The 144,179-nt window shown below is 40.6% G+C and overlaps 3 protein-coding genes across 3 annotated transcripts in view; 2 read left to right on the top strand and 1 right to left on the bottom strand.

Moving 5' to 3' along the window:
* The window catches only part of wnt5a (wingless-type MMTV integration site family, member 5a), a 10,744-nt gene extending 8,285 nt beyond the window's left edge, over positions 1 to 2,459 (top strand). The window contains exon 5 of the mRNA XM_080496434.1: positions 545 to 2,459. Coding sequence (XP_080352560.1) covers positions 545 to 1,003 — 459 coding nt within the window. The 3' untranslated portion in view covers positions 1,004 to 2,459. The remainder of the gene's footprint in view (positions 1 to 544) is intronic.
* A 22,454-nt stretch (positions 2,460 to 24,913) lies between these two features.
* Positions 24,914 to 138,924, bottom strand: cacna2d3a (calcium channel, voltage-dependent, alpha 2/delta subunit 3a; the record flags this gene model as incomplete). The annotated part of the gene is made up of 37 exons (XM_080496749.1): positions 138,794 to 138,924; positions 138,407 to 138,488; positions 117,651 to 117,767; positions 105,088 to 105,147; positions 91,159 to 91,321; positions 85,042 to 85,173; positions 84,044 to 84,255; positions 82,917 to 82,991; positions 78,225 to 78,314; positions 77,396 to 77,509; positions 70,950 to 71,028; positions 67,203 to 67,336; positions 65,478 to 65,495; positions 61,837 to 61,908; positions 61,364 to 61,444; positions 60,746 to 60,820; positions 58,031 to 58,114; positions 57,866 to 57,937; positions 57,231 to 57,292; positions 57,040 to 57,107; positions 55,801 to 55,846; positions 55,225 to 55,322; positions 55,009 to 55,102; positions 54,721 to 54,816; positions 54,452 to 54,573; positions 53,556 to 53,633; positions 38,518 to 38,579; positions 37,661 to 37,705; positions 37,490 to 37,552; positions 35,571 to 35,641; positions 33,406 to 33,481; positions 33,261 to 33,313; positions 32,480 to 32,535; positions 30,180 to 30,294; positions 26,329 to 26,439; positions 25,126 to 25,210; positions 24,914 to 25,006 (listed from the first exon to the last, which is right to left on the bottom strand). Exons 1-37 carry the CDS (start codon positions 138,916 to 138,918, stop codon positions 24,914 to 24,916), a joined length of 3,279 nt encoding a protein of 1,092 aa, XP_080352875.1. The 5' UTR covers positions 138,919 to 138,924.
* On the top strand, positions 44,062 to 52,174 carry lrtm1 (leucine rich repeats and transmembrane domains 1). Its single transcript, XM_080496750.1, has 4 exons — positions 44,062 to 44,645; positions 46,228 to 46,612; positions 46,724 to 46,929; positions 48,395 to 52,174. Exons 1-4 carry the CDS (start codon positions 44,636 to 44,638, stop codon positions 48,925 to 48,927), a joined length of 1,134 nt encoding a protein of 377 aa, XP_080352876.1. The 5' UTR covers positions 44,062 to 44,635; the 3' UTR covers positions 48,928 to 52,174.
* Positions 138,925 to 144,179: the final 5,255 nt, after the last annotated feature.

The raw sequence follows: 144,179 nt of genomic DNA, 5'->3' as shown, positions 1-144,179 counted from the left end.
GCATTGCACGCACGCACGCACACACGCACACACACACACACACACACACACACACACAATGATGAATTGAATACTATTTAAGCAGCAGACAGTGCAGACTACGAAGTGAGGCGGTCCAGGTTGGTCCGGTCTGCACTGATCATCTGTGTAACAGCTCCATCTGCTCTCCCCTCCTGAGGCTTTGATCTACAGGGAGATGGAGTCACTGGTGACAGCTCTGGGGTTTCTTTTCCTTTCCAAACATCTTGAAACCACCTCAGAGAAACGTAATGCCAGATATCTGTTGCCAGGCTGGGCTCTTTCAAGTACGACAAATGACTAGACAATGCTTTCTTCCATGCACCAGTGGAGCCCCGGACAGCATCACTCTGTTCTTTTATACTGCAAAGTGATGCTTTCATGAGATCATTAAGCACATTATTTATAAAAACGAGACAAATTCACAAGCTGCAGCGTCTCACCTGAACATCTCATTTATTCAGAGAAAAATAATTTTAGTAAATCCACACCTTAAATTTCTCTCCCCTCTCCAATCCTCCTGCAGACGGTGTCTGACCTTGCCCATGTGTCCTGCAAGTGCCACGGAGTATCGGGCTCCTGCAGCCTGAAGACATGCTGGCTGCAGCTGGCCGACTTCCGAAAGGTGGGCGACGCGCTGAAAGAAAAGTACGACAGCGCCGCGGCCATGAAACTCAACACGCGTGGAAAGCTGGTGCAGATGCACAGCAGGTACAACGCTCCCACGAGCCACGACCTGGTGTACATCGAGAGCAGTCCAGACTACTGCATGAAGAACCAAAGCACGGGCTCCCTGGGCACGGTGGGGCGCCTCTGCAACAAGACCTCGGAGGGAATGGATGGGTGTGAGCTGATGTGCTGCGGCAGAGGCTACGACCAGTACAAGGCCCAGATAGTGGAGCGCTGCAACTGCAAGTTCCACTGGTGCTGCTACGTCAAGTGCAAGCGCTGCACCAAAATCGTAGACCAATTTGTCTGCAAATGAAGAGGAGTGTTCGCTTGCAGATGATGGGCATACATCTGTGTGTATTCGTGGGCAGAGGAACAAAGGAGTTGAACACAGAGAATGAAAGAAAGAAACTATATAAATTATATTTATAGAGTTAAACAATTATGCCATTGCAAAAAGACTGACTTTTTTTTCCAGAAAAAAAAAACCATATGTTTTCAGAAACTGAGAGTATTGTTAAATATTTATTTTGAGATTGCTATGTTTTATTTGGGCCCAGTCATCGCCAGCCAATTTTAAAATGTTCAAGTGCCTAAAACTGGCTGGAAATCTTCCCTCACCCCACCCTCCTCACCTTTTTTTTTGTTTGTTTTTTCTTTTTTAAATTCAAGTAGACCATTTTTCTTGTCAAATGGGTCACACTGATTGCAACATTGGACTGTGTCTCCCATTTCCTCATGAGTATGGTTTGATATTTGTGGCATAGCTGACTAAGAAGCTCCAATGTGTTGAGAAAGTGTGTGTGCTGCAGTGTATGGATGTTATTTTCATGGGCCCAGTCCCAAACCAGTCTTCACATCCTCACCGAAGTATACTTGTCACTTCTTGCCACATGTTCAATAAGTAACACTGTTGGTTTGTGCGAGTCCTTGTAATACAATGGGTACAGGAAGAGGGCTGTTTGGGGGGGATTGCACCGTTTTTGTTGAGTTTTTTTTAATAGCCTTTGAGTTCCCCAGGTGCTGCAACAAGCCCTCCACCATTATGCACTTTGATACAGAGGCGTAAACGTGTCTGTTCAGCTGTTATCAATATATCAATATTATAGCCTACATTTTTTTTTTCCATATTAAATCAGATTATCCATTTAACAATATTCTACAATACTTAACATGGTTTGAATATATATGGGCAATGTTGTGGTTACAGTGGTGAAATATTCCGCGCTCTGTGTATATAGTATGTCTATCCAACCAATCAGTAAAGTGTATTTATTTTCTTTAACCAGATCCTATTTTTTAAGCTTAAAACAGGAAAAACACATTATCTCTGTGATACATCGATATCATCCCCACAGCTTAGAAACGTTCTTACTAATGCGGCTCTTCACTGTTTTTTTGTAAAAGGGAAATGCACCTTATTATTTTGAAACGTGTTCTTTTTTCTCACTCATCTTTGCTTTATCTCTCTCTCTCTTTCTCTCTCTTTCTCTCTCTCTCTCTCTCTCCTTCCTCACACACATGGTGTATCACAGATGTTGAGATTGTAATGTCGCCACAGATTTCCAGTACCACTCAATTTAACTACTCACTATCCCTGTGATGATTCTGAATAGACAAACTATTTCTACCAATCCAACTATGTATATTTATAAGCTTCTCTATGAATTTGAGGTTTGTTAAACGTGATGTGTAATAGCTGATATTTTGTTACTTTTTACAAATTGGCTCAATGCTCTACTTTGTTTCAATAAATATCAAATGTAAAACCAGCAGAGACCATCTCCTCACGGTATTTATTCAAATTCTCTGTGTCTCCGGGTTAGATCTTCTGAGAAATATTTCCCAAAGAAGCTTTTCTTTGTTTTTAAATATGTGTTCAATACAGATCTGACCACTTCTGTCCCAAACTAAAATGCAACTTTTAAATCCATTTGCACTTCAAGCGTTTTCCACCAAATTCCTTCATCGAGCGCAGATGTCGTGACAAACAATCGAAGCCACATCGGATGACAGCTGTTTCAGGCCTGTGGTGCACAGAGATGAGAAGATTTTGCTCGAGAGCTTTGGAAGATGGCCTGCAGATTAGGTGTCTCTCTGGGGGATGGTTGAGGTTGTATTATAAGTGCTACTCAACGATCCGGTGACAGTGGATCACTTAATGGTATGATTAATCATATTGTGTCAGGGGCATAAGAAGAAGGGGATTTTTGGTGTGGGGGAAATTGGGATGTCTGGATGTCGACTGGGCCTTGTCAGAGACTGCTGGTGCTCGAGAGGAGACGCAGAAAAGATTGGGTAATGAGAAATGGGGGATTACATGAGAGCTCGGGAGAGGAACAGAGAGAAAATGCTTCATGGAAAGAAGAGCTGAAGGGCTGCCATTGCAGTATAAATGCTCCCGACTTCGAGAAATATTTACAGTTGTAAAACGATACTGACTAAAGGAGCACATCCCATGTGTGGCGCTGGAAATAACACATTATGAAGTAACATGTTGCTGTACAGCGACGGTTTTAGGCTTTTGATCCCTGTGCTGGTTGTTGGCGTTCGATTACTGGAAGAGAAGCGCCTCATTATTCCTCAACTAACTCGGGCTGTAACATCTTTTATCTACAGTTGATGTTAAATAAACATTAACTTTGTAAGAGCTTCTGCCCAAAAGATGGTTTATTTTACATCTTTTGATGCTGTATTTCAGTCCCCCCTCCCCCAAGAGCTGGTTATATGCCACGTTTTGCTTGGCTTCCAAAAGACCATCTGAAGCTGGAGGTACCAAACTTTAGTTTTTTTTTAAAGACCATCCATCCTAAAAGGTATCAGAGCACTGGAGCTGATCCCAGCTGATTTGAATACATTATTTTGGACTGTACCTGGAAAAAAAAAAACATGCTCAACACTACCGAGCCATGAAGCATCCCCAATGACCAACTCAAACAGACCAGATCAAATCGTCTGTGTGTTCCTACATTTGACTTCCGAATGTGAATCTAGTGACCCACAGAGCTCATCTTCTATGAGTAATATTGCATAACTCCACCCACATCCTGATCGGTTTAGAAACACAAGTCAAACTAATCCACGAGTCAACAGTTTGCAATTTAAAGTTAGAAGAGAAGGAACTCAGGATTTGCACAGAGTATCAAGTTTTCAATCAATTTAACGTGCAAAACCATCAAACGTTGGATTCCTATGGTCGGGTCACATCAGATGTGGGAACTGACTTTACAGCAGAAGGACTCTCCGAGCTGGAGTGTGAGTATCAATCCAGGTGTGGAGGAGGCCCGAACAGCAGGCAGGAGAAACATGACACCCACAGGTGCACACAGGTACTAACTTCACTGACACACACAGGAGAAGGCGCAGATTCCTCCCCGTGTTCAAACAAAATGTTTAGACATCTGATTTTGGCAGGCCTCTCTCTGCTTGCCTCCTTTTCTGCTGGTTTGACAGTTAATGTGGGCGCCTGCCTAAATATTTACACATCTGTTCAGCAGAGAACAACAGTCTTTCCTGGAGCTGCGGTTATGGTGTGATAAGGTGCGATTTGGGTTTTGCACACACAATTAAACTTCCTTTGAACGAGCACTTCGCAGTTTCATATCACACACTCCGTTGAAGCAAACCTTGGCAACGTGTCCCGTTGCTCTCATGTTCCCTCTTTTATCTCCAACAAAATAAACACAGTCAAGAGGTTAAAGAACAGTTTTGAACGCAGGCAGGAGAATATCATAAACAATATTTGTTATGTAAGAATGTTGAAATATGCATTAAGCATCCACCGTGCGTTAAACATGTGGTTGCAGCTGTGCGTGTGTGTTTTTTGGTGTTCATGCGAAAGTGATAATTGTGATGATGGAAGGGAACCGGCTGGATAAAACCTGAGGTTCTCCCAGCTTATCGAGTGGTTTTGCTCTATTCTTCTCCCACCGTATTAAAATTCCTCAGGGGTTCTTCAGCACGATTACGTGACAAGTTGTGCTTTCTTAACAAAGCTGCCGGTTGATCTAAAGCAACCTCGCTCTGCTGAAGCCAAATCTGCCGACCACAAATTTGTAGATTCATAAATAGCCAATTTTGTATGCCATTCCTGCAGTGGAAAGTGGAAACTGTACTTCGAGAACTGCACCATGCCAGGATGTACAAATGGATGAAAAACATTTCATGTCACATTTTACCATCAGTGAAGCAAAAACATCAGCTTTGAACTGTGAAGTGCTTTTGTCTCCATTAATATTGCTCCATCAAATCAAACCTTGATCACTGACAACACCTTCACATGAAGTCCCATTCACTCCAAATGTGCTCAAAGCCTAAAAAAAAACCAAACAAAAAAAAACATGCTGTGGCTGCAATCATCTGGCAGAACTCATCTGTCCGGGGCAAAGTGGAGCATTTCCCGGTGCTTGCCGTGAAACAACAACCAGGGGAAAATAAGGGCTCTCTGCTGAGCTGTGTTTGGAGCTATTTGAGATTGTGGTTGTGTGTTTTAGAGAAAGAGGGCAGGGTACCGCACTGTGACGTTGCTAACAGTCTGGACTGGATCAGAGAGACGAGTCAGTTCTTCAGAGTTACCCCAAGAAACCACGCGTCCCACAGGTTGTCTCAATGGGGCAGAACTCCGGCTGGAAATAGAAAGGTTATACATAGAGGTCACCATTTCTCAATGTGCATGACTGGGGTTTGTGTGTGTGTGTGTGCGTGTGTGTGTGCGCGTGTGTGTGTGTGCGTGCGTGCGTGCGTGCGTGTGTGTGCATGAAAGTTTAAAAAGAAAGAAACAGGAAGAAAATTAGAGTGAGGGAAGAATTCCTGCCAGGAGAAACGGTCATCAGTTTAATTTGCTTTTGAGGTGATAGCAGCTTTATCTCGTGCCTGCGCGAAGTTATTTGTACGATTTTTCTCTTCCAGCTGCTCCCTTCAGGGGTCGCCACAGCTGACCATCTGCCTCCATCTTCCCACAATTCCCTGCCTTCTTTACGGTTTCACTTCTCCTCCAGCCTGGCAGCCGCTTCCTCAACATCTTTAGGTCCTAACAAGACTATTACAGCTCTTGATGATAAACACAGCTGCAAAACAGAACGATAGGAAACACAGGAGATAATTGTAATTAAAAAGGTAAACATTCAGAAAAGTTGCTTGTTGAGTCCAAGTCATCCACTGCACTATACTCAGCTGACTTTATTACTCACAGATGTGGAAACATATTCACCTTCGTATGACAGTAATGGATTACAATATATTATTCCATCTTGAATGTCATACCGTATGACTCTTTTACCACAGGAAGTTTTTCTTTGTAGGAGCGCTTCAATCGATTTTACAGAAGTTTCATAAGAAAGTTAAACATTTACTGTGGACTGTTTCACTCGGACATTTGAGCTGCTGTTCCCATACCGAATATGTCTTCATTGGGTTTCTCTGTGCGGCTGCATCACTCACACACAGCTCCACTCTGGAGTCAGTGTAGGTTACATACATCCTCACTGTCATCACACTTCTTCTGCATCGTGGCTGCAGTACATGTTGTATTTTACACACTTAGACATGTTTACAGGAAAGAACACAACAGACGTGCTTGTGATGACGGCGATGCCATGCTTTGTGCGTGCGTGCGTGCGTGTGTGCGTGCGTGTGTGTGTGTGTGTGTGCAGTCTTGCCCCACAAGGAGTTAAGTCCCAGGTCACAGCCAGTAGCTGAGTGATTCTGTCAGCCTGCTAAGCTTTGGTGGATTACACTAAAGTGGGCCCCTGAGGTTACTTTGACATCAGTGTAACTCTGCCCAGTTATGGTTACACTGTAACACGTCAATTATTGAGCTTCCTTTTCTGTCTTCATTCTGACTGCGTGGTGCTAACTTCACGTCCACATCCACTCCGACTCTGTACACCAACTAATAGGAGATGAATGAAAGGTCTCAAAAAAACTAATTTGTGTTTTACAGCTCAGCAAACAAGAAGCTCCAGATATAAACATGTGAAGTCTTTAGATAGTGTAACGACACTGAAATACTGATGTCTATGACAAATAAAAATTTTTAAAATTTTTAAAATAAATAAATAAATAGTAAATGGACTTTACTCACATGACATGTTGGTTTGGATCAACAACCGCTGAACTATAAGATAACCAGTTTTACCAACAGCTTCCCCAAATGTGACTTCATGTGTGGTCAAAGCAGCAGATCGGATACTAGTTGGATTTGCTTTTCTGGGCTGCGTTCTTGAGAAAGAACTTTGATCACACCTGTTCTAGTTCTTATATTGCATGCATAGAGTTCCTTGTTTACAGAGTCGGGAGTTGAAACTGCTTCGTGTGCAGCTCTCAAGCTAATAGGTTTTATGCAGGATGAAAACCATAAAAATTCGGAGATAGGTCGACTATTGTTTAATTTTTTTTTTCTTCTCCAGTTTACAAGCTTTACCTTCCTGTATAATATTTCAATGATTTACTGGAGTGTTTTATTTTAGTCCTTACCAGGAAAGTAACTCCATACTTTTTAAAAGAAGTGACTTCTAACTGTAACTATCTGTACTTATAGAGCTGCATTTAAAAAATAGTACCAGACACACAGCGAGTGGTGTGTTTCAGTATTTTTGGGGTGAAGCCATTGTGGTTGAAAAAGCTAATATTAAGAACGCATAGCAGTGCTTCAGGTTTTATAGAAATTAAGTGAACAGATCAGTCATCCACAAGCGTTTTCAAAAATATGTCGGAATGTCCTGAATGATCACAACACGAGTAAATACTTTGTTTTGCCATTGAGATGGAATTGATTATGTATGGCTAGTTGATGTACATGTCATTGGTTATCAGTGTTACAAAGTGCTGGATTTATCAATGACAGATGTTTCTTCGATACAAAAATCGAATACTCTGTGGTTATAATATAAAAAAAATGCCAATAATTAAATCCAAAAATTTAATCAAGGATGAGGTTGAGCCCCTGTCCCAAAAATGATCGAATCAATCTGAGAAGGAGACAAACTCACCATTGTTCTGAGTTGAAGACACACATAGGGAGTATTCAGGCCCAGTCATTCTATTGTGAAACAGAGAGAATTGTGTCTCTGCCAGGTCATTTATTAAGGAATGGTGCTAAAAAAAAAAAAAAAAAAGAAGAAATCCCTCACACCGGTCACACAGGATGGACTTGAACAGCGAACCAGAGAAGAATCGACACACACACTCATAAGTTTTACCATCACAGAAAAAAATGTAGTAGACCGCAGAAAGACATATTTTCCAGCAGCTTTGGCCATCTCCTTCCTGATGACTGACACCTGGGCTAGTTAGCACTCTCATTAAAAAGCACTTAATGAAATAAGGTGTTTAAACAGGGACTTCACACTGAGGTCTTTGTGGTTAATGAATCAACACAGCACAGATGGAAAAATGGAATAGCTGGACATGCAGGTAAAGTCTTGCTAGATCCAATAAACCTCACACCTTTTTAAAGGTGAATATCCTTATATAAGGCCCTATGTCTGCTCGTGGAGCGTTTACATTTCCTATTGGCTTTGACTTTTCTTAGAGGTGGGGCTTGGAAAGACCACCTAATTCCCACATATTGTATGTCGTGTTTATTTGTCTAATTTGGAAAGGACCAAAGGTTTTCCAGCTTTGCTGCTACTTTTTAGCAGTAATTACCAAACTAATAAACACCTGTATGAAATTTCTGGCATTTTTTTGTGCATGATAGTTTGTTTAGTAGAGTATCTTCTGAGGAACTGTGTTGGTGAGAATTGAGTTGAAGATGGTGGATCCGGTCGCTGTGTAGCCTCGTTGACCTCGGAGAAAGATGGATGCTCAGCCTCATCATCACTAATTGATTGTGTCTATTAGGCTGACAGAGGGCCCACTGAGAAACATTTCTCCTGACATGAAGCAAAGAAAAAGAGAGAGAAAAAGAGAGAGAGCAAGAGAAACAAAAGTAAAAGATATGGAAAAGTGAGATAGAGAAGGACAGAAAACAAAACAAAGTGAAAAAGCAGCAAGAGATATGAGGTGATGCTGCAGTCCAGTATTTTGGTAAAATCATTTCCTCTAACTTTATCAAGGTCAGATGCCGGCTAGCCAAACTTTAGGTCAGATTAGATCAAAATACCACAATTTCCCCCCCTTTTTAATTCATATCGCATTGACTGTCAATCAGCACATGTACATTTATCAGCACTTGTTGGTTTTAGCCAAGTGAAGTATTTTGCAATGAGCATTGCATAAGGTATTGTTCAGTCTGTGGAGGGAAGGATGAGGAAGAGGAGGAGGGGAGCAATGCACTCTGGTGTTGGCACACAAGTTTGAGACGCGACATAACTCAACAGTCGATTGCCGTTGCTCATTTTCCTCCAGCGTGATCAATCTTTCAAGCTTCCAGTGCCATAATGCTATATTTCAGTCCTCACCGTGCTGAAAAGCTGACAAATTAAGTCTCGGCATGTCGAGTAAAAAAGTGTATTTATCGCTTTGTTAATTAGGTTGAGTTGTATAAAGCCTCCAAATCAAACAATTAGGCCCACTTAATCATATTAGAATAGAAAATATCTCAAGCGTTAATTTAATTTCTAAGGAGCGTATGCAATGGAAACTTGAGGGAAAAAATGTAAAGTCTGGCAGAATGGCCTGTTGGTGTGTGTACGTATGTGTCTGAATGCTTGTGGTAGCTCGCTGACCCGCTCAGTGTGCTGCGTAACTCCTGCACTGAGGGGCCACCCTTCGTCAGCCATTTGGTTATCCAGCTCACATCAAAGCTGATGGAAGGCTGGCCCGTGGCCCAGCGCCATGACAGACTGGCGGGAAGCCCAGAACTTGAGCCCCTGGCTTTAGGCCTGCAGGCCTGGGGCTGGAGGTTGACAGGGCCCGGCTATGAGGGCCTGATGAATGGCTTCTGGCACCAGACGGCCAGTGTGTGTGTGTGTGTGTGTGTGTGTGTGTGTGTGTGTGTGTGTGTGTGTGTGTGTGTGTGTGTGTGTGTGTGTGTGTGTGTGTGTGTGTGTGTGTGTGTGTGTGTATGTGTGTGTATGTGTGTATGCCCGTGCACACACAGACACGCGTACAAAACTCCAGCTTTTAGGGAAAGGTTACGTTTGGCCACAATGTCAGGCGGAATGAGAGGACCAGCTTTAGGTCTTCACCCAGAAGTTTGGTTCTCTGTGGTCTCACGGATGTACAGACAAAGGCAGAAAAGATCCCTCCACAGCGTACATTGTTATATATGAAGTTCTCCTGAGCCTTCATCAGAGACGGAAAACATTATTCATTACTGACAGAGAATAATAATGTGCCTCTGGATACTCGGAGCTCATATACTCTGACTAGAATTCATATAGGCTGACTTTGGTTCAAAGCTTGGTTATCTCATTTATGTAAACCTCCATATTCACTTGGAATTGGTTTTCTTTTTCCCCTTCAGCCACAAAGCCAAAATGAAAGTTAATTTCACAGCAAACAAGATGAAATGGCAACAGGAGATGACGTCAAAAACCACATTTGAGTTTGCGAATGTGACTGCATATCATACAGTAATATTTTTCAGGACATACATGGACTTTCTGTAGCACTAGATCCCGTCGTTTTATTGATTTGGCAGGTGTGTATTTCCAAGTCTTTCAGCAATGTCACAATAAGAGCCACTAAATTTAAGGGTTGCCATAGTAAATCGTCATCTTCACATTTCTTTGCTTTTTCTCTCACGGTGATTATGGGAGAAGAAAAACAGTGTGTTGAATTAGATTTGAAGGTGCAATAAGGAAACAGCAATAAAGACTAAATATATGGTAATGTATCCACACGGCCCTTACCTTTTACTCTAAGTACCGTAAAGTTTCTTTCTCTCCCCTGTCAGTCTTTTTTACTCTCCTAAAACACTTTTTGGACTTTCCTGTTGAAAGAGTCAAGAGCCAGAAACTGAAGTAAGAAGAGTTCTTAGTCGCAAACAATACAGTTTTATTGTGTCATTTGGGTGAAGGGTAGTTAAACAATATATCCACCTGTCCATCTTCTGAACAGATTTATCTAATCTGATCTGAGCAGGGTTGACTCTGGACAGGCCAACAGTCCATGACAGGTCGCACACACACGGACAGACAGGTAAACATTACGAAGTTAAACATCTGTGACACTTTTTCTAGGTGGGGATCACATACAATGATACAAAACACATAATCTGGCACAATCAGGTGTTGACTAGTGGAACCTAAATAAACCAAGTGATGCAGACATTATATCAAGAATTTGATTTGATTTTTTTTCAGACACACTAATAAGGAAGTTGCCTGTAAGGTGCCACATAGAGGTTCGCCCACGAAAACTATTTCCACTGCTGAGCCCTGATGAAGCTGTTCCACTCACTTCGAGGTTAACATCGGTAGACTAGTAAAACCAGTCACCCATCCAAGCAACAGTCCAGTGCAAGCCTGCAGACATGCTACAGACCTGTACAAATAACTCACTGTCTACAGAAGAGAGGATTTTTTTTCCTCTCAAAAGTCTGAAAAGGAGCAGAGGGGAAGTTTATTTGGGAGTGTAAAGCATTTTTGGGCCTTGTCCATTTCTGTAACGTGTGGATAGTATTTCATTGGCCTTAATCTATACGAGGGTACAAAAAAAAAAGTTACCCTTGTCGAGAGGGTTAGGTAGCTGTGGAAAAGATGACACAAGTTATACATACAGTTTTTGTATGGATTTTTTGCATTGGTGCACTAGTGTGCACAGCTTGCCTTTATTTATATTTTTGTGTAAGTGTATGTGTGTGTGCGCACGGGCGTGCGTGCACGTGTTTGGCCTATACTCGTGTGTTTGTGTGAAAGCGAACATTCATAAATGTGTATATTGGAGCAGGATGTTGAAGCTTTCTGTACACTGGCCTCTATAAGGTGCAGGTGTTTTCAGTCAGACCGTGGTTCCTAAGTCCTCACCCGAAGGGTTTTGAGAGACTGGCATTCCTGTTAGACCTGTCCCTCCGCACTGCAGCTCTGTGGAGACTGTGTACTAACGTAAGCTGCTGCAGCTCACTGGCTCACTGCCTTCTTTTACTGCTCTTTTACGGCCTCTTTCTCGGGTGTTTTTTGTTTTTTTTGTTTTTTTTTCACAGATGCAGCAAAAACAGAAAAGGTCAAAGTTCTTCCATGAAAATCGCTGCAAGTTGCTGCAGCGTCATCAAATGCAGCATCATCGAATGCATTCTGCAGGTTCTGATGTAAAAGTCAGACCCTTGTAGCAGGTAATATTTCAGTCACTGCTATTTTAACATTAAATTGAGAAAAAGAGCAAAGGGCAGAGAAATAGGTGAGGGAGGGAACGGCAACAGGGAGGGTTGTCTTTTTCCTTGTTGTAATATATGGCTGTTTCGGTGAAAGGAAGGGAGGAAGAGGAAACAAATCACTTCTCTGTACACAGGCACACACACGCACACGCACACACACACACACACACACACACACACACACACACACACACACACACACACACACACACACACACACACACACACACACACACACACACACACACACACACACACACACACACACACACACACACACACAAATTAAACATCCATCTTCAACATCTTTTGAGAGTGTCCCAAACTAAAGCACCTATGAAACGAAGAACACCATGAGAAAGATCATCAGGAATATTCCATTTTAATGAAGCATCCCTGCCTGGACGTCACTGGATGCTTCCTCTCCTTCAATTGCAGAGAGCATAAGTGGCAATCTAGCACCATTGTATGATAAACGAGTGTGAGACAGAAGTGGAAGCTGTCGGTGGCGTCCCAGGGTAACATGATCTCCCCCCGTGGGAGATCACTGCAGCCACATACAACCTGATCGTTTAAAACCCACAAACAGCAGCACAGATTAAAGCGATCAGCGCGGGCTTAAGCAGACTAGCGCAGCAGTTATGGTATAAGTCAAATGGCATGCAGGAAGAATGATAGATTCAATATGACAGGGGGAATAAAATTAAGCCACCATGTGATAGTGCTCAGATAGGCTTTATGACCATGTAATTTCAAGAGTGTAGACACATAAACTGCATCCAAGAATTAGTGACTGACGGAAGTTGTAAATATTGATCATTTGATTGATTTTTTTAAAGAGGAAAAACAGACTGTAGTTGTATTGTCCACAACAAGATTTAGGCCAAAGCATAAAAGTGTCAGTGAAGGAACTTGTTTTAATACTCTGGGAAACGGAGTCATCAAAGGGTTTGAAGTCATATATCTGCTATGATGAGGATTATCTTTGCAAGGGTGTAGATCACACTTAGAGTTACTGTACTTGTGCTCTGTTTGCCTTGCTTGCGCAGACATCTCCTCCTGTGCCTAACAAATCAAGTTATGTAAATGCCACGATACGGTGTGAGCGCATGAACACAGAGCACATTCAGAGCTCACATTTGTTTTATTGATAGAGACCTGAGGTGAAAATTCCATATTTCTTTTATTACATGTCGAAATTGCTAAGAATGTGAGCTAAAACATCCCATATGCAGGCGGCTTTCATTTCTTTTTATATAAAGTGCTTTTGATTTATGAGCCCACAATGTCTTTTTTCCTGCATGAAATAAATTATAGAGGTGAATTCCCTCCCCAAAAGAGTAAAGAGTGAGAGAGAGGGAGCGAGACAGAGAACCACAGAGAGGAGAGGGAGAAAAACACCAGGGAAGTCCTCAAACCAGAGTCCCAATATCAGCCAAGTGTGTATCAGCCGTTCAGGTTTTTATAAGAAGGTATGTGGCTTTAAAAATGAGACTGCTCAGCTGTTTAACTGCTTCACTGTTTATCTTTCTTGTACTAGCTGGGAGTTTAATGGGAAGAGTGGTTATTCAATAAACCTTTTCAGGAATAAATTTGGATACATTGTTTTCATAGAACTTGGTTTACGTGATGGCAACATTACGTTCCAGTTTAAGATTATTTCTGTCTGTGACCGAGCTGAAGGTGTTCTGGGATTACTAACGTTAGAAGTTTAAATGTCCATGTGGTGCAGTGGTCGGCACTGTCACCTGCTGGTCTGTGTACAGCCTTGCTGTGGAGTTTGCATGTTTTCCCTGTGTGTGTGTGTGTGTGTGTGTGTGTGTGTGTGTGTGTGTGTGTGTGTGTGTGTGTGTGTGTGTGGGGGGTCTCCTGCGTTGCTCGGTTGAAGTGGTATGGATGGATGTTTATATTATATTATTTGAAAAATCATGGCCTCATAGTTTCGATTTCTAGAGATTTCGGTTCGTTTTCACATACTTCTCCTGATGTTTGACTTCTTTAACAAATTGTACTCACTTTTCTTTTTTCCTGGAGAAACCTGGAGAAACTTTGGACACAAACTGTAAGATGGAGAGAAATAAAACATCATCAAAATCTCCTTTGTCTGAAATGTGTTTGGAGAATATGAAGAAGAATGAGAAAAAGGAGATTCATTCATTTAGCTTAAACATCTTTTTTACAGTTTACAAAAAGGAAAGGGTTTTAATAACACTGTTTGCATTTTCCTCCAAAAGATGTATTCTTACGATGTACGCCAAAAACACCTCAAGTGATTGAAGATGTTAAATAGTGATTGATGAAATAAACTCTACTTACATATATAAAGCTTTAAGCTTTCTTTTATATATTAGTGTAGTCACATGCGGGACAGAGTGAGACATCAAAAAAATCTGCAGGCCAAATGATGCAACTTCCTGGTTTTATTCTAAATTAAAAGTCTCCACTTCACTTTGAAACCACAAAATGTTGTATTCAGTCCATTCTTTCACACAAACCCTTGACCCCTTGTTTAATCTGAATCAGACCAGGCTCCACATGTCTGATACATGAGCAAATCAGCGTTTCTTAGTATTTTATTTTGACCCCTCCTCAAAACAAAAACAGAATTCTGTGGATAACCGCACCAATAATAAAAAAAAAAAAGTTTGTTTCATTCTGTTATTTTCTGTGGGCTGTGAACGCAGGACTCAGACATAAAATTCAAGAACAGCCTTAAAAACTTGAATAGTCAATTTAAATGTTATTGGCATCATAAGTGAGTTGGCAGACTCAAATAATGATTTATATTTCTGCGCACGCAAGATTTTATCCAACAATAACTGACTATGTCATGTTCTGACTCTGTTCCACCTGCCTCACACACACGCACGCACAGACACACACATTGAGCCCCAACCAGCTCAAACCCTAACTTTAACCTTGACTTTGAGTTTAAAACACGTTTTCAACTACAAATTGAAGTAGTATCTTTCCTTTCGGGGACTTTAGGCTTTATGTTCCACCCTGGGGAATAAAATAAAGTACATTTTTAAAGGTTCACAGCCACGAAGCAGCAAGATTCCAAATTTGCATCTCTTCCTTCTTTCCGAAACATCATGATTCAGGCTTTTAGTTTAGTTTGGAAGGTGGCAGTTTGTGTCTGTCACCTGTGGTTAGCGTGGAGACATGAAAAACAGTCAGCTGGGCTCAGTTTATGACTGGGCACACGCGCACGCACGCACGCACGCACGCACGCACGCACGCACGCACGCACGCAAGCAAGCAAACACGCAAGCACGCACACCTGTTGTCAGGGGCTGGAATGGAAAAACACACTAAAGAAGCAAGAAGCCTCGACTCGCTCTCACCCAAAAAAACATGAATTACATTTCAACTTTGGAAGACACTTCTGGGAAATACTCAAACCTCTAAAACTGTAGTCTCATTCATGTTTTTACTGCACAGACATTGCAATGCTTTGGCACACAGTACTAATTAGCATTATACAAACACAACATTGCGAGGTGATGGGGTCGGGGCTTGTTTGACATTCATGGAGAGTATTATGAGTAAATGACCACCAGCTCCTCTGATTAAAGTCATGTCAGTCTTAATCAAGTGATTAAGTATTGTGCACAATTAATAAATAATGCAGATAATAACAGTTTCTACTTTTATGTAATTATGCTTAATAGGTTATATTTACTTACTTGCTGGTTGCTGTATGAACTTTGTTTTGTGGTTATTAGGGATCGAGCCCAAAAGGCCAGGCCACCTACAAACACTAAAACGGCCACCGTGGTCCTTTTGTTTTTATTTATTATGTTTAAAATAAAATAAAACTAATGAACCAAAGATAATCAGTGAATAATAGGAGGAGGATCAGGAGGTCGAAAGACTATTTACAAAGATAAAACAAAAACTGGGAGGTCAGACTAGAATTTAAGTGTGTGATTTAGACAAAAGTGGTGGAATATTACTTATTTTTATTTATTATTTGATCATGATTCTTTTTTTAATTGTTTTAATTTGTTTGTTTTTTCCTGGGTCATTTTAAGAAAGCCCCAGCTTTCATATAAATCTAAATTGTTTTCAGACAGACTGACCAACTCAACTTAAATTACATTTTAAAAGAAATCCAAGTGAAAAATGAAGTACAAACGAAAACATATTTTAGACGATGCTGTTTCCTTAAGAGAGGCCTCATGGTGTAGCAGTGGTTAGCGCTCTCGGCTCACAGTGAGAAGGTGTGGGGTGAAATACCGGCCTCGGTCTTTCTGCGTGGAGTTTACATGCTTCCTTAAGATCAAGCTGGACAATTTTATATCCCACAGTGAGACTGGAGACACTGATTTGTTGATCACTTTTCTATGAAGCTTTTCTCTCCATAGCCGCTCATGAAGTTGTGATCACCCTTAAAAGTAATTATTGTCTGGTATCGTATTGTTTTTGCTTCCACTGTGATGAAGAGTCTTTGAACTGAATGAGAAATTGTTCTTTAACAGGCATTTAGTGCCTGCAAACCAGGCACATTGTTTACACCAGGGAGATTGTTAAAAAGTACATAAACACACGCTGGCCAAAATTACTCCTCTGACTCAACTTGTTAGCCTCACTCCATAAATACAACGTTTATTAGGATCAGGGCCATTTCCTCTCCATCAACACAATAGCAGACTATTTCCCTGGTGAGGGTGCGTTGGTCTGGTTTAAACGGTTTACAATTATTTTCTCAGATAAACAGCTCCGGGCCTCAGAGCTGATTGGAGGATGCTGTACTGAGCAGAAGCTCATTTTTGTGCCCTTTTCTGTCATTGTGACAGGAACATGACCGCTTCCTTGATTAGCTCAGACTGAGAGATTTGTCTGATTATCATGGCATACTTGAAGCACAATGGAACCATATCAACACACCTATAGATTCAAGTGAGTTTTCATTATTCTAAAATGAGGGGAAATGAAACAAGGGGAATACGTTTTATCACCAATTAAACTGTCATAGTATTGGTTAAAAAAAAACAAACCTCCGAATTACTATTGACAATTTTCACAATTTACACATTAGTGGTGCCATCTTATTCAACTTCATGGAATCATCCATTCAATGCTTTTCAATACTCTCGTGAGCCCTGATCAAAATTTAAAGGTAAAATATCTCGCTTTTGTTTGGCTCTTGAGGGAATAACAAGGAATAAGATCAAAAACAATCAACCCCCGTCTCCACAGCTGCACTGTATAACACTATCTCAGTGGTTCTCAATTATTTTCTGTCACGCCCCCCCTAGAGGACAGAATTTTTTTCAGGGCCCCCCCCGAATTGTACTACCATTGAGAACTTGATAATATTTATTTATTTATCTGTATAAACCACTGTATCAGTTGCTGGCACCAGCATTCTGCATACAATCGCCTGATTATCAAAATAAATCTGCTATGGTGTGAGGTTTTTTGCACCTTGCGATGTGGTGGGCAACTTTGTAAGAGGCTAACAGTGCTTTTTTGTTTACTGATGCCACGCTGACAAAATGACCGGCATGTTGGCGATACTCATGGAGTTTACGATGAAAAAACTCCAGTGGCTTACTGACATAACGGGTGTATGGTCTCCAGGTGTATGGTGCATGGTCTCCAGGTGCCGTCTTCATTTATTTGGTTTCATGCTCCGCTGCCAGAGTTTTTAGGCATAAAACACAAATGGGTGTTTCCTCGTTTCCGACCGTGTTCACGGTAAACCCAAGGGCTATGTAGGCATCGTCATATCTCCTGCTCTTACTAGGTTTATGCCGGTTACTGTCACCTGTTTTCTTTTCCTCTGATGCCTCATCCTTTTTTCTTTTAACTCCTGTCAGAAACTTCTCCACCTCTCCTCCTCCTCCTCCGCCAGCTCTGTAGTACACCGGTGTTCATGTGTAGTACTTCTTCTTCTCTACTGGGTTGAACAGGCAGCCTGTTGATTAGTTTGAGCACTGCTGCCACCTAGTGGCTGGAGGCACTTTTTTTATTGTTCAAGCATGAATAAAGACACTAATACTGAAAGCCGCGCCCGCCTCGCGCCCCCCCTGACACCCCACCACGCCCCCCCAGGGGGGCGCGCCCCACCATTTGAGAAGCACTGCACTATCTGGTGTAGACTTTGTTGAATCCGTACTTTTCTCAGTAAGGGAATGACCAGAAACACACAACTCAATGGCTCTGAGGACAATGTGACGGAGTAGTGAAGTGGCTCAGAGGATCAGCTGACCTGATCCTGAACTGAGCACTAACTCAGGATGAGTTGGATCTCCGTCTGGAGAAATGAAGCTGATGTGTGTGCAGCACATGTGAGAAACCCCCGATGGCTGGAAAAGTGTTCCAGGTGAAGTTGTGAGACTAAGAGCCAAAAGGATTGAAAGCACCGGATGACTGAAGATGCTCTCATATTCCAAAGACTGTTTGCCTTGTTTACGCTTTTTTTTGTCCAACTAAATTAACCAATATTGGTTACAGAATTGTTTTGACAGCCTTAGTTTTTTTTTTCTCTGCAATGTATGAAACACAAACCTAATTAGGCAAAAGAGAGTAAGCATTACAATTGTATAGCTCGTCAGTCTAAGAGGATTGATTCCAGTTCACTTTCCAATTCTTTTCTCTGCATTTTGCTCTTAGGTGTTGCAACAGCTGATGATCGTCTTTCCTCATTCTTCCTCCCCAGTGGCCTTCCTCTTCGCCGCTTGTCTGGGAACTCCATACAAATCCACAATTCAAAAAACAAAAAAATCAGTCTCTTTGAGGGTATCTGTTCAAATAAATGATTAGTTAAGTACAAAAATTTGGTTCAGTTACAAGGGAATGAAAAAAAGATTAACTGAGAGGAATGGAGGAAATGACACAGAGAGGAGGAGATGAGGTCCACCGAGAAAAAAAGAAACCCAAAGTCCAGTTAGAAATAAACGAAATAACACACAGCAAAATGGAACGGGGAGATGAAGTTCATAACTTTAAGTGAAAGACCTCCAGAAGCAAAATCACACCAAAAGATGCTTTTTTGTGATTTGGATTATGAAAATGGGCCTTTACTTCATCAGCCTTTACTTCATCAGCGAGGTTTTGCAATGTTTTTTTTTTTTTTTTAAGAATAACAGCAATTCTTTCCCAATTTCCCTTTCCCTACCTTATTGCCAATCTTTGAGCTTTACATCTTCCAAAATGGATTTGAACACAGTATGTTTTCTGTGCCTGATCTGACTTCCGCTTCATATAAGTCTCCCTTGACCTTGTTCAGTTCTCCTTTTACACTCTTCTCTCAGTTCAGGACAAATCAGGCTGTAGTTCTTTCTGTTCCACTCCAAGTAATGACACACTGCAGGATTTTTAACATTACACAGCTCATTAATGGCACTTTTTTATATACACACTAATAAGCGACATAAATCACAAATACACTCACATCCACCCACTGACACTCAAACACGCAGTCCACACGCTGTGTCTCTGGGCTGTGACCAGATCACATCCAGAGTATATTACAGCTCTGATTGTTTATAATCACAGCATCAAACCGTGGAACGGTAACGGTTACATAAATGAGCGCCTTAATCAAATGGCTCCCTGGGACGCCCTTAAGACTTCAGATCTCTAAAAACAAACAGACGTCATCACGTCCCAGGTCGCCTCCACCGCAGAGCGAACGTCAGTGCCCGGTGTTAGCTCGCTGTGATGTCATACTCTCAAGATAGGCAGAGAAGGAGCAGGCGGATTCACCAGCAAACATGCATGCAGCACATATGCATGAATGAAGCTGCGCTCACATGAATATTGAGTTATGAGACGAAGCAGGAGGATGCACAAGAGCAAGACTTTGGTTTTGGGTAAAGATGGATCTGAGCAAGGTGAGAAAGAGGTGACAAACGGGTTGAGTGAGGACATGTAAATGTCACATTTTCCATTAGGGCCCGTGGCTGTAACTTTCTCCTTCATTTTACTGCTCTGCTACGCAATAAGGGTGTTGAAATCCCAGGACCAAGCAGTACCCAGAACATGTGGTTCATCATGTACACTGCAACACTCAAATCGTGATATCTACAGGAACTGATCACATCAACCTGAAGCTTACCCTTCATATGCGACCATAACCCTAACTCTCACCCTAACCTTCATTAGCTCCAGTCTAAACCCAAGCCAGATCTAACCTTCAAACGTGGCTTACACTTCAAATGCAACCATAACACTACCCGTTAATCCCTTACTCTGACCTTTATTATCTCTGCTCCAAACCCAAGCCTGAACACAGTTCGAACCCTGAAACATATCTGACTCATTTTTTCTCACATTAATGTCTTTGTGTCAACAGAAAATGTACCAACAATATGAGTAATATCTTACTCCTACACACACACACACACACACACACACACACACACACACACACACACCAATATGCCAAAAAGCGTAGCCCTGTCCACAGTGAGTTCACAGAGGGTTTGCATGAGCACCTCTCCAGCTGGGGTATAAGGATACAAATCAAACATGACATATAGACTCACACACACACACACACGCACACGCACGCGCGCGCACACACACACACACACACACACACACACACACACACACACACACACACACACACACACACACACACACACACACACACAAACCTCTATAAAAGTTTGATGTAACCACACTATGCCCAAAGACGCCATGTATGAAATAAAAATCACTGCGTCAATTATCACATCGACATTCAGTCCTCATCAGCGCAGCAGGATTTATAGCAATGCAGTGGGAGCCAACAGCGCCAATAGTTCCTAACTCATTGATTGGTCCTCCATCCAAGACAAACATGCTGATGCTGATGAACTGTGATCTGAGGAAACTCCAAAGTGCTCTCAATGCTTATAGCTGTTCTCAATCTACATCCAGTACGGAGACTGGGGGACAAACAGAGGATTGTTGCCAATGGTGTTGCTCACTTTGAGCAGTGATATCGTGGGACCACCTACTCCGCCACAATCAGTACATGCCTTTTTCCCTCCGTTGCCTCCCTGACCTCCAATCTAGTTTTCCTTCTTCCCTTACTTACCTTCCCTCTCTACTCCTTCTTCACTCCTGACTGTCCATTCTGTTAAATTGGCCAACACTCTAAAAACAGCCCGGGTGCATTTTAGTGGCAGCGGCAAGGCAGGGGGCTCCTGGGTCTCCATTTAGCCACTTCCTGTTTAAGGGAGCCAATATATATGCCCCTCCAGGCCATTGCTCAGCTTGCCATGTATAAGTGAATGAAGATTTTGGTAGGCTGGAAGGGCTGGTGGAGCTCAGGTTACAGCAACAAAGACACCGCTGAATATGCTAATATTGAAAAATCTCCCTCGGCTTGTTTGCACAAACATAAGATGGAATGCTAAATATATGCCTCTGATTTGTTCTGGTTTTCTTATTCAGCATGTGGTTGATGAGCATAAGCTGCCTGTCTGAGGGAGAATTGATGAAGTTGAAGCCAGTGAATTATGTGCACCTTTCACCACCAAATATATGCTTTATGCTAATCCTAATCAGAGCACAAAAACAATGAGATATAGTTTCTCCCTTTCCTCACAAAACCCCCCATCATGCATTGCTTTACCACACACGCACACACACACGCACACACGCACACACACACACGCACGCACACACACGCACGCACGCACACATGCATGCACAGAATATTAGTACAGCTGGCTGTCAGGTCTTCAAGCTCACCAAGAGGTCCCCAAGTACTGAGGACTTTTCTTCCTTTCACAGCATGGGGTTGACAACGAATTCTGTGTGTGTGTGTGTGTGTGTGTGTGTGTGTGTGTGTGTGTGTGTGTGTGTGTGTGTGTGTGTGTGTGTGTGTGTGTGTGTGTGTGTGTGTGTGTGTGTTGAGAGTATGTTTTCAACTGGCACCTCTCAGCCTTGGCAGCGGTGTGTCTCCTGGCACCCGCAGGAACAAATTTGTCTTTGGGGTTTGGTTCGGCTTTTCGTCTCCGATGTGCGAGTGTGCGGGTACGTGCGTGTGTGGGTGGGTGGGTGAGGTAGTCGAGAGGTCTGGTCATTATCACCACTGCAGCCAGCGAGAATGTGTCCAGAACTGCCGAGGGAAGGAAAAGGGAAGGAGGGTGAAGGAGGAGGTAAATGAGGGCAGGGTGGAGGACAAGATGCTGGGAGGGTGAAAACTGTTGATGACAGTGAAGCTGTAATTGCTCAATCTGTGCAGAAAGCCGTGAAAATACATGTGTTTTTCTATGATTACATATTCATTACAGTAACTCTATTCTCTGTGTAAACACAAGAATACATGAAGACAGTCAGTTGTACGGCTGAGATGTTGGTTGTCGCCTTGTGGAATGTCGAATTGTGTGGCAATTGTGTGTGTTTTCCCAGCTTGTCTTAGCTTTGCCGTGTTGTGGTCACCGGGCCTGTGTGTGGTCCTGGTGTGGTTCAGCTGCTCAGAATCATTTTCATTTAAACATATCTGTAGTCCTCAAAGCAAACCGCCAATGGTATCCACTCCATCGGAACTAACACCAGAAACTTTGCCCTCTGCGTGACCGCCTGTGTGAGTGTGCCTGTTGTGTTCATCGTGTGTGTTGATGCATTCTTGGGACTGCGGATCCATGCACAAATGTTTGAATGTGTGAACAGTCTGCCTGCGTGAATTCACTGTCATCTGTCTTCCTGCGCAGTGCTAAAAGAGATTTCTCATGTAGTCAAGATAATGGCGAACAAACAGAGTTGGAATAGCGTGAGTGCTGATGGATAGGTGTGTTTTGAACTGCAGGGCCCCTTCAGGGCATTGTGTCCAAGTGATCAGTGAGTCCTCTCTCAGGGGCTCCTTCCCACCTCAAACAACAGCACGGATTGGATCACCGGGAAGGAATGTGGACGCCTTTTCAGAAAATACCTCCATTGATGCTTCTCTGTTTTGGAGAGTGTCTCTTTTGACGAACAGGGGATACAAGTGTGAAGTAGGCTTTCCAAGTAAACATCATTGTGTGATCTAAAACACATGTAGGTTTAGACCAGGAAATGAAAGCTATATGCTATCCTTTCATTTGTAGTGGAACATTTAGAAAAAGACTGCGTGCATGCATTAAAAAGGGTCGTGTATCTCCCATCAGTACGCAGGCAAACGTGCTCAGAGAAAACAGAGATGAGCATTTATCACACACGGGAACAAGAAAGGTGGCAACAAAGCTGCCATTATGGCAACTCCCCAGAAAGAAGATTGCTTTCCCAAGGCGGCCTTTCGCACACATACTGGATGCTTTTTCTCATAACTCATCTGGCAAACAGGAAGGAATCACAGACCGGATTGGATGCGTGTTGACCCAAAACAGCTCCAATCCCATTACGCAGTGATAAATGACCCATGAGCAAGTCAGGGAGTCTTTGGACCATAGAAAAGAGGAAAGGAACTGGGAATGATTAGAGTCACACAGTTTTGCCTGAGAGACGAGATGAGTGAAACGGTAGAGAAGAGATCAGGCCACGAGGACAGTGGAGGACAAAGTGGGGGGTTTGCAGAACTGGCGGGCTGAGAGGTGGGGAAAGAGGGGGAGATGAAGCATGTCCTGCTGTTGACCACAGGGACCCTGGTGCTGACATGGAGACCACAGGAGCTTCCTCTTGCTGGGACTGACAGGGTCTCCTAAAACGTCTCGTTTACTTTGCACGTACACAACAATGTGACTTATGCATTTGTGCATTTTCTCACAGTTAAACTCGCCCCAAGAATCTAATTCCTGCATTTAAGTGCACATGTGAGAACATTCTGAAGGTTTTTAGCATCTTTTACTAAGCAAATGCAGATGTATGTTGTGGTTGGTCTTCGATTCCAGTGTCTTGGTCTTTATTGTCTCTTTGTATGGGGGGGATGAGCCTCTGGGGCAGAGGCGCACATGACAGGATAGGGAAACACCAGATGTACACACACACACAAACACACATACTTGCCACATCTTTTTCTCATGTGGAGGCCAAAAAGCAGTCAAACGTTTCTCCGCAGTCGACTGCTAAGAGCAGATACTGTATTAATCAGTCAAATCCACCACCAACAACAGAGCAGTCTATAGGGAAGAGAGCTGGCGGTTTGTTTCAAGCCTATTGTTCTATTCAAGGTCTTTGGCTTCACCGCCAGCTTTTCAACAACGTGGCTTTAAACAAAGGTGTAAATTTTAAGCATCTTTTTATTTCAAAAGTACACAAACAGGACCAATATCGTTCAATAAGGCAAAGCTCAAATATTAACAACCACTCACATCAGAGGACTCAAAATCTCATAGTCACAGTTTATGGGTAACCACTTGCAAATCATAAATAAAACTTTTTTTTTCTTCATACATATACTTTAACTTTTTTTTTTTGTCTCACTGTGAAAAAAAGATCATTAGACAAACATTTCATTACAACCTGCACCACATATAATCTTCATCTTCAGTTTGAATTTTTCATCTTCAGAATAATTTTTGTCCATTAAAAGTCAAGAGTCGGGGGAGGGTGTCCCTGACTTTCTCCACAAAGGTGTTACGTGGCTCTAATGCCCAGTTCCAAGCCCAGGTACAGACCCCAGCCCTTAGCTGCTACCTGAAAGGACTGAACATTGTGGTTTGGGATCGTGGGTATTACTGGACCCCTTGTGCAGTTTTTAGGCTACTACAGAAAGTGCATGGTTAGCATTGTTTACTATGTGCTTCTAAACTTTGAATTTTTGAAAAACTTTGCTGTGTAGCTCATGTGATATTGCTAAAGCACCTTAATAATCACTACATTGCAGCTTCAACAACTCTCCGTAATCGATCCTTTCAAATATGTACCCTGTATGCTGGTACTTCAGGGCGAGGGGCTTTGTAGGTGGTGACTTGAAAATGGGCACGATTTTATATGGGGCAGGAGTGTTTTTTTCTGTGGCATCACTGAGACTCTTTTGCATGCCGAGCCATGCCAATCCACATCAAGTTCTGGATGGAGAGGCGTGGCCAACCCTGGTCACCTGGGGAAGACTGCCACGAGTGCGCAGAGCAGTGTCGCGACAAGCGACGGGCTGAGACTCGCCACCCCGCCACACTCCATTGAGTTTTCCTGGAGGCAGGGGGACGAGGGGCAAAACAGGGAGACACAAAGAACATTTATCTTAAAAACAGATATGATAGGAGAGAGCTGTAGTAGTGAGTGGTGTGCATGTGTGTTGGCGTGCATACCTCAGGGTGGAACGGGTGGCAGGTGTCTGGACGCCTCCTGTCCTTTTGCATCTTGAGTCTCTCACATTTGAGAGATTCATTATGTGCAGCTGGAGTTAAGGTAATAACAGACAGGACTGGAGCACATTTTTGTTTATATCTTGTTTATAATGGAATGGATTTCATATTTCTCCTCAAAAGGACAAACCAAACAAAATGAGCACAGCAAGATGTGCAGAAAAAAACCCTCATATTGTTGGATGAGTTTATTTTTGTTGCACAGCAACAGAATAACAGGCCTTATGGTACAATGAGCTCTCCACTGCAAAATAAACACCGGTGGACATGTATATACAGTCTGACTCTGCTGCATGAAATTTCAAAGAAATGCACATTGTGAGGACAATCCAGCCAGTCGTGTGGTGACATTCCTTCGTCTAAAGCCACTTGAGGCCAGCTGTCTGCTGCTGGTCAGTTTCCCATCACGGTATTGATTGTGACACAGTTCAAGCTCACAAACACTCAGTGGGAATACTGAGCCAGACAAATTGCAAATTAGCAAAGCGCTGCCTCACTATCGGATCAGAGTTTAGTAAAACCATCTCAGATCTTTTTTCCACAAGCGGTCCAACACAGAAAATGTATTGTTGTGTCATCACAATTATGGTAATGTCATAAAAAGAGTTAAAACTAGGGATGCAGACACCACTTGTTCAAAAGACAAGTACAATTACGAGTAGTACTCTTTAGCAAATTTTCATTATCTAGTACCCATACAAGTACTTATTAAACGCGACAGTCAAATTCATACTCCATATGCAAACAATACGTGAAGGCTGTGTATTGTAGCCGATCATCTCTGCAGAGCTTTTTCACCGATGCTACGCACAACTCCAACAGCCTTGAAGGCTCCAGTATACTACTGCATATACAGTACACATATTGCAGAGCATAGCGTCTATCTACACACACTCCTATGCATCTTGTGAAGAAAGTGACAGAGGTTGCTGTTAATAAGGGTATCAGTGACACTTTAATCATGTCGTATCGCTGGTGTGCATTGCTAGTAAAAACTGTTGCATCTCTACTAACAGTACTACATTAAAAGCAGTTTATGTCTAACATAAGGATACATATTGTCATAGTCAAATGAATTATTGGAATTATTGCTATTTCCACACAGCCCCCCCGAACAGCAGCTCTTCTGACCAGTGAAGGATATACATGATTTTGATGGGGTCCATGGTGATTGGCTCATACATGCTGCAGTCACACTTGTTGTCCACCACCACCATGAAGAGGTTACTGCTGGGGATCTGCTGGATCACAAAGGACCTGCCAAGGTTGAGAAGGAAGATGGGGGTGGAGGCGGGGGCGGTGGGGTGTTGGGGCATGAGAAAGTCAAGACTGAGCTTGGAAAGTAGTCAAAAGTGCATGATATCAATTTCAAAGAGTGTCACAGAATTTATGTTCACATCCTCCTCTGATAAATAAAAGGATGTACTGAAGAGATTCCACTGGATGCAATTCAAGAGGATGAAGTATCTCACTGCCAGCTGTCAATAAACACACAGATATAAACAGACTCACACTCAGATAAACTACACACACATACTTCTCTAATTCACTCCATTCATTCTTTTCCCGCACTGTCTTCCCTCCTTTCTCTTCACGCTTTGTTATATCCTATCAATGTGAGCGCCAATGAAGTGTTGTGGAACATAAAACACTCCAAAGGGAGACAAATTTGAACCACACTTTTGAGCTCAAAGCTTCCCATAGCCGTGTTTTACTGGTCTGAGAGATCAGGCCTTGTGTCGGCCCCCTGGCCAGTGATTTATGACCATGAAATACACTTTATGAAGAAAAGAGGTCGTAAAGATGATCTCTTCTTTCTATCACCTCCTGTCTCTTGATCTCTTGCTCCTCTGTCTTCTTCTCTTCCACTGCAGCTGGGAGATTTATCGAATCGACTGTGGAGCGTTTATTAGACACGTATGAAAACATGCACGTGTGACTGTGTGAAGACACACAGATGTACAAATGCCGTTTGTCAGCATGCGATTTCTCATAGGTGAGGCCACGAGTGAAAAATCCAGACTACCTTCCACAGAAATATCTCAATCTTTACTAATTCAATACTATGACCAATTGAATCTGTCTGCAAACAGTCGAGTGATTCCAGCAGGGTAGCACCAATCCACCGCACGCTAATACACTTTTCCCACTGTGACCAACCAAACCCGACCAAACTAATTCTGCATGCAGGCCAAGCCAGTTTCAATCAGGGTGAATAAGGATCGTCTGATGTTTAATAATCTGCAGTCACCCCTGCTCAGTGTCGGGCCAGACCCGCTCTGCCCACTGATAGAAAGCAGAGCAAGTGTTCTTGGAGAAAAGACTTAAACGTATCTTGACAGCGCAGCTGCTGGCCTTGAACATGCCCAGTGCTGGGAAAGGCAGCAGCACCACCACACCACTTAAGCATTGCACACATATGCACGTAACCATACAAAAACACATGGAAAAGTAGGAAGTGATACACAAATGTTTTCTCACAAACACACACTCAACCTGTTGGAACACACAAGGACATCCAGCGGGTTTTTTTCATAATAAATACAGAGAATGAAGAACAGACACTGTGAGCAACACTGTGTTCCACAGAAACACATTTAAAAAGGAAGAAAAGCTTTGCTGTATTGTTCACGCTGTATGCATCTCATGGAAAATCAGTCTGTGCACATGCTTGCTAAATATAATTTTTTTATGTGTCCCAAAAGAGAACATTTATATTTGTCTAAGGATTTAATAGCGACATAACATCACCAAAAGCTTAACTGCATTTAGTGCTTGGTTTACAAAAATATCCGTCATCACAGTTGAGAAATTCTACTGGTAATTACTGTCTGCAATTTAACAATTACTAATTCATTGAAACCGTTCCGATAACATCTCAATAAACAGACTGAGGACTTGTCGGAGCAATGCTGTCATTTCAGCTCCCATGTTTCATATTACTTTTGGCAGAGGTGCACGGTGCTGCAGTGGTTAGCTCTCTCACGTCACAGCCAAAAAATCCCCGGTCCAAGTCTGGGCTGCAGAGGCTTCCTCTGTGGAATTTGCATGTTCTATCTTTGTGTACTCTGGGTTCCTCCCACAGTGCAATAACATGCACCTGAAGTTAACTTTAATTCTTTTAATGTGTTCATACATGTACATTATATATTACTTTTAGCAGTTTGATTCTAGTTTTTATTTTAAAAACTTAATAAATTTTTCATGACAATGACATGAGTTATTGCTTTTTTGGGACAATTTTTATAATACTTTTTTTTTTTTTAACAATAAATACTTTAAGCTATTTAAAAAAAAGCTTTCTACAAGCTTTTGTTGTTGCCTTTCAAGATGAATTACAACCAAAGTTGTGAAAGGCCATTTGATTGGGTAAATTCGAATTTAATGATACCTACTAATAATGGGAAACTATTGCATATTCACATGCAAAGCACGTGAAACATTTCCAAAGTGTTAAAATGCTGCACAAAATATATTAGCATTGACTTGAGTAAATCATCGTTTTTTTTTCTTTCTTTTTTTTTTTAATGCTGTGTCTTTCCTGCAAATGCAGTAGTCAAATATGACTGTGCAACATGACTGAAAACAACATGCATATTATTTGGATACAAATGTACCAATATAAAGAACTGAAGCTTTTTCTCACTTTAGCGTTCAGCTTGTTTAATGAAAATATATATTGGACTAGTTAAATATATGATCAGCAGAACTGTTGCTAATAGTTCTTTGTCTAGTTGGAGACAGTTTTTTTTCTCAATCTCAATTTCCAGTTTGAAGAACTGTAATAAAAATAATAAAAGAGGTTAAATCATCTTCTATAGGGCATGCTGTTTGGATAAATAAAACCAAACATGATGTTGAGACACACACACACACACACACACACACACACACACACACACACACACACACACACACACACACACACACACACACACACACACACACACACACACACTAAAGAGAGGTTTAACAGGCGAGCACTTAGGGTATATTTCCTCCAGCATAAAGCACACACACGTGTCCCAATGAAAATATTAGAGAAAGACCTCAGTCTGCCTGTAATGTGAAACAGATGTTTATCACCAATATCCTCTATTACAAATATGAGCAATAAAATTCCATATTAGCGAAATAAAAACTCCATTTTACTACGTCAGATTCATTGTGTTTTAAAAAAGATTTATTTCAAGGCGACATATTGGTCTGAGCTTTCAGCCCGGCCTGCTACTCCTGAGCCTGGTGTCATCATCGGAGATGAGGCCATTCCTGTCTGGAGCTGGCTTCTGTTGCGTGTGCGTGTGCGTGTGCGTGTGCGTGTGTGTGTGTGTGTGTGTGTGTGTGTGTGTGTGTGTGTGTGTGTGTGTGTGTGTGTGTGTGTGTGTCTGAGACCATGTTTTAGCCCTGGCTAAAACCTGGCAGAGCAGTGGTTACCCTGCTGACCTTGGGAGGCTGCACCAAAGCAAGTCAACCCCCCCACCCCCCCCCCCCCCCCCACACACACACACACACACACACACACACACACTGTGTGAGATCCCTGGCAGTTCCACAGCTGGGAGCAATGAAGGGCCCATTGGAGGGATCCAGAGAACACCCCACAATTGCCTGACAGAAAAGCCCAAATTGTTAATGGGGACCACACTCATTTTCCCATTTTTAAAGGAAGCCTTTTTTTCCCAACCTCTCTCCCTCATCCCTACATGCAGAACACTTCAAACTGCCACAGGGAGATAGTGAGTGTCTGTGTGTGTGTGTCTGTGAGGAATTGCCTGGATAAAAGTGATTTTTCAGCATGCAACATATCATTTGAATGTGTTTCTTATTTATCAGAGTTTATAGAGATAAAAATATTTGTCATAATAAGAGCCAGTGATAATTATTCTATTCATCGTTTGCCTGTGATCAGCTGAAAACCAACTAGCCTTATGCAAAGAGAATAGTGTTCATGCAACCTGCAGCTGATTTATGTTGATGTGTGGCTGTGTGTCCCATACTTGAAGCAGCCGTCACAGTCGATGTTGCCGGTGTTTTCTTTGATGGTTCTCTCAGAGACGAAGGCCGGATACTCGGTATCACATGGTACCTGCATGTTTCGACCCATCCTTTGTGCTGAAAGGAAGAAGTGATGGGGGGGAAAAAAGTGAAGAGATAAAGAGGAAAAAAACAGCTCAGAAAGAAAGAAGAGGAGTGAGAATGAAGACGGATGAAAGTAAAAGAACCAATAAAAGACACAGCACACTCAGTCACAACTGGTAGAAAAGTCTAGGATGAAATTATAGAGTTTAAAATAGTTGTGTAAATAAAGCACAAGCAAACAGTTAAATGCACCACATCCATGCAAATAGACAAGTCTGAAAGAAAACAGCATTTCTGAAGGAGAGCTGCTTCTTGTCCTGCTGGAAATATTACCAATGTAACTGAAGGCCTAACTAATCCCACAGCATAGCTTGAACTCTCCTGCCACCCAGAGGTTTGAAACAGCTCTGCAGGGGGGGGGGGGGGGGGGGGGGGGGGGGGTTCGTCGATTCATCTATTCTCGTAGACATATTGTTTTTAGACATGGCTAAAATAAGTTTATATACTAAATACTAATACAAATATTTAAATGTTGCATAAGTTATTTATCTTTTATGTTTCACGTGACACAAATTAGTAACGATGGTGGATTACATGTGATCTGGAGTGGTTTAATTACTGGGAGTCTGTGCGTGTGTGTGGGTGTATACGTGTGTGTGTGTGTGAGGATGCGAGAAATGCAGTCTACATGTATAAACGTCTGGGATTAGTTCGGCCTCAGAGGCTGTGTAGATTGAGTTACGGGCTGCTAAGTTGGGGGTGTTTTAACTTCTGTGTCACCGGCCTGTGTCTCTATTGTAAAAAGATATAGAAAGGCCTGCTAAGACCTGAGGCTAGCCAGCTGTGAAATTGTCTCGACTGCTTGGCGAGCAGCGTCGCACAGCTTCACTTCATTCAGGATTAAAGTGTGCAAGGAAAGCATTTTATAGACTTTCATTCGGTGGCTTTTTTCTTCCTTCCATCCCTCACGTTCAGTTATAAAATATTTTCATGTTAGTTTTGGCCGGAATTAATACGACAATGCGTTGCTGCTTAGTGGGGCTTTCATTTCAGAGAGGCACAACGTTTTCAACACTCTATAAAGCATTGGGACTCACAGTGTTGTTGGCCTCGCAGAAACGAAATTAGAATGTGTGTGTATTCATGAAAGCAATGTGAGACAGAAAAGAAATGAAGGAATACGACGAGACAAGAGGAGAGGAGATATGGAGAGGAGAGAAACGAGAGAGAGAGACACTTTTTTTCTTTTTTTGTAAAGCGGCTATTGCCTCCCACTGCTACCAATATGGCACACATCCTAACAGATGATCAAACCATCCAGTACAAACCACCGCAGTGACACACACTCTGTGTAAACTATGCTACACCAAGGTCATCTGAGGTCATTCTGCTTTTTTTTTTTAACCATTGGGCTTTGGATTTTTCCAGTGGTCACACTCGGTCAGACGGAGAGGAAACTGAGGCGAGATGGCTCTGATGAAGACGGGAGGCTGCTGCTGAGGACGCTCGCCGCTTATTTACTCATGAACTCTATTGTCAGTTTTAAAAAATAGTGTAAAATCAAAAGACGTAATAAAAAGCAGACATTGCTTTTTCTGTTGATGTGTTGAATTGAAAATACTAAAACTACGTAGAAAAATGGGTAACTCTTTTCATACCACCTTTGTCCAAAGTTTTTGTTCTTCTTTTTTTTAAAGTCTTATTACACTTGCATCAACTTATTATTTTTGCCAACAATTTTCTATGTCATATAATAAATACAGATACATTTCAATTTATTTTGATATTGTTTTATAACAGTTCCTTTAGATTTAATACTCAGGATTGAGCCTTAAATTCAATACGTCATAAATTCACCTGGACGTTTTTCATAGATATGAAAACAATACTAGTTGTTAAAAAACAATTAGGGCTGGAAATGAAAATCTGTAACTGAAAATGTAATGAGAAGAATAGCAGAATTTAAACTTAAAACTAAAAATGATCATTCCGTTTTTCTATGGATGACACAAATTACATTATTAGAGGAGAAACTATTTTACTCATTCCAACTTTACAATGACTGTAGGTCATTTAATAAAATTTTTAACAGAGCAGGTTAAGTATTATTTATTGGTAATGAACAAAAAAGTAGCGGTTTACTCTTAAACCCTTATTTCAAGTGTTCCGAAGAGTATTTGTTTAGATGGTGAACATGATAGGGAGAGCACTTTCTTACCTTTGGCAGTGAGGTCGGAGTACCACCAGCTGTAAAAGTTGAACTCAACCAGGAATCTAAAAATTGAGACATTGAACATTAAAGAAACACATACTTCTGGAATAGTATTACAAACTACTGTTGTTTTAAGTCTATACAAAGGTACAGTTGATTTAAATTATTTGATTTGGTAAAAAAAAAAAAAAAAAAAAAAAGACTAATTTCCCCTAAAAAGTAACCATAGTACAGAAATAAATCTCATTAACTATTGGGTAAAATGTAAATTCAACCAGAAAACTGTAATTCCTGCATTATTATTGTGTCTTAAAACTTTAAATATACTGATGAATTATTATTGAAGATGTAATGTCCACACACACATCATTTTTGAGGCACAATTAATGGAAAATTTAGCACATAAGAAGAGATTTCAAATGCAAAAAAAAAAAAAAAGTCTTCACTGTGACATATTGCGAAATTAACTTTGACAACTGAATCCTGTCATGGAGCTGTGTGGCAGCAGTGGACCACCCAGACGACACGACCGCAACATGGCATCGCAAGAAGACCCGCACAACAGGAAACATCAGGTACCCATTACAAGTCTCCATCACCCAGGATCACGTCCACATACATGTGGAGGCGCTCGTAAACAAACATACAGTTGATACATACTCACAAACTCACAGTTAACCTTGGACCCGAGAGGCTACCACGCCTGTCGTCAGCGGTACATGTGTGCACAGTCAAACTCATGATATTAAAAACAGACACAAAGACGTCTCGCATGCAGAGATCTTACATGACGAGCTCAGTCAGGATCCACTTCACCACTGAGAAGAAGGCAAAGTAGGGCTAAAAATGAGAGGGAAAGTCCTTTAAAAGAGCTCATAATACAAAGACCTGTCGGAGCATCAGATAAGGTTTTAAAAGAATGTAATACTCACATCCAACAGTGTGTGGCCACTGTCGCTGCTCTCTGAAATGACCCAGCATAAAGCCTGGTAGTCATACAGAGTGACCCTGAGGACAGAAAGACACAGACAGAGGTGGAAAAAAACCTCCAACACTTTTTCATTTTGTGTCTACTTTTCATATTAATGTTTTGTCAGGACAAAACGTCTTGATTCACACATTCCCTCTGCTAGTACGTGCCTGCGGGGCCTGCTGGACTCCTGTGTGGGAGCAGGAAGAAAAGATCCCACCTCTGCTATTACTGCTGCTTTACCTACCAATAATATATTGGATGGATGTGGCAAGAATGGGAAGAGGAAAGCAAGTGAAAGCCGAGAGCTTCCTGAGAGGTTCCTCAAAGTGATGTAGGAAGGTGGGTGTGTGTGTGTGTGGATGATCTGGGGATATTGGGGGGGATATCAGAGGATTTGAGGGCTTAGTAGACCCTAAGGGTTGGAGATCTTGGTCTGTCTGGGAGAGGTTATTGAAGGGGTTCTTAACACACACACACACACACACACACACACACACACACACACACACACACACACACACACACACACACACACACACACACACACACACACACACACACACACACACACACACGTGCACAAACAAGTTCAGCACCGGCAAGTTCTTATACTCTTGCCGGTGCTGGGTGCGTGAACGTGTGTCCGAGCATGTGTGTGTGTGTGTGTGTGTGTGTGTGTGTGTGTGTGTGTGTGTGTGTGTGTGTGTGTGTGTGTGTGTGTGTGTGTGACGTCTGAGTGGGCCCAGTGTATCCGCAGCCCTGGGCGATGTTCAAACCTCAGTCACAGCACCGGTGACACACAGCTCCAGCACACCGCCAGGAACCTATTACTGCTAAACCTGGCCACATAATGGTGTTAGCAGAAGACTTAGACAAACGTAATAACAGTGTATTAGTGTGTTTGCATGGATGCAGGATTACCGTATATGGGCGTACAAGTGTCAACATTTATTATTAAAATTTTTTTTAGATTGTTCTTACTCTTTTTCGGATGATGGATATTGCAAAAGTAAATATGTGAAATGTCTTCATGTGTAGAAATACAGTAGTGTGCGAAATAAATTCAGGGTGGCAACTTTAAGTTATGCACTTCAAAATGTCGATTTTTTTCCCCCCCTCCGTTCTAAATCAAGTCAAAAATGGCGCTTGAACACATTTATTTTCCGCAAATGGCAGCGGGCTAAGACAGATCATGTTGGATTCATTAGTGTGAGATCTGAAGGCTCTGTTACTCATCACTCTAATACTTCACCGACACAACTCATATCAATCATTCATCTTACGTCGTTTACAACATTATGGATTCAGTGAAAGTGCTTGTGGGCCTCTTTGTTTTTCTGCGAACGGGTCTGTAAACTATTTGCTGTCAGCTTTTGAGGTTCATCCCTCTGACACATGGGCGTGGTTGTCCGCTTGTGTGGTGATTTGTCACTCGTGATTTTTATGGACTCAGACGGCGCGGCAACAATCTCCTCGGCCACATCTCGAGGGCTGAAGTGAACGTACAGACTTAGAAACACGCTCGTAAGCTTCTGTGCAATGTAAGTTTAAACCCACCTCAGTAAGATTTCAACGTGTGCCTGTCTGTGCCTACATTTCTGCACTCAAATACCGAGACAGGTAACCTCCTAGATTAGATTAATTGCAGGACCCACTGCTCCTGGCGTTTTCCAGGAGACGCAGCTTTACAGCAAGCCCAATACGCATGCACGTCTGTCTACATTTATGTGTGTATGTGTGTGTGTGTGTGTGTGTGTGTGTGTGTGTGTGTGTGTGTGTGTGTGTGTGTGTGTGTGTGTGTGTGTGTGTGTGTGTGTGTGTGTGTGTGTGTGTGTGTGTGTGTGTTTGACTTAAAGTTCCTCCTAATTCTTTCGTTTCAGGAAAAGATTTGCTGTAATCCCCTAATGGAGAACTCCGCTGAGTGAGGGGTCGGAGTTCAGCGCTGAATAGCTCAACACGATTGGCCAAGTCAAGAGCTGTCAGCACGAGCGGAGACGTGCTCTCATTCTGCGGCCTGCGTGAAATTATGCACTCACATCCACACACACATGACCTTGAATTGGCACATCCAAGCCCACGCTCACACACTCAATTATAAACGCACATACAGTTTGAAATAGTTACCTCTTGAAAGAGCCCATCTGCAGAAGCTTACTCATTACAGCTCCTTCGGCTTCACCAAAAAATTTCCCTGTCTGAGAAAGTAAAAGAGATTTACTTCAATGAACCAAGACGATAGAATGTAATTAATTAAAGGGGGGAAAAATGCATAGCTGGAAACATTTGCAGGTGCAAAAATGACGACATGTATATTTGGGATCCCCCATGAAATTAGTCTTGAATTATCCCAACCTGGAACATACGGAAATGATATTGTAGCTGTGGCAAGTGGGAAATGGCAGAAAAACAGAAACACCTTCAAGGGCCAAAACTAGAAATATTATCTCCCACCTGGATGGTCTGTCATAGCACCCAGAAATACCGAAGAACCCACACAATATGTTGACATGGTAGAAATATGAAGGAAACCGTATCGGAGCAGGATCTTTCTGCAAACCGAAATTTGTTTGCTCTTCAACTTAAAATGCAAGAGAGACTGATACTTTGTTTTGTAAATTGTTTAAATTATGAATTCATATAAAAATGTGGAGCCGAATGCTTGGCCTTTAACTTTTTTTGAGAAGAGATTGTGCAACATCTGCTGGTCCTTTCACATAACAAGATGTTTCTTCCCCTTGATATTCATTTCCTTGGTATAATATATTGAATTGATTCCATAATCAATACTGTGACGCATTGTGGTATAGTGGTTACCACCACATTGCCTTTATGGGCTTTTTAAAGTTTTCCCGGAACGTTCGAAGAAAGCTTGTGTGCTGAGAAATGATATTTTTCATTAAAATAACACTTTGATTTCTTTACCTTGATAAAAACGACTTTTGTTGCAGTCTTGAAGAATCATTATATTTTAAAAAGGAACATTTTTGGGCAGCTTTGTGTATTTTTCTGCAGCACTCTAGATCAGGGGTGGGCAGTACTGGTCCTCGAGGGCCGCAGCCCTGCACGTTTTAGATGTCTCCTCACATCAATACAACTGACAGCAATTAGTGGCTCCTTGTCAAGCTTTCTGCAGAGCCTCATCATGATAATGCAGGTGTGTTTGAGCAAGGAAACATCTAAAACGTGCAGGACTGCGGCCCTCGAGGACCAGGATGGCCCACCCCTGCTCTAGATCATAGTATCTTCTGAACACTGCTTCAATGAAAAAGACACAAATGAAAGAAAATGTGAACCTTCATAGAAGGATGCTACATGTGTCAATGTAATATATATTATTTATTTCTACCATGTGGACAAGAGGTGGGCAATACATTTTTAAGAGGCCACACAAGCTGCTGAAGGGCAAAAGTTCCTACTCAATTCTGCTCAATGTGAATGCATCTCTTATGTAATGTTGTTTCTACTGTTCCAGCTCTGGACCTGTGAAGATCTTCAATTTCTTTGCATGCTGGGTTGGATAATGGTGATTCAAGTAAAGTAAGTCAATTCTGCCACAGAGAAAAAAATCACAAAGTTGTTTGCGATAATACATGATTCAATGTGTAATCAGAATAAAGACAAGCAAAGGTGTTCCCACAGATCTTAAAGCATGCATCATGTGCACCGTTTCTTTTTTAGCACTGGTAATGAGGTCAGTAACAACCAAAGGGCCTCACTTGGCTCACAATTCGGGTTTAAATGCTTCAGCTCACCTTAACCAAAGACAGATAAATGTAATAGTTCAGAATGCTCTTGTTGGTGACATTGGAATTACAGCCAAATAACTATAATGAGATTAAACAACTCAGTGAGCAGAACACTGAATATTCCCGCTATAAAAATGCGATGAAATAAGAAAGCCGGGACACGTAAAATGAACATACAGGGGAAGGGAAGGGCAGTGACAGCCGGCGGAACGGCTTCAGGATGAGCCAAAATCAGAGTGACAGCATGTCTGCTGACAGCTGAACACCAAGTGAACGCTGAACAGTGCGAAGTCTCACCAGAGAGTAGTCCTCTGCCACCAGGACGAAGCCGTTGTTGTCAATGAGGTAGCAATTAATATTCTGTTCAAAGGAAGAAGAAGAAAGAAAAAAAAAAAAAGCAGTGTTAAAGCATTGGTGAGACGCAGAAGAAGGATGGAGGATTTACTGGGAGAGGAAGAGCTGACTGACCTCGTCATCACAGCTTATGGAGCATTTTCCATCTAACGCTGCACACTGTGATAAGGAGAAAAAAAAAACTGCATGAGCATGGGAAGGCCAAAACAAATATTTTTACCTGATCGATTCACAATAATAATCATTTAAATAATAGTCATTTAAAATATAAATTTAATTTGAAAAAAAAAAGATGGAATAAAGCTTTTATGCTAATTTTCATAGCTATTATTTTTATACTTAGCCTTGTAAATTGACTTTGTAAAAATATTTGAAAACATACCAGATGTTAGTATTGATGTTTGTCAGAGTAGTAGTAGTAGTAATAGTATTTCGTCATTGCTGGCTCATGTGTCAATTTCTAACAATGTTAAATAAACTGCTTAAGATAGGTACATAATTACACAAACCACCAGAAAGCAGAGAAACAAAGCTTTTTGCCTTTTGTTGCACTCGGTGGCTCTTGTTCATTACGACCAGACCATCACAGGCTAGAATTCACCCACATGTCAAATATTTCTAAGAAGAGCATATCAGAAATGCTGTAATATTAAATAATTGTCAAATGTTGCAAGTTGAAATTACCGAGAAAAAAAAAAATTAGGCTGAAGCATGTTCTCATTGTACATTTTCTTTCTATTCTGCAACCATAAAATCTAAACAAATCCACTCAGTCCTATTCACAAGAGGAACAAAGTTCTACTGAATACTTCAAATAGCTTTTGTAGCATTAAAAACTAAGTAATGGTGTGGTTGTTATTTTTAAGCATGAAAATAATCTAAAAATATATTTTAGATGCCGTTTATTGAAATCATGACTTTTAGTGGTCAGTGTGTGAATTGGAATTGCTGATGCAAGTGTATTTAAGTACCTGTCTGCTGGCAGTCCAGAATTTCTTCTGAAAAAAGTCCAGTTTCATCTGGATGCCCACAGCTGGAAAAGACACAACACAATCCATTATGATGAAGTTTTAATACAGCAGAAGTCATCCTGCAGGCGAGACACAGTATTGATGTAATGCCTTAAACTGGAATGAGGACGACGATGAAAAAATGTTTAAAAAAAAAATGTCAAGATGGACCAAAAAGGCCACTTCAACATACACGTCTCTGCCTATTTTTCTCTTATGCTCAACATGTGTGTGTCGATGCCACGGACCACACTCAAACTTTCACGTGAGTTTCAACCAGACCTCTTTCTCTGTGGCCACATGAAATCTACCCCATTCCTCAGTCTGCCTCCCTGTTGTTACCCCGACAGGCATTTCCAGAGTCGGTATACAAAGCACCTCTCACTTCCATAAGCTTCATCCCAGCAGGTTTCTAAATGCACAGATCTGACCAGAATTCCTTAAGTGGGGGAAAAAAAAAAAAAACTTCTGACATTAAATGTGTCAGCTTTTTCAGAGTCGGCAGTGGAAAGATTGACACATCCACCACAGGCTTTAACTTCTCTCCTCTGCTTCTTACCACCGTCTCCCACCATCCCCTGCTCCTAAGACTCTGAGGACCCCTGCTTTCTCTCAGCGGGGGTCTGCCGTGCTTTAGGGGCCTGTGCAAATCTTTCCAGGAGCAACTTTCTACAGCTTCATTGAAATGCAGAGGAGTCCGGTAGTAAAATAAATGGAAGGAAATGTGGCATTTGAATGAATTAGGACATTTAACTAGAATATAAAAGCAGTATTGATTGGCTAATGTACAAATTGGTTATGTTATGTGTCAAAAATTACAAGATAATTACATGTAAACACACATTTATAATCAAATAGGTTAAAGAAGGGCGAAAAGCTCCCAGACTGGTCTGGTTTGCTTCAAGTTGACAGATTTTTTAAAAAGATGGAAGGAAAATTAGTGGTGGACATCTGCTGTGACGAATAATCAGGTTTTCTCCCCAAAAGTCTTTGAAACGTATTGATGAGTTATGTGCATCAATGTGAGGATGCAAAACCTTCTAAAGAGGTGTGTTCAGTCTGCTTACAGATATTCTGTCAGTGCTGCGTTCAGACTCACATCAGACATTCACCGGACTGCAGAATATTTTTTTTAAAGCAAACTAAGAGCCAATTTTTTCAGTTGGCTTGATCCACTGACTGTGTTGCACCAGGATGCGGGTGGCAGCGTTCACACGTGAACCAAAGCAGCAATCGTTCCAGGGTCTGTTTGAACCAGACCAAACATGACGAGCGTAAACACATCCTAATGTGATGTGAGACAGCAACACTGCCCCAAACTCTTCACGAGACAATTGTGGTGAACTTTTAGTGCTTTTTACAAAGATAATTAAGTTGGGAAAAGTAGGAAAAACATTGCAAGATTTGTGAAAGTTGTTCCATATTCGTTCTATCACAGGTGTATTGATGGAAGTACTTCATGAGTGTATCCAACGTCTTATTGTCTTCAGATATTTTAAAGTGAATTTTGACAATCATCAAAATTAACTGAACTGACCAGAACTTTTTTTTTCCAACTCTGTAAACTACATCTGCACATTTGGCATGTGACCTGGACTCTTTCTTTCTTTTTTTCTGGATTTGGAGCCTTTTTAGGTTTCAACCAAACTATTCACTACGTACCTATAAGCTCTTTACTGACGTATTTTCTTCAAAGATTTTAAAGCACATGCATATTCTTAAAACCAGACATGGATTAAATAGATCCACACTCTTTCTCCTAGACTAGAACACTTTAAACTACAGCTGGATTTTTTTAATTTTATTTATTTATTTATTTATTTATTTTAGACCTGATTAGGACTCTTGAAAAATGAAATGTGTTCTTCACAAAACAGATGTGGACTCATTAAACTGAACCTGGGATCATATAAACAGACCTAAATTATTTGTACTTGACCTCATTAAATTGCACCAGCATGCTTTAATTGAAAGACTGATTTATTTTTCAAACAAATTTGAATTGCTCGATGAATCACTCATCACTAAAACCATAAAACACAGACGGTAATGTCTCAGCGGCCCTCTGCTCCTCCTGCTGCCTGTTCCATAAATGTGGAGCATAATGTTAAAAAGCTGCCTCACCGTGGGCTTTATAGCTTTACTCTTGGAATAACTAAAAGGCCGATGGACGTCAGGGGCTGCTAGGGTTCATAAGATTAAATCAAGTCTCACATTAAAAAAAGGTTTGAAACCATTAAAAACAATTTAAAGAGGCTTAAAATCCATTCTGAAAAACAATTAGGGGCCAATGCATCAATTTTTAAAAGTGATGTGATGTGAACCGAACTTCTGGACTAATTGGAGGTTTGAGATACTATTTTTGAAGAGACCAGAAAGCAAGGCTTTGCAATAATCAATACTGGAAATAAAAGCATCATCAGCATCTCCGTGTGAGCGACAGAGCGACATAGGTGGATTCTGGACCTATTCCTTGGTTGATAAAAGTCTGTTTTTCAACGTGTTTAATATGTGAAATAAAACTCAGCTCAGAGTCAAAACTGACACCCAGGTTTAAGGACTAATGACAAAAACGTCAGTCTTGTCCTGACAGAGCCGAATAAAGTTCCCCAACATCAAAGTTGTGATTTCTAAAATACAGTTAACAAAGGCATCAATTGGCCCTGTGTCATCGGGAGAATATAATGGAACTATTTTAAAGTGATCATTTAATGTGTTTCTGTTTTGTTTCTCAATTATCTTAATTATCTTCTCAAAAAAAGACAAAAAAGATTTTTTTTTTGTTCCATGAGATATAGAGTTTGCATGTAGATGGGTCCAAAATAAAAACAAAAACGTTCATGTGAATAGTAAAAGCTTCCCACTGTAGAAAAATAAAGATTCACTCAATGCCAGCCTGTGATGAGAATACTGCCTGTGGAAAAGATTTCTTTGGTTTGTGTTTTTGTCTGTGTGATTGTGTCCACATTTATGTGCAGTTGGGTGCTACTGTGGCCTGTTTTAGCTCCTGCCCAGAGGAACAGGTGCAGATTATCCCGTCATAAGCTTTGCCAGATCCTTTCAGCAGCCCACCATTTCTACACCCACATGGAAAACCCAGGAGAAGAGGCTAATTTAAGATGCTGGGCAACAGCGGAGGAAATGGTGTAAAACCAGGAACAACCAAAATCGTTAGGACAATGAAAGACACAAGGTCATTACCTCTAAAACTGTTTAGGATAGGAAGAAAAAAAACACATAAGCAGGTCAAACAAAAGCCCAATGACATTATATATACCCAAAGTGTCACATGAAATTAATTTCGGGTGAAAATCAATTATTCCTCATGCGTAAAGAATATGATGTCATTTTAAATATAAAACCACTCTGGGTGGCTGTTTTTCAGTACTAACATCTTCCAATATGAGCAGCTATGGTTTGCTCTGTGAAATGGTATTACAGGTCAAAAGTGTGCTGATGCCGGCTGTTACCTGCATGTCGGCTCAGAACAAAAGCTCAAATCTGTCCCACTAATGCTCGGGAATTTTGTGTACTATGGGGGAACATTTAATTTCCCTAGGTATGATTTAAGAACTTGGGGGTATTTATGCCCTGAGCTGGGTTTACAGGACCAAAGATGAAGAGACATGAAATCCACTTTCAAATCCACCCCATCACCAATCTCCTATCTGTGCAATCCCAGGCAGAGAGATGACAACCACTTTAAAGCCCACAGATATTTGAGATTCTACAAGGGATTTTGTAAATGTATTGGGTCCATTAGTTCATCCCAGAGCCCGTGTCTGTGTGCTCAAATGTTATAGCCAAGGCAATCATAGGTGCGAGCAGCATGTGCGTCCTCATCGTCAGTTTTTCAGTGTGTGCATGCATCGATTCACATTGCAGGAATGGCACAAACGCCTCGAGGACGGACATAAACATACACAGGAGCATTAACACGGAGCTCCCTGAAAGACGTAATAATTCTGAATTATTTGGTGTTGCATTTATCTACCAGCTTGGGGTCGGACCGTGTCACGACGCTCCTGTGGAGGCAGCTGCCGTCAGCGCTCTCCTGCACTGACCTGTCCTTAATGTAATCATTAGAGATAATTCAGCCGCCCTGCAAAATTCCAATAAATGACTCAAGTGGATTATGCAGCTTAGTGTTTTGTGATGAGAAAATATTCACATTAATCAATCTCCTTTCGCTAAAGCTCAGATCAGTTGGTGCCAAAATATTCTAATTACAAATGTGACACAAGAAGAAAAAAACAACCAACAACAACATGTTTACACTTTGTCCTTGAGGCTTGATGCCGCATGCATTAAAAGTGCCACAAGTGATATGTGATTAGCGAGATGTGCAAGGCAACATAAATTCAACAGACTGCCCTTATGAAAAATCTGTTTGTTCAACAATTAGCAAATACAAAGGTGTCATACATGTGAGGATGCATTAATGTATTTGCATGTGTGGGGGAAGGGCGCTGCACATGACTATTCAAATGAATGTGCATTATATTATAGAGGAGTGTGTGTGTGTGTGTGTATTAATGTAACATATAAATATAAAACCGTCATGACAAGAGTGGGGTCACATTCACGGAAATTGAACCGTGTTAGTGTTGGAGAGGAGACGTTTAAATTGGGGCAAGGGTATGCAGGAAATGTTTGTAAGTTAATAGGCAGCTAAACATAACATGCATGCATGCATGCATGCATGCGTGTGTGCGTGCGTGCGTGTGTGCGTGCGTGTGTGCGTGCGTGTGTGTGTGTGTTAGTGTGTGTCTATTTACATTTTTAAGCACTGTCGTACACTGATTGCTGATTAATTGTAACGCAGATTGAATCCACAACTCTCTGTGGATGACAGAATTAAAATAATTGCATACCCTTCAGCACAGGAAAAGATATAAATATGAATGGACAGGAGAGAGAATACAGCGTGGGGTGGGAGCTACTGAAAGTCAAGGTCAGCTCGTCTGAGCTTGATCATATTCATCGTCGCAAACGATTCGATTATTAATCTCTTGGTTTGTCCTTTTTTGCTTCTCCTTCAAGTGACCCATGAGCTCCTATGAGCTTAGGAGTCAATTCATTTAGATGAGAGGAAAATCCCATGTAAATTCACCGCAACAGCTTAATATCCTACCATGTGCATGCGTATGTGTGCATTGGTGCGTTGTGTGTTGCTGTGCTGGGGGCGTGTTCTGTCAGCCCGACAGCCTACGGCACATGCATAATATCATCAGAGCATGCCACAGCAGCGGGCTTCCACTGACAATGTTCACTGTGCGGTAACGTGTTTCAGCATTGGTGTAGACACTCTGCAATCCACATCTAATTCTGTCTTGCTCAGCGATAGGAGGTAACGCAAATCGTGTCACTGAGTCTTTGTGCTGTGATTTAAGAGGCGCAGCTGTCCACTGGGAGATGACACACCATCACACTCACCAATACAACTGGGGACAGTGTGAACACATGAGCAGAACAGAGAGAGGGAGAGAGAGGGAGAGAGAGAGAGAGAGAGAGAGAGAGAGAGAGAGAGTGAGAGAGAGAACATAGAGCTTGTTTCAATGAAAGCAAATATTAAACAAAATGAAATGCAGAATAATACTGAACACCAGTCAGAGGGGTTGAGAGATAGTGAGCGAGCAACAGCGCTAAAGAGAGAGCTAACCAGTTAGAGACAGAATAAAAGAGCGAGAGAGAGAGAGAGAGAGAGAGAGAGAGAGAGAGAGAGAGAGAGAGAGAGAGAGAGAGAGAGAGAGAGAGAGAGCGAGAGAGAGAAGCAGAGCTCCCTAACTCCAGTGATTCCCTGCCTGACTGGCTGGCTGGCTGGCAGTAAGCTCTGATCTGCCCGCTCTGATGGGCTTTCATGCCCTTACGGGCAGTATTGGGGATCCTGAGGGCAGCAGGGTTTTGACTGCTCATCTCATCCTCTCTAATTGCCACCTATTGACCAAGCTGGCCTGCAAAGATGAGAGTCAGGAACAGTTACTCTCAGCCTGACTGACGCTAATGGATCATCTACCAATGACAGTGACTACAATCCATAAAGGGAGCTAAAACAACAGTGAACGCAAGCGGCCCAAAGATGATGAGAGGTAGGAGCACTGACACTGCACTATTTGTGTATTTATGTGTGTGTGTTTGTGTATTTGTTGTATTGCATGGCCAGTTGGGCTCCTGCTACAACTCGTGCGTTGTGTAAACGGTTGTATAACTGAGTGCTCATTGCTTGCTTTTGGCAGCTCGCACATCAAAGCAGCTGCTTCCACATCTACTTCCATGATTTCATGTTTTCAGCTGCACATCGCTTCTAAATCCTGTCAGTTGCAGTTCAAATTGATGCCTGGTTGATACAAAGGAGCACATGCCGCAAGCTGTGTTTTAAAACTTGTTTGTGTGTACAGTGGACTGAGGGGACATGTCAGAGCAAAGAGCCATTCTCCTATGTTGACCTCATTCTGGAGCTGCTGTTACAACGCTCCACTGAGCCGATGCTTTGTTTTTATGTATATCTGTGAACACATTGTATGTTTGTTTATGAGTAGGATGCACACATGTGAGCACATGCGAGTGAACACGTTCTTGCAATCACACACTGTAATTTCACTAACAAGGGTGCAATTAACACAGGGCTTTGCAGCACAGCACACTTAATCTCCACGCAGCCATGTGATCATGCTTTTTTTTTTGTTGGAACAAGACAGATAATATAACAGCAACACAAAAAGCCAAAAGCCACACGAACCAAACACCTGAGATTAGACCTCAGAGCGCCTGGATATTTCTAAACCTATAAAGCATAATCCAAAAGACAGAAAAGTGATGGTGGGAGAAAACATTTTGATAGATAATTCAGTTACGTTCTGATGTTAAATGTTAATGTACATGATTTTGTTGAATTTAGTTGTACCAAACATTACTAATTGATCGATTATTTTTCATATTACAGTGCTTAGTAATATGCTTTTATAGAAAAGTTGCTCCCTAATGAAAAAAAGAACAGACTAGTTTGTGACTGATACAGAGCCCCCTGACTAGTCCAGGGTTTAATATTCTAGTTAAATGTCTCAGAATTGAACTTCCATTTGTATAAGCATTAGAATCAACAGTGTCGATCTCTTCAACATCCACAACTGCAACCAGTGAGCTGGGGCCAGGGTCGGAGCGTCATTTCACTGAGCCTAGAGCTAGTCAAGCCAAAGCTAAAAATACTGCTGTAATGTTCCAGAAGGAATGGCCATGTGAAGTTATCTCAAAGGGAATCAGACACCCAATATGTGCTGTATATGGATTAGTGTGTGGGTGAGGGGTTATGAGGCTTTGGTGAAGTCGCTGAAGGCCACTGTATAAGAGGGTGGGAGGTGGGAGTAAACATATTAGTAATAAGTTTACTTTCTTGGTAAATAGTAATGATAAAAAAATAAAAATCAAAAATCAAATCGGAATATTATACGTGCAAAACCAAGGGGAACTTAAAACTTAAAAAAACCTACAAATTCTAAAAACAAAATACAACATTCAGAATTATCCTGAACTTGAATGCATTTTTAGTTATTTCATCACAAAAGGTGGCTGGAGATTGGTGTGATTATTGAGTAGTAACTCTCAAAATACACATATCAAATGTTCCCATACATCCAAAAGTGTAATCATGTTTGTATCCATGTGTTTCCACAGCGATCCTTGGATGTGCCCTCCTCTCTCTCCTGACTCTGTCACATGCCTGCCCAAAGGAGTGTAGCTGCAACAGCAACACCAAAGTAGTAGACTGCCGGGGTCGAGGCCTTTATGACATCCCTCGCCGACTGCATCCAGACACCCAAGAACTCTATCTCCAAGATAACCGAATCAGGGGGTTGGGATCAATGGCCTTCAGGGAAATACCCCTCGTCCGCATTCTGGATCTATCTAATAACTCTATAACATCTATTTCACCAACTGCTCTGCTGGGTTTGAGGACTCTTCAGCGTCTCAGCCTGGCCTACAACAGCTTGAGAGAGCTTGACAAGCGGATGCTGGGACCCATACGCTCACTTTCACATCTGGACCTCTCACACAATAGGTTAGGTCTTGACCATGAAAAAAAAAAAAAGATAATCGTTTTTCTTTAATGTCTGTGTTGAATCCTGAAGCTATGCAACCTTCTGAATCTTGTCTAATTTCCTTTCACCAGCCTGTGGGGTTTGTCTGGAGCCATTGGGGACAGTTTACGGAACGTGAGCCACCTTGGGCTGGCACACAACCGACTCACACGACTGGACCGCTCTCTGTTGGAGGCTCTGACACATCTGGACAGCCTCACTCTTCGTGGTAACCCCTGGAGGTGTGACTGCCAGCTCATAGGCCTGAAACTCTGGCTGGAGACATACCTTTTTAAAGGTAAGACCAGCAGAAGCCCCATAGCAACCACCGAGGAGTGTTGTGTCATCACAATAGACTTCCTACTGGGTGCAGCATTAATATATGGTAATATTTCTCTATGGTAATAATGTCCTTTTTTTAAAGGTTATTTTTTGGCATTTTGTCCTTTGTTGATATTTTCAACAATGTGAGGACATGTGGAAAAGAGAGCATGGAAATTACACAATGCAATATGGAAAGCCAGGAATCACATAGACACTTTTAGAGAATCTTGTATCTTAAAATCAAATCCAGTCTGCTGCACCTGTAACCCACAGCTACGCTCTTCCAAACTCCCAAGTGGTTGCTTTTCAATGCAACAATTTTTTTTCCCCTGACTCCCAGTCACAAAATAATCTCCTGAGTGATTGCAAGTTATAGTAATACCCTGGATTATTATGCCAAAGAAGGCATAACAATTATTTTCTGTCCATCCTTCTATCTATCAGCACAATATTTATGAATTTCTCTTCAAGAGTAAAGAAAAAGCCTTTTTAATTTATTTTGCCTTTGGAAGGGCTGACACATTAGAAACAAAGCTTTACATTCTATTACCACAATGAAGACTGTTGTTTTAAAGGTTTTGTGACCCCCGTTCATCATTGTGCAAGTGGAAGGAATTTTGTATTTTTTCATCAGTACTGTTTGGGACAAGTGTATAAAAAAAAATGTGGATTAGATAAAGAGATAGCATTTATTACTGCATCTTTCACTGTGACTGTTGACAGTTTGTGCATGATTAAGAATCTCTTGAACACGCTGTACTGGTGGTCTCTCCAATCAGAGATGGTGTATGTGGGCGATTAGTAGTTATTTGTTATTGCTGAACCACATCATTTTCTATGCTAGACCAAACCCAGCATGTATTAGATAACACAATTGCCACTGTACAATGATAGCTAGGATTACATGGGGTTAGCTGGCCCGCCCACATGCCCGTGTTGAGTTGACATAGCTTTCGTCTTAAAGCCTGAAAATTCTAATTACCGCAAAACAGAACAATGGACTTGCATACAAGGATGTGTGCTTTGGAGAAAGCCAGTGGTTAATCAGGCAGGCAGAACGAAAGTGTGACAAGGCGTGCTCGACATGAACACATATACACAAAGAAGAGGAGAGTTTACAAGACACATACAATAGATGAAGACCTAATTCACTGCTTTCTTCAAATAAAACTATTCCTTTGAACTCTTTGAGCTAATTTAGCCACTTAAAGTAATCTCAAGCAACATAGTTGTTTAAAAAAAGCACTGATTTGTTGGTTTAGGCTCCAGTAGGATGATTAGGATTGTGGCTTCCTCTGTTGTAAGCTGCCAAAAGGGAAATGGGTAATTAACATCAAGTGCTGAGCTAATGATACACAACAACTGACTGATCCAAGTCTCACAATTTCATCCTTCCCCTGCGAGTCAGACTATTCTAACTCCTTGCCTCTGATCCTAAGGTGGAGTGGTAGATGAAGTGCTTTGCTCCCAGCCTGAAGAAATGAAGGACAGAGACCTGCAGAAAGTCCCTTACCAGCTCTTCCACGTCTGCATGACGACGAGCTACCACTACCTGTTTGCCAACATACACCACCTGGAGTCAGAGAGGCTGCTGCGAGGCCACACCCATGGCAACCACGCTCACCCCTCCAGCCACGCTCTCCACGTCCCTGGGGAGGGTTCCGTAGGTGGGGGAGGAGGAGGAGGAGGAGGAGGAGGAGGTGTGGGAGGCGGCTTGCCAGAGTGTGAACCTAAGCAGAGGCATCGGCCTGTCAACTTGCGCCACGCTATTGCCACCGTGATCATCACTGGCGTGGTGTGTGGGATTGTGTGTCTGATGATGCTGGCTGCAGCGGTGTACGGATGTGCCTACGCTGCGATCATGGCCAAGTATCAGCGAGAGTTGAAGAAGAACGAGGAGCTGGCTGCGGCGCAGGGGGCAGATCATGCCACGGCGGATGAAAAGGAGCCACTGGAGAACGCCATCGCCTGAGGAAATGATAATGTTCACCCCACACTTCAAACATGGGCCACAAACCCTTTAACCTGTTGGTCTCTGGACGCCATGGGTGACCTTGTGCATGTGTGCGTGAGGGGAAAATGAAGAGAGAATGATTATTTCTTTTCGTGTATGTTCACCTCATTTTTGAGATGTGGGTAGCTAAATTCCACAGGTATTTGACTATGCACTAACGAGAGGAGTATCTTTTACTGTATGCGGGTTCAACGGGAAGGCCAAAGACATGTGAATCCATTATGTCTGAAAAAAAAAAATGCATATCAATGTTAGGAACAAATTGCTATATATTTATAATTGTGTCTTTGTAGGTTTATTAGTAAAGCTCTGATATTTATGAAAAAAAAATGGATTTTAGAATTGAATTGTCTTTTGTTTGTTGTTCATAACTTTGAGTCTGTTGACGTTATCTTGAAAACACATAGGAGGCAGCTGCTGTCGTTTAATTTCTGTCATAAGTTGTTGGCATCATCGATGTGTGTGTGAGAATATGAATGATATGGTGTTTCATTTGCGTGTGTATGAATGCACATATTACCGAACATTGGGAGCGTTTGTGCCTAATACCGTGATTATAGTTTTGAGAAAGAATATTTTTCTGATAACTGAAGAGAAAATGGCAAATTCATGGAAGCAATATTGAAACAAACTCAAACAGAAACTCTGAACCCTGCCTTGTTGACTTTTCTCTGACTTTGGGAGTTTGTTGCTCTGAATTATCATCTGGCAGTCGCTCCCACACATTCAGACTTTCAGCACTGCAACTTTTGAGATGCGTTCAGTTTGTTTGTGCGTCAACGATGATTACATAATAGTAGTCATGTCCTTTCAGTATGTATTAGACAAAATAAAGAGAAATATTTTACCTGTATGTATACTGGCAATCGATCTGAAAAGGCCTGTACATGCAATATGTTTTTTTTAAGCATTGAAAACTGCTGTTTGGCTTTAATTCTCTTTAAACAAACATGTGATTATATATTCTACATTGTTAGCATCAAGATCAACTCCATCCCTACTTTATCTGTGAACTTTTATTTTTTATATTTTCAGTTTATCGTGCTACTTGCACAGTTTTCTTTTCCTTTTGCTTTCCAAAATGAGTAAAATACTGTGTATTATGATTGCAAATATGTCAATAATTTGCAATTTGTGAAAGACTGGATGATTATATAACATTTGTATCATTGATATTATATTTCCTCAAGGATATTGCCTGACCTTCATTGTTTTCGCATGGAGTTCACTGGCACCATAACAAAGGGATTCGTATATAATGCAATGCAACATCAAATGATTCCCAATTTAAAAGTCCTATCTCTATATCATCAGACGACATGAGAAGTGTTCCAGAGAGGATTACCAGGCAACGTTCTGAGATTATGGTAATCGTACAGCTCACTGTAGACATCACATCCCCTGTTAAGTATTAATCGATGACTAGCAATCACAGGTGATTTGGAGCCTTTGCGGTGTTGTTCATCCATGAATGTACACAGATGCCTCTGGTCTTAATGCCTGACCTGACTTTCATGGCTCTGTGTATATTACAGCAGCAGACTTGCTGCACGTGGCTCAGGATGTGACCACAAATGCAGACGGACGGACGGACGGACACGCACGCACGCACGCACGCACGCACGCACGCACGCACGCACGCACGCACGCACACACACACACACACACACACACACACACACTGAAACATTGTGACTCAAGTGATTTCTGCAGGGCCCGTGGTGTGTGATGTCATCAGCCTGTCCTGTTAGGTTAGCGTATTAGCGTATTCACAAGTCCACAGCTCAGTGGAGCGCAGGGCAGTGAAAACTGGCCCGAACCGGTCTACGCTAAATTTCCATTCTAGCCTACATCTCTCATCCCATCTGACTCCCTTATATAAAATCGTTCTTACAGATATCCCCTGATCTGACAGGCATCGTCATTACTGTACATTGGCGCCCACTGGAACAATAGGGTCTTGAAAAATCCTCCTTACCGATTAGTCATTTTGGATTGCTGCTCAGCAAGACTTCAGAGAGTGATATTATCTTAAAACAACAGTGATCAAGTCAACAGGGTTAAATAATACTGTGGGCTGGTAGAAACTGTGGGCTGCTTGTATTCCACTCTGCCTGAAATGTGATGCACGCTGCGTGTTTGTGCGCGCGCCCGTGTGCCATGGCACTGCACAGACTCTCCCATCTCTGTCCTTCTGCTCCAGTGGTTTCCCCCAGGCCAAGATTACCCACAATGCACCACTCTCATGTCAACGCATTCAGACACCGTGAAATAATTTTCTCTTCCTCTGCCCTTTTATTTCCTCCCTTGTTTTATCATAGCATTTCCGAAAGATTTCCCTCTTCATTTTGCTCAGACTTTGTTTCTCGCTGGTAGTTGCCTGTGTATTTCTGTTAGCGTAACTGCCTGCCATTATCCAACAAGACTGCAAGCATTGATAACCATCTGAAGAGGTTGTTTGATTTCATAGCAGGTAAAAGCTGTGCTCCATGTTGTTTGCTTGGGTATGGAAAGGATGCCTGCAACTTGAAAATGTTGATTCATAGAGATTTCTTAAGCTCATAATAGGTGTACACATTTACATAAACAAACACTGAGCAAAAGCATTGATCAAAATAAAACAAAAAAAAATGAAGTCTAATTTAATAATAATAATAATAAAAAAAGAGGCAGGAATTTCTGGAAAAAAAAACAACCTCCCAACATATACAACATATGTATGTTGAAAGTAAGACAAATCACAATTTAATGAAAAACTCCAGAAATACAATTTCATAAAGTTAACTTCTATTTAACCTTCCCTGCTTTTGAAAAGATAGGTGTGTGGGACACAAGTTATTGCTAGAGTATCAGGGAAAGCCTTTCACCACATACTTGTCTGACCCAGGATTGGAGCTGCTCAACACTTCTTGATCATTTTCTTTTGCAAATTGGTTTCAGTTTGTTCTTTGAAGGATGAATTGTTTACTTGTGATGAAAGGTCCGGTCTCCAGACGTGATCATTAGCACCTGGACTCTTTTACTGTAATGCTTTAATGGGACAGAGGTAGCTTTAAAATCTCTGCAAACTTTCCAGCATCGATCCTGTCTTTCCAGATGTGCAGCAGCCCATGCTATCGGCATTAATGTGACTCTTAACCATGAGAGATGCTGGCTTATGTGCACCGCTGACAAGCTGGATGACCCCTCTACTCTGAGTCTGCAGGACATGGTATTTGTGGATTCCAAGAAAAATAAATAAATTTTGATTTATCTGACCACAGAACTGTTTTCCATTTTGCCTCAACTCTTTTTAATTGAGCTTTAGCACAGAAAAGCCACTAGTATTTTTTGGATTGTGTTCACATGCGGCTACTTCTCTAAAGGTTACGGCTTTTGCATGCATTTGTGAACTATGTTCACAGACAATGATTTCTGCAAGTATTCGTCAGGCGAGGCGGTGGTCTCCAGTGCAGATCTACGCTTGTTCTTAAAGCAGTGCTGCCTGAGATCATGAGCAGTACGCAATATAGACCTCTTGCATTGGTGCTCTCACGATGGGGACCTTCTGCCCATATTTACCTGGCATTCCCAAAAAATGTTGCCGCAATCAACCTGAAAATAAGTTACAATTTTTCAATATCTAATATGTTGTTTCTATTCTGCCATCCATTAATCAATTTATGAGAATTGCAAATGAATGTTTTATGTTGTATGTTTTATCAATTTTTCTGACTGTGCCAACATTTTTGGAACTGGAGTTGCACATGTTGCAGATGCATCTTCCCTTTTTTAACCAAATTCCCAGTTGAATTTTCAATCAAGGTCCCAGTGTGGAAATTTGAAGAACTTTGATAAAGAATTTTACAAGATGTAACGCCAAAAATAATAATCCCCTTCTAAATCGGATTCTCATCCAGAATGAAATTCATCACATTAAGAAGCTACAATTCAAATGTCCTGCTGCTTCTGTGGAGAGAGGTAGGTGATGAAGGATGTCATGTCACAACTTTCCCAAAGATAATAACTACTGTGAAGCCCTATGTCCACATGTCGATCCTCCCCCTTTCCCCTGTTCTAAAGCTCCTTTCCACTGTAACTGAGAGGATGTCTAACAGAAAAACAGCCACACTTTATACAATCAACGTGCTGATTGCACCAAGTTGAATTACATAGGCGTAACTTTGTGGGGCTTCTGACTCACCAGGATGTGAGATGAGGCACGCCACAAAGAAATCATCTTAGCCACAATATTCCTCGAATAGAAACAGAGGAAAAACAAATGCACAAAAGGCGTTTGGGAGAGTTGCTGCTATTATTATGTTTAGACATGAATATTCTTGGATGCAAAAGTCCATTTGTATGTATTGCATGTTTTGACTGCAAAGAAATTCAAATGGAATATGTGACCTGTGGTCATTTCAGCTTGGAATAAAAGAAACAAAAGGAAATGAGTCTGGGGAGACAACTCAACACTTGAAGAACAAAGCATGGCATTACAAAGAACAGAGTATTGCTCTTTTTGTGAGTGTAGAAGTCTGTGTGTGTTTTTCTCTGCGTGTGTGTGTGAGTGTGAAAGAGAAAGAGCCACTTTAGTTCCCACTTACCCGCAGCTATGGGTGATTTCCTCTCATCCAGAAGCTGAATGGCGGTGCTGGCCAATACAACACTCTTGTTTTCTGATCCTAAACCACATTGCATAAGCACAAAACACACACACACATCACAAGTTCACATCACAGTCATATCATAATTCTCCATATTAGTTTTGAACTGACCACAGGGTGATTGGGGAGAGAAACACTGAACATGAGTACCGCAGAGTGCTATTTCATGGCTACAGCTTGCTACCACAGTCCTGAGAGGAAGAGTGCATCTGAGGCAAGTCCGGTGAGTAAATAAGAGGCTTTCAGATCACTTGTATTAGCTGGCACTAATGGAAAGCCTGAGGCTAAACAGATGAGAACACATTCTCCCTTTGGTGGAGAAGCCATTTCTTAGAGAAACAGCTAAACTGAAAATGCGTGAGGTGCTTAAGTGTATGTGTGTCTTTATGTGACTGTGTGTGGCTGTATGTGCGTTCTGGGCAAGTCACTATGGAAAGGGCTGAACCTCCTCCTAACATATCTTATTACAACCCACAGTAATCAGCCCTATCCACAAGAACACAGCCCAGAATTAATAAGAGAGGAAGGAGAGGTACACATGCACAGCCAGAGAAAAGGGCCAGATATGGGTGAAAGAGGGAAAAGAAGGGGCAGGGAATATTTTATTAGGTGCGTGTGCATATAACAAAAACAAAAAACTCTTCGGAATTATCATATCACGTGTCTTTATAACTTCCTGGCCTGCTGGTATCAAATTCACCCATTTTATTGTCTACCACAAGCTGCAGTGACTGAGTAGATTTAAAATAAAATGTATCCTAAAACATCTAACCCAAACATCTGTGTGGCAAATGTATTTGGAAAAAACCCCAAAACATAATAAGGTTTTTACAAACCAGTGTTGAAAGGTAGTGAGTAAACAAAGGTGCCGGGAACTTGTTCAGCCGCTCTCTTGTACCACAGGGGAAAATGATCTGCGTTGAACACCCCCTCCTTGTCCTCAGCTGTGAGGAAGTCTCTTGAAGCGGAAAAGAAAATAATACAAATGACACACACAGACAAAAGAGCTAATGTACTCATGTGAATTAGAAGCAAAAAACAAACAAACAAAAAAACCTAAATACTGCAAGTCACTGCAAGGTTTCACCAAATCCTATCTACTTACTGGTTTGTGAGTTCGTCAGGCCCCACAAACAGATTAATCCTGGAGAGTCCTGTTCTTGTGCCCAGGTATGCTATCTCCACACCTTTATCAGAGTTCCTGTTAGTATGAATGACAAACATGTACAATAATCTGCATTTTATTTTTTACTTCTCTAAAACTGTCATTCTCTCCGGAGCATTTTTCATATTGACGCGTATACAAGTGGCCACAGGATTCTGTTTCTTTTGAATCTATCATGAACACCTTCTGTACAGCAGAGGTAAAATATGGAAAATATGGATGACATACTCGGACTTGTTGAGAACAAGGCTGGTCCAGTAGGCTTCCAACGGGGCAGTCACCACAGCGTCAAAGAGAACCTCCTGAATCAGCTCCTTGTCACCTAACAAGACAATGGAGCAAACAGACACATTTTTACTTATTAATTGATGCGGTGAATGAGTTTAGTGTCTTCCTGCAATCACAACATGTTCTTAATGACTGGTAAGAATTAACATAACTCACATTGTAAATGGGGTTCATGTCCACCCAGATAAAGTTTGATTGCTTCGATCTGGGAGAGGTAGCGGTGCTCTGGGTGCTCATCTGTGTTGCAGTATGTCCTGTAACATGACAAGAAAGGAAAATAAGAACATTGGGTATAATAATAATGCATAAAACATCACTACAATTGGCTCCCAATCAATAACTGTCAGAACTGGTTTCTTAACTGAATAAAATGACAATCATTGTTGAGCTCTGGTCATATGATCCCATTGCTTTCAGTTGTCTTTGGATAGCAAAGCATCCACAATAAAAATGTGAACTGAAACAAAGACGTTTCTTTCATTTGCCAGCATTAGTTTGAAAAGCTTTTAATATAATGTGCTTAGATATTGGTTCCCAATTCCAGTGACCACAAGTCATCATGTGGCAGAAACCATCAAGTCAAAGTCCTACCAATCAAAAGCAGCCTCACACAACAATATGAATTCATAACTGATTGATTTCATAATTTGGAGAAATATTTAGAGAGTAGTCCAATCACAATGTCAATTATATGATGGCGGAGAAGAATATAGCCGCGTTATACACTCTTACCACTCGTCTGCCAGCGCCACATCGGGATGCTCCAAGTCATGGAGACCTGTAACAAGACGAGAGCTACATGCTCAGAAAAATTACGCAAAAGCACTCGACATTAACTTAGAATAATAGTTGTGGGCATCTGCATCTCACATGCATACACACTTAAAAACACACCAGGGGTGAAAAATGTGTTTTTTGAATGGATGTGACAGGTCTGATTAGATCAGGAAGAGCCAAGTCATGCTCAGAGGGTTCGGCGTGATGGACATGTTTAGAGAAACACACAGACAGACAGACACACACATGCACACACACAGCACCCCATGAATATTAACGTGCATGAGGTTTGACATGAAAACACATGCACATACGCACAGCCACAGACATAAAACACATTGAAGGAACAACTAAAGAAATATTGAACTTCCTCTCCAGTTGTGGCTTTCAAATTCTTTATCACTGCATTTCAATGAATTGTGCGGAAAATGAGAAAAAAAAAAGGAAAATCCTACGAGAACAAATATACCTCCATAATTTGCCAAGGATGGTAACTTCAGTGGTTTTCAGTCGATTCAGTCACCATCAATTTCTGGCTCGGCTTAATTTAATACATCTTTAGAATAAAACATTGACATTGGAGGTTTTTCATATAAGATAAATGACCAGTTTATACAATATGTTTTTTAATTACAATTCATATTGGACTGTTGACTACAAAAACTATTGCTGCTGGTTCAGTATTCTCCATTAAAACATTATGATTCTTATACATCATTCTACTATATTCTCATTGTATATATTGCGCCGTTATATAACCACCACAGTGCTGTTTTACATGCAATGTGTATTGTGATGATGATGATGATGATGATGATGATGATGATGATGATGATGATGATGATGATGATGATGATGATGATGATATGTGTGTGTTTCAGCTGCTCCAGCAGATTATATAAAGTGCATCTGGCAAAGGTTTTCTAGTGTAGGTCCTTCCTGACTCAACCCGAGCAGTTTTTGGGTTGAGGGGCATTTCCAAACTGTCACAAGCTCACTGCTCTATAAATCTTAGGCTGCAGCATCTGTCTCTTTGTAACCGAATAAACAAGTATCAGTTGTTTGATCGACTCCTCTTTTTAAACATGTAATATAGTGCCCTTTTGAAACATTTCAACAAAACAGGCAGACATGATGTGGTAAACAAAGAACTACAGGTCTCCAAAGGGAAAAGTAGAGAAGAAAAGTGCCTACCTTCCTCCACTGTGACATTCCCTCTGAAGAAAAACTTGCCATGGCCTCTGGAAAGAGCAACTCCCAGGCTAAAAACACACACACAAACAAAAAAAATTAAATAAATCACACATTCTTAAATAATACTCCACAAAACACTTTAAAAGCATTTCAATCAGCATAAACTTCATTAAATGCTCAATGTTTCTGACCTGAATGGAGTTCCTTTGATGTCTGTGTAGTAGTAATCATTATGCAAAACCAGCACACGTTTCTGGAACAGAATAAAGGATTAATGCACAGTGCTGGTGCTGCAGAAAACTGAGCACAAATACATGGAACGATTCCTTGGAATTTAGCTCCATCTAGTGGTAAAGAAACAGCACACTCGCGTTTTACATTTCAGACATGATGAGAAAATGACAAAGATGATTCTCTACATGTACATGTTTAACTGTGAGAGGGTTTTCTTTTTAACCCACACAGGAAATACTTAATAATCAGGCAAATAAGTGTTGAACCAAAACATACATGGTTGCAATTCTCTCTCTCTCGCTCTCTCTCAAAGTAAAACAGAATCATCGGGCTGCTGTTTCCTCCATATTCAGCAACATGTGTTCGGTGGAGATAAGAGGCTCACATGCACAGAGACACACACTAGTGCATGCAGAGCAAACCAAATCAGACACAAAATCCCCCAGTCAATCCTGTACATCGCTGTGCCAAGTGTAATAACCCCGCTGCAGAGCCGACTCTCCCTGCTGAGTCTTTTCTTTGTCACACCTTTGGGAGACCTTTGCAAAAAACTACTTGTTTCTGTGCTTTTCCAAAGTTTGTCGTTCCTCACCCCTTTGTCCACACTCTTCTTCACCTCCAAGGAGAAAGTTCCAGTTTTCCGGTTGACCATGGCATTTCTCAACTAGAGAGACAGTGAACACACACGATCCTCGGTCAGACTGATGTTCAGATGAGCACTGTGGTGATGATGAACATGAATTTGTTACCGTCTCACCGTGTCATCTTTATCCTCCCACTCCACCTCTGACAGATCCACACTGCTGTAGTTTGGCTTCCTTCGTTTTTTGCCGTCTCCGTACTGGATAGTCACATGCAAACACGCAAACATTTAGAAATGCAGAAGAAGATTCAACAAAAACAATATACGATTCCTAAGACAAGAGCATGGTGAGTAGAAGCAATGAAGCAATTGATTAAAAAGGTATTTATTTGGTACACAAACAGGGTGTCACAGAGGTTAGCAGTAATACATAGGTTAAAAGCTGCCCATCTGTGTAGAATCTACATGTTCTACCTGCAAAACATTCCTTGGGCAAGACACTGAACCCTAAACTGCCTGGGTTAATGCAGTGTGAGAGTGAATGGTTGGTGGTGGTTGGTGGGGCCGATGGCGCAGATTGGCAGCCTCGCTTCCGTCAGTCTGCCTCAGGGCAGCTGTGGATACATATGAAGTTTACCACCATCGAGTATGGAGTGAATGAATAATGCAATGTAAAGCGTCTTTGAGTGTCCTGAAAAAGCGCTATATAAAACCGATGCATTATTATTATGAAGAAGTTGTCTTGACCAAGAGTGATAATCTACATTAACTAGTCCTAAGTACAATGGCAATATTCACAGACAACATTTCTCTATGGATCTTCAAATGGCCAGAACTGTATCCACCCAATAAACACTCATATGTGTATGTAGTGTCCACTATTCAGCTAACAGGCTCAGTGATATCAAGTGCGACTGACAGTTTATTTAGAAGTTACCAAAAGATGAGTACATGTTAAAAAAGAAAATTAAAAAAAAGAAACAAATAAACGCTAATACAACAAATTTCAAAGCACCGTGTATTCTGACACATTCCACCTAAACAACTGTTGCATAAATGTGAGATGTAGTCACAGTAACAGTACAGTATGATCCAACCACATTAATGCACTCTATTAATTCAATGCTTCGTCTTCCCTGAACCACCCCTGATATTATTGCATTATTGGCCAAATTTACAAACAATGAACAGTGACATTTGATGTCTACATTTAACCCAACCATAGGGGGCAGTGGGCAGCTGCTATTCAGCTCTTGGGGAGGAGTTGCGGGTCAAAGGCCTTGCAAAAAAGAAGCCTCAGTGGTAACCTGGAGGTCGCCTTGAGGCTACCCCTTGACACTGTAGACAGGAAACACCTGAGAAGAGCTGCAGTTTTGTAGAAATGTCCATTGACTCAGTTCATTGCGAAGACTTCCGAATGAACCTTGAAGTCAAAATGCTAACAAATACAGTTCACTTATTAACAGGTATGATGAAGAAAACATGATGTTATAGTTTGGGTAGCCCTATATTTACGTGATGTGAGGATAAAAATGAGATTTTTACTTGTAACCACTCATCAGATGGATGCTTGTTGTCACTTCATTGTATGGTCTAATTGTATAATATCAGGTAAACAATAATGTGAAACACTGAGATAATGATAATGTTTTAAATAGATAGACACACATATATTTGATGTTAATGTATTTGTGCTTCCACATAATAGTGCTATTTCTCCTGTCCCTTTTTTTTATACCAGATGTGACTGGGCTGTATTTCAATTTATTATTTTATAAAATCTGCATGTCTTCAGTTCCAAAGCAGTCTTCTTGAAGGAGAGTATTTTGTTGACTTGTTGTTCATTTATTTGTTTCTAATTTCAGCCCTGAAGGCCACTCGGAATTAAATAATTTGAGCTTTCGTTGAATTGAAATGTTTTACTAATTTCATTGCAATATTGCATTAACATAAAATTCGGTCATTTTAAGTTTGCAGAACATGAATGCACAGTAAATGAAGTATTTTGCAAAATGTAAATATGTAAATGTATACTTTATCATGTGACCCTCTTGCAAAACTGTGTGTCTTGGGAAAAAATTCTTAGATGATTTTATGTGTGTGAAACTATTCATTGATCTGTCATCATGTATTGAGGATTCTGAGAATAAACCTCGCTGGATTGCAGCCATCCTATTGACCTTGTTTGATGTGAACATTAAACAAAGGTGACACACGCTGGAGTATTGCACCTACTAATTACACTTCATGTGTTGTTTGTGTGTATGTGCTTTTAAATCTCTCTCTCCTCTGTTCATCTGTCAGAGAGGACAGACTCCCACCCCTCATTAGTTGTTACACAGCGTTCATTAACATCTTTAATTAGACCACTATTAAACCATCTGTCTGTCTGTTCACTCCTCTCCTGGTCTCATATTCTCTTCCCATCTCTTAATATCTCTCTGTTTGCATCCTGCAATTTCACCCCACACCTATTCCAATAAGGCAGGTTCCCTGATCTTCCCAGCCTCCCCTCCTCTCCACCTCTTGTGAAAGGAGTGGGTGAGTACAATAGAGTTAATCACAGCCATTCAAAAGCTGTATCTCTGACTATTCACAGAACAGCAGAGGCCTGGAACACACTCTCCTCATCTACATACCACCACACAGCCAAACGCTACAAAGAACATAGAGCACCCACACAATTACACACCAATTTTCTGTCAATCTCGATCTCAGTGCAACAACACAATCACTAATTGACTTGATAGCAAATCCAGAATAAGTATACCACAGTTGTAGGAAATATTGTCACACATCCGAACTTTGCCCTCAGTGAGCTGAAAGACTTTGTTATGATAAACAGATTCATACTTCATACAGAGCAACGGTGCTGGAGGTAATACTCACGAGTGGTCGTAAATCTGGATGGGTGAGGATGTAGCCGTTGTTGGTGATTGCAAAGGCGTAGCCGTGAATGCCCAACTGGAAAAAATACGCACAAAGACACACTCATGGGCACGCAGAATGAAGGCATCACAAATAAATGCGGAATTGTAAATCTGAGCTAATCAAGCTTTTTGTCATTTTCTCCTTGTTTTTGTAGTGAAACGCAAGACTACACAATCGGGGAGAGTGGTGCCATTTATAGAAGCCTGGATAAACTATACAACTTCGAATTCAGACGTATAAAAGAGATCAAGAAAGGCCACACAATCAGAACACATTCGTGTATATAAGGGGTAATTTTCCTGTTTTTACTGGCCATCAGGAAACTGCTGTGTCGAAACTTTATTCACTGCCATATTTCACATTCATTCACTGTAATCAGGAGTAGAACTGCTATTGGTGCAGGCATAAGTATAAAAAAAGACAATAGGTAATCTTTTTTTTATAACTTTAGTTTTATTATTTTACCATGTGGCTGACCAAAGTGTTTGGGAAGTATAGAGTTCAAAACATCAAGTTTTATTATGATAATGAAATGTGTGAAGGGACATTGTACATGTCATCCATCCATCCATGTACCTTATATTTGGGGATGGTCTTGAGCAGCTCGGAGACAGGCACGTCGGTCCCAACCACCCCCAGAAGGATCCCACGGTTTCTCTAAAAGGTCCAATTTTAAAAGTATTGTTTAGTTTGTGAAAAGTTAGTTGTACAACAAAATCTCCTACCAAGGCACTGATGATCATGTAATATTTTTTGTCTTCAGTTTAGAATAGATATTCAATTAGTAATGGTCTACTGTATCCTAATTTACTGCCTCTAATCAAACTGAAATTAGTGTCCATCAAATGCAAATTTAATTCATCATCATTTTCTAATTTATGTCTATTCTCTCAAAGCTTATTTCCTCTTCAGTTAGGAAATATGTAATTGCATAGTTTTTTTTGTTGTTGTTTTTTTTTTTATTAAACTACAAGATTACTGGGGGGGAAATGAGTTTGGGAAACTGGCTGGCTGTGACAGTGGATGCGTTGCAATGTGTGCAAACTTACAGTCTCATTCTTGGTGCTGAAGACGGGCATGGCCACCGTGGTCATCAAAACCGGACCCTGACCGTCGTCCAGCTGAGTCAGTCACGTGACATGAAAATGAAAAGACAGCAAATGAGAGGGCACGAAAACAAAGGAAGAAAGAGGAAGGGGAAAAAAAAGGACGCTCATGATGAAACATTGTTGTTAAAGAGTTGCAGTCGTAGTGTAACTGCTTGGCGTCATGCATATTATATGAAACATCTTGCCTCGTCACACATTGGAGTGATTTCTCCAAACTGCATTTCTTAAGTAGTGAACTTTATAGGACTTCTTCAGCAGACATAGTCATATTATCTTCTTGAGGGACCTACAAAACTTCCATGACATGTTTTATTCATGTTTATTATTTGCTTTAAAATGTGTTCAATCACAGGCTGCCTTTGATCTCTTGCAGAATAAGCTTATCCGAAGGCAGTGCTTCTAGTTTGGATCCGGGTATCTTTCCTCTCCAAAGACTGCTGGAATAATTAGGATATTTATCTTTCCAGTGGCTGTCTGTATCAGATGATGATATCCATTAGAGATGAAAGCCCCACACGGTTACAAGGAGACTGGAGGAACGCTTCATTCTTCATAAGAATTGGTCTGACCTTGTCCTCTTTTAAATGCTGCAGGTTTCTTCATGTCAGTCACTTGTACAGTTTATATTCACATTGCAATGCTGAGTTGGAAAATAACTCAAGTGAATGGCAGAGCTAAATTTACTGGGACATTCAGATTTTTCTCTCACTCGAATAGACAAACAAGTACTTTGTTGGCTTGTTCGGGACCAACTTGAATATAAAATTCAAACATTAGTACTTCTCCCTCGGATCGAATACTTTTAGCCACTTCACTGAACATCTTACCTTCTTACATTCTCCGGTGTCTTCCCCCTACTCTTTTACAACCAGTAATTGTAGATAATGGCATGAGAGCGTTTGTAGCCATTCACTTTTCCTCTGGGGAGGAAAAGTGAACACTGGGGAAAGGGAAATTGGTGACCCGAGTTCAGATGGCTGGTAATAGAAATCCAGAGCGCAGTATAGGACATCAAAGACAGATCAAAGCACTCATAAGTACAGCTTCTGCAACAATGGACAGCCTGGCTGCTGGAAGATGTGATCGATCACAGTGCAGGAGAAACAAGCAGACCCTCATCTAAAAATACACAATCTTTCTCCAAGTATGGATCATATATCACTGATCTGTAAATGTATGGACTGTTTTATGGTGTGTGTCTATATGATTGTATTGAATGTGTACTGTTTGCCCATGAACTGTAATCTCTGATACAATATTTTCAGTGGAAGTGCATCTGGTGAAAATCAAGTACGGCCAGCTGCTCTGGGGAATTACATACAGTAATTAAGCAGGTTGCAGAGTCACATAGAGAAAAGGAGATCACAACTGCAGCTCACTTAGCAAGGAAAAGACCTTAAAACATCTACTTCATTGTTTGCGGACCAGGCCAGAAACAGCATTGCTTCCACAGGTCTATGTCCCCCTGTCCCTATGGGCGTGCTCCATATCTCAAATTTTCTTTTTCAGACCTAAAGCACAAGGTCAGATCTCAACACACATTTGGAGCACATTTGTCTCATCATTGCCTGTTTGAATCAGTCAAGGTAAAAGAGCTGTGCAAGTGCTTTCCAATGCTGTGGGTCAGAGAACGAGGAAGAAGGCCACTGGGTTTGAATGCTGTTGGCACCCCACTATAACAAATATTCACAGATTTAATTCCCCTCGGAGGGATCACACACACCCCTGCCCTATGCTTTGTGTGTCTTAGTACTGATGATCTAGGTTGCAGTGACAAATTATATACTGGCAGACGAAGTGGTCACCCTTGTTTCTTCGGAGAGCAAGTTAAATGATGTTGGTGTGTAAGCTGATGCTAACCCTTCCCCACGTGAGCACCTATGGGAGAACTAAAAAAAGACCCCATGGCTAATAAAGCTGGCACAGATCCCACACACGCGTCTCACTGCACAGGTGTACAGGGATTATCTACGAAAGCTCTCAATTACCTCGATCAATATTAACACTTTTGCTTTGAATTAGTGGAGTTTATATTCATCCATCCTGACATTTTGAACAGCTCACAACTTCAATTCATCATCAAAAGGTAATCAACTGCGCAAAGCCTTCCCTTTTTTCTGTCTTCATGCTTAATCAAGTATCAATCTTCTTCTTTGAACCTCTGAGCAGAAACCCTCCGCTCATCCCCACAGTGTCTTTTTTTTTTACATCCATCCAATGCTCACTGACATCCCTTTCCTTCAAATATCTTCCATTCTCCCACTATATTCCTCCCCACATTTGTCCTCAAATACCTTCCTATGTACACCCCCCCCCCCCCCCCCCCCCTCCCCCCGTCTCCCTCACATCTTCCCTGTGCTCCAGTGTCAGTTCATCTGACAGAGTGGGAAACAAAGCCAAATGAGCCAGAGAATGATGGATGAAGCTGGTGAGACTGAGAAGAGGGGCAAGAGGGAGGGAGAGAGGAGAGCACAGGTGGATGGAAAGAGCATCAAAAACAAGAGGAGGAGAAAAGGTAACTGAGGGGGATTATTGGGTTGCAGTGAGAGGGATTTGGAGGATAGAAAAACGACAGCATCCCTGGACATATATCAGTCCCAGAACACAAATCCAAAAAAGCTAACGAAAATCCAAGCAGTTCTGCTCACTGTTGTCAAACACTATCATCATGCACTTTTACTCATAAGAAGCTAAGTTTTCTCAATGTGTGTGTGCGTTTTCACCCAGGACATAACAGTGATGGGGTGATTACATATGCCGAAGCAGCGCAGATTCTCAGTTAATCCCAATTATCATGTCTGAAAATATGATATCCATATCAGTTTCCTGGCGAGCTGTTTCGATGTCAATCAGCTCGGATCTATCACTAACAGCAATATGTCAGACATATGGCCTGCCAGCTGTTTAATGCAACGGCTCCGTGCCCGGCTCACACTCGTGGGGAGGCAGAACACTCTTTTGTTCCACCAGCATCGCTGTTATGAGCACAGAGCTGCTTATCTCAACCCACATATGATTCATAAATCACTGAAAAATAAAACGCTGAAATGATAGAAAGGCATCAGAACAGATCATCCCGGCAGTCATTATGGACTATTGGATTTTCACCCAGAAGATGACAAAACAGCTTATTCTGGAGAATTCCACCAAAACAAATATCACTGGCAATCTTGTTTTCACACCAAAGTCACACAGGCCAAAGAGCAAAATGTAGCATCACATTTACACGATAGACACTGCCAGCCCGGGAGACACTGGCAAAGGACGGCTAACATAAAATCACCACTGACGAATGAGTGTGCGCATGTTTAATCTGACGTGCAAAGGAGAGTGATCAACAGAACCAACAACAACCAAGATGCATGGCTTTAGTCAGGAGCTTCACAAATAACATACAACACCGACACAAACATACATTAAAAAAAAGCCATGGTCTAATACGAGTAACAAGTTCACCCCCAAATAAATCCCTTCATCTCACAAATATCAGAAACTCAAACGCACATGCATGGGAAATGCATATGAACACACAGCAGCCCTAAGCACAGCACAATACAGCGATGGCCTCCAACCAGAATTACCTTTTGTGCTTGGGGGAGCTAGAAAGAACAGATTTAGGAGGAGCAGGAGGAGGGGGAGGGGGAGAGAAAGGGTCAGTATATTTGTGGGTGACAGTCAGAAAGCCTTTCAGTGCATTTCACACCAAATAAGGGATGCATAAAATCCTCTGATACTGCCTTTGACTGCTTAAAACAGTGACTGTGTCAAGAGAGCAGGGATTTACGTCCAGAAGGGCTACTGCGAAAGAAACAGCGATTGGAGTTAGGGCAGTGTTGAACACATGTACTAACTATAACAAATGGAAGTGGATAATGAAGACAAAGACACACTAAAGGGTAAAACATGAGGGATATGAAGAATATTGCAGAAAGTAAAAGTCCATTTTCAAGTAAGGTAAGGCTGATAGCCTAGAGGTATCCCTGCTAAAAGGCAGTCTTCGTTGCCACTTTCCACTATTTAAACTCTCAATCACTTCATCTAAACAGATGTAGTAGCGAACCAATGGCTGCTTTTCTCACTCTATGGCAAAATAAAATAACCTGAGGGAAAAAAAGGACCATTGTGCATGCGTCAATAGGATAGTACATTGTGTGTAGATTATGGACTGCAGAGGTTTCCCTTGAGGTCAGTTATTATCCTTCAGGGTGTTTTAGAGATAATAGTGCATGAATCAACTATAAAGAGTATGACGGATTCCCAAAATTCTGTGCATTGTGAAACATTTCAATGCGAATTAAATGTATCATTACCACCGTGTATTTTGTGTATTAGAGTGAGTTGGGACATGGTACAATGTTAAGACATCAAAGTAACTCGGTAATGTTCTACTCACACTACAAAACTGGCAAACACACAAGAGAGGTTCATTAACTTAATGGCTCCATCTGCCGCACACGCACGCACGCGTGCACGCACACACACACGCACGCACACGCACGCACACGCACGCACACGCACGCACACACACCATCAACAGCACTAACACCCTCAACACACACACACACCTCCGAATTCCAACCTTCACAACTTGGGCTTTGTACGTTTAAAAACAGGTCCAAATGTAGCACTGCCTGCACACACAACACTGATGTACTAATCGGACAATTTAGGCCGTGCACTAGGACACACACTATTTATTTTAACATGTTTGCTTCCATGAAGGTCAGGCATCTCTCAAAGATCACACAAACTATGGGAGAGAGTTTTTGCTCATTGGTTAACACACAAAGAACACTGTACATCTGTAAACACCTGCATTGTTGATAATTGCATCTGTTTTAACACACTTGAGAAAGAGGTGCAAATCAGCTCAACCTTTAGGATGGATGATGCTCCATCCAAACACTCCATGTCCATTGAAAGCAAACAAACAGGGAAGCGATACAATTCCCAACCACTTGGGTTAGGATTGGGTCTGCCTGCTGTGCGATTCTAAGTAAATCCAAGAAAATGCGGTCTAATCACGTGAGCATGCAATTTATCAATCCTTATACAATCTCTTTATAAATCAGACCGTGACGATCTAATCTTCATCCTGATCCAAACCCAGAACTTAACCCAGTTGTAACTAGAGCCGTAAAACCACTAATTCACTCGTATCAATATTAAAGCTGGTATGTGCCCCTTTATTTCTGACACCATCAGGAAGTTCCTACCGCTGTAGTGTGCTTCCTGTTTCCAAACAATTACCAACTCAGTCTCTGTGATTGGCAAGGACATGTGTGAAAATGGTCAAATCAACTCACCGTGCTGTCGATATAGGCCTCCGTCCAAACTGTGTCGTGCTCCCGGTCAATCACTTTGGGGCGACTCAGCACATGCAGGTACTCCATCACATTCTCCTGTACATCTGCCAATGTTGAAATCTGAGTGAAGTAACCTGTAAAGAACAGAGAGAAACAGAAATGGAATCAAAGAAAAGGTTATTTCAAAAAATAAAGTACATTAAATTTTACAAAGACCCATTAGCTGCAAGCTTCACTCTTCCAAGTACATTTCAATGTACCTTTAACCTTTGGACAGAAAATGTGAAGCAACAAACATTTGTATTCCTAAATAAATTATAATTAATAGCAATAAGACAAATTAATGGTGGACAGTGGTCTTATACAGGTTAATGAAGTTCCCTAACCTGTACAATACTGCAGGTCCCTAATGCTCTAAATGCTCCCCGGGCCAAGCACAGTAGCAGTCTCACGACTACTTGTCCTTCCTGTTTGTATTGTACTTTTATGTATAACGATAACTGTGTCAATTAATTGACTTATTAATTATTGCTAGCCAGGTCTTGTGAAACAGATCCATATCTGTTTGATGCTTTAATTCTGCTGAAATAAAAGTGACATGAATACAGAAAGAAAGAAATATCACACAAATTAGGCCTCATTTGTTCCAATCAATTTCAAATTGAGCATGACTATGTTCCTAATGCAGTTTCTGCTTTTTTAAAACTGTATGTATCAGTTTGGAGTCAAGAAAGTCTCCTCCAAGCTTTTGCGATCACTTAATTTGTCCAGATAACATCTGGAAAACAGTACAGAAGGCTGCTGATATTCCCTTGATGAGGCAGATGCAAACTTCGATAGATGTAATCGCAAAAGAAGCCCCGCCAACAATGTTCTAGGGACCAAAAACCAGCATGGGTTTGAGAATCCTTAAGTGGTATGTAAATGTAATGTAAAATCTGCCTCAGCTAAACTAAATGTGATGCCATTTCCTGCAACGATAATGCTGCTATTATGATGCTAATGTGCATGTGGAGCAGGGACTATACCGTTATCTCAGCGGGGGGGCGGAGGAGGGTGAGGAAGAGAGAAAAGCAGGATGAGGACGAGAAGTGACTAAGTGAATATGACAAGAGAGAGACCACCACATTTCCACCCAGCCATAAAAGCTGAAAACTGCCTCCATCACGAGGTGGTCAAGCAGAAAATCAGAGCTGGAGGAAATAGATTTTAGGGTCGTCGTTCCCTGCAAGAACCTCTACGTGGCCTGGAGAATAGAGCTGGTGTCTAGACACCCATGAGCAATGTTAGGTAAGTCTCCTATCGGGGAATACAAGAGAAATAGTAGATACTAACATCTCATATTCAACACAAATGTGTCACAGATTCAAATCATGTGATTACTTCAGGGTCAAAATTTAGAACAATGCCGTTGACTCTGAACTTGACCTGGAAGTGAACCTTGAGGGACTCCTTCTTTTCACCCACTCAAAAGCATTTGGATCTGGCTATTATTCAAGCAGACAGTGCAGTGACAACACACACGCAGACACACAAAGCAAGCTGTGTCAGTGTAACTGCATCGTTCATCACGGCAGAGAGTCGGGAGTGACTGCTCCCTCTGGGAGGCTGAGGGCGTCCTTGGGGCTTAGCCACCGGGGCCAGGGAGATGAGCTGTAGAGAGAAATATGAATGCCGGCTGCCTGCATGACAGGGTACACCTGTTGCACATGCAGGCCAGTCACAGCGGAGTCTCATTGGGGCGAGGGCATCGATACATCTTCAAAGGACCTTGGCTCGGGTCAGATGTAAGCAAAAAATACCAAACAAGGTGTCCTGATGCCTGAGCATAATGAATGAGCTGGAAAAGAAAACGTGTCATGATGAAAGTAAAAAAAAAGAAAAATGTAAGTGGGTGTTTTATTGTTCGAGTCAAATATGGTCCTGAATGTGGTGCACACCACTCCAGCTGTTACTCTTCAGATCATTTTAAACACGTGATTTGTACGTATTTCACTTGCATTACATTCGGCTCTAAAAGACTGTGTTCAAAAATATAACAGTTTTAAAATTATTCCCCTATCACATGGGTGTCAAGCATCAGGTTTGTGGGCCAAAACCAGCCCATAAGAGGCTCCAATCCGGCCCACAGAACCACCAAGCAAAGTGTAGAAATTTCAAAGGAAAATACATTTTTCCAACAAATTTCTTGCACAATGCAACCCTGAGCCCTGAGCTGATATGTTGCTGATGCTGCCATGAAAGCTAACTGCCTCATTGCAAATGGGCACAAGTCACGTTGTCAGATTGAGTTTGTACAATCAAGCATAATGGAACAGCTATAGGAGATATTTTTTGGGCATTTCACTGAAATTTGCACCAGTAGGTGTCATTAAAATTAATTTCCTGTAGTATTTCTTTGCTTTTGTGAAAATATAAACATATTCACTAAGTAAACTCTGTACGACGACAAAGAAAATCTTCAAAGTTTCAATTTAGAGGTTGTTATGGCACTATTTCACAAACATGGCTAACGCAGATAAAAATGGACTGTATGTGGCCCCTTAACTAAAATGTGTTTGACATCCCTGATCTGTCATGAGTTTTCATAGTATAAAAAATTATCATACATGTGTAATTGAAATTTCTTTTTCAAATATAAAGGAAAAAGAATGAAAATGTATAAATGAGAAATATCAATGTTGATGTAGGGAATTGGTAGTTACCTCCTAGTTTCTGTATTTATTGCTGAGAAAACCCGTCTGATTTGCCAATCAACAAAACCATCCTGTGAAACCTGACAAACCTGAGTGCTACCTCCTGTGCCGAGTCCAAATTTAGCTTCTGGAAGTCGACAAACAACATGGGCAGAGATACTGTAGTACTTCATGTTGACTGGAACGTGCAGTCTCTATCTGAATACAATTTAAGACAACAGGAAGTTGCCGGGGACAGATTCCACGAACATGACGTGCTTGTCTTTGGTAGCAAAAGCATTTAAAGTAAAAGTGATTAAAAAAAATACTGTTGCGATTTGGAGGAGAGAAGCTGAACCTAACAAGCAAAGAGAAGGCTGTTCTGTAGGAATGTTGCAGACAGGAGAGGATGAAGCTGTCACAAGTCTGATTCATCATCCGGCAGACGAACATGCACACTTATGAAGCATCGCACACACACCCACACACACCCACGCACGCACACGCACACACACACACACACACACACACACACACACACACACACACACACACACACACACACACACACACACACACACACACACACACACACACACACACACACACACACACACACACACTTTGTGTGACCTGTGGCATGCCCGTCTTATCTCCTGCAGCCTGAGGAAATGGAGCCAGACTGTCTCTGTCACCTCGCTCCCAGCTAAATATAGAGCCCGGAGGAAAAGAGCTCTACGTACTGGGACAAGCATGACCACGACACAAAGCGGGTAGAAAGCGGTGTATCCTGGTATTTGGTGATGTATTTGTATTTCAAGCTTAGAGGAAGATGAAGTAACGTGACATGGCAACAGGAAGCAGCTGCCTGCTGTCACATTGTCGTGCTAATGCTGATGCCCACTGAGTAACACGTCGATGCTACTGCATGCACACACGGAGACACACTTGCCAAAAAACCCCAAACAAATCCACAGCTACAAATGTGTTAATTTTCAACTGGCTGACAGCAGAGACCTGCAACCCCTCTCTGCAAAAACAGATAGTCTATGAGTGTATTATGAGATCATACCTTTGTTAGCACATGCCATCCATTTCAGATTATCGGCGAAGGCTGACTCTCGACCAATCAGGTAGGGGAATATGCGGACCTATGGAGAGAAAATAAGATAGCTTCTGTCATTCATTTTAATCACATTTTGATAGAGGCCAGCGGACTACCACCAAGGAGATAACAGAGTCGAAGCGAGAGCGCTCATTCTGTATCTGGCAGTGATTAGCACATCCTTGCTACTGGTTTAATACAGTCAGTTATTGGATGACGGGAGTCTTAAATGTTTCCATGAGATTTTATTTAAAGTTTTAATCATCTAGTTTTTTTGTTGTTGTTGTTTTTTATCAACTGAGTAAACTGGAGAAAGGCGAATACACAATTAACATAAGTGCATCAGAGAAGCTGCAATCACAATGGACAGGAAAATTGTTGATTTACAAAAAAAAAAAAAAAAAAATAGCAAGCTTTATATGCTCAATCCAGGCAATCTTCTAATCTCTCTCCTGCCAAACCAATTTTTGCCCAGCAGTGTTTGGTTGGCGAGAGCAGCAGGTGTAGTTGGCGTGTCTGTGTGCGTGTGCATGCACGTGCGTGTGTGTGTGTGTGTGTGTGTGTGTGTGTGAGAGAGACATCGTGGCCAGATTGGACCAGATGTAAGCCTCTGGGGGCACAGCTGCCATCACTACCATGCCTGCATTTTCCACTGCCTCCATTCAACCTGACAGCATGTGTCTGTGTGTGTGCACCTATAGATGTGCACGCATAACATTTTTGATGAGTGTGCTCAAAAGAAATATAATCACAGATCATAATTTTAGCCTTTTTTTTTAATGCATTCAATTACTCTTACTTCATTGCATGTCATTCAATAACTCCTCCACATCTAATTGTAGGCTTTCATGTTAACTCTGAATATTGTTGGTCATTTGTCGAGTATAATATGCTTCTTCAGAATGATAAAAAAAAATTGCAGGGCTGTCATTTTACGAAGACAGTATTATCTAGACCATAATCATCCACTATTCATGCGAACCCAGACATTTGTATGACAATGACAGAATGACAAGAAAACAGGACTGAACAGATAGGATCATAACAGCTCCATGTCGGAATTACAGGGAAGAAATTCCACTATGGGATTGCCTTTTTGTGCTTGTGTGTTTTTCTTTATTGAAAGCTAAACTATAGCAGGTTGCTCATTAAATATAGAAGAGGCCCACTGCTGAGTTAAGTACAGCTGAGGTAAAAACTAGTCGGGGCTCCAGCCACAACATGCAATCTTTAATATACTTGAGTGAACACATTTTGCACGTGCAGCAATGAAAATATGCATATGCAGGAGAATATGAGCCATATAAGTGTCCACAGGCATAAAGATCCATGATCTGAGATGTAATGTTCTTACGCTGATGTTTCTATCTGTGACATCGTTTTAAGATCGTCAGAACATGCATGAAAATGTACTTTTGTTTATGCACTTCTTGCTAAGTATAAAGCTCTCAACTCAATCATTTATTCAGGTCACTGCATGAAGCCATACATACATGTTCAATGCCTTTAAGTACCTTTTAGTGGCGACATATGTAGGAACAGCAAACTCCTTGTTGTGCTGCATCTGGCCTCATATATTATAAAGTGCGAGCTAAAACCACATAATTGTCACAAAAGTCCAGCTGATCTTACAAGTAGGACAATGTCAGTTTATTTATTCCAAAACATATCAAGTGAGCCTGAATTTTATTATGCAGAGTCAAAGTGAAGTAAATATTGAACTCTGTTGTATATGGAGTCTTTTTGAATACTGGATGAAGAAGATTTCATCTAATTAAAGTCCAATAAAAGTCCAAAAAACTGCTTAGTTATGTCTTTTATATCAAATATAGCAGTATAACTTTAACTTTATCAATTGTTAACACACCTTTCTTGGATTTAAATTCCTGACAGAGTTATACACAAGTTCTTCAGACTTTAGGAAATCAGAGGACACAGATAACCTTCTGCCACAATTAAGTTAGCCACTGCGTTTATTTCTCCTTCACAAACACATCTTGTTAATCGATCTTTTGGCTCCTTTAATGAAATTTCTTATCTCAAAGTCTGCCTTTGTTCTACCATCACTAAAGGCTGGTGACCCAGCACTTCTAAATGATTACAGGCTGAACTCTGAAGAGTCCTGGCAATGTTTTCATGAGCTGTCAACTTCTAATCGCTTTATTTTTTTTTTCTTTAATGCCAGGCTTTATCTGAAAATCAAAGTTGCATTATCAAGCAAAATTTCGCAAAAGCAGTTTGAGGTGTGTGTGTGTGTGTATGTGGGTTTACAAGGGCAAAAGGCTATTTGAATACAGCTTTGGTGAAATACTTATGAATTTGTAAACAGTGTATTTGGGCCTGGAGGTAAATTCCCAGCTTTCATTTGTAATTCTCTTACAGCAGCCACTTACAGCCATTCACTGGAAGACTTGTCGAGTGACTTTCTTATCAAACAACCAGGCAGAAATGTGCAAAATAACATTTGAAATAAGGTTGGGAAGCTTTAGAAAGTAATTGGAATCTCTTTTTATTGCCGGAACAACAGCAATAATGCTGGCAAGGGCCGAGCTCGGCTGCCTTGTGACAAAAACAATGCAGGCACGGACAATGTTGTATGTAGGTCAGTGTATCAACCTCCTGACGGTGAGAGATGTCCATGCACCTTTTAATGGCCAAAAGATGTCCAGGTTAACCTGGTTTCTCTGCAACACTGCCCATAGTTGTGAACAGAGGGACGTCAAAGGGTTGTGCGCAGCTATTTTGACCCAGTCGCTCATTTTCAAATTAAAAAAACGATCAAATCACTGCAGCCTTTAAGATATTAACTCCAAAAAACCTGCAAATACAACAATACTGAAATGAATGCAATATTTAATTGAATCCAATTGCATTCAGAGGCTAAAAGCCAAATGAACAAATATCTTTTAATTCATTTGTGCGTAGTCATAAAATTCAACTTTGCGAAAGAGGGAACAGCGACAGACGACTTTCCATCAGTGCAGGCAATGTCTAATTTATGTACAAAGAAAAGCCAGGTTTGTGTGCCTGAGGGAAGTATGCACGCCAAACATAAACAATCTGAGAACAGATTAGATGCAGGAAACTAGACACACACACACACACACACACACACACACACACACACACACACACACACACACACACACACACACACACACACACACACACACACACACACACACACACACACACACACACGCATGTGTGTGACTGATGGAAATTGGCACCACCACACACTGGTTTTACTCAGCTTTCATCGGAGGGGGCACTATCACTCTAATCAATGCCATATGTTTTCAGTTTTCCTGTTCCAGTGTAACACACTTCAGTAGGTGGGGAGGGTTATTGATTTGCCACGGCCAATTATTTCCATTACGATTGTTCACATGTCAAAAAATGCATTTTTCTTTTTTTTTTTTTAAGAAAGAAAATACTTTCAGGGGCTTTTTATATGATCCTACATTGAATAAAAACACATTCAAATTTGTTACATACAAAGTGTGGTTATGGAAAATTTACAGAAATATTCAAGTGTATCCGTGAAGTTTTAAAGTGTTTAATCAGTTCTTTTTATGACAATAAAGTATCTTTTTTAACACTACTTTAGAGTGCATACCATCAGCTTACAGATGTTCAGTAAGTTATTTGCATTATTATTAATTTTTAAGCCTGTCTGTACACCCAGTGTGGGGTTCTTTGCTGGTGAAGCTGTGAGGCTGGTTTGAAGGAAGCCATTAAAAAAAGCAGTGGAGGTAGGGAGGAGAGAGAGAGAGAGAGAGAGAGAGAGAGAGAGAGAGAGAGAGAGAGAGAGAGAGAGAGAGAGAGAGAGAGAGAGAGAGAGAGAGAGAGAGAGAGAGAGAGAGAGAGAGTGACAGAGACTGAAGACTTCTATTATCAGCAGGGTTTCTTCTAAATGGAAGTATCTCACAGCCTCGTCGCCTCTCCGCTCACTGCCGTTCAGCCTTGAGGCAGGGGCTGGTGGGGGGGTGGGTTGGTGGGTGGTGGGGGTCTTAATATAGACCATGGCAGAAATACACAAACTCAACCTTAATGTGACGTTGGCAGTCACTAAAAAGCACACTTACAGACACAGACACCCAAAGTGTGTTTAAATCAAATTAAAGAATAAAACAATATCAACGTTTGTACAGTTCAACAGCCACCCTTCTTTTACACTCCTTACATATGGAAAAGTATTTGCTGTATGACGAGAATGTTTAAGTTACTTACGGTATATACACTCACCAACATTGCCAGGTGAGAAATCAGTGATGAGGCGATTGCAAACTATCTTATTTTCTAGGAAAAGCATCTAAAAAAAAAAAACACTCCACAAATTAAATCAATCCATGTGTTTAGATAAACACATTCAAGACGGCAACTCACACTGAGTTTACACTAACATGTCTGTCCTGACTACCAATAATCTAATAATAGATAAGAATGTAATAGTGTAATAATGTAATTATTGACTTTTGTCAATGGAATAAAGCCCAAAATGTAATAACTTGCCAATAATGTAATAAGCTATTTGATAATATTTTTATTATGTTTATATTTATTTATTACATGGTTATTCTAACATTCTGGCATTGAAAACTATTTCAGAATATATGTGAGTTTAGCCAATAATGTAAATACAATAGAATTTCTTGAATGTTTTTTTTTTTTGGGGGGGGGGCAAGTTCTCTGCAGATTTCCTTTCTCAGATAGGTATCGGGGTTGGTATAATCATCATATTCACGATTCAACACTCACTCTCAATTATGGTGGTAAAAATTAGGATACCATTTTGTTGCATTGTTGGTCATTACAAGAGGCCTAAACATGCTCATTGTTCACTTGTTACAACCATTCACACAATAATTATTCAGCCTTTTCTGGGTGTATTAAATGTTTATATGGTTAAATGTAGTGTGTAAATATGACTATACACTTAGCAGCAGTGACTATCACTTCTTGGTTCACTTGCATGCATTGATGGTTGGGTTGATCGCCTGTGGCCAGCGTCACACGAGACACTTCCGTCCACAACCTTTGAAGTGCGAAGACCCCGTGGGCTTTTTTTTTACCAGGAAAAATGACCTTACGATAACCCCTTTTTTCTCACATTGACTCTTCTCCCCTTCTGTTTCATTTCAGGGCCTGTCAGAGGAGCACCCCAATTACCTTGAGAGACAGCAGAGAGACAGCTCTGACCTTTGGGACGGGGCCTTACTTAACTCGGTTTCAAAGCAGTCTGAGAGGACCTCATACAGGCCAAGCTCTCCACCCCCAGCTCGTCAAAAACTTCCTCTAACAACTCAAATAATATTATCTGCCAAAAAACATACAAAACAACACGACACAACAAGAAAAATGGTTTTATTTTATGGAGAAAGTAACTCTGCATGAACAAACTCTGAATAACTGAATTTAAATGGAATAATAAAAAAAATGAATTAATTAGTTTGAAACTAAATTTCAGTCAATGGAAACAGAATATAATAGAATTTAAATAATTTGCTATGAAACTTAATTTAATCCTCAAAGAGAAGGCGTTAAAATGCAGTTTTCAAATTTGAATTTCATTACGTGAAGCTGGAATACGGTTGTAGTGCTCCGGATATCAAGAAAGAGCAAATGAAACTTTTTCCAAATCTTTATTGGATTTGTGAAAGTTGAAAATCATAATTCTTTTTTTGCCCTTCGAAAGCAGATAAAGTTGTGCCAAGAGATTCCTGCTGCATGTAAAGTGACTATTGCACATGCAAGCACTTATCCTTCATTAAAGACATGTGCAGATCTGATTTGTTCCTCTATTTGTACAAAAAGAAATTAAATCTGCCTTTGATTGCTCTTCCTCGGTGTCCTGAAAGTCAGCTTCAATATAACTCCATTTCATGAAATGAAATTGTTTTGTGATATCCGCATTTTACGCTTCGCTGCAATTTCGTGTCTTCTTTTATCTATTTCAAAGTGTGAGCTACAATTTAAAATTGAGACAAATTGAATGTCAAACTAGTACAAATCAATTCAAATGTACTGTATTCAATTTCAGATTTTTAAAATTCAAGAGGAAACACAACATTTGTTTCATGTTATTTCAGTGTTTGATATTGATATAATACCCAACAAATCACCACTCTTACTAATTTCATCAGTGGATTGCTGTATTTTTAATATATGGTAATGAGATTATTTGTATTCCTTTCCAGTTTGATTGACTTTCAATAACACTGAGATCAACAGCCCATTCTCAACATCAAGTTTAAAAAGTCATTTGTAGCCACAGGAGGGCATAAGACCACAGCTGTGTGCTGGTCATCAAAGAATGCACAATGTATTTAGCAGTTAATAAAGCTGTGCGTAAAGGAAATGGAGCACTGATTGGAGTAAAATATATGTTCAGGATAATATGAATACATTACCTTCCTGTCTGGCCAGTTGTACTTGGCAAAGATGGTATCATACGTATCCACTGCCCCATCTGTCACCAGCATAATGGCCTGGCTACACTCACTGCCCCTCCCAGTCTCATTGAACTGGAAAGAGAGAGAGAGAGAGAGAGAGAGAGAGAGAGAGAGAGAGAGAGAGAGAGAGAGAGAGAGAGAGAGAGAGAGAGAGAGAGAGAGAGAGAGAGAGAGAGAGAGAGAGAGAGAAAGAGAGAGAGATAAAGACACCACATGTGGACAAAAAAACAAACCAATGTTCCTTTCTGTGCATTTAAGTGAAACTGCTTTTTGCCTGTCGAGTTTGATTCCTACTGGAGTCTGTAACATATCTTTACATGTTTCTCATTGCATCAGGAAAGCTAACGGCAAGTTAATGGAATAACATCAGCATGCCTCCTACCAAACACACGCATGTATGCACGCACACACACACGCACGCACACACTAAAACAACATATCCCGTGAGAGTACATTACCAACACTGAATTACTCAAAAAAGTCATGAGGCAGCATGCCACTTAAATGCATCTGCATGTAGTTGAAGTATATACACTTAAAAAGAAACACGTCTGTGTCTGTGTGTTTGATTAATGACTTGTTTGTAATGAGGAGATGTTCAAGCAGGAGCCTGAGTCATCAAGTGCCTTGTTTACTTGGTTTTTGCATGATTCTGTTTATTTACAAATTAATTACAGCCCTAATTAATTTTGTGCATCAAACTGATGCGTACGAGCGCGCGCACGTGAGGTCGAGTGTGTCTCAGTGTGTGCGCGTGTGGGTAATCATGCATAAGAGTGTTACTTACGTCACTGAGAAGATTGAAGGCCTCAGTCAGGGCTATGTCTAACATACCAATGCCTTGAGCAAACAGCTTGTTGAGATGTTCCCTGAAATGCTGGGGAATGAAATTTTGGGAGATAACGTTATGATCGTGGTGATGTATAAGGGCAGAGAGCGAGTGAAAGAAAAAAAACATCCAACATGATCAGACTTACTTGATTTTAATAACGGAAAAAAAATAACACAGGGTAATGATGATGAACACATATTTGATCATAACAGAGATAATAGCATTTCAACAAATTTGCTTTAGCATCATTTATGAGTGAATGGCGACTGTACGAGTAGTTTAATGGGCTCTTTAACTCTGCCCGCAGACAGCCGCTGACACATTATTCTGAAGTGAAATGTCACGTTCAGATCGAAAGAACTATAATGACCAATCCCCCACCCCTCCTTTTCGCTGTCAGGGGGAGCGTGTGTGTGTGTGTGTGTGTGTGCATTCAGAGGTGCGAGTGTGCTGCAAAGGGGAACATTGTCTCTCTGGCAATTAATGACACATTTGATGTTGTCAGCAACCTTACAAGTCGCATGCAAATCTCATTATTTGGAGCAGCCTTGAGGAAACACACACATGCTTTTTCCTTCACCCACATGCAAACGCGCACACGAGCACACACGCACGCACAAAGTCCATCATCCAGCCTAATCTATTTATAGATATTTGGATCCTGTTGCTTTCCCTACTGATTTTAGCATAATCCCAAGTACCTATAAAGCCATTCCCACCTACAAAGGATTGTATTTATTGTTCTTATTTTCTTGCTTTACACGCAACCTAGACCTTGTCTCCTCCTGTTTGCTTGCTGCTGGAGTCAATTTCTCCAGTCTCATGCCCCTTCTTGATGGGAGGAGGAAAGTCGCTCACATGACAGTGGGGGGTCCGGAGCAGCATAAGGCCATATCAGAGCTTGCTCACTTGAAAGCAAACACATAAAATGTGCTTGTACACAAGGTGTATACACAACACACACAAATAAACTAAAGAATAACCTCCAGCATCCCCGACAACAGCTCCCTGCGGCAAAAAACATACAACCTTTCAATAGATGTTGATAAAAAAATAATCGGTTTCGACAAAGAAGTTGTATCCTGGAGCAAAGTAAGATTTACCTACTGGGTGTGAGAGTTTGAGAGTCCTTCTGGGTTCGCATGTGAGTGATTTCTAAAAGCACAGCAGTGAACTAAAGTGTGTGTGCGTGCGGGCGTGCAAAGCTGAAAGTGCCCAATCTTTTGTGCAGCACCACAAGGCTCTGAAACGTGCCGCGGACATCAAACTCCTCAATGCGTCAGACATTGTTAATACCCATAAATCATCACAGCGGTTGGTTAAAAAAAAAATTAAAAATCTGGTTGCTGGCATCTTGTTATGATGAATGAAAATATCTTAAATTGCAGCTTGCTAAAGCTGAAGCTTTACATTTTTTTAATGGCAAGTTATTTATCTCAACATGGAGGCAGAAAAGTAATAGACTGAGAAAAAAATAATAATTGGGGATACCTAATTATATCAGCAAAACATTGGTCTCTCCCGACAACCATTAAAAAATAAACATCATATGACATGACGATGGGCTTATGCCAATCTTTTCTTTTTATCACAGTTGGGGAAAAAAAAAAGGTAGACGCCATCACATGATGAGCATCTTATTACGTGTTCACCGAGACGTCTTTTTCTTGCAAAGGAAACGCACCGCACCTGAAAAGAGGTTTCCCTTCAACCGCATCACTTTTGTAAAGGACAGGGCAGTGCAACATCACTGCCTTTGTTGTGTGCCGTGTGCACATGCTCCAGCTCGCTTTTAATCAGAGCGTATCCGTTAATCATATTTAGCATGTAGCATGTAGTAATGGACAAACGTGTCACCCGGGGGCCGTCTGCTCATGGAGTTCCAAAACCAACATGGCGAGTCGGTCACAAACTTTCTGTTTTATTCCCAAAACACTTCAGTGAAAAGTATTTCTGGAAACATTTGAGGTGAGAAATAAGCTGTGCAGTTGCTGAACCTGTCTTCGTTTTGGTTCCACTTGAGACATTTTATGTTTATTTAGTTTTGCGAGGTGTTGGATCACCGCTCCCTTATTTGCACAAAGTGGGCTGTATTTAATGTTGTGCAAATTAGCTGCAGGCAGCTCCCAGGCAATGCAATGCGACGGAGTTCGAAATGCACAGATAGTGAATGGGATGCAGGAAACGGATGCACTAACGCCCCTGTTCACTCCAGATTACATCTTTATCGGCAATCGGTATTCAGCAATATTTGGCTTTGAAAATATTGCATATCAGATATCGTCACATGTCCAAGATCATGCATCTTTAATCAGAATGTGTGCAGATGTGAGTCGCACAGCTGTATACTAACACTCAATCAGCAACACCGCAGTGAGCAATGTAATGTCAAACCAATAAAGTATCAGTGTATTATTTTGCTTTATTTGAGAGTTTGAGTCTGGTTTTCGGAGCGTTTCTCTTTCTGAGCGTGCATGTTGCATGCACGGGTTTTCTCTCCATACCCTGGGCTCCTTCCACAGTCCAAACACATGCGCTTGAGGTTAATTGGCCCATCAGCTCAGATTGGCTCCAGAAACTAACAAAGGTTGTATCGAAAATGGACTGATGAATAATAACTGGTAAACTCCTGTTTTGGTTTGTAATTTTTCAGTTTAGAGTGGAATCAGATGCGAATTGGAGAACATGTGGAGCGAAGAAACTAAATCCAAATATGACAAAAAGTAAAAGGGTTGACGGAAAACTAAATTAACTTGGGCACTGCTGCATATTATTTAAGCGTCATTGTTCTTAGTGTATTCAATAATGTCTGGAAAAAATTACACAATTGGCAATTTGATCAATGAAAGCAAATTTTAAGAAAGAAACATCTGTTGATGATTAAAACGTCACCTCAATAAAACTTTTCTATTCCAAAACATTTTCTTCCCTCGGAGAAAATAATGTAAACACCATATTGAGGACTTCTAGTTGAAGAGGGTACTGTTAAAACTGTTTCCCTTTAAGGGCCATCGGCGAAGTGCATGTGTGATGTATAATGAGGACGCAATGGATTTTACCTCGCGAAATACCGGGAGACAAACATAATTAGCCAAAACGACGGCTCACTTATACAGCCAAATAAATGAGTGTCACATAGAAACTTGACAGCAAACATTCTTTGCCCAGTTAAAGTTGTTTTGGGTAGAAAGAAAGAAAAATATGGAAAAAACAGATCAGTAGGTTTAAGGCTCCAGTGTGACAGCCACTTCCTCCCCTCAAGTTGAAGTCAAAGACATTAGCCTTATCTACTAGTGCAGACTGCCTCCCCTCTTAGCTGGATGACTTGCACCACATTAAACTACCATCTGGAATTAAATACACAACGTTAATCCATATGCATAAGTGTACGCTCACTAAGAAGTAAACAGAAACAAGTTGAAATGCCGACAGAAACCCACACACTTGCACAATTCTGCAGTACTTGCACATGGCGAATAAGAAGTCCTTCATGCATGTGCTAGTAAACAGCTTCGTCCCAAACATTTGGCCCGGACTAATAGAGGTTAAAAATTAAATTTTTAAAAGTAATGTTCATGAAACTGAAAGATATGGCTCTTTAGCAGGCACCTGGGGATGCAGTACATACATACTGTGAGCATCACAGACATTTTTACTGCTGCTAGTGTCATTTTAAAGCAGGCATGTCAAACACATTTTAGTTCACAGGCTATGTACAGCCCAATTTCATCTTGAGTGTGCCCGCCTGGTAAAACAGTGCCATATAATAACCTTTAAATGAACATTTTAAGCATTTTTTTTGTTGAGGTAGAGAGATAAGTGATGATTCTGACCCAAAATGACCAGAATTACAAAATAAGGTCGCATTTAGTAACACCCTCTGGTGCAAAACACAGTGAACTCTCAAAAACACCCTGACACCCTGATATATAAATAAAAAAATCTAAAAATCTACAATAGACTTGTGGTGGCTTGACGATCTGGATTGGAGCCTCGTGCTGGCCAGTTTCGGCTCAGGAGCCTAATGGTTGACATCCAGGTAAAAAAACAAAAGTATAAGCTCTCCAGCAAGTGAAGAAACTCAGTAGAATTAACACTAACATTAAACCCTCTTGCTCTTTCTATCATGCATTCTCACATACTTCCTGCTTTCACACGCAATGTGTGTGTACTACACATATGTAATTAATAAATAATTGTCATGGCGTCACAATGTTAGTGTTTAGTGCTGTTGTCCCACTGCGAGCGATGGCCCTGGTTAAAGTTTTAAGAATGTTCTGCTGCAATTTGCATGATCTTTTATTCAGGTACTACAGCCTCTTCCCACCGAGCTGAAACATGGCTGTTCATTTCATTATCGACTCTAAACTGCAGATGTGAATGTGTGTGTTGGTTCTGAGATGGACTGGTGCCAGTGTTTTCCCTTCCTTCTCCCCTCGCTGGCCAGGATCCGTTCCAGCCCTCCATGACCTCAGTATGGATAAAAACACGTATATACTTGTAAGGTCTAAACCTCAAATCACTTTGTGCTGACATGGATCAGCAGTCCTGACCTGACCAGAGGCTTGGCCACATAAATTCAAATCGATGTGTATTTCCAGCTCAGCTCAAAGAGAACACAACAGGGGACAGGGAAAGTAGACTTACATCTTTGTTCGTGACATCTGCCTGGACCAGAGTCCCGTTCAGGCACGGCTCCACATAATGCAATTCCTCATTGTACTGGAGGAAAACAGAGGCGTTTTAATGGTTATGCATATAATAAAACTCTGGCAATGTTACAAACTTCACACATCTTGATAAAAAGGACTAAACGCATATGCACACATTGCACAAACTCAACTATGGAGTTCACAATGCACCCAGTGCCTGGCATTCTGTGATAATACTCAATTCTCATTTAAATGCATCAGTATGAATTAAACTTCAAAGTCCATGGAAGACAATGGGGGTGTGTTCGTTCAAAGCCAGGAATTTTGTTCTAATCTTTGTGTGCGTGTGCACAAACTCTCAATGCATTGAGTACTACTTTTTTTTTCTGCCAAATGTGTACATATCGTAATTTGTACCACTACAGCTGATGACAAAATAAACATGATTTCCATAGAGAATGTGTGCAACCCAGTGAAAGTACCACAGTAATAAATGTCACAAATAAAAAGATGAAAGTATAAACACAGCAGTCAAAGTGACACATCTTCTGAAACAGTGTCTGTGAAAAACAATATGTTTCTGCCCGATTGCCAAATCCCCCTTTTTATTTATATTTCAAACGAAGACTTTTCAAAATAACATGACAAGGATACTAAATGATATTGAAATACTGAAAACTTGGTTTAATGTGGAAAAAGATTTTAAGTAACTCGCTGTGTTTTGGTGGTGAACCGCATTGGACACACACACGCGCACACACACACACACACACACACACACACACACACACACACACACACACACACACACACACACACACACACACACACACACACACACACACACACACACACATACACACACACACACACACACACACGCACAGATTATTGCAGAGTTGCATCAGACTGAAATACGATAACAATAGTTTATGTGCCTGAGGCAGGAACCAATCACAAACTGTCTCTTTTGCATTTCAAATCTTCATTCAGATAACTGCTAATTGGTTGTGAGCGTGACAAGAGAAAAAGCTGATTCGTTCCAGCTTTCCTTCTGATCCGAGACAGAGGATTTGGTACTATGTTGTGTTTGTGTCTATGTGTGGCTTTGCATGGACTTACAGCAATGATGTTGAAAAAATCATCGTCTCCAAGAGTGTCCAGTATGGAGGAGACAGTCTGTCGAGCGATGGTCAGTCTCAGACCCTTCATGCTCCCGCTGACATCGACCAGGATCACCACATCCTTCGGAGAGGTGGCTGCTTGGATGTACCACTTCCGGTTTCGGCAGTCAAAAGCTATGACTCCATGTTCATCAGGCTTCCATTTGATTCCTTGGAGAGCATCACATGCCATACACAAAAACAATGAAATGAGATCTTACGTAATGCTGTGGCCAAAGGAGAATTTTCTGGTCGAAAATAATTTGCATCATTCATAAAACTACTTCAGTCTTTTACAAGTATTTGCTTTCAAGTCCTGTGTTAAGTCCATAACTTTGAGCTCAAGTCCTGGACAAGTCATAAAGCCCAACTTATGAAAGGGTAATACATATTTAACCATTTTTAATGTAAGGAATTTACACAAATCTTCTTAACCTAATAGAGATGATATTGTAACTTTGGCTTTTAGCACTATTAACCACTTTTTGTTTTCATTTCATCAACTTCATCGACATCGTCAATGACTTCATTCTGTATTGTCAGTTCAGAAATCTAACAATGATTACACGAGAAAGTCTTATAATGGCACAATAAGAGCACTTCAAACATTTTTTTAAAATTTCGTCTGCAGATTCAAAAGAAAAAAAATCCTTATTTTCTTGATAATCAACCGTTGTAAGACTTTCAATGAAACCGATTTCACAGCTTTCCTAAATATACAGCATCTATTATTTAATTCACTCTACCTGTTTCATTAATTAATTTTTTTCTTTTAATGGTGATCGCAACTCTTTCTCTGGTCTTTGCAAACATTATCTCTTTTACCAAAGTTTTTCTTCTCATGCTCTCTTCTCTCCCACCTTGCTACCCCTCAGTGTTTCACACAAGCTGTCCTGCTTTAGGAGACAAAACATTTAATCATTGTCAAATCCACCGACATATCAAATACACACTTACCTGGATACTGCCTGAAAAAGCCCTTGGCACTGCCAAAGTACTGCCATATGAGTGAAGGGTCTTTTTCAAAGTTATCCACAAAGACTTTGTTCAAGGCTTCAGACCAGAAAACTCCATTGACTATTGCAGAGTCTGAGAAGAACACATAAAAAAAACAACCAAACAAACAAAAAAACATTGACATTGAATTAGAAACATTGTTTCTAACTATAAGTATGAATGATTGTTCCTGTTTATCATATCACAAACCGCACATCCACAGATCACTATCAGAGCCTATTTATTACAGACAGAGACACAATTGTGGGCAGAAAAAGTGAAAAGATGCGTATACAGAAAACAAAGATTAAGAAGAGCAGCTGTGTGATTGATTGTGAATGATCTTCTCCTGCAAAGGCAAAATACAAAAATTACAAACAATATTTGGTTAAATTTCAAGTCAAGACCCAAAAATCAACCTTGGTGATGACTATTTGTTAAAAAAAGATTAAATAATCAATGATGCAGACAAAATAAAATGTAAGAGCATGATACATGTTATGGATGTAACCAGTCATAGACACTTAATATAACTTCTACTGACTATAAACACCTGCCAATTATTGCCTATGGGTTAAAAAAAAAAAACAGCTTTCATGTTGACAATTATCTGAGTTTCTCTCTGAGAGGTTGAGAGATGACAGCTCTGCTTCGACTTAAAATACATTTTTGGAGTATTTTTTAGTCAGGTAAAGCAGCTTTAATCACTTGGCAGGGGAGATGAATGCTATCCCACCCTGCAGTAAATATGCTCAGCAGAAGGTAGGATGCATCCACCGGAGGAGAAGGTCGACTTCCCCACAACCCTCCCAGGAAGTCACACCACTTTGGATTTTAATATAAAGTGACACACACTCATGGACAGCTCCAGGCTGAAAACAAATCAAATGTAAATGAAAGAAACACAGTATAGGTGACATGATGCATATTTGAATATCGGTACTGTTTATGTGGTTTGCATTAAACACATAACCCATGTATGTGTTTTCTTAATAAAGAGATGTAAAATAGACAAAGTTTAAAATATCCAGGCTAATATAAAAGATCCCCTCATTGTGTGTGCACACATACAGATGTGAATCTATATGATTTACCCATAATTCCACCCATACTCTATATCCAATAACTGAAGTATATTTTCAGTTTACAGCCTGAGGGAGCGGTGCATGTGCTGGTTGGAGGCCAGGAAACCAAGCTTATTACAGTTGCTCCCTTCTTGGTCCAGAAGCAGAGTGATGCGGATGATAGGTACAGAAAAGGATGAACAGACACAATCCTACAGTGAGGCAGAAAAACAATACCCTTCCGAGAGAGGTGGAGAAACAAAACAGTCTGACGGAGAGACAGAGAACATCACAGAGAGGCAGACATACAGACAGACAAGTACCTAATGGGCAGAGAGAAGGGAGAGCAGATAACACATTTGCCATCATCTCCAAGCTGGCAACATTGTTCGGCTGTCAACAGTCATGCCAATAAGCCATGATTGAATAATTCTTCTGGAAGCTCGCTCTATAAAGCCCTCTCTTGATAGTAAACACCCCTCCACCTCTATGGAGTGAAGTGGAGAGGAGGCTGGATTCCATCCAGGCGCCATTTACACAACAATACAGTCACTTCTGATGCAGTTTGAGTGTCTATTACAATCTGAAGTCATCATAATGAGGAAGCGAGTACGGGCTCCACTTTCACCCTAAGCTGTCATTTAAATTCATCTCAACTAATGCACTCCTCGTGTCAGTCGGAACAAAGGAGCCGCCATGATTCTGTATATTCACACGAGTGTGCGTACTCAGATTAAAAGACCGAGTCACTTATTTGCCGCACTATTCGGAGAGATCTGAGATATCTGAAACCAACTTATTAACGTTTGCATTATTCATGTTATTGAGTTATCTCCAATGATAAGAGGATGAGGTTAGAGGAAAATGAGGAAGTGCAGAATCATAAAAGATCTAAAGAGTTACAGATATATATGTGGTAAATATTGAGTTTCAATTGAAATGTTAAAAAGGTGATTTTGAAGGAAAATGTAAGTGAATATGTCAAGAAAGCCTTCATATATTTTTTTTCTTCCCCTATAGTTAATTGTTCAAAAGCTTGAATAACTTGTAATAGATTTCATATATGAGCAGAGCATTTCTTTGATATCACTTGCCTTACCTGAAATACCCAGTCTGCTCTCATTGGGTTATTTTTAAGCATTTTGTTTTTACCACTGTCTGATCTGGAAGAGCAAAGCATTTGTGTCACAAGGACAGGGGAAGAAAATTATTTGGTTTATTATTATTTTATCAATATCCTTTTTCATTATTAACTGAAGTTAAAAGAGATCACAATGTGTTATGTGGGATGTGCAGTATATATTTATGCCCTTTTTTACACCTGAACTACAATCTAGATAATTCAAAAACCACCAGAATGTACGGTAACTAAATTGAGTTTTTAAGACCATTTATCATACTATCTTCTAGGACACTCATAGTTTAATGATCCAGTCAGAAACAAGATTCACCAGGGCCACAAATATGTAACATGAGCTTTTTAGTTTGGTCAAAAACACTCAGAATTGTCAGACATAGAAAGCTGACGGTTTCCTGGAAAAAGGGGCAGACGTACTCACTCATTACACATTTTTCTAACAATACGATAGCCATATATTCAAAATAAATCCAGTCAATCTAGTAGCTACCATGTTAATAGTTCCAGAAATTGTGAAAAAAAGAATTTACGGTAACAGAATTTTTACTGTTATCAGATATAAAATAAATAGTTCTTAAAGAGTTTACTACAGTGTCAAACACTACATATTTGATTACACAAAGCCTACATGCTATGTCAAATCACACATGTTGACATTACTCTGAATTTGAGTTTACTTTACATAAAAATAAAATAATAATAATAAAAAAAATCTTTATATATATATATATATATATATATATTTTTTTTTAATTATAATTTCTAATTAATAGCTGTTAGAGAACCTCTGTAAAAGTATATTTGGACAAACATGTTTCAGAAGGCTGTTGTCAACTAATACGGATATGAACACTCCAGAGTTCAGTTATTAGAAAATATTGACCTGCTCGAAATGCGCCCAAGCATTTGTGGATCCATACTACATGTTCCTGTCATGTATGCTCTTAAAAATGATTGTATGGGCTGTGTTTTGTTGCAATATGAGGCTGGAAGATGGATGTTTGATAGCAGCACGCTCTCTCTGCGATTAATCTCCAGGGGCGAGAATCTCTCTGCTATCATGGGGTAAAACGCACATTTATCACTGCCGACACCAAAACAATTTATGAACTGCCGAGGCTTCAGCCAGCTCTTCAGAAGCATTGGGGGGAAAATTGGACAGATGACAGCGACTGACGGCTGCATGTAGGAAAACAGCCTCTCCTTTCATTCAAAATACTGATGGCACAGTGAGGTACCCCCAGAAAAACAGATTCCATAAACAACATCACACATAGACACACACATACATGCACACGCCCCCACTCAATCTTCTATGACTTCTAAGTGTCAATTGGTAATTAGAGCAAAAGTACATGTGGAGTTCCTCAAGGCTCCATCCTGGGCCCACTTCTGTTTACATTCCAAAATGTAAAAACAAGTTTTAGTTCAAGGGCACATACAGAACAATTTCATCTTGTGTGGGCTGAACTGGCAAAATATTACCATAAGAACCTCTGAAATTAATTTTAAGTTGTTGGTTTTTTTTTTGCGAGGCTGTTGTGAGTACACGTGATGAAAACGTCCATATGTTCGGGGCTAGATTGAAGCGTCTTTTTGGCCCACAGACCTTATGTTTCACAACCCTGCTCTGCTACCACAGGCCCAGACTTTAAATAACAATAAAATGTGCTATAGTAACTATGCAGATGTCACACAGATTGACATCACCCCTCTCACCAGGAGGCTTCAGTCCAATATAACAACTGAATGAGGGGATTGAAGGCAAGGCAAAGAAAATGTATTTCTATATAGCACCATTCAGACACAAGGCAATTTACACTGCTGAACATGAAATAAAAGAAATAGATTAGATTGAAGTGGGCAACCTTTGGATGTTACACAAAGATGAAAACTGAAGTAGTGGTTTTTGGAGCCAGAGATGTGAGATTAAAAGTTAGTGCTCACCTTCAGTCTTCACTTGAACACTTTTAGCATTCTTAGTTTTAATGTTCTCTTTTTTAATTACTTGTTCTTTTTTAAATTTCATTGTGTTCATGTTTTATCTTCCCCTTGTTTTTATTAATCTTTTTCATTGGTCTCTCCAACCGTATATGTTTGTTATTCTGAAGCCCTTTGAATTGTGTTGTTGCAGAAATGTGCTTCACAAATAAAGCTGCCTTGCTTTGATTACTTTTTAAAATCAATAAGGCAAAGTCAGAGGTGCAAATCAGCTTTTGCACATTTTTAATATTGGATATTAAATTATACAATATGTGTAGAATATGCGCTGCACTGCATCACTGTTTTGATCAGTAATGAGGAAACTGCCGATTATGAAATAGATATGCTGCCATTTCTCCAACAGCTTCTGTAATCCAACAGCTACTTTCCCCAGTAACCAGCTTCAGTGGCGAGTGAAGCAACTCAACCAGAATTTAAAGTGGTAACTTTAAAGTGGTAACTCTAGAAAGCTTTTTTTTTTTCTGGAACATTCATGAGACATTGAAACTCATGAATGTGCTGCTAAAACTCCATTTGGATGCACCAACATGATAAATGTGCCTTTTTTTCATAGAGAAAAAAGCTCTTTTCCATCCTATTACCGACATAATTATTCATTTAGGTCCAAATTATACATGAAAATATGAATCACGTCACAACAGAGTGATGAAGAAACATGAAGACATACAATTACAGAGTAGCGGTCATGCAAATGTTTTACGATTTAGTCCACAGATTCTGAAAAATGTATCACAATATATTTTTATTACAATAAGCACATGTTTTGTTTTTTTGAGGAAACTGAAAAATTGAGACGAGGAGAGTGACATTCAAACCATTGAATTTTAGCCTCAGTATAGCTATATATTGTTGGGTTATTGTAGAGTAACATATAAACTCATAACAGGGCCATTATCTGTTTAAGAACTGCAACAAATAATGGTGGAGCAGATCCTATCCATGGCGAAGCTCACACGCTGTACTCAATACCATCTATTACCCACTGTCAGTATATTTTTTTTCTTTTCTTTCATACCAATTCAAAAATGTGTAAATCCAATTAGAAACTACGGACATGCATAAATGTATCTTCAGGCCAAATCTCCTCCACATTATATTTTGTATGTTGTATGGTGTATGTAGCTTTACTCAAGGTTAAATGTTGAAAGAAAAATGAGAAGTATCCATCCTTCTCATGCAGTTTCTTCTTCCAAATACAAGCCTCTCTGCATCCTTTCATAGAACAGAAAGTCTTTGACTTGCAAGCACCCTGAAGTGTCTGCCAATACATCCACGTTATGTGCGAACAAAGCCTGCAGATCTGAAACCCTTAAAGCCGGGAACATGCATGTGCACGTGTGTGTGAGATTTTACTCATTTGCTTGTGAATCGAATCAAAATTACTCTTCCTCTCCCCGTATCAGGCTGCCAGCCTGCCAAACTCACTTTTCTACCACTTTTATTCATTTCATTTAATTCCATTTCATTCACTCTCCTCCTGTCACTCTCACTTGCTCGTTCCCTTTTTTTTCCACCTAGCCGCAATTAATCTGTTGCTCAGACCTTCCATCAGTCTGACTTAACCTACTTTCTTTCTAATTTGCTTTCCCCCCCTCTTTTCTTCTCTCTCCCTTCACATAATTTCCTTGCTTCTGGTAGCTGGGTTAAGCCAACATGACACTCACTCTGTCCACCGAGCATTGCACAAGGCTGTGACTTCACTGTTTGGACAGAGAGGACAGTGAATTAGCAGAAGGGTAATTATTTAACTGCTAATTAAGTCAGTGTGGCAAGGATGATCCAAAGAGTTACAGTCAATGAACTCAAATACTCCGCCTGACACACACTCATGTGATGTACATGTATGAACTTTATACTTTAACGTGGACATACCTTTGTTGTACATGTTGGTGGGCACTTGCACCACGCTGAGACTCAGGTTGACTGAAAGATTGTTGAAATGATCGTTGGGTTGCAGGATGAACTCTCCTCCAAGCTCCACACTGTTCCCTTCCTCATCCACCTCGTTGATTAGTACTGCATTGAAGTATTCATACTGGAAAGAAGACAGCAGGAGAGATGCAAAAACACTCAGAAAAACCTTGATGATTCACTCTTGGGACTACACATCTGACCTGCTGAATCATGCTATCAACATATCGGAGGATTGGCTCACTAAAGCGCTGAGTCAGAGAGTATAGTACACTGAAGTAACCTGAATCCTTGGATCATCCCAGACGTGCAGATTGCTACGCTGGAAAACTGCTGAGTTGACGAATCTCTTTGCCTTTCTTAGCTTGATGCTGCATGAGGTGCTCTGCCGCCAATGTATTTTTAGTAATGCGCATACTGAGGAGACTATTAATAAATCATAGAGCCAGATAAATATAGAGTACATGAATCCCTGCGACCCAGAGGCTCTGAAGTCTAAGATACCTTACAGGACTGACGCCTGCAAGAGGCTGGCACAGAACAAAAGACAACAAACGTGGCAAAAGCATACTTAATGTGTATAATTCTTCACGTACCGTATATGTGTTTCAGAGCTGTGCATATACATACATAAGCATGGAAAATACAAGTGAAGAACCTTGGAGTTTGCATGTTCTCCCTGTGCATGCATGGCTATCTGATAAAGAGCGGTCGATGAGGCAATAGTGAAGAAGATCATTTATTATGAGGCTTGCCTTGTGAGCATAAAGAAATGAGAACTGAAATTCTTTCCTCATGTAATTTTCCTTTATAGACATCAAACATGTTAAATAAGCTTCAACTCACCACATCACTATCAAAATCTTCAAAACTATGACAGGTACGCAGGAGTGTAAGGTACAAGGTGCTATTTCACTCGACTTTAAAAACAAAAACTGGTCCGACCCACTTAATTAAAATATGTAATGTACTGTTTCACACTTGTGATAACAATGGTAGGAGCAAAGGCTCTCCGCCTTGTGCAGGAGAGCAGTGTTGATTACATGGCTTTAGGCCACATTGATTTCTCTTGTAATCACCAAGAGAATTGAGTTTGAAAAGGGCTGCTGAAAGAATGAATTGCTATTCCCTGGAGTCCAACACAAAGCCTGGGTACATGTGTTATCATTCAGGAGAGGGACAGACACTTTTTGGTCTGTGATTTTGAAGAAATGAGTTAGGTGAAACTGCAAGTACTCCAGGCTCAATTATAGAGTGAATCAGTGAGCGGTACAAAATATAGAGTACACATCTTTAAGTCACTGTGTGGTGTTGTCCATTCAGCACCAAATAACACAAGTGCCACTGGTCTGTTTGCAATCGGCACCGAACGATGCACCTTTCCACCCTGGCTTCAATATTGTAGCACTAGTAACCTTCTTTTGGCTTGAATCTGACCAGATTCTCCCGAGAACCACCATCATCCCTTCAGCGCAGTGCGAAACACAGATAAAGCCATCAATGAGGCTGGCAAACGCAGTGCCTATCGGTGTAATTAATCAGGCCCGATTAGACTTATTAGGCTTTTATCAAGGGGAACACTGTCATTTCAAGGTGAGGGAGCACAGTGTTGCATATTTCTGCCTCAACTTCCCCTCTTCCTTAACACCTGTATAACACTCTGTATTGTCCTGCATGGATGAAGACAAGTTTGAAAAAAACATCCTTTTATGCACTCAAGAGTGTGTGAAAGCAGGAGTTTGATCTGTTCAGCAAACACACAACAACCTTTTACACAATGCCAAGGAGTGCATGACACAGCTTTTTTCAGCCAGCATATATCCTCTGCAGAACAGCAGATTAGTATGCAGCTCACTTTTAGATCTTGACCCACCACTTGTGAAAATCTGATCCACATTGACCTTTTATGATGTTTGGGATGGCAGCCATTTTCAATGACCAGTATTTTTCTTTTTCTTTTTTCAGGCTAAAAGTATGAGCAGAATTCAAATTGCTAGAGTATGGCAAGGACTTTTTTTTATTTCAGTTTTGCTGTTCTGAGTTTATGGAGTGTTTCACAACCCATGCTTTCAAGGAGAAAAGAAAGTGGAGGTGTTTTATGTCATCTTGCAAAGGCAAAGCAACCCGCGGTGCTAAGAAATATGAAATATGTCATTACTGACATAAGAGTGGAAATGCTCATGAAGAGTATTAAACTCAGAGATAAACGTCACATTAGCATTCTGGAGCAACCTTTAAGTTGTCTGGGTATGATTTTTCAGGCCTTTTAAAGATAAATGGTTTCAAAATCCAAGGCAATCAACTTCACACTGATCATATCAAAAACTACTACAGATCAGCTGACTGGAGATCGAAGCAGCTTCAACGTCTGAAATTTACTGAAAACAAATGTTTTAGACAAAGAAATCTGTAAAACACAAACTGATTATCAGGCTCTGTTTACACAACAACGTTCCAAGTGAAAATGCTTAATATTTGCATTTGTCATTTCAGAAAGGTTTCCCGCTTGAAAAGAATGTCCATTTAGATACAAATGACAAAAACGCTGAAAATGATGTCGAGCCACTAGTGGGTGCTGTTGGTTGTTCTTGTAATGAAACCAAAAACATGCATTCAGAGAACAATGCTTTATAAACAAAGTCACTGAGTACATGTTCATTTGAATGGAAATTATTGAGTCACAAATAAAGCAGCTCACTAGAAAACCCTCATCTAAACTGTCCGACTTTAAGTGAAAAGACAAAAACAGGACAGTGAGAATTTTGGTGAGGCTGCAAATAGGAACCAGGGTTTCACACAGCAGTGAAATGCTGACATGTATTCGCTCATGTTTCCACTACACCTGATATGTAGACCTCATGCAACTGGATCTGTGTTTCCTGTTAAAAGGGGGAATGGTGTCCTGTACAGAGGCAGCTATAATTAAAACTCATTATCACCTACACAACTCCCTCTGGTCTCTCAGTATGGCTGCTCAGTCCAAAACGTGTGACACCCTCAAAGAAAGCATGATTTGAAATGATCATCTGGAAAGTGTTCACCTGACTGCTTCCATTTATCCCTGTGATTGACCAATTATTTGTTCTGTGTTTCTTTCAAGCTTTGATTCATTTCTTTGGTTTATTTAACAAAAACCTTTTTTTTTTTTTTTTTTTCACAAATCACTCAACAGCTTTAAGAAGCACACATAACCTCTGTGTAAATGATGCAATGAGCAAAAAGGAGCTAAATGGAGCTGAGTCTCAAGTCGGATATTGTCAGTCTTGCTTATTCACACACATAAACACACACACATGCACACGCAAAACTACAGTGCTAAAGATCCTCTAAAGCGAATTATCATATCTTAGCCTAATATGAACTGCAGAATCCAAAAAGAGGAGATTTCAAAAAGTTAATTCACAAAGATAAAATCCAGTCCATTCACTGCAGGCATGGCCTCGTTGCATCTTCACTCTGTTCCCTTTCTGCCACCGTCATCTCCGTACCTGTTCCCTGCAGTTTTCTCTCTCTCTTCTTCCCAATGTGATTTATCACTTTCTTTTTCTGGCTTAGCCTCTTTCCTTCCATCCATTGTTCACATGCTGTATGCAATCCTCATCGAGCTCGTCGCTGCTTTATGTCTCCTACCGATGTCACAGGAGGATTTTCTTTCTTATTGCACGCAGTCCTCAATTGTAAGGTTTGGCTCCCATCAGCTCTATCTATGAGACCATTATTGCATGTCAGGTTGTGACAGGCTCATATTGTTCTCTGAGTCTGTCTACCTCATCTGACTGGCTGTGCCCATCTTGATCTTCCATCTGTATAAATGCTGCAATAAAACAAAACAGATCAATCTAAACTTCAGCCTAAATAGTTTCCAAACATCATTTGGAAAAAGATTTGTTCAAAACATTGTGCTGGATCACCGGTATAATGCTCATCTTTCTTTTGATATGAATACAACTGATTCCAACTATGTCCTCTTTGAAAAGCTTAACACTTCAGTTTGACTTCCATAACATCACAGTCAACTTTTTTTTGCAAAACTCTTGAGACTAATTAATATTCACAACAGGTGTGTCTGGTCAATTTACACCATTAAGCCTCTGAGGAAGGCAATACTGTGTTACAGAAGGTAAAACCTCAGTGGCCAATGAGGCTTTTTTTCTGTGGAGTTTGTCCTTCCTGAGCCAGTGTGAAAAGAGAGTGTTAGGAAGATGAAGGATGAAGTGTAATTCAAATCCTTGAGTGTCACCTGAATGAAAATTCAAGGGAAGAAATGCAACTAAAGGAAGTCCCTTCACAAGTGAGGCAGCACCATTAGTTATGGAAGTTTACTTGAATCTGATGGCTGGAAATTATATTTGTTTTGCATTTTAATTTTGGGGGACAATGAAAAAAAAAAAAGGTTTACGAAATTCAGAATTAAAATGTTTATACTTTATTAATTTAATGACCATGACATAAATATTAAGTTAAAATAACAAATTTCATCTTGAGTGGGTCGAACTGGTAAAATGGTGCCATAATAAGCTTTTAAAGTTAAACTTTAAAGTTGTTCTTTGTCGTGACACAGAGTAAAAAAAGTTTATATTTGCACAAAACAAAAAAAAATCGCTACCAAAAATTACTACAATCTCAATATTAATCCATTTTTAATGATACTTTCTAGTGCAAAAATGCCCCAAAAACCTCTCGTAGATGTTGCATTCTGCATGTTTTTACAGACTCACACTGACAACATGGCTCTGATGCTAATCTAGTTTGTTGGTGATGAGGAAGCTATCTTGCATGCTGTTACAACCCGACCCAACAGCATCCCGGCATCACTTGTATCTCAGCTCAGGTCTCAGAGTTGTGTCATGTCTGCTACTCTTCGGATATGTCTTTGAAAATCAATGTTTTCTTTGAAATGTTCACAATTTGTTTGGTGGTTTGGAGAGTTGGATACGAGCCTGTTGCGGGCCTTACGCTTGACACCCCGAGTTTAAAACAATTTAACCTGTGCAGAATTTTGCGGTGTTTTGATGAATGTTGGGGAGAAAATAGGAGCAACACCTTTATAGTATCCATCCATCCATCTATCCATCATTAGTCCATCCCAGGACAAATCACAGGCCAATCACACACACTCACATTCACACACACCCAAACACCAGTTTTGGACTGTGGAAGGAAACCCATGTAAATGTGGTGACAACATGCAAACTCTACTGAGGACTCCATTCAGTCCAACCAGGAACCTGAGCTGTTAGAGGTAGAGAAAATATAAAGCGAGAAGAGAGTAAATGTACTATATTCTTAATTAGTCTGCTAATAGGCTCATTTACATTCACAACATGTCTCCTTTAAGTTTGATTAAAATTACACAACTTTTCAGTTTCAACAGTGTCAGAGTGAATGTGGGTGTGCGATGGAACCAGAGGGCAAACTGTGGTGTGCATGTAAAGTGTATTTGCAACAGTGTAGGCTTCAGAGCATAATTTAAGGCCACGTAAATGTGTGTGTTAGTGAGAGTGTGTGTGTGTTCAAGTGTGGGTGTATGTGTTGAGTAACTCAATTATGCTTTTCCAGTGTTACAGTGAAGGAGTGCCCAGAGCCACTAATGCAGTCCCCGATCATGGTGTTAACAAGCTGATCTTTAACGCTGCAGTGCATTATGTGGAGAGATCGCAAATGTACCTTCAACACCTACCCACTCAGTGCGGGACAGACAGAGATGGAGAGGATGATGTGATTGGCTGAAGGTAAAAAAAAAAAAAGAAAAAAGAAAGAAAACAGACTATTTTCCAGGTCTCACACTGGAACTACAAGATAAGAATTCATTGTGTGATAGCTATTGTTTCACATCACAAGCTTAATGATGTATTGACTGAAATGATAACACAATAACACATAGTACAAATGAATGAGTGTACATGTGCATGAATAATTACATTTTAGCTAATAGAAACACTTAATTCAACATATCTGAATAAACAAACACTCAATCCTCTTTGAAAATGTGCCTTGACAAAAAAGTGATATGCATTAACAAATGACCAAAACTTAAATAAATAGATTTAAGACTTAGATAAATGAGATGCAGAGTTGTTTGTGCAACGTATCAGTGAGTGTATCAGGTTTGGCTGCGACCACAAACAGCTTTCAGGAGAAGAACCTCAGACCAACTGTGAAGCAAGATGTTGAAATTGCTATGGTGAAGCGTTGGACTGGGCAATGATGTGATGATGCACAAACTGCGATGTGTTCTGCACAATATCAAATAGCTTGAAGATTATGTGAAGCCATCTGTCGTTAATGAAAAAAATTGAGCCTTATATGAACCTTTAACGGAAAAACTAGAAAGCAAATTCACCAAAGAGTGATTGAGAAGCTGTAAGTCGAGTCATATTTAGCCCTTTTAATCTCACGGTGCGAAAGTTCAAGTACAGGAGGTCGTATGTTCTCCCTGTGCATGAATCCACTCTTATTATGACTTTCTTTGCACTGGTTTTCTTCCCACAGTCCAAGAATGTGCATTTGAGGTTTATTGGTGATCTTAAATTGTTCACTGGATGAGTTAGATAAAGCATTATGAAGCAGTAATAAGTTGGTAAAAAAAAATGAAAATCAAAAGCTACTTTCAACATTTAAATGATCATATCAACAGTTATTGGGTTCAAGAATTTATCTGTTTGATAAAATGTATATCAGTGAACTGTTTTACTGAGAACGACACAGATATAGCACCATAACAATACAGTTCATTCAATTAAATTTTATTTTGGAAACATCTGTAGAAATGTTGGTTCACAGCAAGAAGGTTTAAGTATAAAGCCAAGCTCTTCTATGTGGGTTTGCATGTTCTTCCATTGCCCTGCCAGGGTTTGATTTGGATTTGGCTCACTGAAGGCTTTAGAATTTAGTTTGTGTTTATTATATATACATATATATATATATATATATATATATATATATATATATATATATATATATATATATATATATATATTTGTACACTTGACTAGATACAAAGAAAGAAACAGCTATTAAAGCTAAAATGGCCAAATGACCAAGAACCAAGAACAACAAATCTACTAATGATGATACACTATGTGTAACAAAACTATATATAAGCTTCATGCTGTGTTACCTTAATTTTAATGGTTAAACTTGCTTTGCAGTTCCCGATAAAGTTTACTTGGTGAAAAGTGACAAAAATGGTTCTTTTGCTCTTTTCTTTATTAAAAGAAAAAAAGGACCCATATGCTCACCCTGCATTAAGCCAAAAGTCCTATTAGCCTCATTGAGGAGCACCTGTTCAGCTTGGTGTCCCGTGTGCACCCACTCATGCACAGCCAATAAATATGAGCGCACAACCCACATATGCACCCTCACATATGAGTAGAAACACCCCTCGTTGATTCTGATAAATGCTCCTGCTGCAGAAAGCACAACACAGGATCAACGGCCTTCAGGGGTACAGAGGGAGTGCGAGACAGTGAAGACGCCACATGTGATGTGGGAAGGGGTTGACCGTGACGCTCCACCCTCTGGTGTTCACTTTTAACTCTAATCTCCACTTCGACTCAACTCTTTCCCTCACCCACCTTCCTCCTCTCTTTCTGCATGCTGGGGAAAGGGAAGACACCACTTCCAGAGTGTGGAAATGTGACTAGAAAACAACTAGGGGGGAAGGATATAGGTAATCAGCGGATAAACAAGACAGCAGATTGAGTAAATAACTTGAAGGAAAGGCCAAGTGGAGGCTCACGATGTACTTTTAAAGTAAGATACTGCTTTTAAGGGAGATTTTAAATATGGCACAGGTTCAAGTAAGGATGACGGCCCCAAATGATGTGTTGGTTTAATGCAAACTTCTCAACATGGTGAAACAAAAAGTAAAGGAAAATAAATAAGACTACTTGTGTGAGTTTGACATATATATTTGTTCATATCACATATGTTTGATATATGCATATCTGGTATGTATAGCTACATAGAGCAGGACATTGCTGATTCACTCTATTGCCTCCATCTCTGAGAAAAAAAAAATCATTGGCAGAAATAAAACGTATGAGCATAAGTGACTGGATAGTTTGAATTACACTGTTTAGTTCAGTTTAATATCACAAGTTGTTTGGTTTATGCTCCATCACGAAAGAATAAAGAACAGCTTAAAAACAAATCATATTTCATCATGCTTCTCATAGCCTGATAATACATAAGAGCACAATGTTTTGTTTGTCCTTTGTTACCTATAGTTATTAGTTTATTTGGACGGGACAGTGCATATTAATGAACAGGTCATCTCTTCATGAGGTTACTGTAAACATGCCGGATTTAGCAAAATGCTCATTTCCATCCGTGTGACACAAACGTCCCCTGTTTGGCTGTTTATTGAGACGCGCAGATACTGAGAAGCTTGAAATGGGCTTAGTTGAAGTGTGAAAAACACCTGTGACACAAACAATGACATGATAACATGATACGCATCTGAGGATCATTCAGGTAAAAAAAAAAAAAAAAAAAAAGGCTGTTTTGTGTGAAACTAGCTCATTCTTTTTAAGACTCTCATCAGGAGCAGGATAGCATCTTTTATGGGGAACCTTTCTGTTGACGAGGATACCTTAAAATGCATTGTGTGCTGAGCTGGTGGAGCAGGAGACACGCAACGTGTGGAGTGTAATTGTGCATCGTACATTGGACAGCTGAGGCCAACTTTGATATCAATGGCTTGAAAACCCATCTTCTCTTTGTGTATGTGGCAGGTCAGTAAGAAGGGAAACACTCTGAGATAAAAAAGACACGTAGAGGTCAAATAATTTTTTGCTCGTAATGAGAACGGTAAATTGGTAAATTGGCAAGCATGTGGCCACCCTCAGCCCTCCATGCCGATGCCCCAGACAGGGGAGTATGAGAACAACAACAACAAAAAAATAAATAAAAGATTAAGCATTTCTCTCCTGCTCTCCTGCTGCTCCCTCCAGATTGGGGCTACGTTTTCAGTGAACATCAGGCTTGGCAATTGGCTGTTTGTCTCCAACCTCCTAGGAAGGATTTCATTGGTTGCAGAGGGCATGGGAGACTGCTCTCTGCCTTCCTATTTACAGTACATGAGCATTGCGGGTAAAAGAGTGAGGGAGGAAAATCGCAGCAGATTACCGTGCCAATTTCACATGGAAGCAGAAGAGCTCTGGAAAGGATAGATAAGGAAATTCCTATCAAACCGCTGCCAGCCAAATATGTATCCAATAGCAATAAACCACACAAACATTTCATAATAAACCCCGAATAGTGATGGAGGAGGTTTCACCCTACAGCGTGGATGTGGTATTTTTAGCACAGTTGGTAATAATTATCATCTATTCACCATGTTCTGCAGTGAAAGGCACCATTAGAAATGCCACCATCAGAGGTGAACGCATGCACACCTACACAGGTGTGCACATGCAGCGCTCACCAAGACATGCAATGATTGTCACACACATGTAAACAGCCACTTGAGTGTGCGATCATATGGAAAGAATCTTCAATTCCCCTCATCAAATCAAAGCACAATTAGCAATGAAAATTAACGGCTGGGACACAATTGTGTGAAAATGCTGAAAAAACAGGCTCATATACGCAAAGATGACTCCATGCATGCCAACACTGGCACACTAGCGAGGTTGCAGAGTAATACCCAGACAAAGACAATATGGTATCACAATGATGAGCAGGAATGTGTCGGGGGTTTTTTTTCATAGTGAAAATGAAGCTCTCCCAGTGGGATTAGGAAAACTGTATAAGGTGAATTAATTTTTGGCTCTCATTTACTCCACACTGATATTACTCAGTCAGATGTTAAACAAGTGAAAACTTTGTTTCAGCATTTCAAGAGGCTGACAGCAAAGGCTGCCAGAAATAGTAGCACTGGTCTCAGCTCAATGGCCCTAAATGCAGTTTTTCCTTTTCCATTTTTTAAGTACCAGCATAAGGAGGAAGAGTTGACCTCAGTGTTTGAAGCTGTGAAGCAGGCTTGTACGTGAAAACCTGCTGCAGCATTGTGCTTTCGCCATGTCATTTAAATAGAAAGGAAACATTGTTTTTGATCATATTTATTCCTGTTTTTCTTTCTTTCTGCCTCTCTTTCCCCACTGCTAGATTTTCATCCCCCAATACAAAACACAGGAATTCTTTCACCTGATAATGGGAAGCCAGTCTCTACATTGTGAAACTCTAATACATTACAGACTCTATCGAGCAGAATCGGCTGTGTCGCTGTGTCATTAGAGCTGAAACAAAGGGACTCTCGCTTTGTTGGGCTCGTCTCATCACCGCCAAGTAATTACTGGCACAAAGCATCGCTGCGATCCCACACTATGTTGCTGCCCATCGAGCACCATATGAAAACACAAACACACGCAGACAGGAATCTGTGAGTGACACAAACAAATGCTCACCAAACAAGAACATTTGCTTTAATGGAAACAGGTGCCACAGACAAGCAATTAGCTATTATTCAGTATCCATGAAGGTAATTGCGCTCACATGAATACTTGGAATCCTGTTTCAGTCTTGTGCTCATCAAAAACCAACCATACTCTTCATTCATGACTCTTATCACAGCTAGAGAATACATCCCTCAAATTTAAACTACATGCCAAGTATATGGGTTTTTTTCTTGAAAAAAATAATGTGGCAATGGCACATTTTGAAGAAATCCCAAAAATCTCTGTGATGTGTAGCCAAAATTGAACTACCGGTACTTGAATTGTCCAATGTAGTTTGAGACAGTCCGTGAGTGACTGGAAATTTGAATTCACATTATAATTAATGTCAAATCTTTACACAATGATGAATCTTATGTCGATGATACATGATGCATTAGACACTGAGTGTAATCTATGGGATGAAACTGAACAGTGTGCAAGCAGTCAAAAAAAGGAAAGGAAAAGAGAAAAATGACAGCGAAACCGTGACAGCCGGACAGCAGTGAAAGGTTAAATTCAGTAATTGAACCTCTTGGTAGCCAATGACAGAAGAAAGCCACAGGGCAGTCAGTGTAATACCTTAAATAGCTGACAGGGTAAATACACACTCACTGCTACAGGCAGAGACACCGGCGCACATCATGCACACGCCAAAGACTTTTTAAGTGGTTTAGAAGCAAATACTCCCAAGTCGACTTAGTATCATATTTCCTCTTTAAAACTCAAGTTCATGCTGTCCTACTTCAACAAAGCCAGTTCTGTGCAGGATGTGCAGTGAGCTCAGAAAAAAAGAGAAAGCATCAAGTGTGCTCACATTACACACCATACACACATCACACACACACTCCCACATTCGCTCAGTATTTTTGGAATCCAGTAGGTCAGCAAACTTATTTTTTACTCTTATTACAATTACTACTGGAAGTGTGTTTGAGTAACTAATTAGTAACATTGTTCATTACAGGTGAATGTTATGCAATTGTGTACATTTACACATGTCGCACACAGGTTTGATTTACATTATTTCCAGCAAAATTATAAATTTTAGTTGTGTTCATACTCATAAAGTCAGAAATACAGAAATATGTTTTTTTTTTATTTAGATATAAATGCATGTCTTTGCAAAAATATTTTTTTTAATACACGCACACAATTGTGTATGCTCATCAAACAGATCGTGGATACAGGAACAAACAATTATTGTGTGGACACACAAAAGCATTTATTTACTTTTTTTTAGAAATCTTATTCTTCTAAACTATACTGGAATGGCAGAAAGTCTCCACATCTGAGTCTGGTTCTGCAGAAAGTTTCAACCCTTTCAATCCATCCCCATGTGGAATTGTTTGGGGTTTTTTTTGTTTCTTTGATTTTCTCTATAAAAGAGCTTTGGTTGGTGGTGATGTATTTGGTGCTGTATAAATAGATTTGAATTGATTATAACCACCTGTGTAACTCTCACCTTAACTTAGCCATACACTTAATAATGAATGATTTCTGTATGAGGACGTCAGACGTACTCACAACAATTTCAAGTCCCCGTAAGAGGGTGTGAAAAATAATTTGTTCCCCACAACAGCATGAATACACATGGACACATCACACACAGACACAATACCCAGCTGCACTCTCTAATTAAAGCTGTTCAAATGGATTTGAGGCAGAACCGTGTGAGCAGGAGCTGGGTTTCTGGGTTGTGTATGCAGATATGATTAGCTGAATGCATTTTCTGCAGTCGGCAGAAGTGAGGCTGGAACTCCCCGGCAATAGTTTAGAGTGTGGTGAGTCTCTGACTGGGAGTAAGACAGTGATGTAATGTCATAAATAATTCATGAGTTATGTTTGAGAGTCAGAATGAGTTTGTCACAGAACAAATCTGAGCATGAAAACACGAGGATTAATAGCTTCACGTCAGATCAAACAGATAGAATGTTTTCCTCATGCTATTAAACATCTGCAAGTTTCTTAACTGAGTTGCAGATTTGTTGTTGAGAATCAGGATTTGCACAACAGTACCGGAGGCTTTTCCATTAAAATGTTAGTCTCTGCTAAGCCCGAGGAGATATAGGGTTTTAACCAAAAGTCCAACCTAACCTGATAGGCAAACATTATTCCTAGAACCTAATAAAGTTTCATATTTACACTTTCTACTGAGAGGCAACATCAGCTGGAGTGCACATGGATGTTTTAATATATTGACATTTAGTTTATTAGGTACTTTATTATAAATGCTGACGATTGACAGTATATCAACACACCGCTGAGATGATCAAAAATAAATGTAGAACCCATGATCTTTAAATATAGGATCTATCTATCTTCAAATAGAGAACAACCTGGTGCTTATATGAACCTACTCAGTGACAAGAAGTTAAATCAAATGAAGCAGTGTGTGACTAAAACAAGGCGATTTGATCTTTATGCTATTTTTTTTAAAGATGTGCTCAATAATAAAAGCAAAGAGGTAAAACAAAATATGCATAATATATTGTACTGCTGTACTGAAGACAAAATAAAATGTAAGAAATTAAATCAGGGACAGAAACATTTATGGTTGCTGTATCGTGTACTTTCAAATTAGTAGTAGTCGCCTCAAACTGTCATTTAAAATACTTGCGTGGTGTGAGGTATGAGTATGAGTTGAGAGTTAATAGTGTGAGTTTCAATCTTAATGTGTGAGATGGAAGTGACAAATGCATGAAAGGACCTGAATGAGCTCTTTCTACATCGTCCCTCTACCCTGATTAGTTTTCTTTAATGTTACTGCTTTGCTCATGTTTTCTTTACCAATAATACATTTCATGTTTTTTGGGGTTTTTTTTCAGAAAGATTCTCGTAAAATGACAGTATTTTTTAGGACTGTCAGGGAGGTAGTAATGTCACATTACTGTTGTTATTAGGATTCTTCAGTGTCTACATATTGAAATGTGTTTCCAATAAACTGCACCCGTTTCTGTAAGTCAAAGGAACCGTGAAAAAGCGACCTGTGGAAATATCATTGACATTATGTTCCTGCTTGGAATATTAAACGTCTTCAACACACTGATTTTGTGATGCGTGCAAGTTATGACAGAAAAATTACCTGTCATATGTGTTTGTTGGTACAGCAGCTATACCAAGACTGTAAATACACTGAGTGACATACTGAGACATATGCATAAAAATTGATTACAGAGTGTTGTGTATGGACATGCATTATTAAAAAGGACAAGTTAAGCCTAGTCAAGCGATTTCTAATGCCTTTTCTTCCTGTCTCTGCTTGGTGGTGTTTACAAAGACCCTCATCACAGGCCTTTTTCTGTTCCTCAGGATCAATCATAGAAGCTTCTGAGGCAGGAATTATTTTCAGCTCCAATTAATTAATGACTTTAAGAGAGAAGGAAGTGAACCGGCTGATCAACAATGCAGCATGTATATAAATACAGATCCAGAAACTGCATATACACACCTGTAGGTCTGGATTTTCGTCGTGCTGTAGGTGGGCTTCCTCCGCCGCCTCCACCAGCCTCTAAACAAAGGAGAAATACAGCAGCATCAGTACAGAAGTCAATTGATAACTGGGTCTGAGGTATTAAGTGGTGAAAAGGTCCAATGTAGAAGCAGATTCACAAATAGACTTTTGTAGGAATCCCAGTGCACTAGAGCTAAACGCTAAAGCGCCTCAAGACACCCTCACATAGGCAGACATAGATAGCAGACAGACATTTGGCCATTTCATGAAAAGGGGCTATTTTCCTAAATGGTTCAGCGGCAGAGGTAATGACTGCCTCAGGTTCTTTGGACACTCTGACAACAAACTCCATCATCGGTCCATGCTGTTTTACACATCCATTTTTTTCACCCTTCAACACACACACACACACACATACGTGCACGCGTGCGCTCGCACCATCATTACCCCCTTGCTGCTGCCGTCTGCTGTGCGTGCCTGCAGGGTGGTTGGTACGGGTTTTCTCAGTGTCTTTGAGTCAGCACTGTTCCCGCCCTCATTTCTCTCCCTCACTTCACTATTATGGAAACTATAATCTTTTGAGAAATGGCTTTTGTCAAAAGTGAGCAAAATGCCGTTTCTCTCATCGGTAGAAAGACAATCACAAAGAACTGCGAGCTGAGTAGAGATTTATTGAGCACGAGATGCTATAAAACAGTTGAGATCAGATAACCATGAGAAGGCAGACTCAGCGGATGTTCTAGCTTCTCTTGGGCATTAATAGCTGAAGCCTATTCATAAGACTCTTTGATATGATTTCATGTTAGATTTAACTGGGAAACAAAAGTCTCACATAGAGTCAACACAAGTCATGACAATGGCACACCTGAAAAACACATTGAAAGTTTTACATTGAAAAACACATTTAAACTCTCATTTCACATTTCCACAGCCGATTTGGTGGCTTTACTAACATGGGAAAGTCCACAGAGTCCTTTCTGCTCACTAGATATTCTTCCGATGTGTAAATTTAATTCATGAGCAACTCAACACTCGTGCAGATTTACAGACCAATAAGAGTAAGAGAGATGAAGCAACTTCCAAATTTGGATTATGAAGACAATGTGATACCAATTTACAAGCATGGTCAGAGACTTGTAATAAAAGCAGTCGAGCTTACAAATAAAATAAACTCTAAATGCTGTTCTGAAAGGTGAGCTGCACGGTTTCTATAAAAGCTTCCCCTGTTTGGCTTTGTTCAGTCCCTCTTTTGTCATAGAGTGACCATGCAACCGTCTTGTTACAGCATGAGGCTGATATTAGCCAGATATAGTGTTTGGAGCCCTGCCCAAAGAGTGTAATATTGGTCTCATTATAACTGATAATCTTTTTCCTTGGGCCTTTAGAGTCTTGCCAAGTCCCGTCGAAATCCTGCCAGAAAGTGGCTCTTTTATTGTGTGCACGTTCAGCTATTTGTCAAGGCACTATTGTGTTAAATGAAAAATTAAGTGTCAATAGTTGCTTTACCATAGTTTAACATAGTCGCTTAATAGTGCTTGAGAAGACTGTAGAGCTGAGGTCACAGTTGTGAAGGTTTCAGCCAAAATAGTTATTGTTAGAATCCTAACAGCAAATCGCCAATAAAGTAATCAAGGGCAACAACAGAAGGCCTTTAGCAGTGTTTAAAGATGTGGTGGATATCGAGAACAGCAGAGGGTGATTCAATAGAGAGAAAGAGATTTTCTAGTGTGTTCATGTGTAAAAGTGAGACGCCAAGCAATATTTGATGGGATTTTTTTTTTCATTCAACAGTTTTCATTTTTATCCATAACAAATATTACAGTGAGAAACATCTTTCCAGCGATTTTTCTTTTCAATACAAACTTCAAGTGCAACATCAGAAAAGAGCTTTCTGAATCTCAGAGTGTCAGCTTGACTCCCAGTGCTCTTTCTTTATCTCAGATACACACACACACACGCACGCACGCCCACACACACACACACACACACACACACACACACACACACACACACACACACACACACACACACACACACACACACACACACACACAACACACTCACACACTTTCCCCTACTTTCAAATGTGATGCACATGGTATATTCTCATAGCGAGTAATTTCTCTCTTTCACAGCTGGTCCTGGTGTGTATGAGTTCTGGTAATGGACTTCCATTTCGCATTTCCATTCAAATGGCTTTACCGGCAAAACTACTGCAATCAGCCAGCTTATTTCAGCTGAGCCGCGCGTGTCTGTGTGGGTGTGTGTGTGTGTGTGTGTGTGTGTGTGTGTGTGTGTGTGTGTGTGTGTGTGTGTGTGTGTGTGTGTGTGTGTGTGTGTGTGTGGTGCGTGTGTGTGTGTGTGGGCTGTGCTGCCGCTGTGTGTGAAGGCGGCCTGTTTTTGGAAGTGAACACTCTAATCTAGAGTCTGGCCAATCATTTTCTTCACCATAGCAACACACCTGGCCGTTGCATATCGTTGCATATCATCTGCGGTTGGATGCATTTGAGTTATTGATTTATGTATACATTTGTTCTGTTCCTGGCTGAGACTGTGAAGAAAGAAACTTCTTCCAATACAAGCTGGTGTGTGTGTGTCTGTGTGTGTGTGTGTGTGTGTGCATGCGTGCGTGCGTGCGTGCGTGCGTGCGCGTGCCAGGCCATTGAGAGGCACCACAAAACTGCAGGCAGGTGTATCTGCCGGAAATTCACAACAAAGCATACTCTATGAGCAAACAAAGATAAGGAGGGAGGAATAAAGGAGGCAGGAGAGAGGAGCGAGAGAACAGGATTCTCTAAAGGTCTGAACACTTAGCTTCACACTCCCAATGAAATGTCAGACGCTGCTGGCGAAGCCGGCGTCGATAGAAACACAATTTTCAGCATTTGCAAGCAGATAATGCTGCATTATGTTATGTGTTCATGTCGGTGTTGTTTTTACCCCAATTGAAATCTTCAGGTATGACCACTCTGATCTATTCTGTCGCATTTGCACATGTTAAACACTGAATTAGGAAAATATTCAAGTATGCATGTACATGCCATGAGGCGTGTATGAATATTTGTACATTTAATTGAATTGTGAGGAAGCCGAGAAGAAAAAAAAGTGGCTTCTCTTTCATCTTTCACATGTGAAATCAAATTTCAATCGAAGCATTGCAAGTGATCATAAACTACATGATCAATGGTGTTTTAATATCTACTACACTCAACTGAAGCACTCCATTTCCACCTGCAGACAATCCAGTGCATCATATTATTCATGCGGTGTCCTGAAATTAGAGTTAAAGCTGTGGGGTAAAAATAGCTTGCTCGGTAGCCTGGAGTTTTTTTTTGTGTTTTTTTTTTTTTCTTTCTCCAATTGTAAAAGCAGATTAGAGATAAGTAGATACTACTCACTCCTGTGAATTTCGATTGGACCACATCACTCCAGGTGGTGTGTTTGTCTTTGTGAGCATGTTGTGTTGCTGTGGGCGTAAGCGAGCGAACGAGTGAGCGAGCGAGCGCTCAGTCTGACTGCCTCTGCTCAAGCGTTTTGCATAAATTCAGACGAGGACCTGTCGATAGGAGGTCCTGCCAAAGTGTGTGATGTAGTTTACCAAAAAAGAGAGAGGAAGGAAATTACTTTTCTTTTCAAGTCATCCGGTCGAGTCTTGGGTTTGGTAAGAGATGACAGCAATAATTAAACTGACACAGTCAGAGAGGCAGGCCCTGTTGTCTCCTTCAAAACACACACACACACATACGTTCACAAGCTTTCGCTGTAGCTGACAGGGAAGAAACTGAATTTGTAGAGCTAACAAGACTTGATACGGTAACTGAATTACATTTGTTAGCGATGGACAGAAGTGTAACATCCTAGCATACGTAATTATAGAGCTCTGATGTTTCTGCTGTGCTCTATCTTCACCCCGGACCTTAGAATCTGCACAAACTTCAACTGACAACACTAAAACAGTCAGACTCCCTTTTCTCCATCATTTGTTTTTAGTTTAGTTTGTCTGAGATGTATTTTTACTTGTTGGAATGGAAGGGAATGCAAATTGTATACATTTAAGAATATGTCTATGTCGACTGACAAAAACATTGCTTTTTTGACTATATTTGAAGTATTTGCTTGGATTCTAGCATTAACGTTTTCATGGAGTGCGCTTATACAGTATAGCATGTTTTTCCACTTATGGACAGAGGGGATTGGACGTGCAACCTCCCAATTGAGAAAATAATCCAACGGAGCCATCACTTACCCCAAAAAACATCTTACTTGGCCACTGTGTTCCCTTCTCCCTAAAATAAATATAAATGATGTCTTCCCACTGAGTCAAATACCAATTCTGTCTCCATTCCCACCCACTCCTGCCCGCCCACACCATTTCTCTGACATTTGCACTCATCTACCCCCTTTCATTATCTGACATATTGTGATTATGATTTGCCCAACAACGGATTCAGCTTGTTTACACTTTGGGAAGTTCATGAACGATCCCCCTCATTTAGCTGTCGGCCTGATTGGTTTATTGTTGCTATCGCCGCGCAGTGGATTTCCTGACGGCTGAAGCCTCTGACCTTAAAAAATGCCTCTCAACACTGAAGTTGTGGAAGTTAGCTTGTCATATGAAGCTGAGCTATGCTAATCGCAGCCGTCAGAGAGGGAGAGGAAGGGTGAGTGTGGGGTCACATACATTATTGACTGCTAACGGAAGTAAGTCTCTGGATTTTTCTTTCTTTCTTTTTTTTTTTTTAAGCGTTGCATCTGGCCAAGCATCAAGCCAAAAGAACGGGAGGGCAGTGGCCCGGATCTGAATGTTCTCCTGAGGTAACCGGGAACAAGACCACATCAGGAGCAGTTCTAAATAGACTTGCATAAAAAAATAATCCCCAGAAGTCCCGTGTGCCGGTTGGTGGAGCTTGCATTTGTACTTACTTTGGTCTATAACTTAACTTTGCTATTCTCCCTGTGTCTGGCCTGTGCAGTTATAATCTGTCTGGGAAATCTCAATACTTTCCCGTTACTCTTGCAGCTTAGTGTTGTGGAAAGTTTTTCCCTTAACAAAGATGCTGAGACCAACCTAAAGCTGTCTTCTGGGAGTTTTATTATATGGCCAGTCAGAGGAACGAAACCATACAGTCTGCAGAGAAGATAAGATAAAACAAGGAGTAACTGTGCTCTATTTATAACAAGGAAAAACAGAAAGATGAGGTCCAGCCAAAAGTGTATCCCCATTTGAACTCAACGTTTTAGAGATATGGTAAGTAATACTATCTCTTTTTAAAAAAGTATAATAATTAAAGAAAACAAGTCATCCCATTGACGTCTGTGTTCTAGCAAGTTAACAAGCTTGCATAGGGGAATGGCAAATTGATCAGCAAACAGACGCTGGGCATGAAAATAATTCACAACTGCCACTGAATGCACAAAATTAACATCACTTAAATCATACATAGTCTGAGACACAAGACTTCTTTGTACTTAAGATCAGAAGTATCAAACATAGTCTAGTTGAGGGGCCACACGGAGACCAATTCCACCTCGAGTGCAGTGGCTCGGCAGCATAGAGGGGCCTTAAGATAGTGCCATAAAAACCTTAAAACTTTAAAGATATTATTTGCTGTGGCGCAGAGTATGATGACAAAACCAACAACTACAAAAGAAAGTTACTACAATCTCACCACAAAGCCAATTTTAATGATACCTTCTGGTGTAAAATATTGAAAAAAGAAATTGCATTCTACATGTTTTTACAAACTCACCCTGACAGCCTTTGAGGTTAGTTTAATAGCAATGAGGCAGTTATCTTTCATGGCAGCATCACCGATATATCACCTTGGATCTCAATGTTGTATTGTGCCTGCTACTCTCAGGAAATGTGTTTTACGTTACAATTTTTAACATTTGTTTGATGATTTGACATTCTTGCGGGCCACATTTGTCCCATGGCCCTTGTGTTTGACACTCGCGATCTCCATGAACACTGTTACTCAACTATGTTTTTGTAACTAGATAGTCACTTGGATGCTGTTTATTTCTCAGATCTATACATGTCGAATAGATAATATTTGCAGATGTGGAGCTTTTTCTGAGCTATAACAGGAAATGCTAACTAAGCTTTGGCCTGATGTCCGGTGGGTCACGGGTCTGCCAGAGTCCTGGGACTGGCTCGGGTCAGCCCATCGATAGCACGGGGGACAGCAATTAATATTGTCAAACCAGCCAGGGAAGAGTTGCAGCATCAACAAAATGGAAAAGTGCTCAGTGACACTTTGCTTCCTCTGTTTTGCACATTTCGACTGGGAGTGAGCCAAGCAGAGGGAGCAAGGCAGAGACAGATACGCAAGGAAAGTGAACAAGAGTGGGAAAAAAATAGATGTGCGTTGAAATATCAAGTCCCGATAATCAATGCATGACAGTTCTCTGCCGTTTTTGCTGACAGAAGGGAAAAATGAAGAACTCAACCCAGGCCTGGTCTTCTTCTCATATTTCCTGTTTCCTTACTTTCATTTCAAGGCTTCACTGAATTTTTGAAAAAAAAAATTTCTTCACAATATTTACCTTTTCTATCCTCACTGCCAAAACATTCATTGCATCATTGTTTTTAAATTATTCTGTCCCATTCACTCTTGATTTCTCTGCAATCAGGAAAAAAAAAACAGAGGAGGATGAGACAGTTACTGTCCTAACATCTACCGGCTGGCTCTGCTGTGTCATTAGTAGCCATCACTCTCAAAAGAAGCACGCACAGATGTGACAATGATCCGAGACAGAGGATTGCTAATGAAATGGTGAAAACGACAGCAGCAGTGCAGAGACCTCAGTGTGCCTGTCGTAGAAAACCTTTTTGGAACTAGTCACCAAACGGTGAGGGAAATTTAGACAAAAAGAAATGTTTCGCTTTTATCGATCTATAGACCCCCCCCCCCAAAAAAAAAAAGACAATTGGAGACAGATTGTGTGATTGAGTGTTTTTCCATCTACCTGTTATCACAAACTCTGTTGTGCAGATCAAAATATGATCTTAAAAAAAATGAAAAAGAAAGAAACTGACATGTGGAATCACATTGAAGGTGCACGAAACTTGTGACCAACAGTCATTTCAGTTTCATCTCCAGCGCAGAGAGAAAATAAGCTATAGCTGATGCAATAATGGATACATCTGAATCAATGGACAGACTGAAGCATTCGTCAGATCAATTTTAAAACGACAAAAACCCGTTTGCATGGTATTTTCCACCTCGTTTGAGTGATATTTTTTGACTTGCATCATCTCCAAGCACAGATGATGGTTCCGACACACGACTCCTGATATTCACATAACAGCTGTGGGGTGGGAAGCATGCTAATGTGAATTCTATTTTCTTTCTTTCTGGAAATTTCAGCTTGTTTTTGTGCTACACTTAAATTAAACTTGACATTAAGTGGATGGATCAGTTCCAGCACATTGTCGCCTTAAGTTAAACAAAGATTAGAAGATGTTAGGATTAAAAAATTAACTTCATTAGGTTTAATTTATTCACTTGGATGTAAAATAGGCACACTAAAAACCCAAATGTTCAAAATACGTAAATCAATTAAGTATTGCAAACTTAAATTGATATAAAAGTTTTACTTACTGAAATCTAAAACTTTGCAACGTTTTGGAAATTTTCTTCCATTTTCAACAATTCTTTATGAATTCTGATAACTTATCAGGGTTTACAGTGCAGTACACTGGTGTGTTAGCACATTTGCATCACAGTGAATATAGGAGTTTGCATGTACATCAGTATATGTGAACTTTCCTGTCTCTCTTCTGCTTTTTAAAAATCTATTGTCTTCATTCATGGCTTTCCTTATAAATCACATTCAGAACACATAAAATTCACCATCAGACATAGTTCTCGCATGACATTGTTTGCAATTAAAAAATGTGGTAAAAATGTATTAGGCAGAAAATAAGGTGCACTTGTTAAGAGACTGAATTCAAAGAGTGAAATACGTAAATCCCAATTCAATTCCTGCAGAGAGCTTGGGTCCACTGCTGAAATGCTAAGGTTGTGATTAAAATTCACTGCGGATGTAAGCAAATGAAAAATAAAGTTCATAGGAGGCGAAAAAATTTCATTTAAAATCCTGTGTGTTCCTTTTATTTTCAGCACACGCCAATGTAGCATCCCCTTTACACTACAGCGGTAATCATGTTGAGGACCACAGAGGCGTAGCTGCGACAGGTAAATGATATCAGCAGGTACAGAGCACAGACCGAATGCCATTACAGGAGAAGCATCCCTAGCAGCAAGGCATCCTCTCTGCTTTGAAGTGCATTTGTCGCATGAAACACAGCCGTGCTTGACTTCAAAGAGGCCATTACAATAGCCCCACGCCTTTCAACTTTGATAACAATGCACGCTGTTTCTTTAACCGTTTGCTGTTTCCGCCACTTTCAGCCAGCAGACAAGCTTTCACAGGGGTGATAGACAGAGGAGGGGAGAGGAGCTGCCGTCTGCTACACCACGATAATTCCACTGACTCACAAACTGATGAAGGTAATAGTAATTAAAAAGTAACAATAGGCAGCTAAGATGCTCGCTGAGCCCAGAAACAAACATGGAAATGTACACAAATGCCATTAACATTACAGCACACATATACTTGTGCGACATGCGGAGACATACACACAGTCCCTGTTCACTTTTTTTTTTGGTGAAGCTCTTGTTTACTTTGAAACTGTTTCATTGGCTTTTTTCGTCTTATCTATTAGTGCGGAAATGAAATTAAACGGGCCAAGCATCGTGCAGAAAAAAGGTTTATTTTGTGTCCAACGGACACAATGATTCATCCGCCACAATACTGCAGATAACAGTGTAGAACATGGACACAGTCAAACACCAATTCTAAATGCAATTACACACTAACACACACTCCCTCTTCACCTCACACACACCGAAGTCTTTTTCACACTGACCTGGAGACAATCTCATTCTAACCCCTTTTTGAGCAGTCAGCGTGCCCACCCGTCTATCTTCTCTTGTTTTCATCCTGTAACACTCTGATTGACACAGGTAAGGATGACCAGGCTCAACCAGGTCATCTGAAACTGTGATCAGTACAAACATGGCAACTCACCAGGAGAAAGTAGACTATGAATTAATCATTTAGCCAAAACGGTGCTGAACTGGTCAAATGCAGTGACAAGGAAGAACTTATGTATAGAAATGCTGTGATAATCTTTTGTTGCCTCATGGATGATGATATAACAACATGGATAACCCTGTAGTTTCGTCCCACCCATTTTAAAAAAACAACAAAAAAGAACTGTTTTTTTTTTATTTCTTTTACATTTTAAATGTTTTATTCCATTTATGTGTCAAATACTTTACTTTTTTTTCTTATATATACAATTTTTACATTAAGCATCATATACATTATTCAAGATCAAATAATTTTAAGAGGCAGACAAAATTTTGAACGTTCACCGAAAAATTGACGTGTGGGTAATAACAAGAAGGTTTTGCTTTGCTCATGCATAAAATGCATGCTAACCCACAGCCTTGGACTAACAATGGGGAAAGTATCTTAAAGCCTGCATGAAGCTGTGAAAAAACCTTTATAAGTCTAACCAGCTCAGTCTGTTGGTTAAATATATTTATAGGCACTTGACTTAAAATGACTAAAGGGGTCTCTATGGCTGTGTTCCACCCATACTTCACTGATGATCTGTGCTCTGGTGGCAGCCGGAATAGGCTCCTGCGTAGAGTGGGGTAGCATGAGTCATAGTGTCAACTCCAGCTTTCCTACAGCAAAAAGTGTCTGAAGACAGGGCACAAATATGTGCAATGAATTAACTCCTTAAGAAAGTGAATTCCTCTCTGAATCAAAGGCAACATGTTAACACAAAAGGAAAAAAAAAAGTCACATTTTCCCTACTTAGTGCCCAGAAAGAGTAATGGCATCAAACTCGCTGATGTACACTTTCACAGGTGTGCCCTTTTTAGAGCGGCGGAGACTGCTGTCTCTCAGCAGGTGGCGGCGAGCGATAAAGAGGGGGAATCGACGGGGAGACAGGGAGATAAAACCACGTTGACGGACAGGGGAGAGCGGCTGCACGGAAATTGAATCGCTGAAGCGCCACATATACTTTAGCAAAGAGCAGAGAGATGGGAGGAGGCGGAGTAGAGAGGAGAGACACAGACAAAGGAGAGAGGGATGCTTAAGGACAGCTGTGAGAGCACACTAGGCCAGACAGATGAGAGTTTTGGTAATAAAAGCAGAACGAAATTGGAGCAAGACGGAGAAGACGAGGGAAAAGGACTCATGGACACTTCCATTATATGTTCACCACTAACAATCGATCACAAGGCCGAGTGTCAGCATTGGAACTGAGAAAGGTCGAAGTGAAGTGGAATCATGATAGCAGACGACAAGGGTTAAATTCTCCGAGGATTGGTGCATGTCGGCTCTCCCCAGTCCTCCACTTTCTTCAGATTTCTCTCCTCTAACATTTATCACTCCATAACCTCCCACAACTTTTATCTGTCTGCAAGAGCAAAAGTCCATCACCCTTGTGACCATTATTTCCCTCTCATCTTCACCCCTCCCCAACTTTCATCACACACACACACACACACACACACACACACACACACACACACACACACACACACACACACACACACACACACACACACACACACACACACACACACACACACACACACACACACACACACACACACACACACACACAAACCCTCCTGAGACGTACAATTATCAGGCATTCAGGCATCCAGGCAGCGACTTCAGAGAAGCCATTAGCTAACCCAGTCCTCATACCTCCAGGGGTTTAACACACTTGGAATACGATGACACACAGACAACTACGTTGCTTTACTCAGTATGTCTGACCTCACTGCAAAATAAAATGTCCTCTTGTTAACAAGTGACTTCATGACTCAGTTGCAAATGACACTCCCATGAAATTGAATGAGATTAATTCTGGTTTGAAAAACACACTGGCAAAAGCTTAATTAGTAATCGCATAAAAGAGAATTATTATTATTATCATTATTATTATTATTATTACATAACGATTACATTTAGATTTATTTATTTGAAATGTTAACATTAAAATTAATTGCTCTGAAGCCAGCCATCAGTGTGTTAGAGTGGGATTCACATTTGTCAAATACCAGATAATTCATATTTGCATGAACGGCTTCCTCTTTATTCTCAGTGCTTGGTGTCGACTTGAAAGTGTCAACATCTTCAAAGTAACACTGAGAAAGGCACGGCCACGCTACCCAAAGAGTTAAAGGTATCATGTGTGTAAGAAAAAAGTACACGGAAGCAAGAAGAGCGAAAGCACGGAAATGGTTTGTCACAATCTCAGCTCCCTACCTCCCTTACCTACCTCTCCCAATCCAGCTTGTATGCCCAGATCAGACTCTCAGAGAAAAAAAATCCAATTTCTGGTAACAGTACCTGATAGGATCTATCACCTGGCAGGGATGCAGTGTGCTGGGGACACATGGTGAACTTCACCTGTTGCAACACGGACAAACACGCATTGCTACACGCTCCAGGCATGTGCTAATTCACAGACGAGCAGTGAAGCTCGCACAGTCATGGACTTAAACCTTGAACGTCAATTCATAAGTACAACGAGAAAATTACAAGGATGCTGTATGAATGTAAATATGTATTATTATAATAAGATGCTGTTTCAATTTCACTTAAAAATCAATATACATATATACACATATTCTTACACTCAATCTGTCACACACACACACACACACACACACACACACACACACACACACACACACACACACACACACACACACACACACACACACACACACACACACACACACACACACACACACACACAAATGTGTCTCCCGTTACTTTCAGTGTAAAGCTTTGGAGTACATTTGGTCGCAGTGGCTCAACAGAGTGTCACTGATGCCTTTGGGTGGTTTCTGTCTGTCACTTCACTCCCCCCAACTTCCACACTTTCACATATCTCCTTCACACATGCACACAGCAAATGCAGACTATGTTCCCTTCTACCGTAAGACATGACATGACAGCACTTCTTCAGACCTGCATCTACACTTAAAGAACAAAACAACTGGAGAATCAGTTTATAATTGTATAATCCCCATTTATGTTGAAGTGTACATAGTCATACACAATAAAATGAAAAGAATGCTTTATTTCAAGTGTACATTTCTCTTAATTATTCTATTAAAGCATTTGATGGATGAAGAAATTGGAAATGATTATTGATATAACCTATTGGGGTCTTATTGTCAAGAGTATCCAAAACACAAATCAAACACCATAATTAGCATCCATCCACCATGTCTAAGACTGGTTTACCATTATTTTATCTATCCATCCTTAACAGTAACATAGCAAATTATGATTGATGGATAAGTGATGTGTACATCTAGGGATCAAATCAAATAAATGTACCAGCAGAATGTGTGTAAAAATGATATGAATGGAGTATTATCTGATGAATATTGGCCAGTGGTTCCAGTCTGAAGGCATTTTACACTAAGAACCAAATGAAGTACCTTCATTGCCTGGGCTTTCTTGTGAAACATCTCCTCCATGTTCTCTGCCAGTCTCTTCACCAACCGCAGCCCATCAATCTCTTCCACACGCACCGCACGCTCAAACTCCTTATATTTCTGCAAAGAGAAACACATTCGTAGTATTAGGTTACAATACAATTGCAAAATGATGATGGATCATGCAGATGGTTGGGATTTCCTCCCCTCTGGTCCATGTAGTCCCCTCTTCTGCTTACTCATTGCTTTGTTCAATTTGTCATAAAGGCAGTTCACCTTCACTTGGTGACAAATGTAACTTCATCAACAGGCTTGACAATACATGCAAACTAAATATTTCAAAATGTGTACGAAGCAAGACTGACCGTTCGCATGTATTAATAGTGAAACTCTGCAGCTTCTTATATCACATCATGTGGTTATTTGTTATTTATATATCTAGTTTTCTCATGTGTTTACATCACAGTTTGACATGATAAATAAAAACCATACACTGGTGTGTAAGAGATGAGGTAGGAGGTCTTTAACCGAAAAAGGTTCAGTAATCTTTATACATAGCCTAAACCTGTCACACCTTGTTAAATGAATAGGCTATTCTATCATTTTTGCATCTTCATTACAATTATATTTCTTTATATATGATTTCTTAATCATTGCAAGACGGGCATCGTGGGAACTTTTATCGACCTCCTGTTTCTTCACATACAGGATTGCCTGTAGCACTTTGTTCTACAGACTGTATGAAAAGTGCTACATAAATACAGTTTGATTTCATTTGATATAGCAAATAAATATGTTTTCTAGTTTCAGAAAATGTTGCCGCAGACCCACAAGTCTGGCGTGGGTAACAGATGTGCACACAAAGACCAGCTATGAGGCACCGCAAACATATTATTAGTAATCCTAAAGTAGAATGCCGCTCAGTAGGAGTTGCTTTGCACAAACTAATCTAAATTTAAATTAAACCAATCAACGCAGGCAAGAATTATCATCCGGCTTCAAGTTTTACCTACTACACAGTAAGAATTGATGACATACAATTGCCCTCTGTGTATCAGTGCTACACAAAATCACATTATTCTGCTCTGAACCTATACTGGGGTGCTCAGCTTAACCAGCGCCTTAACTGGGGACAGTGACATTAAGTCTCATTAATTCCACACCCCTACATCCCCTACATCACACACACACACACACACACACACACACACACACACACACACACACACACACACACACACACACACACACACACACACACACACACACACACACACACACACACACACACAGGGCTGATCTAAGCTAAGGGATATTTTAATACAGGAAAAAAAAAAGAAAAGAAAAGAAAAATCATTTTTGAAATGTGCAAAGCTGGAGGCTTTCACTCTTGGGGGATTTAACAGGAGATTACCACCATATCAAAAAGCATGCCCTCTCTAATGTTATGCCAACCTGCTTAGACGCACACTCTTAACTACTCCTGTACGGCGACACACATGAGGAGCACAGCGAGGGCAGAGAGATCGCAGTGGAAGAAAGGGAATGGGGACAGAGTCGCACACTCAGGCAGCAGCTTTAGGATTTAGGCAATCATCTGAAAAACTGCAAGATGCCACCAAACATGGAGGAATCTCAGCTTTGTCGCAAAACGCTCGATAAGAACAAATGCCTTTGTTGAAGCCGAAATTTGCGGAAAGAAACTGGGCAGACTATTCGGTTAGCAGTCAGTTACAAGTCTCATTATCATGCAGTAACAAAGCTGCATGAGAAAAACAAACAATACGCCATGAAAGGTAAAACACTCGGCCTCTATCTGGTTGGAGTTGATCATTGGTGTGTATTGAGTGAACGCCACAACCAGACAGACAAACAGAAAGGGAAAAAGAAAATAAGGATGAACTCTGTGATAGGGCGAGCAAACAACGTGTGAATACAGAGAGACTTCAGAAGTGTAGGTGAAGGAAGAGAGTAGTGCAGAGATGTAGGGCAGAATAAAACACAGAAAGCACATGAACACTGCAGAATTTCCCAATGTGTAAAAGGTAAGCAGAAAGACATCGAGAAGATAAAGCTTGCCGTTCAAATCTATTGAGTAACTATTATCAACAAAAGCTGCCTGAAGGCGCAAAACTATTGAGATAAACTAGATCAATGCAATGAATTATCAATTAAAACAAGCTCAAGACATGGAATATGGATTTTTTGGAAAAATGGAAATTAAAATATTTCATCAAAGTGTTTCATGAGGAAATGGATAAACCTTTAAAAATAGGTGAATTCAGGTGAATTTGTGTGATGAATTAGGGGGGAAAGAGCTTCTGACATTTGTTGCTCAAGCTCATGAGGGTAAACACACTCTGTTTCATCTTTATCTCCGTATCATGGTATCAACACTGTGTTCACAGCCATAACACTGAACAATCTGTGTCTTTGAAATGCTGCCGAAATAGTGCATTCACTGCCAAATCCATTCACAAGCCGTGGCAAAACAGTTGAAGAATCCAAATTCTCTTAAAAAGCCCCGGTGCAGACATTCAGATTCTGTTTAACATATGGTAAACACCACTTCAGAGGGACAGACTGAACGACAGAGGGAATGACAGAAATAGAGAAAGGCAGGCATAACAGCAAAAAGAAGGAAAGAAGGACAGAAAGAGATACAGAAAGAAAGGCATACATTTCAACAGAAAGAAAGACAGGCAGAAAAGTAGAAGGAAAGAAGGACAAATGATAGAAAGTAGATAGAACAATAGACAGAGAAAAGTAGAAAGATGGAACGACAGTAAAGAAAATGGACAGGAAGGACAAAGAAATATACATAGACTGAAAAAAGATGGAAAGAGAGAAAGGATGGAAATATGGAAGGTCAGAAAGAAACATAATATAAAAAAGAAAGATAAAAGTAAGCAGGAAATATGGAAAGTAAGACAGAACGACAGACAGAGACAGGAATAAAGATGAAACAATAGATATTATAGCAAAGCAGATGGACATAAAGGATAAAAAGAAAAACAGAAAGACAGAAAGGTGGAAGGACAGATAGAGAGACAGAAAGAAAGATAGGAAGTTAGACAGAAAGACAGACATATAGAAAGGTAGAAAGGAAAAGACAGACGGAAAGAGTGAAGGAAGAGCCACAGGAACCTACAAGTTTCACATTTTATCACATTACCTTTCGTCCACACGTCTAATTAATTGCAGCCTCGTGTTCGGAAGCCTGTGGCCAATCAAAGCGACTGGCTGATGACTACAGAAGCCAAATCACTGCGACCGTAACCATATGAAAATCAGGGCGATAATCCCACTGGCTGACTGACAACTGCAGTCGGACAGAGGGACAGAAAATCCAGGTTTTAAACCAATCCTAGTTCCTGGCCTGTGTGGTGGGCTGTTAGAGCTGACAGGTCAGCAGCGGCTCAACCCTCAACTGGCTTGACAGGTTTCTTTGCCAATTTTCTTTGTCCTTTTCCCCCTTTACCATCTCCCCTGAGCTTCCTCTTCTCCTCTCTCGGTTGTGTATCCCCTGCTTTCCTCTTTCATCTCCTGCACCCACTTCCTTTGCTAATTATAAAAATGAATATGTCGACTTTACGGACACAGTCATAGCTAAGAAATATTCTCTTTAAAGACAGTCCAAAGTCTTTTCTGTTGAAACGGATACATTTTGTTCACCGCCGTTCTCATGAATCCTTGTCCGTGAGCCTGGTCTTGAACTGACACACACTTTTCTAAGACACAGGGAAAGCAGAGGAGAGCCCACAGCCTGACCGAGAGTGTTTGTGATCATGTTTGTGTGGTCAGTGAGAAGCTAACAGGGTCCTGCTGACCACAGGCTGTCTGCAGCGCTCTGTTCACTCAGGCTGACCGGAGCAGACCCAGCCCAATTAGCCAAAAGCTATCCTCTTCGCATCGCATCACCATCACAGGAAAGCCGACTGACACACATCTACAACCCCCATTTCCCAGGAGAGCAGTAAAAGAAGTGTCAACATGGGGGTGGGGGGATTAAAGTAGGCATTAATCCATGCTAATCTAAGGTAAACTTTTCGTCTGCACACCTCAATACTAATTTTCTTCTATGTACCGGTACTAGGTTTTTGCACCTGGATACTAAACAGATTCAATGCATTAAGGAAAAGGTTGCTGATAAAATAGATTCCAGGTAGCATTCGAAATGTTGACAGTGAACGATAATATGACTACATTTTCCTTTTTTTTTTTAACTCAGTTTGGTTATTTTGGATATTCCTAAACTCAAGAAAGCAAAGTTTAACTTAAAAAAAGATGTTCTAGGGACAACATGTCTGTAAAATGTCAAACCTGATCGAAATATGTGACTCAGATGAATTCTATAGAAGAACTACAATATCTAATCCGTATTTGTACATTACTTAACACACACAACAAATTATGTCCGAACAGTAAAACACAGATTAGAAAACACTTATCGTGGTTTGTAATTTCACAGAATTGAAACATCTATAACAATTTTTGCAACCTATGTGAGGCACCATGTTCCTCTGTGGCTCTCCCTTTCAATGGATGTGATCAGAGAGCCTCATTCAGCTTTACTTATGGCCCAGTACTGAAGTGTTTTCACATTCAATGCAAAATTGTTAAAGGTCAGAGGGAACTAACCTTCCAATGGAAAACCAGTTCCAACATCTATCTGGTGAATGTTAGTCAGAATCGATTCACCCAATGGAAATGGGTGAATATATATACATATATATTGTTGTACCCAATCACAAAAAAAGCTCAAAAAAGCTCATAAAAGAAAAAAGTGATCTTATTGAGTTTTGTCAAATGCAATTCTTGAGTTGATTTTTTGATAGCAGTAAGTAGCTGAGAAGAAAACCCAATAGTAATGCTGAAATGGAAAAATGTAAAGAATAAAGGAGTAATTTATGTATTTATTAAAGAACAAGATCTCATTGGTCACATATGGTAGATGTACTTTAAAACAGTTTCATCCCAAATATAATAATATCAATAGAGGCAATGTGTTTGCTCAGATTTATGGATGAGCAGGAAAAAACTCTCAATATAAATCTAACATCATCAAAATATATGTTTCTACCTGAAAAGCCCACAGGGGGAAATTTGCTGTTTTACAAGCGAGGCGCAGAAGAGGTAGAGTGAAGAAAAGGAGCAATATAATATTTAGAATCTACAGTTTACTGGCTAAGTCGGTGACTTGATTTAAATCTGATTGAAGACCTGGTGAAGGCAGAGTGATGCCACGATAAGCACCCGGCTGGAGAGCAGATATTTAACAGCTATTTATCCTCTTTCCACCAACAAAAACTAAAGTCTGTGCAAAGTTTATACATGTAAGGAAAAGACTGATATCATCTCAATAAAAGATTGCAATTGAATTATTTAGGCTCTGCGATTAGACTTTTTCACAGGTCTGAAATAAGGTGATAAGGTGATAATCTACACCGTGGTCTGAGCTGGCTTCTAAGGTTGGCATCAGCGGTTTCAAAGTCATTTCAAGTCAACACAAGTGCCACAAAGAGCATAAAGTGTAGGCGACGTAGTTTGGGTTTGTTTTTGCCTCCAGGCAAAGTTAGCTGGTATTGGATCAAACCGAGATTGTTGTGAAGTAAGATTAAATCATCCACCATATTAGCAAATAAGTATAAAGTAGAGATGGCTGCATGCTTCCTGGTACAATTTGATCAACATAAAAAAAAACAAAAAAAACCTGATTGAATGTTGCTTCATAAAGACATTAACCATAATCATTTTATGCGACTTCATGAACCCTGTGCAAGTGGTTTTGAACCTAAAGTGAAAAACTTTTGCCCACAGCATTAAACTCACAATTTACTTTTGTTGGGAAAAATCTTCTACATTCAAGTCGTCATGTCACAAACGTGCATGACTGCACATAGCACATACCTGTGCAACTCTGTCTTTTCGGTACAGAGCCTCTCAAATACATCAGCAGGTATTTAGGTGAAGCCACCATATAAGACAAAATCATTTAAGCCCCAGGAACACATTGGTCATAAATCTCTCCTCATAACTTACATTTCAAATTAAATTAAATAAAAAAAAATTTTTTATTAAATTAAATTAAATAAAAAATAAAAAAAATAAAATAAAATAAAATAAAATATATATATATTTTATTTTATTTTATTTTTTGTAGCACATTAAATATTGACTTTAAACCCTTTTTTCTTCTCCCTTTTGCCACCTTACTGCTCGACAGCAGATGCATGAGCTGAGGCTGTTAATCTCTCCTCCACAGCCTGTTCCGATGGTGGGACGACAGTGGCAGAGTTTCTATTTCACGCCTGCACATCAACACACAGACATGTAAGCTTCATGTAGACACTCACAAGCCTTTATACCAAACTCATTAAACACTCAAGCAGATATGCAGAAAATCTGCTCAGACACATGTAGAACAAATTTAAACTACTGTTCAGTCACATTATGTGACCTAATGCATATGATTCAAATTTAAAGTTCTCATTTCAAATGAGCACTTATTATACAGCCCACCTAAATCTAAGATTTTTTACCTAATTTGCCAAAACTTATACAGTAAAAGTAGATTTGGTTTTCTTCGTGGCTATTTATTGGTCATTCTTCATTGTGAGGTCATTATTCTGCATGACATAACACTCTGTTTGCGTCGATGCATGCCATTTCCTTGAGGTTTGATAATAAAGTGATTAATGAAGGGTAAAACTCCATTTCACACTAAGACTGAACCCCAATCCCCCAAATCCCAGCTCATTTTACGCGTCACCAGAGCTCCACTTTAACTTGGCCACCTCTCACACAATCTCACAGCTGTCTGAATCGCTTGCTCTCTTCCATTCTCTTGCTCTCTCGAACACACACACACACACACACACACACACACACACACACACACACACACACACACACACACACACACACACACACACACACACACACACACACACACATTGTTATTATTATCATTATTATTGGTATTATTATTATTATTATTGTGCATTTTTAAGATAATTGTTTTGTCTCTTAGGCTCATGACAATAACATTCACAGAGAAAGGGAGACAGACTTTGACAGCCGAGCACACTATACTGAATCACAGGTCTCTTTAATTCAGGCTGTGTTGTTTGGGTTTCATTCATAAAAAAGCCACCCTGTTGGCTTTGTTTGCCTCTGCATGCCGGTCTGACTACAAGTGGATGAGTCCGGTTTGAGGAACAAAGAACAGAGACTAGAGGGAAGAGTCTGGATTTGTATGTGACGTTGGAGGAAAAAGAGAGGCAGCACATGGAGACAGAGACCAGGAGGTCTCTCACTCAGCAAACTCTGTCTGATGGGCTGGAATAAGCTAGAATTACACCTGTGAGATTTAGATAGAAATACAATGTTATTTGTATGCAGAGATGCTCAAAAAGGTTGAAAAAGGAAAGACAAAAATAACCACAATATCCAGAATTATTGTGTTAAATTTAAATTTAAATTTAAATCATAATTTACTTCGGCATGCTACATAGCCTTATGGGGGCAAAGACATATTTATCTGTGTTCGGCAGTGGGGAAATAAACAGAACCATTTTCCTAAGCAATGTTTTGAGTGGGTTCAGAAATAAATTGCTGTTGGCACATACCCTTTATTTCTGTGTATGTATCCCTGAGAATCTAAGTTAAAGGGAGCATGTATTGAAAATGTGTGAATGGATTGTCTTTGCGACGCTATTTCTCTTTAAAAGCGGTGGCACCTTGATCAGTCTCTAATATGCAACACATTTCCTGTGGCCTCTCAAGCTTTCTCGCCATCATAGATAGTGTTTCAATTTAATGTTACTCACAAAAACAGTGCTGACAAATGTGTCCCCTTCCTCATAAAACATGTGCAAAGCCATTTTCTTTGGCATTCTAAAACATGTGCTTCTTACATTCTTGTTTACCGACTCACATTCTCAGCACTTTAAACCTCTGTTGGGACGTCGATGCAACGTTCAAAAACATGACCCTAGAACAGAATCTCACACTGCGTGTCCTCCGTATACACACCATGCACTTTCTCCCGTTTCCTCCTATGGACCAAAGACACGCATGTTTAGTGTGAATACGTGAATCTGAGTTTTCCTTGTGAGAGACTTGTATACCGGTCCAAGCTGCACCCAACATTGGGTGTCACAGTCTATTCATAATAAAAACTGAAAGTAATACTTATACTTTAGTTTCTGTGAAGTATGGCTGAATTATCCACCACTGTCACCCAATAAGAAATAGACTCAATATTGTCGTTCAAATCTGTGTCATTCTCATACGATATTCCAATAAGTATGAAAATATTTTATGTGTATGAAACACATGGATGAAAAAACACCATATAGATAGATCTTGCTGAATTATTTACTCCAAGCAAAGCCCCCCCCCCCCCCCCCCCCCCCTCCCCAAGACAAAAGTTTTGTTACACATCAAATTGAAGAACTACAAGAAGATATAACCAATTTCTACATACTAGAAACACAAATCCATCTTCAAACAAATGATTTACCAAATCCATCAACCCTCCCGCTACATTTACAATGCCCGTGCGACAAAGGTTTTTATTTTGAGCACAAGCCTTAGAAAAGGCTTGGATAACTTAACTTCCAGAAGGGACAACCGGGATGTAATTCTCCCCGTGGATGAAGAGCACTTTTTGTTCATTTCGGTTTCCAGGTGTCAATATGTGTTCTTTGATGCAAACTGCTTCCCTGGAGAATGAGCACACAGTCTTTTAAAAATATGTTCAGGAGAACAAATGTCTTGCAGCATCATCACTTAATATAAAGGGCCGCCGATTCCCCGCAGCCATGTTTGTAATTACAGCGAGCATGACTCCGAGAGGCGGAGGAGACAGGGGTTGGAAAGACAAGTGAAGAAAAAGGAAGGAGGTGGGACCCCAGGGTGTCACGTGGATGAAGTTAATTCTGCTCAGCCACAGTGTCACTGGGCCACCACTGCGTACATCCATATGTGTCCAGAAACGAGGGAAAATAAGGGATGGGGTGGGGGGGTGGGGGGGTGAGAGACTGTCTGAAACAATTGTGCTCAAACTGATGTTGCATTCTTCTTTCTGTGAGTCTGAACAGACGACAAGAGTGTCAGCCCAAATCCACGGCAGGAAATCGCTGCTGGATCACAGAGTCTCCCAGGAACGCCGAGTCGTTGCCATGCCCTCCTCCTTTCAGACCGTCCGTTGCGTGCCAGCCGACAAATTGTTCCCTCAAAAGAAGAGCGCTGGCCGGAGATGAAGTGGAACAATTAATTTCACGCTTGTCCTCCCCGCCTCAAAAGCAGGTTGGTCTAAGTCCCGTATCTGGTGGCGCAGAGTCACTCTCCACGGGTTGTAAAACACTCACAGACAAAATGCAAATTAAACAGTACTGTAAATACTAATCAGACACTAAACAAGACACCTTTGACCATCTCTTAAAAAGTCACACATTCTTCTCACCTGGCTGACCACACCTTTGTCACTGTTATCCTGTCTCTCAGAGGAGAGGAATATAGAATTAATCATTACACAGACAAAATGTGGTCGATGCCCTGTGAATGACTTGGGAGGGCTGTGAGAACACGTGTCTTTGCTAGACCACTCAATCATGTGGTGAGAAAAGAGCAGATTCTTAAAGGAAATCGAGCTGGGAACAGTTTCATCGTGGTCAGTCTCCGGACCCTCGTCATCCCAGACAGAGGCTGGAAAAGCTTGAACAGGAAACCCGATAGTGGTATGACTAAAAGCTGGAAGAACAAATAGCTGTGGTCTTTATTTTTGTTTTAGGTGAGTCAAATCTAAGGACATTATGAGGCATCCATTGAACAAAAAAAAACAAAAAAAAACTCCACACTGTTATGATAACCGAATTCTGCTTTGTGTCATAATGACGCTCCAAATCATATCTATTTGCTTCTGACTGATTATTGCTTTGTGAGGTTGAGACAAATTACAGCAACTAAATAGTTATTCATGAGTCACTCTTTATAATCAGTGTTGCTTAAGTATTTCGACAGCAGCTGTTAATGGACTGTCATGACTAAAACTAAAATCAGAAGTGGCTGATGGAGACAGTAAATCCTTTCAGTTAGAGCTAAAATATGGATGCAGAGAGTCATTAATTGGAGTAAAATATGTTCACTATCAAGACAGAATAACCTCTAGTATCGGTACTTAAATAAACTGAGTACTAATTGTATAACAAAATTACTTGTCGTGAGAGATACAGTTTTAAGGGGAGTTTTTTCCTCATGAAAGGGAAACTCAAAATATCTTGTATTTGACATTTTCTGATAATCCATAAAAAGGTGTTTTTCATTTAATTCACTCATCAAAATGTGCATTAGTAGTTAGTGAGCTTTAAACAGACTTTTCTCAAATGAACCTAAAGGGGCTCCGTCAACAAGAAACCAAGTGGCTGAGGATACTTGTAGAAGTGTACTGGCAGCTGAAATGTGTGTGTATTTTAATCTGGATAGTAACTTAAGTTGTATAACATTTTCATGATAACAATTACTGCTTTACTGCATTTCACATTTTTCAATGATAGAAAGAAAAAAAAATTGAGAGATCGAATCCCTCCAGGAAAGCCCTGGACCAAACCCTGGAGGTGTTGATCTACATCAAAAACCGCTTCACACATCTGAGGCGACAAGCCTTCTAAAAATCCACAAAAAGCTTGTAGACTGGTTATTATCACATCCCAAAGCCCCCCTCCATAATTCAAGACTTGGTACGTTTAAGTAATTTGAAGGAAACATTACAAACATTAGGTGGATGTTGGTGCACTGCAGGAAGTACATACAAATAAATGGCAACAAAATAAATAAAATCTGAAATCCTTAATTAAATTTAAAATAATTATATTGAGAAGCTAAGTTTGAAAAATCTGATTTTTATCTTCTTTTTTTCCCCCATTCAGAATCTAAATGTTAGCAGCCATAAATTTCAGCTGTCATGAAATCATACCCAGAGGAATAAAAAGTAAATCACTAAACTTCAGATGAAGGCTAAGAAGAGAAACTTTAATCCATTTACAGAGCTTTAGCATGGAGGCAAAGACTGGATTGCTTACAATGAAAGTTTGCAACAAAATTTAGGACAACAAACATGTTATAATTTACATTCCTGACACTAAATAGCCAATTAATATGTGAAAAAGAGCCATTTCTCTCATAGTCCAGCACAGAAACTGATTACAGATTTCATTCATTCATACTCCTCACCACAAGACACACACACACACACACACACACACACACACACACACACACACACACACACACACACACACGCACAAACACACGCACACACACACGCACACACACACGCACACACACACACACACACACACACACACACACACACACACACAGCCTTATGGCGTAGCTAGTAGCGATGCTTGGGAGGGTGTCTCAGAGTGCACTGCGTCTGTTCGATATGCGCCATTGCCCCTCAAAGTGGTGCCAAATCCGAACTCTCTAACGACTGCCATTTTTCAATGTCCTTACATGCCATGCCATGGTGGTGTACCCCCCCCCCCCCATGTGTAGTCATAAACTCTTAAAGTAGCTGAAAGATGACATCTAAACCAGCATGAAAACGTATGTACTCTAAAATACTACTTTTATCAAGAGTACACACTCTTCCTTTACAAGCCTCGGGAGTACAAAATGTATCATGCCAACTCCAATTTTCTTCCATAAGCCACCATTCATAGCTCCAAAACCCTCGTAGGAAAAGGAGCGGGGCTAATCTGATCACACAGAACTGATTAATAGTTCAGCATCTATCTGAAGTTGCCTGCATTTACTCGGTTTCGGTAAAGTCCTGGGAAACATTTTTCATGCTCAGCAGCATGTACAATGTGGCCCGCTGCTTCCCAATTCCGCTCCGTGCGTTCACAGAGCCGCAGATTGATTCTCGTGGCATCCAGTGTGAAAGTGGAATGAGAGAGCAAAACATTGTGTTGGATATATAAAGGCAATATTCAACCTTGCAAGTGGAGATTTATTATGGGATGTTACACTTTTTTTGGGGGGGGGACTGCAGTTTCATTTGAGTTTGGTTTGAAGCCCTTGCAGGTAAAAGGGCGAAGTGAACATACCACCTGCAGTGGAGAATAATGCTTTCTGACACACGCAAAACCTTATCACGAGACAGCGTGAAATGGAAAGAGCATATTCATGTAATGAACCTTTTAAAATAACTGTAAAACATAAAGAAGTTACATTTTTCTCAATAATATACACATGCTTGGTGCACATACAACCTGTTCTGATTAGAGAAAGTACTTAAGTATTCTATTTTTCAGGGGTGTTACATGAATACAAACACAAAGTAGATGGAAAACTAACCAATAGAAAAGCCAATACAAAACTCTAATGTGAAGCCAACTATAGATTGTTTAAAAAGTCCTGAACTGCTTCCATCAATAGTCCAAGTTAGAGCTCATTAGGTACATATAGTGTCATTAATTAATCTAAAAAGCATGCATATTTGACTTTTGGTATCCCAAAAAAGCTCATGCAAGATCAGGAAGAACATGTAGACATTATCAAACCTACTTAACAAACTTACTATCCTGTAGCTGCATTCATAAATTACTACAAATAGTACTTGACACATCACAATACAGTATGCAGTACAGCTTTTGTAGTATATATGCAATACTGCTCCACTTTATTAGAGTTGTTGCATTGAAAACAGATTTATTGACTTTTCATGAATGTCACATGATGATAAAACCTCCTCCTCCTCATATTTACTCTGAGAATTCTGAGATTTGTACACTAAAATGGCTCAGTTAGATCTTGTAGCACAATTTTCTGCAAGAAAAACTGTTATAGTGGAATGGAAAAGGCATAACTGTAATCTCTGCAATAGAATCAAAGAAATGTTTGCACCAGTGCATGAACAGCAGAGACCAGTCTGCTATCCAGACTGGTCTCTGCTATTCTGCTGACAGAATTTGATAACGCGGTCACTGCTGAAAGGTATTACTGAGTGTCGTTTTACTTCAAGCACATAGAAGAGTGCTTCAACCGAACTGCAGAGCCAAGAGCGAGTTAGAAACACAATCTATGTGCCAAACATTAACAAGGCCTTAAAATCAAATAGGAAATACTGATGGTCATTATTATTGTTAGAATGGAATATTTGTTCTTGCCTGTTATTGACCATCTGTCATTGATAGTGTTGTGCATCATCTCATAAGGTTTATCCTAACTATGCTAATATCTGGCAGAAAATCATCCTGAGACATTTCTAAGATGGGACTCTTTCCTTCTTGGATGCGGGAATCCAAATCTGGCACTGTGGCTGCCTTCAGAGACATATTGGCAGTCGTGCCAGCAGTGTGAAACACTATTCTGGAGCCCAGAGTCTTTGCACATGCCAAACAATAACCTGTAATCAATAGGGCTCAGTATTGATCTGCAATGATCTTCTGTGTCCTATGCAAGCAATCACTTATCACTTACTCACAACTCAGCATTACCAAAGCATCATCAGCACTTCAGCAAGCAGAGGGTCTCAGAAGAGTGACACTAAGCAAAAGGAAAATGAATAAACAAAGATGGATTAAAGAGAGTTTTGAAATCTGTGTCGAAAAAGTTTTATTTTTTCTGAAGTGTTCTTCACACTGCTGTTCAGGCAAAAACCGTGTGTGTGTGAGTGCGTGCGTGCGTGCGTGAGTGCGCACGTGCGTGCATGTGTGTGTGTGGGTGAAGGTCATCAGGAGGCGGGGGCCCCGCTGCCCTACTGAGAGAAATTTGGCAGCACTCTCACAGTCTACAAAAAGTGTTGGGGGCATCGTGAAGGGCTCCATAAAGTACTGTCAAACTGAATTTGTGCGTGCGTGCGTGCGTGCGTGCGTGTGTGTGTGTGTTTACGTTGGTGTCAAGTCAAGCAGGGATATTGGAGACATATTGGGAGGTCATCAGCGGGTGCAGAAAGTGCAGGACGTTATGCTGGGCCAGCGGAAAGGCTCTGATAGGGGTGTGGGCACCAACACTTGCTCCAAATGGTAACGTGTCCCAAGATCCCCTTCCATGTATTCTTTAGTGCCGTAGCTGCATACTATCCATTATTAAAGCAGAGGGATGGAGGGGGAGGAGACACATAAAAAGAGAGAGAGAGAGAAAGAGAGAGAGAGACCAAGAGGGAAATGGAGAAGGATGGAGGAACAATTGGAGGAGACACAAAAACTTGGACTGAGAGACAACTTCACACAAAGGAGAAACACGGACAAACGGATGGAAAGACAAAGTTATACAGTATGACAAACAGATAAACAGACAAAAGAGAGAAAGACAGAACGATAGACAGACAGACCATTGCCTACACAATGATGCAACAAAATTGTAGTCATCTGAAAATGTAGCGCTTTCAAACCACATGGGAAGAAATCAGTGGGCCATTCTTCTATTCTCTGGATTTCTTCATAAGGCCATTCTGTACCTACAGCGCTCAGGGTGGACCCAAACAACCGGCTGGATGATTGATGTGGACAGCAGCGAGTCACAGACAGTCCTTCACACCATGCTGCACACGCTAATGTGTTTAATAGTGCTGGCCCCGCCCCTTTCTGAAGCTGGCCAGTGTTTATGTGCCATAAGCAGTCAAGTCAGGAGCGCACCAGGTGAAGAATCTGTCATAATTACAGAAGTGTGTGTGCGTGTGTGTGTGTGTGCGTGTGTGTATGTGTGTGCGTGCTCATTAATGTCCAATGCAGCCACGGCTCTTTATCTGCTGGCCAAGCGGAGGCAGAGAGAGGCAAAACCGGAGCTAAGCACCCGATGACAGATGATGGTGGATATTTATTTCCAGTGTTCGCATTCATCATCCCACCAGCACAGAGCACAAGGTGTTACACTGTCTGCAAACACACTCGCACCTTCTGCAGAAAACTGGAAGAAGAAAATCAACTGCCTCACAAACACAAATTAACTCTGAAATCAAACACTTTTCACGCTCGCAAATGAACTTAGTCAGTGAGGCTGGGGATAAATCAAAGATGTAAACCACACAACAAGCCATCAAAAGGCACTTGATTTTCTAAGCCCACAAATACAGCGTCAGCAGTTGAGCTCTTTAGGAATTTAAGTTGTTTAATCCGGTGGCAAAGGGCCTCCCTCCCTGCTCCTGAGCACTCTATGGTAAAAGGCAGGGTGTTTGATTCACACTGGATCTTCTCGTGCTTTTCTCACCAACAAAGCAATAATTACAGTATGAGTGAGTGGCTGCGTTGGCTAAAGCTGACCAGCAAGGACATTAAAGGATAGCAGCAAAAGCTGCACTCCTGTCTGCCAGCGCTGTAATTAACTCTGAGACATGACAGGCCTCCTTCTCTTTCTTTCTTATACTCTTAAAAATCGCCCACCAGTCTGTCAAACGTCTACAAGCAGCGAGGGAATCAGAGATCATTTGTTGGTCAATAAGTGCAAGAGAGGGAGGAGAGGGTGGGGGGATTAGGGAAAGAGGGGCGATCATGAGTACACACCCTCTTCTCTCACCTCATCGCCAGCCATGCTGAACCAAACCTGACAGCTATTCAATTTTCCCAGTGCTGAATCTAATCTGGAGCCGTCTTCCGCTCACCGACAGTGGAACGCCTCAGCCACCAGCCGGCATCTGCAGCAGGCTGGCATCATCGCGCACACAAAACAAGAGGCCTGAGCGTCAATAAGTAAATCCTTGCAAACATGTTATTATCATTCAACATATCCCGGGAAAGAATGGGGATGCAGTAGAAGGGGTTTGGACTTCACAGATAGAAGACACTGGTTTACTATATTGTTCGATGCAAGCATATGTGTGTGTGTTTTTTTTTAATTATAAAAGCAAACAACAGCAGCCACGAGTGGCACAACAGGCTAACCGCATTGTTTGGAACATGTCTGCAGTTGCGGCGTAAAGAGACATCGTTTTGCCATTGTGGCAAGTGTTACCACGTAAACACAAAATGTTTGCGACACAAAAAAATGCAAAAAACAATTAGTTTTCAATTCAAACGTTGTGTAAACGTGGCCTAACTCACCCTGCTTTTTGTCCATTGTGATTCCAATGTGCACAATAATACACCCATAGGCTTGTATCACTCATTGTAGTATTGCACACGTGATTATAACTTTAAAACATAAAGTAAGAAAAAAAAAGCTTTCTTCTCAAAAATACTAAATTTTCTAGCACCTAAACACCACTATAGATATCAATATATGGAAACTTCATAACCTCTGCAAATATAAAACAGCTCAATGCTGGTCAATAAGACCACCGAGCAGAAATGATAAAACATTTCATGCACTTCATGTTATACTTCCACACACAGCAGCAGCCATTCTTCCACTGTTGCCTTGCGAATACGTAATTAATTTTAAATGAACGTGAAAAACTGAAATGCACAGTCATTTCCATTTCCAAATTAGGCAATTAGTCATGCTCTTAAATCTGGTTAGTGTGACTAAAATACAGACTCAAAATAAAAATAGATTTTTTTTTTTCCTTAATCCAAAAAACAGACAGACATGAAACTGCCTTCTGTGGCAATATTAAATTAGGCTTGTGTGAAACAAGCCTTGTAACAGGGCATCCAATAGATCAAAACATATCACTACTCAGTGTGAATCACTTAACTCGCCCTGTTTGACTGAATTAATTGATCTCTTGGGTTTAACAAATTTTTGAAAGCTGACGCCAAGTAAACTGGTATTAAGTACAACAGAAACTCTGATTGGAAGCAGATTTATGAATACTTTTTCTTTAATATTATTTATAGAGGGTTCACTTGTATTTTTGCGAAATGTTTCTCTCCTTCCTTATTTGCTTTAAGCTTTAATTCCAGCAAGCACAAGTCACGTTTCTCCATGAGCCTTTTGCCACTCGACTTCACTGAACCACTTCAACATGGGTATATATTTTTTCATTCCGTTCCTTTTTTCTGAAGAAAAGAGAAGCAACCACTCCACTTCAGTCTCATTTAAGTCATTCTTCAGGAATATTGTCGGCAGACTTGTTACTGGCTTGTGGCACTAAGCTCTCGGGTACTAAAAAAAAATAGTGTGGCATCATTCTGTCGAGAAAACACATGCACACACACGCGCACGCGCATACACACACACACACACACACACACACACACACACACACACACACACGCACACGCACACGCACACACACACACACACACACACCGCTGCCCAGGCAAATCGATTCCAGCGTAGTCTTGTCACACATCATTACACCTTCCTATCATCCTCTGCTTTTTTTGCTCTGTATATGTGCCCCTGTGTGAGGGAGAAGGTGTGTGCGTGTGTGATTGAGCATGCTTTAAGTAGGTATGCACTGTTAACACACGCGCGTGTGCGCACAATGCCTATTCCTCGCCCTCAGATGCAGCGTCTGCCCTTAGAAAGAGGAAAACAGACGTGCTCGGATAACTTTGAGACAGCCACTGTGGCAATCTCTCAGACTGATCATTTGTCTTGTGTCTCCCATTACCAAGATGCTTGAAGTTATTGTAGCGTGGCATAATGTCCCACTACTTTGATTCCAGAAAACCATAACATCAGTGAGGTGAAAACTGAGTCCAGCCAACAACGTACACACAGACACAGCCATCACAGCCGGGCTGGCTCGTATAGACAGGTTGCTCAATGATACATGAAATTAAAGATTTCAACAGAATAGCAGTGAAGAGGGTAAAACACACACAGCTAATTCTCACTATCAGTGGGAGACGCTTAATGTGCCTCAAATAAAAGTCCCTGCTCTTTTTTTTGTACTTGTACACAAGCATGTACTTGTGTGTCTGTACTGTACTGACCATATATAATGCATCTGTGCATATATTCATAGGTGTGCTGCTGGACACTGGATCTGGGTAAAAAATTGAAGCTGTTATTGATCATGTTTTTGTTCTTCTTCAGTAGCACATACAGGCAAGCACATACACACACTCTCTTTTCACCATTCTCTCTCTATTGCGCTCTCACACATGCACGCACACACACACACACACCCTGACTGGTATAACCTTGAAACAAGAGCTATTTCCGATGGGTATAAAAAGTGGGCGGTGGCGTGGGAAGGGATGATAGATCAAGATAGGAGGGGAAAGTGGAGAGTGAGGTTTGGATGAAAGCTTTAATCTGGTTTAACTTGCTTTCAAACAAAACTTAGGACAATAAATCTGGTAAAAAAAAAAAATAAGAGCATGATGAGAAAAGCCATGACTAACAAATGTTTGCATGTTTGTTTGTTTGTTTGTTTACTTGTTTGCTTGTTTTTCCACTTTTAGCTCGTCTCACATGCTAACCAATAGCCGAGCCTTCTTTGATATGATTGATCCACTTCGGGGATGTGGGTCTGAACCATCCATCACATTGCAACACTAACACACTCATAATCCCACCTACAATCAATTGAGAGTGACCAATTAACGCCAAGTGCATGTTTTTGGACTGCGGGAGAAAACTAGATTACCTGGAGAAAACCCATGCATGAGTCCTAACCATGGGACAGCCTCTAAAAAAAACCCCATCTGAATTCATTTCATTAAATTACCTGAAGCATTCAATGAAAATATTGTTTTTGAGAAAAGTGAATGTATTTTTCCATGTTTCTGTGTTGTATAACATGACTTTCAACATGTTTCCACTTCAAAAACGTGTCTCCGATTAAAGATAATTAGGATGCATTTTAAACTGGAACTCAAATTATTGTAGAGAGAATGTAATCAAGTTTGTGGAATTTTAACTCAGAAAGACAGCAGGTATCTCACTAGGTACTTCACTCTTAAAATGGCAAAAATAAACTATATATTAAAAAAATATAATACTTGTTGAGCATGGATTACATTTTGTGGTACTTTTGTGCAAGCTTATTTAAGATGCGCATAGTATGCAGCCTTTTATAGAGCCATTAGGAAACTAAAGTATAACTTCCCACTAAATGGTAAATCTGTTTCCCCTAATTGTTTGAGAGACGTTCTGCATATTCATTAAATCAGTAGCGAAAAAAAAAAAAAAGAGTGTGTATGTGTGAGACGTGCTGAGGTATTGTTAAAAGAGAATTTAGTTACAGTAGGGTCAGGAAGATAACTGAAGAGAGAGCCAGCCCATCTGTCCTCTGCCTGGAGGGATCAAACACACACATACACACACACACACACACACACACGCCTTTTTCTTTCTTTCTTTTTTTTTTTTCATTTGAGTGCCGTCCTCTCTATGTACAACAGCGTATATCCCTCATTCTTTCTGCCTATTTAAAAGCATATGTGCCCTCGAGGCATTTGCGGTCCCTCCTCAGCGTTCCTGGACAAGAGCTACTGGACTGCACCAGAACACAATAAAGCATGGCATACAAGAAACCGTGACATGTTGGCTACGCTTTTAAGCAAACTGCATGTGTGCACGCAGAGAGTAAGTGCACTTGCATCATAACAGTTTGGTGTGAAAGATGCACTTTTCTGACAAAAAGGTCCCCGGTTTCTTTTTTTTCTTTGCTCAATTAACCCTGCGGCCTTAATTTGCATTTCATAAAGAGGTCGTCACTCTGTGGGAGGGTTATCTTCTTTTTCGAGGCAGAAAAAGATGAGAAGGGGGGAACAGTTTTTATCCTGTCAAAAAGATAACTCCACTCATCTTTCCTTATCGGTGGCTGATGAAATCCACGCTGTAGGCCCATGGTTGTCTATGTGATTGTGCATTTAAATGTGCAGCGCCTGGTTGTGTGCATTCAATGTGTGAGTGGTCATGGTGGATTCGGTATGCACTCATCTACAGCGTGTATGTAAATGACAACCATAGCCACCACATATGTGTCACATCAAAATTCTGCCTCGCTCTTCTTGGCATCAGGCAGCAGAGGGGGTCTCTTGATCCAACAAGCCCCTGAACAGCATGAAGTGCCCACTAATGGCTTACTTTTCGCTTTGGCCTTTCCTCCACTAATTTTCCATTAGCTACTTTTAACTCCAGCTTCATCAGTTGACCCTCCATTAGAAAAATTTGCATTCCATCATGCTCAAGTCTTGCATAAATGGTGCAAAGTACGCAAAGGATGAGAACAGACAGCACGGAGGCATAAAAACAGGTAAGGGGGTGTTCAAAATGTGAGAAACATTCAGTTGCTTAGCAAAATAAAAAACATTGCTCTTTTGAGACTAACATTGCGGTGTGAACGCATCTGCCAGAGTGCTCGAGAGTTGACACCTATTTAAATGGCACATGGTGCGGATAAGCTTTTAAATCTGTGCCTCCATAATCGACAAGCATTACTGATTTTCAAGTGGCTAAAAAGCACCGGTCCTGCAGTTAAACTGACGAAAAGTGACATTTCTCTCAGCTGAAAAATTACCAAACACCAGTCACTTCCTTCTATAAGCTAGTCTTTCGTATCACCAAAGCAATTTCAAAAGTCTCTCAAGAGTATCAATCTTTTAAATAAACAGTCCCTTTGCCAGCAGTGGTTATCTCATAATTTCAGTGTTTGGAGGGAAAAATCCACTAAGCTTCTAATGTGTACTCACACAACTCTACTTACACAACTGAGTCAACATTATAAAACTAAATCCAATTTTGAGGTACATGAAAAAAAAAAAAAAAAAAAAATCTCAGTATTTAACTGAAACTGTATTTTGTCAAGAAGGAGAAAAGAAAACAGGAAGTATAATATTGTGTAACTCAACGGTGATGGAAGTATTCCCAATGGATATCCTATCAGTTTCTGTCAAGCGTCTCACCTTTTGCAGCAGCTGAGAGCCAGAGTACTTTGCTGAGATGGACTTCATCTCCCCACCAAATGCTGAAGCCCACAGCTTCACCCTGCAAACAGCACACATTAAAAGAAATGAAAAGTCAGATGATCAATATTGTGAATAGAATAAAAATACTTTAACTCTCAGGCTCACTTCAAAACTCCAGACGATGCGCATTTGGGTGATTGTGTCATTTATCCTATTAAATTAAATAATGGCAGAGAATATTAAAAAATATATATCTATATTAAATGTATCATAAATGAAGGTTCGCAATTCAATTAAGATGGGAGTCCTTCCAGGCATTTTTCCCCCTTTTTTTTTAAATAAGTCCTGCTCTGAAACCATGTGCGTAAAAGACCATCTACTTACACGGACGGAGGGATGCTCTGATGGGAGCCCCCTACACCAGTTCCCCTGGTGCTCAGAGTTGAATAAAGTAAGAGCAGGCAAGTACACCAAGCACTGGAAACCACACAGCCCCGATCCACCTGCATCTTGGGCAAAAAATAACCGCCCCTGCGCGCACAGTTTCGAGCTTATGTTGCCACCGTTGGAGTTTTTCCCTCCGGAGATTCCAAGTGATGGAAGAAAAAAAAAATATGGTGGAATTTGATTTTTTTTTTAAAGTCACCAACGCTGAGTGACTGACTGGCTCATGGTAAAGCGGGGAGCCGCTCAGCTGGTGCGGGACGCGACGGAGCGACGCGTCTTGGCCGGTTCCTCCGCTCGGACTTCTCCAAAGTGCTGCGCTGCGCTGCGGCGCCGCTGACCGCTGCGCTGCCCGACCTAAACTCCAGTTCGACTCCTCCGGCTGGGGGAAAAGTCCACTATGTCGTGTTGATTGGCCGACCTCACCCAGCGAGAGAGACCACAGAGTGGATCGAGGTTTTTTGGTGGGGTGTAGGGATGTGGGGAACCGGAGAGATCATCAAACGATGCAGCGCAACAGACCACGTCTACTCGTCCAGAGTGATGCGACTGTCCTCCTCTCTCACTTTACCTCTCCTCACCCTCCCCTCTTTCTCTCCTCGCTGCTCTCAGGATCTGAGGAGAAGCTGCGTACTGTTATTGTTGTCGCTGAATCACGCCATTCTTCGGACTTGCCCCTCTCCTCTCTCTTTCTCTCTCTCTCTCTCTCTCCCAGTCACAGGCGCTCTAATACAAGGCAATAATAGCCAGTCTTCAGCTTTCATGTCAGATCAAGTCATGCACTGTATGCCCAGTTCACTGAAGCAGGAATTACCTCTAAAGTGGCGATGAAAGACAGTGGAGAGAAAAGAAAGTGTGTTCATCTGGACAGAGGTAACGAGGAGACGTCCAGCCTTGTGGTGGAGGGAGAGACAGACAACAGGAAGCGTCTGCTATTCCGCGTAAAAGCACACCAATTAAATGCACTTTGTAGCTGTGATGTGGCACTGTGAATGTGTGGGCATATGTATGGGAGGTGAAAGAGGATGGGAGGTGAAAGAGGATGTGAGCCCCCCCCCCACCCCCGCGACGGACCGATGTGATGGATCGCATTTCACACAGAAGGAGGGATTCTGGCAAAGCTGTGGAAGGAGATCAGCACTGAACATCCAGGCTCTACCCCTGCAGAGGGTGTTGGTCAAACATCAGTGTGAAGCAGCAGATCTGAGTCAAACCCCTATACAGAAATCCCCCCCCCCCCCCCCCCCCCTAATTCATCACACATTTACACTTATCAAGACGTCCAAAAATGAGCAAATCCTCATGAAGGAAACTATTCAATATGGCATTCAACACTTCAGCAGCCAGTCTGACTGATGGTCATTTAAAATGTGGTCATGTTCATAGGGAAGTTATTTGATTTTAAAGTAATAGTTATTGCTCTGCTGTTTATCGCTTTTAATGACCGTGGTCAGCGCTTTTATGCAGATGGAGCAGGTCCAAGGTTTCCAAAGTGTGATGAGACTGAGGGCTACACAAGAGCTCCAGTGGTTTGCGCTCTCTCACCTCAAGGCCAAAAAGATTCCTGCTTTGGATTCCAGGCTACAGGGGAACCGTTGTTTGAGTTTGCATGTTCTCCACATGCTTGTGAAAGGATTTCCTCACACAGTCCAAGATGGAGACCTGTTCAGGAGAAAACACGTGTAAATGACATGTAAAAAGATAATGAGAAACAGGACAGTAACACTTAGCTTTGTTTCCTATGAAGACTACGCAGTGCACCTTCACACCTCAGTCTGACTCTCAATCTTTCTCTGGGGAGGCTGCATGTTCTCCCTGCACTTGTGTGGGTTTTCTCCTGTTTCCTCCCACAATGCAGCAATCTGTATGCATTAGCAGCTGGCCTGTCTGTGTTTGCTCTGTGATGGAGAGGTCCAGAGTTTACCCAGCACTTCCCCACAGTCAGCTGGGATGGACACCAGCGTACCGTGACCACAAACTGGATAAAGTGGTAAAGAAGATGGATGGATGAGATCGGCTACACAATGAATCCATCCTGTTCTTGACCAGTGCAAAGTCGGTTGGGAAATCTGGTCTGACTCATGTTAAACACACAATAGAGTGATTTGAAGTGCACAATAATAGAGTTAAGCAATTAACTAATGTGATTATAATGTTTAATGTATAGTTACATTTCAAGATTAAAACCAAGTATTACCCTCAACTAAACAAAGCTGAAAGAAATTACTGACTTAGTAACTTTGTCAGGCTTGCACATTCAAGCTGATGTCTGGATATTTACAGAAAAGATCTGAAAATATTTCCAGTGTTTCACTGGAGACGCTTGTGTCCTCTGGGTGGCTTCAAAAAAGCAATTTCAGCATGCGAGGATGGAAACAAGCTAATCCATTTTCGAAAGGAAATTAATTGTATCACTTTTACGCATACATATACTAAAAAGTTCACAATGTGGGAATCTATAATTATTCCATTGCTAAAAGCTGCTAAGCCCTCTCGTTTTAATTAAGAAAGTACTGAAAAATGTACAAAAGGTGTTTGTACAATAGCTTGTGTTTCTATCCTGAAAGAAGGAATAAATAAATGACAATAAAGAAAACTATTTCAAACAGCATTAAGTGGGAGCATGCAACTAAAAAGCTGTGCTAGTGTGAGGTTACTGTGCGTGTGTGTGTGTTGAACAGCAACAGCATGAAGAATGTAAAACAGTGTTTTCCCCTGGAAACCGACAAGAAAAAAGGAAAAAAAAATATCAGTTCTCATAGTTAGACCAATTTTTCTTTGTGAATGTTTATTTTTTTATTATTCTTCACAAGGCTAATGCGTCCCCTGAGAGCTCCTGACTACAGTGTTATTGTGTGTAGAAATGTCATTGAGCAAAGCTGGGCCATTTCACTTGATGTTATGTGATCTGAATAGCAGGAGTGAAATGAAAGCAGAATAAACATCGACATGAAGTGGGGCAAAATAAAAAATATATATCACTGCATTTCATATCAAGGGAGATTCAAGTATTTAAATGACAGAACATAGAGAGATAAAGATCATTTATTTTCATCTTACCACATCTATATTTATCATTTTCACCTCATTTTGGTTCTATTTACTTTTGTCCTTCATCTTTAGATAAGAAGTCGTCATTTACAAAACTGAGGAGCTTTTACATAAATATATTTATATATAGATACAAATGTTGGGGGTTATTTCAAAATGTAAAAGTAATCATTTAAAGCAATCTGCATTGAATTGAACAGCATGTATCCCCAAAAACAGACACTTGAAACATCCTCTCGTGACTTTTCTAGTTCCAAGGATTATTTCTCTCTGCCTCACCCATTTTCACATAACATAATATGACCTGTGTCTCCTGGGACTGCATACACCATCCTATTGCTCCCTCATGATCGCCAATCCATTGTTCCAATAGCCTAAAGCTGTAAAAGACACAGTGAGAGAGTATAGTTTCACTAATTCACAATGAAATGATATCAGTTACAGGAGCTGTCTAAAAAGATGACGCACTTTAACATAATTTCATGGACGCAAGTTTGAAGCACATCCTGGGAGATTTTGTGCGTGGTTGGGGCAGTGAGGGAGGAGGCTAAAGCCTGGATTAGCACAGGATTCATTCACACGGTCAACCTTCAGACTAATAAACACACCATGAGGATGAAGTTACCAATGCAGTGAGCAAGAACTAAAACTATTAGTGGACACAGAGAAAGCAACACATTACATTAAATAAGCCTATTGTAGAAGATCAAGAGAGGAAAAAAGCATTAAGTCTAACGATCCCCACTTTCTGTAGCTTCATGTTCATAGCATCTGGTTTCTTTCCATTTCTGTTCTCAGACATAATCATGCCTGATTTTGAGGAGCACAGTGTACCGGAAACATTAGTAAGTCCAGTGTACTCCATATTACCGCAAAATACACTTCCTGAACACTTGGACATCTCAAATACATTTTGCAAAAAGGGTAGCTACTTCAATTTGTGTTGCTTGTAATATGTAATATGTTTGTAATGAGTAATATGTGTGTGACATTAGCAAAGATATCAAAAGTTTTCACATTCATTACTCAAGAAGAAGTATAGATACAAGGGATTAAAAAGACTTTTGTAGAAGTTGAAGTATCAACTCAAGCGTTTTACTAAAGTAAAAGTGTAAATGTACTGCCTTCAAAACTACTTTTAAGTATGAAACTAAAAGTAAATTAGACAGCGAGTTTCTGAAAGCTGTTAGCTTGTGGTACTTTGGTACGCAGAGCTTGCAGTGCATTCCAAAGGAATCGTTTTTTGAATCCAAAAAGTCGTACATCCCTCGCCAGGTATGACGAGGGATGTACGAGTGATTGGCTGCTCTACCTGGCTACCAACCTCCATGCTGGTGTTTGCTTGGAACATTTCATTTGGGTTCTCTTGAGTGTCTGCCATGAACATCTTCTTACTACATGAAGTCTGTCAACTACGTATGTGCCTCTTGCTTGTGTGTGACATGATTTGCATTTGTCATTCATGTGCAGAGGTGATTGGATCGCAAATAAACCAATTGGGTGTCAAAATAGTATCTTTTCTCTTCTCATTCAATCACAATCAATTTGAGTCCATGGTTCTAATGTTTGAGATATTCTTTTTTTTTTTTTTAAACAATGGAAATGCCCCAAAATTAAAACAGGCTGAAAAGAAATTAAGGGTAATGACGCTGGTTTTAATAAATTTAAGAAGAGGAAAGTATAGATAATTGTGTGAAAATGTAAAAAGTATACGAATAAGTATAAGACTAAGAATAAGCCAGCTGAAAAAGTACAGAGACTAAAGATTCAATTTCAATTAGGTAACATACTATGTGTATTTACGGGGTACGATGAGGGCGCGGAGATTTATGAGGGGTTTGCAAAGCCCTCTTGATTGTCGGGGCTATAAAAAAAAGTTTCAACTGTTACAGAGATAGTCGAGTCAGCATTTAATTAATTTATGTCACAAAGCAGTGAAAAATAATGTTTACATTAAAAGTGTATCATTTATTAATATATTTTTAATGACTAAATAATTGTTTTTGGGCATTGTGAGGATAGGGGCAGGTTGAACGTGAACATCTATTCTCCAACACACACACACACACACACACACACACACACACACACACACACACACACACACACACACACACACACACACACACACACACACACACACACACACACACACACGTATATCAGCAGGGGTGAAATATTGTTGAAGGAAAATTTGAAACTATGCAAGCTGAAGTGGTGTGTAAACCCAAAGAGTTTATCCTCAGAACAAGGAACTAATCTTTACAGGATACAA

This window comes from Blennius ocellaris (assembly GCF_963422515.1).
Source record: "Blennius ocellaris genome assembly, chromosome: 5".
Taxonomy (NCBI): Eukaryota; Metazoa; Chordata; class Actinopteri; order Blenniiformes; family Blenniidae; genus Blennius; species Blennius ocellaris.
Note: the sequence above shows the minus strand (reverse complement) of the source record. Positions and strands in the feature narration are given on the sequence as shown.

Coding starts and splice junctions, on each gene's coding strand:
- lrtm1 (XM_080496750.1), top strand. Junction 46,613..46,723: donor CTGGACCTCTCACACAATAG/GTTAGGTCTTGA, acceptor TCCTTTCACCAG/CCTGTGGGGTTTGTCTGGAG. Junction 46,930..48,394: donor GGAGACATACCTTTTTAAAG/GTAAGACCAGCA, acceptor TCTGATCCTAAG/GTGGAGTGGTAGATGAAGTG.